We start from the raw sequence: 144,179 nt of genomic DNA on the forward strand, positions 1-144,179 counted from the left end.
ACCATCTCTCTACACCCCATACCCAATTTGTAGGCCTAATGCAGCGTAGTTTCCAACAACTACTAAACGAGAGCTGGAAGATCGAAGCTCAGGAAAGGCAACCTGGAGAACACCTTGGAGTGGAACACACCATCTCTCTACACCCCATACCCAATTTGTAGGCCTAATGCAGTGTAGTTTCCAACAACTACTAAACGATAGCCGGAAGATCGAAGCTCAGGAAAGGCAACCTGGAGAACACCTTGGAGTGGAACACACCATCTCTCTACACCCCATACCCAATTTGTAGGCCTAATGCAGTGTAGTTTCCAAGAACTACTAAACGAGAGCCGGAAGATCGAAGCTCAGGAAAGGCAACCTGGAGAACACCTTGGAGTGGAACACACCATCTCTCTACACCCCATACCCAATTTGTAGGCCTAATGCAGCGTAGTTTCCAAGAACTACTAAACGAGAGCCGGAAGATCGAAGCTCAGGAAAGGCAACCTGGAGAACACCTTGGAGTGGAACACACCATCTCTCTACACCCCATACCCAATTTGTAGGCCTAATGCAGTGTAGTTTCCAAGAACTACTAAACGAGAGCCGGAAGATCGAAGCTCAGGAAAGGCAACCTGGAGAACACCTTGGAGTGGAACACACCATCTCTCTACACCCCATACCCAATTTGTAGGCCTAATGCAGTGTAGTTTCCAAGAACTACTAAACGAGAGCCGGAAGATCGGAGCTCAGGAAAGGTAACCTGGAGAACACCTTGGAGTGGAACACACCATCTCTCTACACCCCATACCCAATTTGTAGGCCTAATGCAGTGTAGTTTCCAACAACTACTAAACGAGAGCATGAAGATCGAAGCATTGGCGAGGAAACCTGGGGAACACCTTGGAGTGGAACACACCATCTCTCTACACCCCATACCCAATTTGTAGGCCTAATGCAGTGTAGTTTCCAACAACTACTAAACGAGAGCCAGAAGATCGAAGCTCAGGAAAGGCAACCTGGAGAACACCTTGGAGTGGAACACACCATCTCTCTACACCCCATACCCAATTTGTAGGCCTAATGCAGTGTAGTTTCCAAGAACTACTAAACGAGAGCCGGAAGATCGAAGCTCAGGAAAGGCAACCTGGAGAACACCTTGGAGTGGAACACACCATCTCTCTACACCCCATACCCAATTTGTAGGCCTAATGCAGTGTAGTTTCCAAGAACTACTAAACGAGAGCCGGAAGATCGGAGCTCAGGAAAGGTAACCTGGAGAACACCTTGGAGTGGAACACACCATCTCTCTACACCCCATACCCAATTTGTAGGCCTAATGCAGTGTAGTTTCCAAGAACTACTAAACGAGAGCCGGAAGATCGAAGCTCAGGAAAGGCAACCTGGAGAACACCTGGAGAGCATGAAGATCGAAGCATTGGCGAGGAAACCTGGGGAACACCTTGGAGTGGAACACACTATCTCTCTACACCCCATACCCAATTTGTAGGCCTAATGCAGTGTAGTTTCCAAGAACTACTAAACGATAGCTGGAAGATCGAAGCTCAGGAAAGGCAACCTGGAGAACACCTTGAAGTGGAACACACCATCTCTCTACACCCCATACCCAATTTGTAGGCCTAATGCAGTGTAGTTTCCAAGAACTACTAAACGAGAGCCGGAAGATCGAAGCTCAGGAAAGGCAACCTGGAGAACACCTTGGAGTGGAACACACCATCTCTCTACACCCCATACCCAATTTGTAGGCCTAATGCAGCGTAGTTTCCAAGAACTACTAAACGAGAGCCGGAAGATCGAAGCTCAGGAAAGGCAACCTGGAGAACACCTTGGAGTGGAACACACCATCTCTCTACACCCCATACCCAATTTGTAGGCCTAATGCAGCGTAGTTTCCAAGAACTACTAAACGAGAGCCGGAAGATCGGAGCTCAGGAAAGGTAACCTGGAGAAAACCTTGGAGTGGAACACACCATCTCTCTACACCCCATACCCAATTTGTAGGCCTAATGCAGCGTAGTTTCCAACAACTACTAAACGAGAGCCGGAAGATCGAAGCTCAGGAAAGGCAACCTGGAGAACACCTTGGAGTGGAACACACCATCTCTCTACACCCCATACCCAATTTGTAGGCCTAATGCAGTGTAGTTTCCAAGAACTACTAAACGAGAGCCGGAAGATCGAAGCTCAGGAAAGGCAACCTGGAGAACACCTTGGAGTGGAACACACCATCTCTCTACACCCCATACCCAATTTGTAGGCCTAATGCAGTATAGTTTCCAAGAACTACTAAACGAGAGCCGGAAGATCGGAGCTCAGGAAAGGTAACCTGGAGAACACCTTGGAGTGGAACACACCATCTCTCTACACCCCATACCCAATTTGTAGGCCTAATGCAGCGTAGTTTCCAACAACTACTAAACGATAGCCGGAAGATCGAAGCTCAGGAAAGGCAACCTGGAGAACACCTTGGAGTGGAACACACCATCTCTCTACACCCCATACCCAATTTGTAGGCCTAATGCAGTGTAGTTTCCAAGAACTACTAAACGAGAGCCGGAAGATCGAAGCTCAGGAAAGGCAACCTGGAGAACACCTTGGAGTGGAACACACCATCTCTCTACACCCCATACCCAATTTGTAGGCCTAATGCAGTGTAGTTTCCAACAACTACTAAACGAGAGCATTAAGATCGAAGCAATGGCGAGGAAACCTGGGGCACACCTTGGGGAGGCAGACACCGTTAGTAGGCCCTACCAAAGTTGTACCCCCAATGCAGTTTTAAAATTCCTAGAGGCTGAAAACAAGACTATTGACGCTCAGCTTTTTTCAAAGGAACACAGCTGAATTGAGTGGCGCAGACAGACACAGGTAGTAGGACTTAACCCAAAAATGTGGCTCACTGCAGCTTAAAAAAGTTACAGGGGTACACAAGCAGCAGTGCTCTGGGCAGTGGAGGACAATTTCAATAGTGGACCGCAGACAGACTTTGTACGCCTACTATTAAAAAAAGGATGCTCTATGCAATTAAAAATAGGTTCCAGGGGTCCACGGGCAGCAGTGGTGTGGTCAGTGGACGAGTATTGGAAGGAGGGACCGCAGACAGGCATAGTAGGCCTAACATAACAAAATTAGGCTGTAGACACTGTAAAATTGGTTCCAGGGGTACACGGGCAGCAGTGGTGTGGTCAGCGGAGGAAAATTGGAATTAGGGACTGCAGACAGACTTTGTAGGCTGTCCCCTGTGGACCATGCATCCAACACATTAACTCAGTGCGCCGTAATGGACACGTAACTTTTTGTGGACATGCCTACTGGTCCATGCGTCTCTTGTCAGGTGCACCTTTCTACTGTTTGATTGCCTGAGTGCTATGACAATGCAGACTTTTTCATGCCGGTGGAGGGCTGGGATGGCTTTTCTCGCAAAAGAAATGTCGACTGGGTAGCTTGAACCGTTGCACAGCGTAGTTCATCTGGGCTTTCTAAATATAAAACATAGAAAAAAAGGAGGCTACATGCACTTTCAGCTGGGTTCCAGGGGTACACGGCCAGCATTGGTCTGGTCAGTGGAGAACTATTGGAAGGAGTGACCGCAAACAGGCATCGAAGGCCTAACATAATAACACATTGCTGTTGGTAATTTTAAATTGGTTCCAGGGGAACACGGGCAGCAGTGGCCTGGTCAGTGTAGTAGTAGTAGAAAGAACGGACCGCAGACAGGCATTGAAGGCCTAAAATAAAAAAATTGGGCTGGCTGTAGGCAATTTTAAATTGGTTCCAGAGGTATACGGGCAGCAGTGGTGTGGTCAGTGGAGGCCTAGTGGAAGGAGTGACCGCAGACAGGCATCGAAGGCCTAACAATAATAACACATTGCTGTTGGCAATTTTAAATTGGTTCCAGGGGAACACGGGCAGCAGTGGCCTGGTCAGTGTAGTAGTAGTAGAAAGAACGGACCGCAGACAGGCATCGAAGGCCTAAAATAAAAAAATTGGGCTGGCTGTAGGCAATTTTAAATTGGTTCCAGGGGTACACGGGCAGCAGTGGTGTGGTCAGTGGAGGCATAGTGGAAGGCGTGACCGCAGACAGGCATCGAAGGCCTAAAATAAAAAAATTGGGCTGGCTGTAGGCAATTTTAAATTGGTTCCAGGGGTACACGGGCAGCAGTGGTGTGGTCAGTGGAGGCATATTGTAAGGAGTGACCGCAGACAGGCATCGAAGGCCTAAAATAATAACACATGGCTGTAGGCAATTTTAAATTGGTTCCAGGGGTACACGGGCAGCAGTGGTGTGGTCAGTGGAGGCCTAGTGGAAGGAGTGACCGCAGACAGGCATCGAAGGCCTAAAATAAAAAAATTGGGCTGGCTGTAGGCAATTTTAAATTGGGTCCAGGGGTACACGGGCAGCAGTGGTGTGGTCAGTGGAGGCCTAGTGGAAGGAGTGACCGCAGACAGGCATCGAAGGCCTAAAATAAAAAAATTGGGCTGGCTGTAGGCAATTTTAAATTGGTTCCAGGGGTACACGGGCAGCAGTGGTGTGGTCAGTGGAGGCATATTGTAAGGAGTGACCGCAGACAGGCATCGAAGGCCTAAAATAATAACACATGGCTGTAGGCAATTTTAAATTGGTTCCAGGGGTACACGGGCAGCAGTGGTGTGGTCAGTGGAGGCCTAGTGGAAGGAGTGACCGCAGACAGGCATCGAAGGCCTAAAATAATAACACATGGCTGTAGGCAATTTTAAATTGGTTCCAGGGGTACACGGGCAGCAGTGGTGTGGTCAGTGGAGGCCTAGTGGAAGGAGTGACCGCAGACAGGCATCGAAGGCCTAAAATAAAAAAATTGGGCTGGCTGTAGGCAATTTTAAATTGGTTCCAGGGGTACACGGGCAGCAGTGGTGTGGTCAGTGGAGGCCTAGTGGAAGGAGTGACCGCAGACAGGCATCGAAGGCCTAAAATAATAACACATGGCTGTAGGCAATTTTAAATTGGTTCCAGGGGTACACGGGCAGCAGTGGCCTGGTCAGTGTAGTAGTAGTAGTAGAAAGAACAGACCGCAGACAGGCATCGAAGGCCTAAAATAAAAAAATTGGGCTGGCTGTAGGCAATTTTAAATTGGTTCCAGGGGTACACGGGCAGCAGTGGTGTGGTCAGTGGAGGCCTAGTGGAAGGAGTGACCGCAGACAGGCATCGAAGGCCTAAAATAAAAAAATTGGGCTGGCTGTAGGCAATTTTAAATTGGTTCCAGGGGTACACGGGCAGCAGTGGTGTGGTCAGTGGAGGCATATTGTAAGGAGTGACCGCAGACAGGCATCGAAGGCCTAAAATAATAACACATGGCTGTAGGCAATTTTAAATTGGTTCCAGGGGTACACGGGCAGCAGTGGTGTGGTCAGTGGAGGCCTAGTGGAAGGAGTGACCGCAGACAGGCATCGAAGGCCTAAAATAAAAAAATTGGGCTGGCTGTAGGCAATTTTAAATTGGTTCCAGGGGTACACGGGCAGCAGTGGTGTGGTCAGTGGAGGCCTAGTGGAAGGAGTGACCGCAGACAGGCATCGAAGGCCTAAAATAATAACACATGGCTGTAGGCAATTTTAAATTGGTTCCAGGGGTACACGGGCAGCAGTGGCCTGGTCAGTGTAGTAGTAGTAGAAAGAACGGACCGCAGACAGGCATCGAAGGCCTAAAATAAAAAAATTGGGCTGGCTGTAGGCAATTTTAAATTGGTTCCAGGGGTACACGGGCAGCAGTGGTGTGGTCAGTGGAGGCATAGTGGAAGGAGTGACCGCAGACAGGCTTCGAAGGCCTAACATAACAAAAATGTCAATACAATGGTATTGTCAGTGGCAGGCATTGAAGGATGTCAGCGCATAGACTAAACATTGGTGGAGCTGTGAGATAATTTTGCAAGTGGTAGAGCACTGTTTGAGCTGGGGGGGGGGGGGGAACTGTCTTGTGGCCGGCGATACAGGCCCAGGGCCCCTCATATTACAACGGTGTGTCTGACGTTGGGTGCGCACCACCACCGCCAGAGACACTTTATTGTACTAGGAGGGACCCAGTGGCAGTGCCATCGACCAAAAGCGGGCACACCCACCTCTTCAGACAAACAGCACTCTCACGGGTGCTGTCGCCAAGTGTCGATACCACGGCCCCGTGTGGGGAGTTTGGCCATTTAGTGAGGTGTAAACATGTCGTATGCTGGACAATCAGGTGCAGAAAATTACGAGATTGGAAAAGGCATTCAGAATAGTCCACAGGCAAGACCTTTTCATAGGAAAGCTAGGTGTCGGCCGGGCAAGGTGGGGCAAAAGATTTCGAAATCCAGTTGTGGTTCATTTTAATGAAGGTTAGATCATCTACATTTTGGGTAGCCAGACGAGTCCTTTTTTCTGTTAGTATTGAACCTGCAGCACTGAATACTCTTTCTGATAGGACACTAGCTGCCGGGCAAGCAAGCTCCTGCAATGCATATTCTGCCAATTCTGGCCAGGTGTCTAATTTTGATGCCCAGTAATCAAATGGGAATGACGGTTGAGGGAGAACATCGATAAGGGATGAAAAATAGTTTGTAACCATACTGGACAAATGTTGTCTCCTGTCACTTTGAATTGATGCTGCAGTACCTGTCCTGTCTGCGGTCATAGCAAAATCACTCTACAACCTGGTCAGAAAACCCCTCTGGCCAACGCCACTTCTGATTTCTGCCCCTCTAACTCCTCTGGTCTGCTGGCCCCTGCAGCTCGTGTGAGAACGATCACGGGCGCTGTGTGCAGGGAATGCCAGAAGCAAACGGTCAACAAGAGTTGATTGTTTGGTTGCTAATATTAGTTCCAAGTTCTCATGTGGCATTATATTTTGCAATTTGCCTTTATAGCGAGGATCAAGGAGGCAGGCCAACCAGTAATCGTCATCGTTCATCATTTTAGTTATGCGTGTGTCCCTTTTGAGGATACGTAAGGCATAATCCGCCATGTGGGCCAAAGTTCCAGTTCTCAAATCTGCGGTTGTGCTTGGTTGAGGGGCAGTTTCAGGCAAATCCACGTCACTTGTGTCCCTCCAAAAACCAGAACCCGGCCTTGCCGCGCCACCAATTTCCAGTGGCCCCGGAAAAGCTTCCTCATTAAAAATATAATCATCCCCATCATCCTCCTCGTCCTCCTCCTCCTCTTCGCCCGCTAACTCGTCCTGTACACTGCCCTGGCCAGACAATGGCTGACTGTCATCAAGGCTTTCCTCTTCCTCAGCTGCAGACGCCTGATCCTTTATGTGCGTCAAACTTTGCATCAGCAGACGCATTAGGGGGATGCTCATGCTTATTATGGCGTTGTCTGCACTAACCAGCCGTGTGCATTCCTCAAAACACTGAAGGACTTGACACATGTCTTGAATCTTCGACCACTGCACACCTGACAACTCCATGTCTGCCATCCTACTGCCTGCCCGTGTATGTGTATCCTCCCACAAAAACATAACAGCCCGCCTCTGTTCGCACAGTCTCTGAAGCATGTGCAGTGTTGAGTTCCACCTTGTTGCAACGTCTATGATTAGGCGATGCTGGGGAAGGTTCAAAGAACGCTGATAGGTCTGCATACGGCTGGAGTGTACGGGCGAACGGCGGATATGTGAGCAAAGTCCACGCACTTTGAGGAGCAGGTCGGATAACCCCGGATAACTTTTCAGGAAGCACTGCACCACCAGGTTTAAGGTGTGAGCCAGGCAAGGAATGTGTTTCAGTTGGGAAAGGGAGATGGCAGCATAAACAAAGCAATAAATCTGCCTAGAAGGGAAAGACCCTGCAGATGATCCCACTAACAAGTATCACAGAAAAAGCAAAAAGTGGAAAAAATAAAACTTAACTTTTAGTACACAAAAGTAGTAAAAAACAGGTCACCCAAGTAAACTCTAAATACGGGGTCAAGTCACCACCATATGAAATGGACATAGAAAGATGACAAGCCCTATATGGGATTAAAAGTTTCCAGCACTATATGCGGAATCAATCCGGGATGGGGTACAAAAAGAAGCTGTTCAAAACATATAACAAACAGCCACTGACCCCATATAACCAGACACATATATACAATAGACAGTAATAAGCATGTACTGTAAGAATATGCTTACTGTACTAATGAAAAAAACAGGAAAGGTCTCACCAATTCCATAAGGCAGGCAGTGGAGCACCGGATTTTCTTGAGTCAAACAAATATCCGGATAATGAAGAGATGACAATCCCTATGTCAATCCCTGCGGGGCTGCAATAAGCTATCCCCCAAGCTCCTGCCCTTACAAGGGCAGTCCACATCTACCCCTGTAAACATATGCCCTGCACTCTCCCTATATTGACCCGACGCGTTTCTTCCAAGCCTGAGTCATCAGGGGACTTGCTTGTATGAGTAGACTGAGTGCTAATAATAGAGGGACAAAGAGTCCTGCCCCACTCTATGCTGTCCTGCAAGGAGTGGAAAGGATAGGGCCAATGTTAAATAGGAAATGTAAGGCAGCAAATAACATTTCCCATTGGACAGTCAAGATACATGGCAGCTGAGAATAGTGAGGGTAATTGATGTAAATAACACCAGCACGCTGTATATGACATAATAAATGTACCCGGCGCTTAATGAACCACCATAAATGCATAGAGGTGGAACACTTACGGTTCAGATGATGTCACACGCCCAGCACCATGTGGAGCGTGTGTCTCTGCAACCAGGAGGATACTTCCGGTCCTGCGCGTACGAACCGGAAGTTACGGCTACCTAGCAACAGGACCATACATGCCCACAATGTCACGCACACAGCAAGATCCCCTGCAAAACCCAAAAGGAGCGATCCAAGACGGACATTAATTAATAATGTATCCCAAAAGAAAGGTAACATTAAAAGCAACCAGCCGTACCCGGACCGGAAGTGACGCCAGAAGGTAACTGTAACCATGGACGCGCATAAGATCCTGCGCGCCCAAGCCGAAAGGTACGGCCACCTAGAAACAGAACAATGTATGCCCATAATGACCCGCTCACAATAACACAACAAGATCCCTTGCAACACCAAAGAGAAGCGATCGGGCAAAAAGTAGTACTGTATCCCAAAAAAAAAGGAAAAAAAGTTACGCTAAAAACATCCAGCAATACCCGGACCGGAAGTGACGCCTGATGGAAACTGTAACCATGGACGCGCATAATGTCCAAAGTGCGGCCGGAAGTGGTTGTTTATCTAGCAACGCATAAACTAAACCCCCGTTACCAAGGAGAGAGAAGACAACCAATGGTAAGGAAGAGGGGGGGGGCGGTAATAACAAAAAGACAAGCCCTATAATAGTTGACCAGGTGCTAGGATAATATATCTACCATGGACCGAGATTAGAACATAACGACCACAATAAGATAGGGATGTTTTTAGCGTAACTTTTTTTCCTTTTTTTTTGGGATACAGTACTACTTTTTGCCCGATCGCTTCTCTTTGGTGTTGCAAGGGATCTTGTTGTGTTATTGTGAGCGGGTCATTATGGACATACATTGTTCTGTTTCTAGGTGGCCGTACCTTTCGGCTTGGGCGCGCAGGATCTTATGCGCGTCCATGGTTACAGTTACCTTCTGGCGTCACTTCCGGTCCGGGTACGGCTGGTTGCTTTTAATGTTACCTTTCTTTTGGGATACATTATTAATTAATGTCCGTCTTGGATCGCTCCTTTTGGGTTTTGCAGGGGATCTTGCTGTGTGCGTGACATTGTGGGCATGTATGGTCCTGTTGCTAGGTAGCCGTAACTTCCGGTTCGTACGCGCAGGACCGTAAGTATCCTCCTGGTTGCAGAGACACACGCTCCACATGGTGCTGGGCGTGTGACATCATCTGAACCGTAAGTGTTCCACCTCTATGCATTTATGGTGGTTCATTAAGCGCCGGGTACATTTATTATGTCATATACAGCGTGCTGGTGTTATTTACATCAATTACCCTCACTATTCTCAGCTGCCATGTATCTTGACTGTCCTATGGGAAATGTTATTTGCTGCCTTACATTTCCTATTTAACATTGGCCCTATCCTTTCCACTCCTTGCAGGACAGCATAGAGTGGGGCAGGACTCTTTGTCCCTCTATTATTAGCACTCAGTCTCCTCATACAAGCAAGTCCCCTGATGACTCAGGCTTGGAAGAAACGCGTCGGGACAATATAGGGAGAGTGCAGGGCATATGTTTACAGGGGTAGATGTGGACTGCCCTTGTAAGGGCAGGAGCTTGGGGGATAGCTTATTGCAGCCCCGCAGGGATTGACATAGGGATTGTCATCTCTTCATTATCCGGATATTTGTTTGACTCCAGAAAATCCGGTGCTCCACTGCCTGCCTTATGGAATTGGTGAGACCTTTCCTGTTTTTTTCATTAGTACAGTAAGCATATTCTTACAGTACATGCTTATTACTGTCTATTGTATATATGTGTCTGGTTATATGGGGTCAGTGGCTGTTTGTTATATGTTTTGAACAGCTTCTTTTTGTACCCCATCCCGGATTGATTCCGCATATAGTGCTGGAAACTTTTAATCCCATATAGGGCTTGTCATCTTTCTATGTCCATTTCATATGGTGGTGACTTGACCCCGTATTTAGAGTTTACTTGGGTGACCTGTTTTTTACTACTTTTGTGTATTAAAAGTTAAGTTTTATTTTTTCCACTTTTTGCTTTTTCTGTGATACTTGTTAGTGGGATCATCTGCAGGGTCTTTCCCTTCTAGGCAGATTTATTGCTTTGTTTATACTGATTTTTTCAGGATATGGCTGGCTTTTTAACTGTGGGCCTCAATACAGAAAGTTGGTTATCGGAGGCTAGAGAGGTTTTTTCGGACCAGGCATTTGTTCAAAAAAGATATCTCCCCACATACAACGTAGCCTTTAAAGAACTCCAACAAATTTATCGGGACCAGATTACCTCTTGGTGGGAGGTGCAAAGTTTGGAGAGTTACCTGAAGGCTAAAATTGTCCCACGGGGGTTGCGTATTAACTTGCCAGTGGGGAACCGTCATAAAAACCCTCTATTTATAAAGAAGTGGGAGAAAGAGGCAACAGAGAGTTCTCTTCGTTTCATGCAGTTATTGCTTGAGGAGGAGAGAACATCTCTTGCCTCATTAAATGACAAACTTAGAGAACAGATAGAGATTACAAGGAAATTTTCAACGGAGAGTGATTTCGCGTTGAAAGAGACAAAATTGCAGACACACATTGAGCGTTTTCAGTACCATTTAAAAGAAAGGAAACACCGCCAGTACATGCGAGACATACAGGATTTTAAAGAGAATAAAGCTTACCTTGTGTTAACTGTTAGACCTACTCCCCCTGACCGTGATACGGACTTATCCTCCACAGATACTGACTTCTCCGAGTCTGAGAATAGGAATAAATCTCGTAGAGGCAAAAATCGGGGGAGAGGGAGAGGCCGAGGGGCACAGGGGTCTTCGGATCGATCAGAAAATATTCCAGGCAGTGGTTTTTTAGATCAAGCCTACAGCCTGAGAGACAGATCCCGTCCGACGAGGAAACAATAGGAAGGGAGTCCCACATGATTAATGTGCTTGGGAACCCTTCTGGGTCCTCCCTAAAACGGGATATTCAAATTATTAATTTATCTACCAGACAACTGGACTCTGAAGAAATATCGGTCCTAAAAAAGGGTCTTTCCTTTGTTCCCAACAGCGATTTTGATCTTTTCAGGGCAACCAAGGACCTAAATCTCTTCCTACGTAAAATACGTTGGAAAAAGTATTTTCATAAGCAAGATTCTCGCACTTGTGCTGATCTCGGTATTCCCACTGATATGCTGGCTGATGATAGATTACTACATAGTATTGGGGAGGCGGACCCTAATCTGCAAGGGATGGGCCCGTTTACCCAATTTAAAACTAAAAGCCAGAGAATGCCACCTCCTACTGGGGACCTTTCTGCTATTGATGTGTTCTCCAATTTGGTGACTTCAGATCTTGTCTCTCTCTCCCAAACTCGTGTGCCATGTAATTTTAATTGCTCCAGAGGTGAGATGGAAGCAATTAATCGTCTGGAACATGATGATTCCATTGCTATAAAACCCTCAGACAAGGGTGGCAATGTTGTCATCCTTGATACTGCCCATTATCAAGAAATGTGTGAGTCCATATTATCTGACAGGAACTCCTATGAGATCCTCACATGCGATCCCAGTAGGGAATATTGTGAGGAGCTCCGTTTGATATTGCAGGAGGGTTTGGAGAGCGGAGTGATTAATAAAACAGAATATGATTTCATCCTCCCACAACATCCTGTTACTGCCACTTTTTACTGCCTCCCCAAGGTACATAAGGGCCTCAACCCTCTTAAGGGTCGGCCTATCGTATCTGGGGTAGGCAGTCTTTGTCAAAATGCGGGCATTTATCTGGATCGCATATTGAGTTCGTTTGTGTCCTCACTACAATCTTTTGTTAAAGATACCCCTGATCTGCTTCGACGCCTCGAGGGCCTCACGGTCGATCCGCAGTCGTACTTAGCAAGTATCGATGTTGAGGCCTTTTATTCGTCTATACCCCATGAGAAGGGCCTGGAGGCGGTCCAGTATTTCCTTCAAATGAGGGGATGTCAATATCAGGAGCACAATCATTTTGTTTTGAAATTGCTTCGGTTCTGTCTCACGCATAATTCCTTCGTATTTAACCGCAGGATCTACCACCAGCTGAGGGGGACGGCCATGGGCAGTCCCTGTGCCCCGGCCTACGCCAATATCTTCCTCGGCTGGTGGGAGGAGACTGTGGTTTGGAGGGAGGAGTCTGATAGTGGTGGTTTCTCTATGTATCGTGTCTCAGAGATCTGGACACGATACATAGATGATGTTTTTCTAATTTGGTCTGGTTCTATTGATGACTTTGACAATTTTGTCAGTAAGCTCAATCACAATGATATTGGCCTTTTTTTTACATCTGTAATTGAGCTTTCCTCACTGCCGTTTTTGGATATTCTTATTACGAAGGGCAGTGACGGCAATCTGGTCACCTCTACGTATAAAAAACCCACGGCCACTAATGCTCTCCTTCATTGGAGTAGCCACCACCCTGTGCATCTAAAAAGGGGGATCCCTAGGGGACAGTACCTTAGGATTCGTAGGAACTGTTCGGAGGATGCTACCTTTGAACTCCAGGCCAAGGAATTGAGGAGGAATTTCAAGGATAGAGGTTATCCCTTAAAAACTCTCACAAAGGCCTATCAAGAAGCAAAAAGTAGGGACAGAACAAGTTTGTTGAATCCTACTATCAGGACACAGGAACAAGATACTGTTCGTTTTATAACGACTTTTGACAATGGAGCAAATCACGTAAGACGGATCATCCAGAAACATTGGCACGTCTTACGTATGGACCGTGACATCTCGCAGTACCTTAGTGACTCCCCCGCAATTACTTACAGAAAGTCTCGTTCATTAAATGACAGACTGGTTCACAGTCACTTCACTAGCCCTGTTGGGGATACCTGGCTTAGAAGTGACGTTACAGGGTGCTTCAAGTGTGGGCACTGTACTGTCTGTCGGTTTATTGAAGTTGGTAAAAGTTTTACTAGCAATGTCACGGGTAAGAGTTACACTATTAAGCAATTTATTAATTGCAGTACTAGAGGAGTTGTCTATAGGGCCTCTTGCTCCTGTGGCGCAGAATATATCGGTAAAACTATCAGAGAATTCAAGCGACGTGTTGGAGAACACATTGGTGATGTGGAACATAAAAGGGACACTTCCATCGCTCGGCATATCAATCAGCTTCATGATGGCCAACTTAGCCATCTTAAATTCATGGCCATCGAGAAAGTCAACAAACCTATACGGGGAGGCGATTGGGATCGTGTGTTGTTACAGCAGGAGGCCAAGTGGACTTTTTATTTAAACACCGTGAGCCCACATGGCCTTAACGAACAGATTAATTATAGTTGCTTTGTCTGAGGGACCTTCTGGCCCCTTTTTGTAGCCTTCTTTCTGATATTTCACAGTTTTTTATTATCATTATGCCTAAAATCCTTATTTTGTCATTCAATTACGGTTATGGGATTCGCTATATTTACAATATTATATGCTATTCACCATATCTCATTTTTTATCGGTCTCTTTTTTCATGGTTGCTTATTTCATGGGTATGTGAGGGTTTTGTTATATGAGCCTGCCGCATTTATTGTTATTGATGTAGTATATTTTGTTTTAACAACTGTACACATGGTCTAACATCCCTATCTTATTGTGGTCGTTATGTTCTAATCTCGGTCCATGGTAGATATATTATCCTAGCACCTGGTCAACTATTATAGGGCTTGTCTTTTTGTTATTACCGCCCCCCCCCCCCTCTTCCTTACCATTGGTTGTCTTCTCTCTCCTTGGTAACGGGGGTTTAGTTTTGCTAGATAAACAACCACTTCCGGCCGCACTTTGGACATTATGCGCGTCCATGGTTACAGTTTCCATCAGGCGTCACTTCCGGTCTGGGTATCGCTGGATGTTTTTAGCGTAACTTTTTTTCCTTTTTTTTTTGGGATACAGTACTACTTTTTGCCCGATCGCTTCTCTTTGGTGTTGCAAGGGATCTTGTTGTGTTATTGTGAGCGGGTCATTATGGGCATACATTGTTCTGTTTCTAGGTGGCCGTACCTTTCGGCTTGGGCGCGCAGGATCTTATGCGCGTCCATGGTTACAGTTACCTTCTGGCGTCACTTCCGGTCCGGGTACGGCTGGTTGCTTTTAATGTTACCTTTCTTTTGGGATACATTATTAATTAATGTCCATCTTGGATCGCTCCTTTTGGGTTTTGCAGGGGATCTTGCTGTGTGCGTGACATTGTGGGCATGTATGGTCCTGTTGCTAGGTAGCCGTAACTTCCGGTTCGTACGCGCAGGACCGGAAGTATCCTCCTGGTTGCAGAGACACACGCTCCACATGGTGCTGGGCGTGTGACATCATCTGAACCGTAAGTGTTCCACCTCTATGCATTTATGGTGGTTCATTAAGCGCCGGGTACATTTATTATGTCATATACAGCGTGCTGGCGTTATTTACATCAATTACCCTCACTATTCTCAGCTGCCATGTATCTTGACTGTCCAATGGGAAATGTTATTTGCTGCCTTACATTTCCTATTTAACATTGGCCCTATCCTTTCCACTCCTTGCAGGACAGCATAGAGTGGGGCAGGACTCTTTGTCCCTCTATTATTAGCACTCAGTCTCCTCATACAAGCAAGTCCCCTGATGACTCAGGCTTGGAAGAAACGCGTCGGGACAATATAGGGAGAGTGCAGGGCATATGTTTACAGGGGTAGATATGGACTGCCCTTGTAAGGGCAGGAGCTTGGGGGATAGCTTATTGCAGCCCCGCAGGGATTGACATAGGGATTGTCATCTCTTCATTATCCGGATATTTGTTTGACTCAAGAAAATCCGGTGCTCCACTGCCTGCCTTATGGAATTGGTGAGACCTTTCCTGTTTTTTTCATTAGTACAGTAAGCATATTCTTACAGTACATGCTTATTACTGTCTATTGTATATATGTGTCTGGTTATATGGGGTCAGTGGCTGTTTGTTATATGTTTTGAACAGCTTCTTTTTGTACCCCATCCCGGATTGATTCCGCATATAGTGCTGGAAACTTTTAATCCCATATAGGGCTTGTCATCTTTCTATGTCCATTTCATATGGTGGTGACTTGACCCCGTATTTAGAGTTTACTTGGGTGACCTGTTTTTTACTACTTTTGTGTATTAAAAGTTAAGTTTTATTTTTTCCACTTTTTGCTTTTTCTGTGAAAGGGAGATGGCAGCCATGAAATTCCTTCCGTTATCACTCACTACCTTGCCTGCCTCAAGATCTACAGTGCCCAGCCACGACTGCGTTTCTTTCTGCAAGAACTCGGACAGAACTTCCGCGGTGTGTCTGTTGTCGCCCAAACACTTCATAGCCAATACAGCCTGCTGACGTTTGCCAGTAGCTGCCCCATAATGGGAGACCTGGTGTGCAACAGTGGCAGCTGCGGATGGAGTGGTTGTGCGACTGCGGTCTGTGGACGAGCTCTCGCTTCTGCAGGAGGACGAAGAGGAGGAGGAGGGGGTGCGAACGGCTACAGCCAACTGTTTCCTAGACCGTGGGCTAGGCAGAACTGTCCCAAACTTGCTGTCCCCTGTGGACCCTGCATCCACAACATTCACCCAGTGTGCCGTGATGGACACGTAACGTCCCTGGCCATGCCTACTGGTCCATGCATCTGTTGTCAGGTGCACCTTTGTGCTCACAGATTGCCTGAGTGCATGGACGATGCGCTCTTTAACATGCTGGTGGAGGGCTGGGATGGCTTTTCTGGAAAAAAAGTGTCGACTGGGTAGCTCGTAGCGTGGTACAGCGTAGTCCATCAGGGCTTTGAAAGCTTCGCTTTCAACTAACCGGTAGGGCATCATCTCTAACGAGATTAGTCTAGCTATGTGGGCGTTCAAACCCTGTGTACGCGGATGCGAGGCTAAGTACTTCCTTTTTCTAACCATAGTCTCATGTAGGGTGAGCTGGACTGGAGAGCTGGAGATCGTGGAACTAGCGGGGGTGCCGGTGGACATGGCAGACTGAGAGACGGTGGGAGATGGTATTGTTGCCGCCGGTGCCCTAGATGCAGTGTTTCCTACTACGAAACTGGTGATTCCCTGACCCTGACTGCTTTGGCCTGGCAAAGAAACCTGCACAGATACTGCAGGTGGTGCGGAAAATGGTGGCCCTACACTGCCGGAAGGGATGTTGCGTTGCTGACTAGCTTCATTGGCCGAGGGTGCTACAACCTTAAGGGACGTTTGGTAGTTAGTCCAGGCTTGCAAATGCATGGTGGTTAAATGTCTATGCATGCAACTTGTATTGAGACTTTTCAGATTCTGTCCTCTGCTTAAGGTAGTTGAACATTTTTGACAGATGACTTTGCGCTGATCAATTGGATGTTGTTTAAAAAAATGCCAGACTGCACTCTTTCTAGCATCGGATACCTTTTCAGGCATTGCAGACTGAGCTTTAACCGGATGGCCACGCTGTCCTCCAACAGGTTTTGGCTTTGCCACGCGTTTTGGGCAAGATACGGGCCCGGCAGATGGAACCTGTTGCGATGTTGATGCCTGCTGCGGCCCCTCCTCCTCCGCTTCAGAACTGCTGCCGCCTGCACCCTGTTCCCCCAATGGCTGCCAATCGGGGTCAAGAACTGGGTCATCTATTACCTCTTCTTGTAGCTCGTGTGCAACTTCGTCTGTGTCACCGTGTCGGTCGGTGGTATAGCGTTCGTGATGGGGCAACATAGTCTCATCAGGGTCTGATTCTTGATCAGCACCCTGCGAGGGCAATGTTGTGGTCTGAGTCAAAGGACCAGCATAGTAGTCTGGCTGTGGCTGTGCATCAGTGCACTCCATGTCAGATTCAACTTGTAATGGGCATGGACTGTTAACTGCTTCACTTTCTAAGCCAGGGACGGTATGTGTAAAGAGCTCCATGGAGTAACCCGTTGTTTCGCCTGCTGCATTCTTCTCTGTTGTTGTTTTTGCTGAAGAGGACAAGGAAGCGACTTGTCCCTGACCGTGAACATCCACTAACGACGCGCTGCTTTGACATTTACCAGTTTCACGAGAGGAGGCAAAAGAGCTAGAGGCTGAGTCAGCAAGATAAGCCAAAACTTGCTCTTGCTGCTCCGGCTTTAAAAGCGGTTTTCCTACTCCCAGAAAAGGGAGCGTTCGAGGCCTTGTGTAGCCAGACGACGAACCTGGCTCCACAGCTCCAGACTTAGGTGCAATATTTTTTTTCCCACGACCAGCTGATGCTCCACCACTACCACTACCCTCATTACCAGCTGACAATGAACGCCCCCGGCCACGACCTCTTCCACCAGACTTCCTCATTGTTTTAAAAACGTAAACAAACTAACGGTATTTGTTGCTGTCACACAACTTACACGGTGAGCTATAACTTCCGTATGATTTAGCTACCCCTTTACAGGTGAGTGAGACCACAACGAAAATCAGGCACAATGTTACACACTCTGTTGTTGGTGGCAACAAATGAGAGAGATGCCACACACGCAGGACTGTCACTGAAGCACAAATGTAAATATTAATCTCCCACTGATTTGATTTTTTTTTTTTTTTCAGGGAGACTTTAGGAAAAAAAAATAATAGAATAAAATGATTTTTTCAGGAAGAATTTAGAAACCAAATAAAATAAAATTATTTTTTCAGGGAGAATTTAGAAAACAAATAAAACAAAAAAAGGCTTTCTATGGCCCACTGAGTGAGAGATGACGCACACAGGAGTCAGGAGTGGCACACAAGCCCAGAGGCCAATATTTATCTCCCACTGATTGATGTAGTGATTTTTTCAGGTAGATTTTGGAACCCAAATCAAGCTAAAAAAAATAATAGGCTTTCTATGGCCCACAATTGGAGAGAGAGAGAGAGATGGCACTCCCAGGAGTCAAGACTGGCACACAAGCAGAAAGGGCAATATTAATCTCCCACTGATTTGTTTTTTTTTTTTTTTTTCAGGGAGACTTTAGGAAAAAAAAAATAATAGAATAAAATGATTTTTTCAGGAAGAATTTAGAAACCAAATAAAATAAAATGATTTTTTCAGGGAGAATTTAGAAAACAAATAAAACAAAAAAAGGCTTTCTATGGCCCACTGAGTGAGAGATGACGCACACAGGAGTCAGGAGTGGCACACAAGCCCAGAGGCCAATATTTATCGCCCACTGATTGATTTATTGATTTTTTCAGGTAGAATTTAGAACCCAAATCAACCAAAAACATAAATAGGCTTTCTATGGCCCACTATTTGTGAGAGAGATGGCACGCTCAGGACTGGCACACAAGCCCAGAGGCCAATATTAATCTCCCACTTTTTATTTTTTTTCAGGGAAAATTTATAAACCCAATAATAAAAAAAATAAATAGGCTTTCTATGGCCCACTATCTGAGAGAGAGAGATGGCACGCTTAGGACTGGCACACAAGCCCAAAGGCCAATATTAATCTCCCTTTTTTTTTTCAGGGAGAATTTATAAAACAAAAAAAAAATAAAATAAATAGGCTTTCTATGGCCCACTATTTGTGAGAGAGATGGCACGCTCAGGACTGGCACACAAGCCCAGAGGCCAATATTAATCTCCCACTTTTTTTTTTTTTTGTTCCAGGGAAAATTTATAAACCCAATAAAAAAAATAATAAATAGGCTTTCTATGGCCCACTATCTGAGAGAGAGAGATGGCACGCTTAGGACTGGCACATAAGCCCAAAGGCCAATATTAATCTCCCACTGATTGATTTATTGATTTTTTCAGGTAGAATTTAGAACCCAAATAAAGCAAAAAAAAAAAAAAAGGGCTTTCTATGGCCCACTGAGTGAGTGATGATGCACACAGGAGTCAGGAGTGGCACACAAGCCCTGAGGCCAATATTTTTCTCCCACTGATTGATGTAGTGATTTTTTCAGGTAGATTTTAGAACCCAAATCAAGCAAAAAAATAAATAGGCTTTCTATGGCCCACTATTTGTGAGAGAGATGGCACGCTCAGGACTGGCACACAAGCCCAGAGACCAATATTAATCTCCCACTTTTTTTTTTTTGTTCCAGGGAAAATTTATAAACCCAATAAAAAAAATAATAAATAGGCTTTCTATGGCCCACTATCTGAGAGAGAGAGATGGCACGCTTAGGACTGGCACACAAGCCCAAAGGCCAATATTAATCTCCCACTGATTGATTTATTGATTTTTTCAAGTTGAATTTAGAACCCAAATAAAGCAAAAAAAAAAAAAAAAAAAAAGGGCTTTCTATGGCCCACTGAGTGAGTGATGATGCACACAGGAGTCAGGAGTGGCACACAAGCCCTGAGGCCAATATTTTTCTCCCACTGATTGATGTAGTGATTTTTTCAGGTAGATTTTAGAACCCAAATCAAGCAAAAAAATAAATAGGCTTTCTATGGCCCACTGACTGAGAGATGGCACACACAGGAGTCAAGAGTGGCACACAAGCCCTGAGGCCAATATTTTTCTCCCACTGATTGATGTAGTGATTTTTTTCAGGTAGATTTTATAACCCAAATCAAGCAAAAAAATAAATAGGCTTTCTATGGCCCACTGAGTGAGAGATGGCACACACAGGGATGGCACTCTAGCAGAAATGTCAATCTTAATCTCCCACAAAAAAAAAAAAACAAACAAAAAAAAAAAACAGGGAGTGTCCAACAATTACTATCTCCCTGCAGTAATCTCAGCCAGGTATGGCAGGCAGCAATAAGGAGTGGACTGATGCACAAATTAAATAAAAAGTGTGGACAAACAAAAAAGATAGCTGTGCAGAAAGGAAGGAACAAGAGGATTTGTGCTTTGAAAAAAGCAGTTGGTTTGCACAGCGGCGTACACATAGCAATGCAGCTATCAGGGAGCCTTCTAGGGCAGCCCAATGAGCTACAGCGCTGAGGGGGGAAAAAAAAAAAAAAATGTAGCTTCCACTGTCCCTGCACACCGAAGGTGGTGTTGGGCAGTGGAAATCGCTACAGCACAAGCGGTTTGGTGGTTAATGGACCCTGCCTAACGCTATCCCTGCTTCTGACGAAGCGGCAGCAACCTCTCCCTAAGCTCAGATCAGCAGCAGTAACATGGCGGTCGGCGGGAACGCCCCTTTATAGCCCCTGTGACGCCGCAGACAGCAAGCCAATCACTGCAATGCCCTTCTCTAAGATGGTGGGGACCAGGACCTATGTCATCACGCTGCCCACACTCTGCGTTTACCTTCATTGGCTGAGAAATGGCGCTTTTCGCGTCATTGAAACGCGACTTTGGCGCGAAAGTCGCGTACCGCATGGCCGACCCCGCACAGGGGTCGGATCGGGTTTCATGAAACCCGACTTTGCCAAAAGTCGGCGACTTTTGAAAATGAACGACCCGTTTCGCTCAACCCTAGTTATGGCTCCATACAGACACTTGCCCCATATAGTGCTGCACAAACGTTATGGCTCCATAAGATGCTCCATACAGACACTTGCCCCATTTGCTGTTGCTGCGATAAAAAAAAAATCACATACTCACCTCTCCGTCGCTCAGGCCCCCGGCACTTTCAATATTCACCTGCTCCACCATCGGTCACCGTTACTGCTCATTACAGTAATGAATATGCGGCTCCACCCCTATGGGAGGTGGAGCCACATATTCAATACTGTAATGAGCAGTACCATGTGACCGCTCAGTACAGGAAGAATCTGGGGAGCCAGGGACCTGCAGGGACTGCGCCAGAAGCAGGTGAGTATGATTAGACAGCAAGTCGTCCTCATATTATAATGCCTATAGTCTATTCTTTGTAATGTTTCTTTAACATTATTTCAGGCAAATAATGGATCGGATCTGAATGAAAAAGGTGCCATGTGCACATACTCTTAGAGAAAGTACTGAGGCAGACACATTGTACAGAGGCAGACACAAGTACAGAACGGCATTTGGTTTGCTTTAATGAAGGCACTTTGGTTTTATGAACATTTTCTACAAACAACAAACAAGTCACTGACTCCACTAAATTATCAGATACCATTGTGGAGGATCCCAATTCCACAGGACCCCACTAGTAATGTACATTTTAGTTTTTTCCTCCCTTTCTTCCAAGAGTTGTAACTTTTGATTTTCCTATTGACATCACATTAATTTTCTCATATAATGTACTGAAAAAGGAGAAAAAATACTGAAAATAAGATGAAATAGTGAAAAAAAGACTAATACCTCCGGTGTGAATGGGGAACCAGTGCATCATATAAATGTGATTGACAGAGACATGTATGTGGTTAGGTGCAGCCATCAGAGCCCCGCTCTAGCCACTGCTTGTAGCTGGCATCCACTGCATGTTGGGGGAGCAAGCGCAGAATGCCCATATGTGTAAAGGGGCTAAGGAAGCCTGAACTTCTGGGCACCTCTGTCCTTGCATTGGACACAAAAGTGAAGCTTTAATGATTGGCTCCTGATGATGGTTGGGTAGTCTGTTTTGGCTGCGAGGTTGAGGAAGGCAGACTGTAGGATCCCTTTATGTCAGGTCAGCCATGGCTTAGGCACGTGAGGGTGCACGAAGAAAAAGGTCCCCTCTAGGGCGGTACAGCATGCAGGGTTCAGCATTAGATGAGTGCTATCATCAGGGCTCCCCTTTACCTGTTTCCTCACCTCTCCCTTTGCATAAGACATCAAACATCTTTCTGGCCTGGCGTAACACCCCTGCTTACATGTATGGGATGGATATAGGTTGCAGACAATATTCCAACAAGCCTGCTTCGTGTTACCATAAGCATAAAAAATAAAGTCCCATTGCATGGCCACTCGTACAGTCTGACATGTGAATGGTCTCCTGTGTGTGTATTTTAGATCGGATTACTATAACAAATCCTTGGCATCTTCTATATATACGTATATATACAAAGTATAGAAGAACTGGCACGAGCAGTGCAGACAGCTTAATAACTTGGAATCAATTAATATCACGATACACAGAATACAGCTTCATTCTGTAATTAGAAACCATTACTCTTAAGACCTTGTCATTAGGGCCGAGGGTTCACTGTAAATAAAGCATGTATGCCTCCGCACTGGGAAGGGCTCTGCCTGTACAGCAGACGCTCAGGGTGCCCACACAAGGCAATGACTAGTACTGAATGGTCCTATGGGTGACAAACTTTTGTCATAAACATTCATATCTATTGGTGTGAATGCCACTTCAATCATAGTCCCAAGTACTGAAACATACTGCGCCTTATTCAGTAAGTTTATGTCCTCCATGACATAGTCTATTAAATAAACAATAAAACATACATAAATGGTTGGTGCCTGCCTGGAGATTCCCTCACTTTGCTCAGTGCTTGTAATCATGCCCCTAAATGTACATTTGACACTATAAGGGATAACCCCGCTTTCCTCCAGTGAAAATCTGGCATCACAGAGATCTCAGTCTTCATGCAGCAACACGGTTTGGCAGGTCTTCAGATCTGGGAAATGTGACTTTTGGCCACTTGTGCACAAAATTGGAGTTCAGTCTCCTCAGAATAACGGTACCAGTACTAACCTTTCCTATTGCTGATACAACAGATACAGACTTACAGTCAAGTCCCAGGGAAATATTTTACCTGCAGAAGGGAACAGGTCCAAGATTGGTGACCACGGTGAGATTATGAAGTCTTCAATGTTTCTTCCACACAAAGCAATGAAGCAGCTCGGATTATTTTGTACCTTCCGTAGTACATAAGACCTTGGTGTCACCTCTGATTTTTAGTCCAAGGGTGGCTGGGTCTCAGTCTGTTATCACTGTATCTATTGGCTTGAATTGCCATGTTTCATGGGAGTATAAGGTTTACCCGAGAGTCTGAAGAAGACCTGCCTCATCTCATGGAAACATCGCTCCGTCAAGTCTGCAATGTCCTCTTCCTTCACTCCTGAAATGTCTATTTTCGGAAGGATTTCTACTTTGATTATTCCTGAAAATATAAAGCAACTAAAATTAAACAAGCATGTCATGGGGTAAACAACTATAGAAACTAAAGTCTCCAGGGGACTGGACTACTTAAAAGTGGCAATAAAACGGGCAGATGCTATAGAAGATAGAGATGGGTTTGTGCAAGGCCCAGTGTAAAGACCAGGCTGGTATCCCTGTGTCTGGCATGATTGGATGCAGGAATAGCAAAGTCTGCAGACCATGGAAAAGGAATTGCACCTCTATAGAGACTGCATATATAGGGACTTTTTTTGCCCTCAGGGACACCCCGGGTGGACAGGTTTAAACTGATGTGCCAAACTAAGCTTACTGCCCAGCGTGGGCAGCTGGACATTGTGCAATGAGGCAGCTTTTACTGACAACATAGAACACTGATTTAGTGTTTCTTGTTCACAGGTGCCACATTACTGCACGGAAGAAAGGCCTGAAAATCTACTTCTGTGTTATGCCAAGATTTGATGGAGAGTGCTACTAAAGGAATTTGATATAGTGCTGGATGATGCACCCTCAGGTTGGAAGGCACGCAACAAGCAACTAGGCCTCGCATTTTATACGTCATTCAGGCTCCTTGATTGGCATTCCCTCGTCCGTCCTTAGGAGTCTCGTGGTGGTTAAAACCAAATTCATATGGTTGGTTAAACCTCCACGTATTGCTAGGGTCACACTGTATCGCCCAAAGTCCTTAGGGGGTATAGGGCTATCTTACTTCAGATCATATTATATTGCCTATCACCTCTCTAGAGCTCTGGATTGGTGCAGGAATGGATCTGGGAAAGCATGGGTTCTGATTGAACAAAGTTTTACAAACGTCCCTCTAATAACTACCCCTCATCTGTTAATTGGGACCACTCTGACATGATGCAATAATCAATCGAGACGTTCATCAATTCTGCCCCTATATTCCTCTATGTACCATATCTTGGGTAATCCACTTTTTAAATCATGACATTTTTCGGTCCTGGTTAAATAAAGGTAATTTCAGAGTGACAGACTTTGGAAAAGGAAACTAGTGGCCTTCAAAAGAACATAGTCAGGGTCTCTTAACTACTTCTCCCTTGGGACACTGGAGAATTGGCCAACTTTCTCATTTTTTAATCCCTCCCACCTAGAGCCTTTTATAAAAAAAACGATAAACCAATTTTTGAAGTTGAATGTTCATATACCGACTCATTAAGACATACCGTACTTTGTCATTCTCGTACTTGCTACTGATTGAATCCCTGGACCAGTCTAAAACATGCTTCCAATCTCAAAGGTAGAGAGATCTGGGCTGCACCTTTACAGAGGGATCACTGGAGGCGTATATTCACCTTCACAAATAAATCATCCATCAGCTCGCAATTTCAAAGGCCAGCTATAAACTGCTTTCTCGGTGGTACAGGGTCCCATCTCACCTACACTCTATATTTCCAGATGCTAGTCCCATGAGTTGAAGATGTGGGGAGGAGGAGGGTGACCTACTACATATTTTCTGGACCTGTAAACTCCTTTCTGGAGAAAAGTACAACTAGTGATTTGTAAATTCACTGATCTGATCTCAGATCTTGACCCAGCTCTCGTCCTTCTCCATCACAGCAACATCCCTTTAAAAAAATATAAAAATTTGATACTGGGACACTTGATCACGTCTTTTAGAGCAAGTATTCCCTTGCTATGGAAAACTATCCCAACAATCTCACTTTGGATTTCCAAAATAGAATGAGATTATGTTAATGGAGGAGCTTAACTCCACGATCAATATTTCCCATAATACATTTTAGAAAACATGGTTCTACTGGCTGGAGTTTTTAATCTTTCGCTGATTTCCTTGACCTTATAGGGGATAACTAAGTTTATACTTCAGGAGCCTCTCTGATGTTACCCTTCCCCTCTTACCCTTCCCCACTTTCCTTTGTCTTTATGCGTATTTGTGTTTTTGGTTTTAACGTCTTCTCGTTTTTTTCTTCTATTACCCCTCTTTGTTAATTCACATGAATATGTAATGACTTAATGTTTAAGTCTGAGTCACCACACCGGCATATCCTAAAACACGGTGAACCAATGTACTACCAGCGACTCTACCTTGGATGGCGTTTACTTCTTTAATTTCATTTTCAAATGTTTTGGAAATACTGTTTATTGTTATGGTTATGTGGTCATGTTTGACCTACTACTTGTGGCACAACTAGTACAAGCAACTAGGGAAAAGCCAATGGTCAACCTAAGTATGAGCAATGCTCATGACGGGCCATGATCAAAGCCGCAAAGACGTCTTGGTGCTGATATCGCTTGGTCGAAAGGGAAGATCAAAAGCTGCAGATATATCATAGTTCGGAACTTGGAAAGTATGAACCATGAGCCAAGGCAAAGTCGACTTTGTCAAAGCTGAGATGGACAGAACATGCCTCTACTGCTAAGACGATGGTGCAGACAACAAGGATTTGGATTCCTGGACCACGGTGTGAATTACTGGTATGATGGACTCCTCGCCAGAGACGGACTACACCTCAACAAACCTGGGAAACACACATTCGCCAGAAGACTCGCTACACTCATCAGGAGGGCGTTAAACTAGAAGAAGAGGGGACGGGAAGAAAAACAGACTCGTACAAAGACGACCCAGGAAAACATACTCAGAAGGGAGGTAAGAACATTTCTAAAACAATCCACAGTGAGGAGATTGGAACAAAACAAAATCCTCTAAACTGCATGCTCGCAAACGCCAGAAGCCTGACAAACAAGATGGAAGAACTAGAAGCAGAAATATCTACAGGTAACTTTGACATAGTGGGAATAACCGAGACATGGTTAGATGAAAGCTATGACTGGGCAGTTAACTTACAGGGTTACAGTCTGTTTAGAAAGGATCGTAAAAATCGGAGAGGAGGAGGGGTTTGTCTCTATGTAAAGTCTTGTCTAAAGTCCACTTTAAGGGAGGATATTAGCGAAGGGTATGAAGATGTCGAGTCCATATGGGTTGAAATTCATGGAGGGAAAAATGGTAACAAAATTCTCATTGGGGTCTGTTACAAACCCCCAAATATAACAGAAAGCATGGAAAGTCTACTTCTAAAGCAGATAGATGAAGCTGCAACCCATAATGAGGTCCTGGTTATGGGGGACTTTAACTACCCGGATATTAACTGGGAAACAGAAACCTGTGAAACCCATAAAGGCAACAGGTTTCTGCTAATAACCAAGAAAAATTATCTTTCACAATTGGTGCAGAATCCAACCAGAGGAGCAGCACTTTTAGACCTAATACTATCTAATAGACCTGACAGAATAACAAATCTGCAGGTGGTTGGGCATTTAGGAAATAGCGACCACAATATTGTGCAGTTTCACCTGTCTTTCACTAGGGGGACTTGTCAGGGAGTCACAAAAACATTGAACTTTAGGAAGGCAAAGTTTGAACAGCTTAGAGATGCCCTTAATCTGGTAGACTGGGACAATATCCTCAGAAATGAGAATACAGATAATAAATGGGAAATGTTTAAGAACATCCTAAATAGGCAGTGTAAGCGGTTTATACCTTGTGGGAATAAAAGGACTAGAAATAGGAAAAACCCAATGTGGCTAAACAAAGAAGTAAGACAGGCAATTAACAGTAAAAAGAAAGCATTTGCACTACTAAAGCAGGATGGCACCATTGAAGCTCTAAAAAACTATAGGGAGAAAAATACTTTATCTAAAAAACTAATTAAAGCTGCCAAAAAGGAAACAGAGAAGCACATTGCTAAGGAGAGTAAAACTAATCCCAAACTGTTCTTCAACTATATCAATAGTAAAAGAATAAAAACTGAAAATGTAGGCCCCTTAAAAAATAGTGAGGAAAGAATGGTTGTAGATGACGAGGAAAAAGCTAACATATTAAACACCTTCTTCTCCACGGTATTCACGGTGGAAAATGAAATGCTAGGTGAAATCCCAAGAAACAATGAAAACCCTATATTAAGGGTCACCAATCTAACCCAAGAAGAGGTGAGAAATCGGCTAAATAAGATTAAAATAGATAAATCTCCGGGTCCGGATGGCATACACCCACGAGTACTAAGAGAACTAAGTAATGTAATAGATAAACCATTATTTCTTATTTTTAGTGACTCTATAGCGACAGGGTCTGTTCCGCAGGACTGGCGCATAGCAAATGTGGTGCCAATATTCAAAAAGGGCTCTAAAAGTGAACCTGGAAATTATAGGCCAGTAAGTCTAACCTCTATTGTTGGTAAAATATTTGAAGGGTTTCTGAGGGATGTTATTCTGGATTATCTCAATGAGAATAACTGTTTAACTCCATATCAGCATGGGTTTATGAGAAATCGCTCCTGTCAAACCAATCTAATCAGTTTTTATGAAGAGGTAAGCTATAGACTGGACCACGGTGAGTCATTGGACGTGGTATATCTCGATTTTTCCAAAGCGTTTGATACCGTGCCGCACAAGAGGTTGGTACACAAAATGAGAATGCTTGGTCTGGGGGAAAATGTGTGTAAATGGGTTAGTAACTGGCTTAGTGATAGAAAGCAGAGGGTGGTTATAAATGGTATAGTCTCTAACTGGGTCGCTGTGACCAGTGGGGTACCGCAGGGGTCAGTATTGGGACCTGTTCTCTTCAACATATTCATTAATGATCTGGTAGAAGGTTTACACAGTAAAATATCGATATTTGCAGATGATACAAAACTATGTAAAGCAGTTAATACAAGAGAAGATAGTATACTGCTACAGATGGATCTGGATAAGTTGGAAACTTGGGCTGAAAGGTGGCAGATGAGGTTTAACAATGATAAATGTAAGGTTATACACATGGGAAGAGGGAATCAATATCACCATTACACACTGAACGGGAAACCACTGGGTAAATCTGACAGGGAGAAGGACTTGGGGATCCTAGTTAATGATAAACTTACCTGGAGCAGCCAGTGCCAGGCAGCAGCTGCCAAGGCAAACAGGATCATGGGGTGCATTAAAAGAGGTCTGGATACACATGATGAGAGCATTATACTGCCTCTGTACAAATCCCTAGTTAGACCGCACATGGAGTACTGTGTCCAGTTTTGGGCACCGGTGCTCAGGAAGGATATAATGGAACTAGAGAGAGTACAAAGGAGGGCAACAAAATTAATAAAGGGGATGGGAGAACTACAATACCCAGATAGATTAGCGAAATTAGGATTATTTAGTCTAGAAAAAAGACGACTGAGGGGCGATCTAATAACCATGTATAAGTATATAAGGGGACAATACAAATATCTCGCTGAGGATCTGTTTATACCAAGGAAGGTGACGGGCACAAGGGGGCATTCTTTGCGTCTGGAGGAGAGAAGGTTTTTCCACCAACATAGAAGAGGATTCTTTACTGTTAGGGCGGTGAGAATCTGGAATTGCTTGCCTGAGGAGGTGGTGATGGCGAACTCAGTCGAGGGGTTCAAGAGAGGCCTGGATGTCTTCCTGGAGCAGAACAATATTGTATCATACAATTATTAGGTTCTGTAAAAGGACGTAGATCTGGGAATTTATTATGACGGAATATAGGCTGAACTGGATGGACAAATGTCTTTTTTCGGCCTTACTAACTATGTTACTATGTTACTATGTTACTTACTTGGGAGTTAGCGAACTAAAATTTACTCAATCCAAACATTTCGAGTCAAACGAATATTGGGTCTACTATTCTGGCTATGATAGCTGAAAAAGAAACTGTGTTGCTTTTATTCTCAACAGAAGATTGTCCGGCACTGTCCTGATGTACAATGAAGTCTGTGATAGAGTCATCTCGACTGCAAGACGCGCCAATCCATGTCACAGTTATACAAGTCCACTTGCCAACAGCAGATGTCGAGGAGGATGTTGAACTATTCTACAATAAAGTTAGAAAAGAAATCGACCTGACGCCAAAACAAGACTTACAGTGGGTATGGAAAGTATGCACAACCCTTTAAATTTTTCACTCTTTGCTTCATTGCAGCCATTTGGTAAGTTCAAAAAAGTAAAAAACCCTTTTAACCCCTTAATCCCATTTGTTGTACTATCCCGTCAAGGTGACCTGGGACTTAATCCCCAGGGACGGGATAGTACATCATAGCGATCAGCCGCGCTCACGGGGGGAGCGCGGCCGATCGCAGCCGGGTGTCGGCTGACTATCGCAGCTGACATCCGGCACTATGTGCCACGAGCGGTCACGGACCGCCCCGACACATCACCCCTGGCACACTGCGATCAAACATGATCGCAGCGTTCTGGGGGCATAGGGAAGCATCGCGCAGGGAGGGGGCTCCCTGCGTGCTTCCCTGAGACGATCGGTACAAGGCGGTGTGCTCACCTTGTACCGAGCGTCTCCTCCCTGCAGGCCCCGGATCCAAAATGGCCGCGTGGCTGCATCCGGGTTCTGCCGGGAGGTAGCTTACCAAGTGCCTGCTCAGAGCAGGCGCTGGTAAGCCTGCAGCAGTGCACATCAGATCGCTGATCTGACACAGTGCTCTGCAAAGTGTCAGATCAGCGATCTGACCATATAACATGATGCCCCCCCCCCCACCCCCCCCCCCCCCCCCCCCCCCGGGCAATGTTATAAAGTAAAAAAAAAAAATATTCAGATGTGTAAAAGAAAAAAAAAATCCTAAATAAAGAAAAAAAATATATATTGTTCCCATAAATACATTCCTTTATCTAAATTAAAAAAAATAAACAATAAAAGTACACATATTTAGTATCGCCGTGTCCATAACAACCCGACCTATAAAACTGTCCCACTAGTTAACCCCTTCAGTGAACACCGTAAAAAAAAAAAAAAGAGGCAAAAAACGCTTTATTATCATACCGCCGAACAAAAAGTGGAATAACACGCGATCAAAAAGACGGATATAAATAACCATGGTACCGCTGAAAACGTCATCTTCTCCCGCAAAAAATGAGCCGCCATACAGCATCATCAGCGAAAAATAAAAAAGATATAGTCCTCAGAATAAAGCAATGCAAAAATAATTATTTTTTCCATTAAATAGTTTTTATCGTATAAAAGCGCCAAAACATAAAAAAAGATATTAATGAGGCATCGCTGTAATCGTACTGACCCGAAGAATAAAACTGCTTTATCCATTTTAACAAACGCGAAACGGTATAAACGCCTCCCCCAAAAGAAATTCATGAATAGCTGGTTTTTAGTCATACTGCCTCACAAAAATCGGAATAAAAAGCGATCAAAAAATATCACATGCCCGAAAATGTTACCAATAAAAACATCAACTCGTCTTGCAAAAAAAAAGACCTCACACGACTCTGTGGACCAAAATATGGAAAAATTATTGCTCTCAAAATGTGGTAACGCAAAAAAATATTTTTTGCAATAAAAAGCGTCTTTTACTGTGTGACGGCTGCCAATCATAAAAATCCGCTAAAAAACCCGCTGTAAAAGTAAATCAAACCCCCTTCATCACCCCCTTAGTTAGGGAAAAATAAAAAAATTAAAAAAATGTATTTATTTCCATTTTCCCATTAGGGTTAGGGCTAGGGTTAGGGCTAGGATTACATTTAGGGTAAGTTCACACAGGACTTTTTTGCTGCATATTTTTGCTGCGTTTTTTTTATGCTAATTTTCAGCTGCTTGCTCATCCTCCTATACCAAGACATGGCTAACACCTCACAACCAGAAACTCCCTCACAATAGATCACAATCAGGACACCTCACAATAGCTCACTGTCACCATGGACACCTCACTAACCACACCCCTAAGCTCTTGGCTGTGAGATCACTTCCGGCTGGCCATGATTTTCTGCACCAAAAACACAGCAAATAATGCTACATGCGTTTTTGCTGCGTTTTTGCTGCGTTTTTTCCATCACCCATTCAAGTCAATGGGTGAAAAAACGCTGCAAAAACGCAGCAAAAACGCTGAAAGAAGTGACATGCCCTATGTCCAAAAAACGCAGCAAAGCAGAAAATACTGATCAGACAAAAACCCAATGTGTGTGCATGAGATTTCTGAAATCTCATAGGCTTTGCTGGTACTGTAAAAAGCAGCTGAAAATTAGCATAAAAACGCAGCAAAAATACGCAGCAAAAAAGTCCTGTGTGAACTTACCCTTACAGTTGGGATTAGGGTTAGGGGTGTGTCAGGGTTAGGGGTGTGGTTAGGGTTATGGTTGGGATTAGGGTTAGGGGTGTGTTGGAGTTAGGGGTGTGGTTGGGATTAGGGGTGTGTTTGGGTTAGGGTTTCAGTTAGAATTGGGAGTTTCCACTGTTTAGGCACATCAGGGCTCTCCAAACGCGATATGGCATCCGATCTCAATTCCAGCCAATTCTGCGTTGAAAAAGTAAAACAGTGCTCCTTCCCTTCCGAGCTCTCCTGTGCGCCCAAACAGGGGTTTACCCCAACATGTGGGGAATCAGCGTACTCAGGACAAATTGGACAACAACTTCTGGGGTCCAATTTCTCTTGTTACCCTTGGGAAAATAAAAATTTGGGCTAAAAAAACATTTTTGTGGGAAAAAAATGATTTTTTATTTTCACAGTTCTGCGTTATAAACTGTAGTGAAACACTTGGGGGTTCAAAGTTCTCACAACACATCTAGATAAGTTCCTTGGGGGGGGGTCTAGTTTCCAATATGGGGTCACTTGTGGGGGGTTTCTACTGTTTAGGTACATCAGGGGCTCTGCAAAAGCAACATGACGCCTGCAGACCATCCATCTAAGTCTGCATTCCAAATGGCGCTCCTTCCCTTCCGAGCTCTGCCATGCGCCCAAACGGTGGTTACGCCCCACATATGGGGTACCAGCGTACTCAGGACAAATTGGACAACAACATTTGGGGTTAATTTCTCCTGTTACCCTTGGGAAAATACAAAACTGGGGGCTAAAAAATAATTTTTGTGGAAAAAAAAATAATTTTTATTTTCACGGCTCTGCGTTATAAACTGTAGTGAAGCACTTGGGGGTTTAAAGCTCTCACAACACATCTAGATAAGATTCTTAGGGGATCTACTTTCCAAAATGGTGTCACTTGTGAGGGGTTTCAGTGTTTAGGCACATTAGTGGCTCTTCAAACACAACATGGTGTCCCATCTCAATTCCAGTCAATTTTGCATTGAAAAGTCAAATGGCGCTCATTCCCTTCCGAGCTCTGCCATGCGCCCAAACAGTGGTTTACCCCCACATATAGGGTATCGGGGTACTCAGGACAAATTGTACAACTTTTGGGGTCCATTTTCTCCTGTTACCCTTGGTAAAATAAAACAAATTGGAGCTGAAGTAATTTTTTTGTGAAAAAAATTAAATGTTCATTTTTTTTTAACCCCTTAATCCCATATGACGTACTATCCCGTCCAGGTGACCTGGGACTTAATTCCCATGGACGGGATAGTACGTCATATGCGATCGGCCGCGCTCACGGGGGGAGCGCGGCCGATCGCGGCCGGGTGTCAGCTGCCTATCGCAGCTGACATCCGGCACTATGTGCCAGGAGCGGTCACGGACCGCTCCCGGCACATTAACCCCCGGCACACCGCGATCAAAGATGATCGCGATGTGCCGGCGGTGCAGGGAAGCATCGCGCAGGGAGGGGGCTCCCTGCGGGCTTCCCTGAGACGATCGGTACACGGTGATGTGCTCACCGTGTACCGAGCGTCTTCTCCCTGCAGTCCCCGGATCCAAAATGGCCGCCGGGCTGCATCCGGGTCCTGCAGGGAGCACTTCCGGGTCAGGATCAGGCTGCAGCTGCAGCTCTAATCCTGCCCGGCTGTATGTCAGATCACCGATCTGATAGAGTGCTGTGCACACTGTCAGATCGGTGATCTGTGATGTCCCCCCCTGGGACAAAGTGAAAAAGTAAAAAAAAAAATTTCCACACTTGTAAAAAAAAAAATAAAAAAAAAATTCCTAAATAAAGCAGAAAAAAAAAAATATTATTCCCATAAATACATTTCTTTACATAAAAAAAAAACAAAAAAACAATAAAAGTACACATATTTAGTATCGCCGCGTCCGTAACGACCCGACCTATAAAACTGGCCCACTAGTTAACCCCTTCAGTGAACACCGTAAGAAAAAAAAAAAAAAACGAGCCAAAAAACAACGCTTTATTATCATAACGCTGAACAAAGAGTGGAATAACACGCGATCAAAAAGACGGATATAAATAACCATGTTACCTCTGAAAACGTCATCTTGTCCCGCAAAAAACGAGCCGCCATATAGCATCATAACCAAAAAAATAAAAAAGTTATAGTCCTCTGAATAAAGCGATGCCAAAATAATTATTTTTTCTATAAAATAGCTTTTATCGTATAAAAGCGCCAAAACATAAAAAAAATGATATAAATGAGGTGTCGCTGTAATCGTACTGACCCGAAGAATAAAACTGCTTCATCAATTTTACCAAACGCGGAACGGTATAAACGCCTCCCCCAAAAGAAATTCATGAATAGCTGGTTTTTGGTCATTCTGCCTCACAAAAAAATCGGAATAAAAAGCGATCAAAAACTGTCACGTGTCCGAAAATGTAACCGATAAAAACGTCAACTCGTCCCGCAAAAAACAAGACCTCACATGACTCTGTGGACCAAAATATGGAAAAATTATAGGTCTCAAAATGTGGAGACGCAAAAACTTTTTTGCTATAAAAAGCGTCTTTTAGTGTGTGACGGCTGCCAATCATAAAAATCCGCTAAAAAACTCGCTATAAAAGTAAATCAAACCCCCCTTCATCACCCCCTTAGTTAGGCTAGGTTCACATTGCGTTAATGGGTTAACGCTAACGGACAGCGTTGCACGGCGAAAATGTCACAATTAACGCCGTGCAACGGGTCCGTTAGCACAACCATTGACAGCAATGTGATTTTCAGGTGTAGCGCATCGCTAGAGCGTGCCATTTTCGGCTCGCGCTAGCAAGGTGCCATTCTTTTGTGGCGCGCCTCAGACGCTGCTTGCAGCGTCCGCGGCGCGCCCGAGGTCCGATCCCCGATCTTCCAGAGCGGGGACGTTAACGCGACCACTAAACACGACACCTAAAAAGACATTGTGTTAGCGCAATCCGCTAGTGCTAAACGGATTTCCCTAACGCAATGTGAACCTAGCCTTAGGGAAAAATAATAAAATTAAAAAAAATGTATTTATTTCCATTTTCCGGTTAGGGTTAGGGTTAGGGCTAGGGTTGGGGCTAGGGTTAGGGTTTGGATTACATTTACGGTTGGGATTAGGGTTGGGATTAGAATTAGGGGTGTGTCTGGGTTAGGTGTGTGGTTAGGGTTACAGTTGGGATTAGGGTTAGTGGTGCGTTTGGATTAGGGTTTCATTTATAATTGGGGGGTTTCCACTGTTTAGACACATCAGGGGCTCTCCAAACGCGACATGGCGTCCGATCTCAATTCCAGCCAATTCTGCATTGAAAAAGTAAAACAGTGCTCCTTCACTTCCGAGCTCTCCCGTGCGCCCAAACAGGGGTTTACCCCAACATATGGGGTATCAGCGTACTCGAGACAAATTGGACAACAACTTTTTGGGTCCAAGTTCTCTTGTTATCCTTGGGAAAATAAAAATTTGGGGGGCTAAAAATCATTTTTGTGGGAAAAAAAAGGATTTTTATTTTCACGGCTCTGCGTTGTAAACTGTAGTGAAACACTTGGGGGTTCAAAGTTTTCACAACACATCTAGATAAGTTCCATGGGAGGTCTAGTTTCCAATATGGGGTCACTTGTGGGTGGTTTCTACTGTTTGGGTACATCAGGGGCTCTGCAAATGCAACGTGACGCCTGCAGACCAATCCATCTAAGTCTGCATTCCAAATGGCGCTCCTTCCCTTCCGAGCTCTGCCATGAGCCCAAACAGTGGTTCCCCCCCACATATGGGGTATCAGCGTACTCAGGACAAATTGAACAACAACTTTTGGGGTCCAATTTATTCTGTTACCCTTGTAAAAATACAAAGCTGGGGGCTAAAAAATCATTTTTGTGAAAAAAAAAAGAATTTTTATTTTCACGGGTCTGCGTTATAAACTGTAGTGAAACACTTAGGGGTTCAAAGTTCTCACAACACATCTAGATAAGTTCCATGGGAGGTCTAGTTTCTAATATGGGGTCACTTGTGGGGGGTTTGTACTGTTTGGGTACATCAGGGGCTCTGCAAATGCAACGTGACTCCTGCAGACCAATCCATCTAAGTCTGCATTCCAAATGGCGCTCCTTCCCTTCCGAGCTCTGCCATGCGCCCAAACAGTGGTTCCCCCCCACATATGGGGTATCAGCGTACTCAGGACAAATTGGACAACAACTTTTGGGGTCCAATTTATTATGTTACCCTTGTGAAAATACAAAACTGGGGGCTAAAAAATTTTTGCGAAAAAAAAATAAATTTATTTTAACGGCTCTGCGTTATAAACTGTAGTGAAACACTTGGGGGTTCAAAGCTCTCAAAACACATCTAGATAAGTTCCTTAGAGGGTCTAGTTTCCAAAATGGTGTCACTTGTGGGGGTTTTTAATGTTTAGGCACATCAGGGGCTCTCCAAACCAACATGGCGTCCCATCTTAATTCCAGTCAATTTTGCATTGAAAAGTCAAATGGCGCTCCTTCCCTTCCGAGCTCTGCTATGCACCCAAAAAGTGGTTTACCCCCACATATGGGGTATCGTCGCACTCAGGACAAATTGCACAACAACTTTTGTGGTCTAATTTCTTCTCTTACCCTTGGGAAAATAAAAAATTGGGGGCGAAAAGATCATTTTTGTGAAAAAATAAGATTTTTTGTTTTTACGGCTCTGCATTATAAACTTCTGTGAAGCACTTGTTGGGTCAAAGTGCTCACCACACATCTAGATAAGTTCCTTAAGGGGTCTACTTTTCAAAATGGTGTCACTTGTGAGGGGTTCCAATGTTTAGGCACATCAGGGGCTCTCCAAACGCAACATGGCGTCCCATCTCAATTCCAGTCAATTTTGCATTGAAAAGTCAAATGGCGCTCCTTTCCTTCCGAGCTCTGCCATGCGCCCAAACAGTGGTTTACCCCCACATATGGGGTATCGTCGCACTCAGGACAAATTGCACAACTTTTGTGGTCTAATTTCTTCTCTTACCCTTGGGAAAATAAAAAATTGGTGGCGAAAAGATTATTTTTGTGAAAAAATATGATTTTTTATTTTTACGGCTCTGCATTATAAACTTCTGTGAAGCACTTGTTGGGTCAAAGTGCTCACCACACCTCTAGATAAGTTCCTTAAGGGGTCTACTTTCCAAAATGGTGTCACTTGTGGGGATTTCAATGTTTAGGCACATCAGGGGCTCTCCAAACGCAACATGGCATCCCATCTCAATTCCAGTCAATTTTGCATTGAAAAGTAAAATGGCGCTCCTTCCCTTCCGAGCTCTGCCATACGCCCAAACAATGGTTTACACCCATATACGGGGTATCAGCGTACTCAGGACAAATTGGCCAACAATTTTTGAGGTTCAATTTCTTCTCTTACTCTTGGGAAAATAAAAAATTGGGGGCGAAAAGATCATTTTTGTGAAAAAATATGATTTTTTATTTTTACGGCTCTGCATTATAAACTTCTGTGAAGCAATTGGTGGGTCAAAGTGGTCACCACACATCTAGATAAGTTCCTTAGGGTGTCTACTTTCCAAAATGGTGTCACTTGTGGGGGGTTTCAATGTTTAGGCACATCAGTGGCTCTCCAAACGCAACATGGTGTCCCATCTCAATTCCTGTCAATTTTGCATTTAAAAGTCAAATGGCTCTCCTTCCCTTCCGAGCTCTGCCATGCGCCCAAACAGTGGTTTACCCCCACATATGGGGTATCAGCGTACTCAGTACAGATTGTACAACAATGTTTGGCATCCATTTTATCCTGTTACCCTTGGTAAAATAAAACAAATTGGAGCTGAAATAAATTTTGTGTGAAAAAAAGTTAAATATTCATTTTTATTTAAACATTCCAAAAATTCCTGTGAAACCCCTGAAGGGTTAATAAACTTCTTGAATGTGGTTTTGAGCACCTTGAGGGGTGCAGTTTTTAGAATGGTGTCACACTTGGGTATTTTCTATCATATAGACCCCTCAAAATGACTTCAAATGAGATGTGGTCCCTAAAAAAAAATGGTGTTGTAAAAATGAGAAATTGCTGGTCAACTTTGAACCCTTATAACTCCCTAACAAAAAAAAATTTTGGTTCCAAAATTGTGCTGATGTAAAGGAGACATGTGGCAAATGTTACTTATTAAGTATTTTGCGTGACATATCTCTGTGATTTAAGGGCATAAAAATTTAAAGTTGGAAAATTGCGAAATTTTCAAAATTTTCGCCAAATTTCCGTTTTTTTCACAAATAAACGCAAGTTATATCGAATAAATGTTACTACTAAAATGAAGTACAATATGTCACGAGAAAACAATGTCAGAATCGCCAAGATCCGTTGAAGCGTTCCAGAGTTATAACCTCATAAAGGGACAGTGGTCAGAATTGTAAAAATTGGCCCGGTCATTAACGTGCAAACCACCCTCGGGGCTTAAGGGGTTAAACATTCCAAAAATTCCTGTGAAGCACCAGAAGGGTTAATAAACTTCTTGAATGTGGTTTTGAGCACCTTGAGGGGTGCAGTTTTTAGAATGGTGTCACACTTGGTTATTTTCTATTATATAGACCCATGTGAAATCCAAAAACTAATACTGGTTATAGGTCCGAGAAAATTAGTAAGACACAATTACCTATACTCTTAAAATATATATAACAATACCTATTTTATTAATTACATGAATCCATGAAACAACCACGAACATAATACTACAGACAACCGTGCTCTCTACGTAGCCCTAATAATGGGCCCTAAATGACCACTGCCTATCTGCGGAGGTTGGCACCCTAGACACAATCGAGATTGGCGCCCCCACTCAGACGTCGGCTAGCCCTAGTGCTCCTGTTGATGCCCTAAACATATGTGTCACATTTGGGCCTCCAATTACTCAACAGGAAATGATTGGGTAAAGATGAAAAGACAGCCGATATAGCCCATAATGATGCTGGGCTCAAAAAATTGACAGGGTGAGAGACACAGACATACAAAGTGCAAAACAGTGCAAAAAATAAAGTGCTATTTGTGAACAAAAAATCCTTGCTATACTGCTCCCTATAGTCTCAATACCTGCCTAGCCGCGGGGGTTGGCACCCTACTGTTCAGCGGAAATGGCGCCCCCACTCCACGTCGGCTATCCCTTGGAATCCCTATGGGTAACTATAAAAAATTGGCAGGGACAGATATATACCGTATATATATCTTATTGCAAAGTTGATATATGTTGATATGAAAACAGAAAGCAGCACATATACTGATATCACACTCACTAGCATAGAGACTAGGTCTATATCAGAGGATGAAAAAATGCAAATTATATAGGGAATAACCTTAATGTGCCTCAATACATATTTATGCTTTGATATTGCATACAATTAGAGGTCACATAACAAAATGATGCCTAAAATGTCCCTTCCTCAGACATTCATTTGCATATTATACCACAGTCATCTAGTAGTGTGCATATGTAATCAAGCCGCTGAGCAGTAAGGAAAAGGAAAAGGTACTCATCGTTTGAAAGATGTCATAGTGCGCCTCAACGCGTTTCACCTAACGGATCATCAGGAGGCATTGATGCATGGACACATGACACATCCATGCATCAATGCCTCAAAATGACTTCAAATGTGATGTGGTCCCTAAAAAAAATGGTGTTGTAAAAATGAGAAATTGCTAGTCAACTTTTAACCCTTATAACTCCCTAACAAGAAAAAAATTTGGTTCCAAAATTGTGCTGATGTAAGGTAGACATGTGGGAAATGTTACTTATTAAGTATTTTGTGTGACTTATCTCTGTGATTTAAGGGCATAAAAATTCAAAGTTGGAAAATTGCAAAATTATCCAAATTTTCACCAAATTTCCGTTTTTTCACAAATAAACGCAGGTAATATCAAAGAAATTGTACCACTATCATGAAGTACAATATGTCTCGAGAAAACAATGTCAGAATCACCGGGATCCGTTGAAGCGTACCAGAGTTATAACCTTATAAAGGGACCTGTGGTCAGAATTGTAAAAATTGGCTAGGTCATTAACTTGCAAACCACCCTCGGGGCTTAAGGGGTTAATGTACACTCTGCACCCCATCTTGACTTAAGAAAAAAAAGTAGTAACTTTTGCAAATTTATAAAAAATAAAATAAAATCACATGGTCATAAGTATTCAGACCCTTTGCTCACTATTGAGTAGAAGCACCTTTTGAGCTAGTAGAGCCATGAGTCATCTTGGGAATGATGAAACAAGTTTTTCACACCTGGATTTGGGGATCCTCTGTCATTCTTCCTTGCAGATCCTCTCCAGTTCTGTCAGGTTGGATGGTGAACGTTGGTGGACAGCCATATTCAGGTCTCTCCAGAGATGCTTAATTGGGTTTAGGTCATGGCTCTAGCTGGGCCAGTCAAGAATGGTTACAAAGTTGTTCTGAAGCCACTCCTTTGTTATTTTAGCTGTGTGCTTAGGGTCATTGTCTTGTTGGCAGGTGAACCCTCGGCCAAGTCGTCTGAGGTCCAGAGCACTCTGGAAGAGGTTTTCATCCAGGATATCTGTATTTGGCCACATTCATGTTTCCTTCAATAACAACCAGTCGTCCTGTCCCTGCAGCTGAAAAACACACCCATAGTATTATGCCGCCACCACCATGTTTTACTGTTGGGATTGTATTGGGCAGGTGATGAGCAGAGCCTGGTTTTCTCCACACATACCACTTAGAATTATCACCAAAAAGGTCTACCTTCGTCTCATCAGACCAGAGAATCTTATTTCTCATAGTCTGGGAGTCCTTCTATGCGGACTTTCATATATCTTGCACTGAGGAGATGCTTCCGCCGGGCCACTCTGCCATAAAGGCCCGACTGGTGGAGGGCTGCAGTGATAGTTGACTTTGTGGAACTTTCTCCCATCTCCCTACTGCATCTCTGGAACTCAGCCACAGTGATCTTGGGGTTCTCCTTTACCTCTCTCACCGAGGCTCTTCTCCCACGATTGCTCAGTTTGGCTGGACGACCAGGTCTAGGAAGACTTCTGGTGGTCCCAAACTTCTTACATTTAAGGATTATGGAGGCCACTGTGCTCTTAGGAACCTTGAGTACTGCAGAAATTCTGTTGTAACCTTGGCCAGATCTGTGCCTTGCCACAATTCTGACTCTGAGCTCCTTGGCCAGTTCCTTTGACCTCATGATTCTCATTTGGTCTGACATGCACTGTGAGCTGTGAGGTCTTATGTAGACAGGTGTGCGCCTTTCCAAATCAAGTCCTATCAGTTTAATTACACAAAGCTGGACCCCAATGAAGGCGTAGAACCATCTCAAGGAAGATCACAAGGAAATGGACGGAATGTGACTTAAATACGAGTGTCTGAGCAAAGGGTCTGAATACTTTTGACCATGTGATATTTCAGTTTTTCTTTTTTATTAAATTTGCAAAAATTTCTATATTTCTGTTTTTTTTCAGTCAAGATGGGGTGCAGAGTGTACATTAATGAGAAAAAATGAATTTTTTTTGAATTTACCAAATGGCTGCAATGAAATAAAGAGTGAAACATTTAAAAGGGTCTGAATACTTTCTGTACCCACTGTACTCATTATCATGGGGGACTTGAATGCCAAAGTGGGCCACAGCAAACATGGAATCATTGTTGGATACTTTGGACTTGGTGAATGAAACCAGACTGGAGGAAGATTCATTAACTTTTGTGCTACAAATCAACTGTCCATCATGAACAAAATTACAGAGACTCTACACATGGACATCACTGAATGGGGCCTATAAGAATCAGATTGACTACATATGTAGGGAGTTTGCCAAACATTACCCTGAAAAAAAGTCCAGGATCTGACTCTGGAATTGATCATGAACTTTTGACAGCAAAGATTAGAGTCAAGCTGTGGAAATGGACTAGAAGAAACAGAGACTGGAAATGATAGAGAGCCAAAGTCATTGCTGCAATAAAGCTTCTGTAAAACAACAAAGCGCCTGTATGTGACAGTATTCCAATAGAGCTAATAAATTCTTAGATTTATTACATTTATTAAACTAAATTCTCCAATAGACCCAATAATTATGAAACAGCAGTGGGAGTCAACACACACCTGCGTTAGCAGATATAGACAACTGGTAAATGGCCCAAGAACTGGACAAGATCGGTGTTTATTCCTATTCCGAAGAAGGCAGATGCTTCAAAATGTGGAAATGATCGGACTATTATTTATATAGCACCATTAATTCCATGGTGCTGTACATGAAAAAAGGGGTTAATAGCAGCAAAGTACTACTGAAAAGCCTACAAACATGGATACAGCCTTAGGGTGCCTGCACATTGCACTGTTTTACACCTTCGTGGGCCCCCCCCTCCCGCAAAATGCGATTTGTAAGCATGCGCCAAAGGAGCATAGACTGGAATGGTGCCGGCAGAGTTAACGTGCAGTCTGTTGTGCATCATTTTCACTAGAGGTGGACACCCAGATACATTGAAAAGGCAAAGCAACAAGAGACACAATTGCTAACAGATCGATTATGGAAAAGGCCAAAAAATTCAAGGAGATCTATTTTTGTTTCATCCACTACAGCAAAGCCTTCCACTGCATTGATCACCAGAAACATTGGAATACCTTGAAGGATATGGATGTACCGAACCACCTGATCAGCCTCATTAGGAACCTTCACATCGACTAAGAAGCAACAGTTCCAACGGAACATGGCGACACGACATGGTTCAAAGTAAAGTGAGACATCAGACAAGGCTGCATCCTGTCACCATTTATCTTCAATTTCTATGCAAAAGCTATTTTCAGGAAGGTTAGATTTGCAGAGAAAGAAGGAGGAACGAATCATCAACAATCTTAAATACACAGAAGACACAACATTAATACCAACAAGCGTAGATGGAATGAAGGACATATTAATGGAGCTTTAAGTTGGCAAGTACGAACATGGAACAGCTACTCAACACAAAGGAGATAAAGAATTTGACTACTGCCAGGAATGACCGGGACACATTTGAGAAGGACGGTGATGAACTGGAGGTTGTAAAGGACTTCAGCCTACTTGGATCAATGATCACTCAAAATGCAGCGACAACACCGGAAGTCAATAGGAGAATAGCTATGGGAAAATCAACAATGAAGTCACTAGACAAGATCTTCAAATCGAGAAACATTTCACGGATGATGAAGACCCGGATCGTACATAGTCTGGTCTTTTCTGTAATAACATATGGATGCAAAACCTGGATGATAAAGACACAATACAGAAGAATAATCAATGCCTTTGAAATGAGGTGCTGGGGAAGGATGCTATCAATACCATGGATGGCAAGAAGGACAAACAAATCAATCTTGAAATGAATCAAGCCAGACGTCACTCAAAGCAAGGATCACCAAGCTACCTTGGACACATCGTAAGAAGAGAGCAATAACTGGAGATGGACATCATGGTCGGAAGAATAGAAGGAACAAGGCGAAGAGGAAGAACAGCAACCTGATGGCTTGATAATATTGGAGAAGACCCTTGTGGACCTGTCTAGGTTTGCATAAGATCGATCTTCCTACAGATCGTGCACTCTTCCAGTTGCCATAGCTCAGGTTCAAGCCGAAGGCCAATTAATAATAATAGGGACTGCACAGCTTAGTCACCACATGGACAGGGAAGCTGGACACACATTGATATCTTTCTAGTTACAAATGGACCTGGGTTTGTGCCGCCGACATATCTAATGACATCGACTCGTACATCAAGGGACTATCAGACCGTAATGACCCTTGGATCCAACAGGTCTATGGACAATTGGGGTTTTCATCTGATGATCTGTCTGTGCAGGATGAAGACATACAGTGGGGCAAAAAAGTATTTAGTCAGTCAGCAATAGTGCAAGTTCCACCACTTAAAAAGATGAGAGGCGTCTGTAATTTACATCATAGGTAGACCTCAACTATGGGAGACAAACTGAGAAAAAAAAATCCAGAAAATCACATTGTCTGTTTTTTTATCATTTATTTTGCATATTATGGTGGAAAATAAGTATTTGGTCAGAAACAAAAATCAAGATTTCTGGCTCTCACAGACCTGTAACTTCTTCTTTAAGAGTCTCCTCTTTCCTCCACTCATTACCTGTAGTAATGGCACCTGTTTAAACTTGTTATCAGTATAAAAAGACACCTGTGCACACCCTCAAACAGTCTGACTCCAAACTCCACTATGGTGAAGACCAAAGAGCTGTCAAAGGACACCAGAAACAAAATTGTAGCCCTGCACCAGGCTGGGAAGACTGAATCTGCAATAGCCAACCAGCTTGGAGTGAAGAAATCAACAGTGGGAGCAATAATTAGAAAATGGAAGACATACAAGACCACTGATAATCTCCCTCGATCTGGGGCTCCACGCAAAATCCCACCCCGTGGGGTCAGAATGATCACAAGAACGGTGAGCAAAAATCCCAGAACCACGCGGGGGGACCTAGTGAATGAACTGCAGAAAGCTGGGACCAATGTAACAAGGCCTACCATAAGTAACACACTACGCCACCATGGACTCAGATCCTGCAGTGCCAGACGTGTCCCACTGCTTAAGCCAGTACATGTCCGGGCCCGTCTGAAGTTTGCTAGAGAGCATTTGGATGATCCAGAGGAGTTTTGGGAGAATGTCCTATGGTCTGATGAAACCAAACTGGAATTGTTTGGTAGAAACACAACTTGTCGTGTTTGGAGGAAAAAGAATACTGAGTTGCATCCATCAAACACCATACCTACTGTAAAGCATGGTGGTGGAAACATCATGCTTTGGGGCTGTTTCTCTGCAAAGGGGCCAGGACGACTGATCCGGGTACATGAAAGAATGAATGGGGCCATGTATCGTGAGATTTTGAGTGCAAACCTCCTTCCATCAGCAAGGGCATTGAAGATGAAACGTGGCTGGGTCTTTCAACATGACAATGATCCAAAGCACACCGCCAGGGCAACGAAGGAGTGGCTTCGTAAGAAGCATTTCAAGGTCCTGGAGTGGCCTAGCCAGTCTCCAGATCTCAACCCTATAGAAAACCTTTGGAGGGAGTTGAAAGTCCGTGTTGCCAAGCGAAAAGCCAAAAACATCACTGCTCTAGAGGAGATCTGCATGGAGGAATGGGCCAACATACCAACAACAGTGTGTGGCAACCTTGTGAAGACTTACAGAAAATGTTTGACCTCTGTCATTGCCAACAAAGGATATATTACAAAGTATTGAGATGAAATTTTGTTTCTGACCAAATACTTATTTTCCACCATAATATGCAAATAAAATGTTAAAAAAACAGACAATGTGATTTTCTGGATTTTTTTTTCTCAGTTTGTCTCCCATAGTTGAGGTCTACCTATGATGTAAATTACAGACGCCTCTCATCTTTTTAAGTGGTGGAACTTGCACTATTGCTGACTGACTAAATACTTTTTTGCCCCACTGTATACTGTATAATGCTATAAGCAAAACAAATGGTGAGCTACACAGCTGCACAGTCATGTGTTCCCCATCTACAGCCATTATTAGGGTAGCACTTCTGTTAACTGCCCAAACATCCTTATGGGACCAGCATTCCGGGGAGATCTTAGGCGAGTAAGAAAACAAGGATGTGTGATATGTCCGAGAATCCAGCAGGGGGCAGCCATCATCCTCCGGTCATCCCCCAGGGCTCCACAGCCCGGGATTATTCTGTATCAGAGTGTGAGATAAATCTCTGCAGGTCCCTCCAGTGATCACGTCCCCACAAGCTGCAGAACGCAGATAAATCCCCCAGACCTCCTCAGGGAAGATGGAGAACTGGAGAACAGATGCCACCCACAAAACAGGCTGAGGAGCTAAATCTCAGCATCTCATCAAATGCAAACACTCACAATCTTGGCATCTCAACACATACAATCTGGTCACACAATCTCAGCACCTCGTCACATACAGTCTGGTCATACACAATCTCAGTGTCTCATCGAGTACAATCTGGTCACACACAATCTCAGCGTCTCGTCACATACAATCTGATCAAACCAATCTCAGCGTCTTGTCAGATACAATCTGGTCACACAATCTCAGCACCTCGTCACATACAATCTGGTAACACACAATCTGGTCACACAATCTCGGCGTCTCGTCACATACAATCTGGTCACACAATCTCAGCACCTCGTCACATGCAGTCTGGTCACACACAATCTCAGCGTCTCGTCACATACAATCTGGTCACACAATCTCAGCACCTCGTCACATACAATCTGGTAACACACAATCTGGTCACACAATCTCGGCGTCTCATCACATACAATTTGGTCACACAATCTCGGCGTCTCGTCACATACAATCTGGTAACACACAATCTTAGGGTACCGTCACACAGTGGCACTTTTGTCGCTACGACGGTACGATCCGTGACGTTCCAGCGATATCGTTACGTTGTGTCTGACACGCAGCAGCGATCAGGGATCCTGCTGAGAATCGTACGTCGTAGCACATCGTTTGGAACTTTCTTTCGTCGCTTGATCTCCCGCTGTCATCGCTGGATCGGTGTGTGTGACACCGTTAGAGCGATGCGTTTGCTTGTAACCAGGGTAAACATCGGGTTACTAAGCGCAGGGCCGCGCTTAGTAACCCGATGTTTACCCTGGTTACCAGCGTTAAAAAAAACAAACACTACATACTTACATTCCGGTGTCCGTCAGGTCCCTTGCCGTCTGCTTCCCGCACTCACTGACTGCCGGCCGTACTCACCGCTGTGCTGGTGCTTTCACTTTACAGCCGGCAGTCAGTGAGTGCGGGAAGCAGACGGCAAGGGACCTGACGGACACCGGAATGTAAGTATGTACTGTTTGTTATTTTTACGCTGGTAACCAGGGTAAACATCGGGTTACTAAGCGCGGCCCTGCGCTTAGTAACCCGATGTTTACCCTGGTTACCCGGGGACTTCGGCATCGTTGGTCGCTGGAGAGCTGTCTGTGTGACAGCTCTCCAGCGACCACACTACGACTTACCAACGATCACGGCCAGGTCGTATCGCTGGTCGTGATCGTTGGTAAATCGTATAGTGTGACGGTACCCTTAGTGTCTCATCACATACAATCTGGTCACACAATCTCAGCACCTCGTCACATACAGTCTGGTCATACACAATCTCAGTGTATCGTCACACACAATCTCAGCGTCTCGTCACATACAATCTGGTCACACACAATCTGGTCACACAATCTCGGCGTCTCGTCACATACAATCTGGTCATACAATGTCGGCGTCTCGTCACATACAATCTGGTAACACAATCACAGCGTCTCGTCACATACAGTCTGGTAACACACAATCTCGGCGTCTCGTCACATACAATCTGGTCACACAATCTCGGCGTCTCGTCACATACAATCTGGTCACACAATATCGGCGTCTCGTCACATACAATCTGGTAACACACAATCTCAGCGTCTCGTCACATACGGTCTGGTAACACACAATCTCGGCGTCTCGTCACATACAATCTGGTCACACAATCTCGGCGTCTCGTCACATACAATCTGGTAACACACAATCTCAGCGTCTCGTCACATACAGTCTGGTAACACACAATCTCAGCGTCTCGTCACATACAGTCTGGTAACACAATCTCAGCGTCTCGTCACATACAATCTGGTCACACAATCTCGGCGTCTCGTCACATACAATCTGGTCACACAATCTCGGCGTCTCGTCACATACAATCTGGTCACACAATCTCGGCGTCTCGTCACATACAATCTGGTCACACACAATCTCAGCACCTCGTCACATACAGTCTGGTCATACACAATCTCAGTGTCTCGTCACACACAATCTCAGCGTCTCGTCACATACAATCTGGTCATACAATCTCGGCATCTCGTCACATACAATCTGGTCACACAATCTCGGCGTCTTGTCACATACAATCTGGTCACACACAATCTCAGCGTCTCGTCACATACAGTACAGATCAAAGGTTTGGACACACCTTCTCATTTAAAGATTTTTCTGTATTTTCATCACTATGAAATTTGTAAATTCACACTGAAGGCATCAAAACTATGAATTAACACATGTGGAATTATATACTTAACAAAAAAGTGTGAAACAACTAAAAGTATGTCTTATATTCTAGGTTCTTCAAAGTAGCCACCTTTTGCTTTAAAGACTGCTTTGCACACTCTTGGCATTCTCTTCATGAGCTTCAAGAGGTAGTCACCGGGAATGGTCTTCCAACAATGTTGAAGGAGTTCCCAGAGATGCTTAGCACTTGTTGGCCCTCTTGCCTTCACTCTGCGGTCCAGCTCACCCCAAACCATCTCGATTGGGTTCAGGTCTAGTGACTGTGGAGGCCAGCTCATCTGGCGTAGCACCCCATCACTCTCTGTTACCGCTGCTGCGCGTCGCCGCTTCTCTGCTGCTGGGTCCGGGCGCGTCCGCTCCTCCCCTACTGTGGTGTCTGCTACCGCTGCTGCGCGCTCCTGCTGCTCTGTTTCCGGGTCTGGGCACGCCGGTCTCTCCTCCTCTGCTGCGGCGCGCTCCCGGCGCTCTACTTCCAGGTCCGGGCGCGCCAGTACCTCCCTTTCACTTCCGGTGCCTTGCTCTCCTGGGGGAATTCGGTGTCTGCACAGGTGCCCTGGATTCTCCAGAGGGCGCAGGCACATCTTTTCTATTTCTTCTTCCTGGGGTCACCAAGGTCAGTAATTCCAGCAGCCAATCCCACTTCTGCCTTTCTGCCTCTGCTATAAGAGGCAGTCCTTCCTGCATCTAGGTGCCTGATTGTCATAACCTTGCTAGTGCGTCTGGCCCTTCCTTCCTGTGCTTGTGCCTTGTACTCTGTTCCGTCTGGTTCTGTGCTTGGCTTCGCTTCGTCTGTTTTTTTCCTTTTTGTCTCTTTAGGATCCCTCTCCAGTTTTTAATTATTCCCTTTTCTAGTTGCTAACGTCACTTTTTGTTTTCCACAGCCTCACTCCGTTCCGGCTTTCCTGCTCTCCGGTCAGTCCTCAGTCTTCCCGGGTCCCCCGTCTAGAACCTACTCTCAGATCCTGCTGTCTCTCCTTCCTTCTTGGAGCCGTCCCTCTTGGTACTTCCACCGTGGGTAAGTGACCTCTGGGCCTGCCCCTGATGGTCCCTGTATAGGGGTCGGTACATCACTAGGTCTGCTCGCCCAGGGGTAGGTCTTTCCACGGTCCAGAGGGTCCACTCTCGTTCCCCTGCTCTGAACATTATACTCTTATTCTTGGTCAAATAGCCCTTACACAGCCTGGAGGTGTGTTTGGGGTCATTGTCCTGTTGAAAAATAAATAATGGTCCAACTAAACGCAAACCGGATGGAATAGCATGCCGCTACAAGATGCTGTGGTAGCCATGCTGGTTCAGTATGCCTTCAATTTTTGAATAAATCCCCAACAGTGTCACCAGCAAAGCACCCCCACACCATCACACCTCCTCCTCCATGCTTCACAGTGGGAACCAGGCATGTAGAGTCCATCCGTTCACCCTTTCTGCGTCACACAAAGACACGGTGGTTGGAACCAAAGATCTCAAATTTGGACTCATCAGACCAAAGCACAGATTTCCACTGGTCTTATGTCCATTCCTTGTGTTCTTTAGCCCAAAAAAGTCTCTTCTGCTTTTTGCCTGTCCTTAGCAGTGGTTTCCTAGCAGCTATTTTACCATGAAGGCCTGCTGCACAAAGTCTCCTCTTAACAGTTGTTGTAGAGATGTGTCTGCTGCTAGAACTCTGTTCGGCATTGACCTGGTCTCTAATCTGAGCTGCTGTTAACCTGTGATTTCTGGTGACTCGGATAAACTTATCATCAGAAGCAGAGGTGACTCTTGGTCTTCCTTTCCTGAGGCGGTCCTCATGTGAGCCAGTTTCTCTGTAGCGCTTGATGGTTTTTGCCACTGCACTTGGGGACACTTTCAAAGTTTTCCCAATTTTTCGGACTGACTGACCTTCATTTCTTAAAGTAATGATGGCCACTTGTTTTTCTTTACTTAGCTGCTTTTTTCTTGCCATCTAACAGTCTATTCAGTAGGACTATCAGCTGTGTAGCCACCAGACTTCTACTCAACACAACTGATGGTCCCAACCCCATTTATAAGGCAAGAAATCCCACTTATTAAACCTGACAGGGCACACCTGTGAAGTGAAAACCATTCCCGGTGACTACCTCTTGAAGCTCATCAAGAGAATGCCAAGAGTGTGCAAAGCAGTCATCAAAGCAAAAGGTGGCTACTTTGAAGAACCTAGAATATAAGACATAATTTCAGTTGTTTCACACTTTTTTGTTAAGTATATAATTCCACATGTGTTAATTCATAGTTTTGATGCCTTCAGTGTGAATGTACAATTTTCAAAGTCATGAAAATACAGAAAAATCTTTAAATGAAAAGGTGTGTCCAAAGTTTTGGACTGTACAATCTGGTCACACATAATCTCAGCGTCTCGTCACATACAATCTGGTCACACAATCTCAGTGTCTCGTCACATACAATCTGGTCACACATAGTCTCAGCGTCTCGCCACATACAATCTGGTAACACACAATCTCAGCGTCTCGTCACATACAATCTGGTCACACAATCTCAGTGTCTCGTCACATACAATCTGGTCACACATAGTCTCAGCATCTCGCCACATACAATCTGGTAACACACAATCTCAGTGTCTCGTCACATACAATCTGGTCACACATAATCTCAGCGTCTCGTCACATACAATCTGGTCACACAATCTCAGTGTCTCGTCACATACAATCTGGTCACACAATCTCAGCATCTCGTCACATACAATCCGGTCACACACAATCTCAGTGTCTCGTCACATACAATCTGGTTACACAATCTCAGTGTCTCATCACACAAAACCTGGTCATACAATCTCGGCGTCTTGTCACATACAATCTAGTAACACACAATCTCAGTGTCTGGTCACACACAATCTCAGTGTCTGGTCACACACAATCTCGGCGTCTTGTCACATACCGCCCGTGAATAAACTCTTCTTCCTGTCGTAGAAGCTGGTGTAGGAAGAATAAACCACTGGGATGATGGGAGCCTAGAAAAGCACACGGAACCAGGAAGAATTAAAGTGACTAGAAATCTAAAACAATAAAGTTTGTGATACAATATTAATTAACTTCTGTATCTAATCCTATTGTGTGATACTGTCTGCTGAGCCTTTTATCTAATCCAACCATGGCAGCAGAGCTGGACTGTCAATTCTGGCAAATGCCAGATGGGCCTGTCTGGTTGTGGGCCGCCTTGTCTGCTGCGTTAACAGAATCGGTGTTCTCAAGACACCCATATTATTAAGAGCTGTGACAGAGCACAAAGTTGCAGACTCTGTCACTTACCCCACCAGGCCACGGGTATCATTAGAAATATTGTGCTTGTAGTAAATCTTGCTTTCCTGCATCCAGGATAATAGCAGTAATATATCTAGTGGTTGGGGACGGGGACAACATGGGCCTGTGTGATTTCAAATGCCAGGACTGAATTTCAGCCCCAGTCCGTACCTGCATGGAAGATACAGTTGTGGAGAATCACACAGTACTACATTCCCCATCATGAAATGTTAATGGATTTTATATGACAAAACAAATAAACCTATATGTTCAAAAGAAAGCAGATTTACAACCAATATGGCTGCCACTATCACTCACTGAACAGTAAATAATACTGTCATCTATCTGTCGATTTGGCTCTAGAACATGATTATGGTCATAGACCGGCCTGTCTTCTCTGTCCCTGTGTTACTTGCATAATACATGACATTCTCCGCACCCCATTCATAGGTTTGTTCACAAACTGTCTCCATCCTGAATCCTATAAAGTGTCCATGGAGATTATCACCGGGTTTTACCTTCGCCTGAACAGCGAGATGAAAAGCTCCTTTCTTGAATGGCAGCAGATCTCCACTGTTATTCCGGGTCCCCTCAGGATACACCCAGACCTTCAGCTGCAGGAAATACAGAAGTGTAAGTGCTGAGATGATGCTGAGAGGCAGACGTCAGAGCGCGGAGAGGCAGACGTCAGAGCGCGGAGAGGCAGACGTCAGAGCGCGGAGAGGCAGACGTCAGAGCGCGGAGAGGCAGACGTCAGAGCGCGGAGAGGCAGACGTCAGAGCGCGGAGAGGCAGACGTCAGAGCGCGGAGAGGCAGACGTCAGAGCGCGGAGAGGCAGACGTCAGAGCGCAGAGAGGCAGACGTCAGAGCGCGGAGAGGCAGACGTCAGAGCGCGGAGAGGCAGACGTCAGAGCGCAGAGAGGCAGACGTCAGAGCGCGGAGAGGCAGACGTCAGAGCGCGGAGAGGCAGACGTCAGAGCGCGGAGAGGCAGACGTCAGAGCGCGGAGAGGCAGACGTCAGAGCGCGGAGAGGCAGACGTCAGAGCGCGGAGAGGCAGACGTCAGAGCGCGGAGAGGCAGACGTCAGAGCGCGGAGAGGCAGACGTCAGAGCGCGGAGAGGCAGACGTCAGAGCGCGGAGAGGCAGACGTCAGAGCTCGGAGAGGCAGACGTCAGAGCTCGGAGAGGCAGACGTCAGTGCGCGGAGAGGCAGACGTCAGAGCGCGGAGAGGCAGACGTCAGAGCGCGGAGAGGCAGACGTCAGAGCTCGGAGAGGCAGACGTCAGAGCTCGGAGAGGCAGACGTCAGAGCGTAGAGAGGCAGACGTCAGAGCGTGGAGAGGCAGACGTCAGTGCGCGGAGAGGCAGACGTCAGAGCGCGGAGAGGCAGACGTCAGACCGTAGAGAGGCAGACGTCAGAGCGCAGAGAGGCAGACGTCAGAGCGCAGAGAGGCAGACGTCAGAGCGTAGAGAGGCAGACATCAGAGTGCGGAGAGGCAGACGTCAGACCGTAGAGAGGCAGACGTCAGAGCGTAGAGAGGCAGACGTCAGAGCGGAGAGGCAGACGTCAGTGCGCGGAGAGACAGACGTCAGAGTGCGGAGAGACAGATGTCAGTGTGTGGCGATTACATGGACATATTATGCCAGGTTAAGATTTGTGTCGCCACAGTTCATGTTCCCCACATCGTGGAGAGAGAGTGTTTTGAATATACAGCTGTACAGAGCAAATCAACCCTTCGCTTACATTGTCATCTGTCATGGCTTTCGCTACGCCGGCCATGATTGTCTTGGCATCACGCGTTTGCTTCCTGTTGATGTAAATGACCCCTCCGAGGTAGGTGAGCAGCCCCACAGAGCCAGCAAATAACAGCTCCCTCTTGGCGATCTGTACACAGCGATCAGGCAGGATTTCCATCAGACCTACATGAAACATAAAGATACAATGTCGGTTCCTCCAGGAGACACATTTACATCCTCATCACCTATCAGGTCGCGATTACAGCCTATCATGATGGAAAAATCATTGAGCTGATCCGACACTGCCATCATTTCATTTTCTTATTTATTTTTTTTATATTTTACCCGTTATCGGTTTACCAGGCCTTCTGGATTAGAGTACTGCTCCATAACATATCCAGCTGTGAAACCGATCAGTCCTCAATGTATCATCCTCCGCAGAACCTAATAAAATGGTGCCTTCTGCCTCTGGTCTTCCCTGTATGTTGCCTAGTGCAGCCCCGTTAGATTTTCTTTTCCTTCTTGCTAAAAACAAAATACCCTTCAAAACTCAGAAAATAAGGCCAATAATTTCCTAGCGGGGATGTAGCGATTACAGCAGCTGCGCCCTCTGGAGACGCATTCATTTTTATCACCTGGACAGATAATATCTTAAAATGTTGGTTGTGGCCCGTATAAATCAGCACAATCTAATAAAATGGGGCGAGAGTAGGGGCAGAAATGATGTGGAGGGGGCACATAATGTATCTACTAAATACCAGAGAAGGCGACACAATCATAATACTGGGGAATAGGAGACCAATATTCTTTTGGTTGTAAAGCACTGAACTGAAAACAAAAGCAATGGAGACTGCAAATGTATGGAGAAAAGAAAAACGCTTCAGGTCCGGAGATGGATGCGAGTTGGCTCTGCTCGTCCTGCAGGATAACGGGAAATGGGCAGTGATATGGAATGGAAAGGGTTTATTTATGACTTGTTACATGGACACATAGGAGCCTTAATTCCAGAAATGTGTGCTTAGTCATAAGGCAGAGATGGGGACCCTGCTGTATAGCTGTTTATAGGAAGCGATGACTATTGATAGTGGTGATAAGCGGTACTGCAACTTATAATTATACTAGATTGTGGCCCGATTCTAACACATCGGGTATTCTAGAATATGCATGTCCACGTAGTATATTGTACAGCCACGTAGTATATTGCCCAGCCACGTAGTATATTGCCCAGTCACATAGTATATTGCCGAGTGACGTAGTATATAGCACAGCCCATGTAGTATATTGCCCAGCCACGTAGTATATAGCACAGCCCACGTAGTATATTGCCCAGTGACGTAGTATATTGCCCAGCCACGTAGAATATTGCCCAGTTACACAGTATATTGCCCAGTGACGTAGTATATTGCCCAGCCATGTAGTATATTACCCAGTTACATTGTATATTGCCCAGCCATGTGGTATATTGCCCAGCCACGTAGTATATTGCCCAGTTACATAGTATATTGCCCAGTGACATAGTATATTGCCCAGCCACGTAGTATATTGCCCAGTTACATTGTATATTATCCAGCCACGTAGTATATTGCCCAGCCATGTAGTATATTGCCCAGTCACATAGTATATTGCCCAGCTACGTAGTATATTGCCCAGCCACGTATGTCACAGGTTAAAAAATAAAAAATAAACATATACTCACCTTCCGAGGGCCCCTTGTAGTTCGGTCACATGACCGTGACGTCATGGCAGGTCCTTGTTGCATACCATCTTTGCCACCGGAACCTGCCGCTTGCATGGAGCGGTCACCGGAGCGTAGCCAGGAGCGGGAAAGGCGGCGGAAGGTGAGTATATAATGATTTTTTATTTTTTTTTTATTATTTTTAACATTAGATGGTTTTACTATTGACGCTGCATAGGCAGCATCAATAGTAAAAACTTGGTCACACAGGGTTAATAGCGGCGGTAACGGAGTGAGTTACCTGCGGCATAACACGGTCCGTTACCGCTGGCATTAACCCTGTGTGAGCGGTGACTGCGGGGAGTATGGAGCGGGCGCCGGGCGCTGACTGCAGGGGAGTAGGGACAAATCGGACTGTGGCCGTCGCTGATTGGTCGTGGCAGCCATGACAGGCAGCTGGCGAGACCAATCAGCGTCTTGGATTCCATGACAGACAGAGGCCGCGACCAATGAATATCCGTGACATACAGAAGGACAGACAGAAAGATGGAAGTACTGGAGCGTTATAAGAGGCTGATATCAGTCACATATGGTGTAATGTCAGGAAGTTATATCAGTTTCTCCTGTCTTACCCATCATGTCCAAGATGCTCTGATGATTAGAGATGATAACGCAGGGTCCATCAATCTGAAAGTTCTCCAAACCTTTCACCTCAAAGCGCAAGCCAAACGCATACTTCATGGTACGAACAATTGCCCGGATTATCCTATGGGAGGAAGCAAGTCCGAGTATTCAATATCTCAATATCGGAGTATTGTAGGTCTCATTTACCAGATGCTTCTTGCCCAAATTAAATAATCCAACCAAGAGAAATCTGCACGTGTGTCATGTAATAAAATAAGCCCTGATTAATAATTCATCATCAGACGTTATACCATTATTATAATAGGCACTATTCCTCCCATAGACGGTATTCCCAAAAGGAATATTGGAATTCTCAAATGGTAAATCCTGGCTCATTGGTGATGAATATATGCACTGTACAATAATGACCATAAGACATCAATGAGAAAGAAGTAATCTCTGCTGCCCACCGGTGGTCCAGTGTGGTACACATGTATCACATTGTAATAATAATTAATAATTCTCATCATTAGAATACTTTAGGTAAAGCAGACATCACATCTTCTCTGCACTATTAAAGGATAAAAAGTAACCATTGATATAACTGTTTTTCCTTGGTACTTTGGTTACCTCACATAGGAGTAATGAGGAAAACCTTCAATAACCAGAGATAATTGTATCTGTCATTTATATGAACCCAGGTAGGACTGAACGGTGTCTATATGGACAGTAAGGCTGATATACTGAGGGCTTTCTTCACAATACAGGTAGGGATGCACATTGTGCAACCTGATAAAACAAGGGCACTTTTAAGAATCTACTATATAATTGTCTAAGGGTCACCTCCGTCTTTCTGTCTGTCTTTCTGTCTGTCATGGATATTCATTGGTCGCGGCCTCTGTCCGTCAAGGAAATCCAAGTCGCTGATTGGTCGCGGCAAAACAGCCACGACCAATCAGCGACGGGCAAAGTCCGGAAGAAAATGGCCGCTCCTTACTCCCCGCAGTCACTGCCCACCGCCCGCATACTCCCCTCCGGCCACCGCTAACACAGGGTTAACACAGGGTTCATGCCGGCGGTAACGGACCGCGTTAGCCGGCAGGTAACGCACTCCGTTACCGCCGGTATTAACCCTGTGTGTCCCCAACCTTTTACTATTGATGCTGCCTATGCGGCATCAATAGTAAAAAAATGTCATGTTAAAAATAATAAAAAAACAAAAAACCTGCTATACCCACCTTCCGTTATCCGCTGAGCCGCGCGCGGCCTCTGCCATCTTCCGCTCCCAGCGATGCATTGCAAATTACCCAGAATACTTAGCGGTCTCCCGAGACCGCTAAGTCATCTGGGTAATTTCGCAATGCATCCTGACAACGGAAGATGGCGGCAGCCGTGCGCGTATCACCGGAGCTTCGGTGGATCCCGCCGGAGGGTGAGTATATAACTATTTTTTATTTTAATTATTTTTTTAACAGGGATATGGTGCCCACACTGCTTTATACTACGTGGGCTGTTACATACCGCGTGGTTCTGTGCTGTATACTACATAGGCAGTGTTATATACTATGTGGGCTGTGTGATATGCTCCATTGGCTGTGCTATATACTGCGTGGGCTGTGCTATATATTACGTGGCCACTGTTATATACTGCGTGGGCAGTGTTATATACTACGTGGCTGGGCAATATACTACGTGGCTCTGTGCTGCATACTACGTGGCTCTGTGCTGTATACTATGTCGCTGGGCAATATACTACGTGACTGGGCAATATACTACGTGACTGGGCAATATACTACGTGTTTGTGCTATATACTACGTCGCTGTGCAATACACTACGTGACTGGGCAATATACTACGTGACTGGGCAATATACTACGTAGCTCGGCAATATACTACGTGACTGGGCAATATACTATGTAGCTCGGCAATATACTACATGGCTGAGCAATATACTACGTGACTGGGCAATATACTACGTGATTGGGCAATATACTACGTGGCTGGGCAATATACTACGTGGCTGGGCAATATACTACGTAGCTGGGCAATATACTACGTGACTGGGCAATATACTACATAGCTGGGCAATATACCATGTGGTTGGGCAATATACTACATGGCTGGGCAATATACTACATGACTGGGCAATATACTACGTGGCTGGGCAATATACTACGTGGGCTGAGCAAAATACTACGTGGACATGCATATTCTAGAATACCCGATGCGTTAGAATCGGGCCACCATCTAGTAAGTGATAATTGGCTACTAGGACATGATGGTATAAGGCACTTGGCTCCTAGGTTAGGATGGTATCAGACACTTGGCTAATAGGATACGATGGTATAAGACACTTGGCTACTAGGTTAGGATGGTATCAGACACTTGGATTCTAGGTTAGGATGGTATCAGACACTTGGCTCCTAGGTTAGGATGGTATCAGACACTTGGCTACTAGGTTAGGATGGTATCAGACACTTGGCTCCCAGGTTAGGATGGTATCAGACTCTTGGCTATGGGGGTAGGATGGTATCACAAGAACTTGACTCCTAGAGTAGAATGGTATCACAAGCACTTGGCTCTGAGGCTAGGATGGTATCAGACACTTGACTCTGGGAGAAGGATAGTATCAGACACTTTGCTCCTAGGTTAGGATGGTGTCAGACACTTGGCTTTGGGGGTAGTATCATATCACCATCACTTGGCTTCTAGAGCATGATGGTATCACAAGCACTTGTCTCAGGGGGTAGAATAGTATCAGACACTTGGCTCTCGGGTACAATGGCATCAGACACTTGGCTCTGGGGGTAGGATGTATCACATACTTGGTTCTGGGAGTAGGACGGTATCACAAGCACTTGGCTCCTAGAGAAGGATGGTATCACAAGCACTTGGCTCTGAGGCTAGGATGGTATCAGACACTTGACTCTGGGAGAAGGAAGGTATCAGACACTTGGCTTCTAGGTTAGGATGGTATCAGACACTTGGCTTTGCGGGTAGTATCATATCACCATCACTTGGTTCCTAGAGTAGGATGGTATCACAAGCACTTGTCTCTGGGGGTAGAATGGTATCAGACATTTGGCTCTCGGATACAATGGTATCAGACATTTGGCTCTCGGGTAGGATGGTATCAGACACTTGGCTCTAGGGTAGGATGGTATCAGACAAGGCTCTGGAGTTAGGATGGTATCACAAACATCTGGTTCCTAGAGTAGAATGGTGTCACAAGACTTGACTCTGGGGGTAGAATGGTATCAGACACTTGGCTCTCAGATACAATGGTATCAGACACTTGGCTCTCAGATACAATGGTATCAGACACTTGGCTCTCGGGTAGGATGGTATCAGACACTTGTCTCTGGGGGTAGAATGGTATCAGACACTTGGCTCTCGGGTACAATGGTATCAGACACTTGGCTCTGCAGCTAGGATGGTATCAGACACTTGCTCTCGGGTAGGATGGGATCAGACACTTGGCTCTGCGGCTAGGATGGTATCAGACACTTGGATCTCGGGTACATTGGTATCAGACACTTGGCTTTCGGGTACGATGGTATCAGACACTTGGCTCCAGGGTACGATGGTATCAGACACTTGCTCTCGGGTAGGATGGTATCAGACACTTGGCTCTGCAGTTAGGATGGTATCAGACACTTTGCTCTCGGGTAGGATGGGATCAGACACTTTGCTCTCGGGTAGGATGGGATCAGACACTTTGCTCTCAGGTAGGATGGGATCAGACACTTTGCTCTCGGGTACAATGGTATGAGACACTTGGCTCTCGGGAACAATGGTATCAGACACTTGGCTCTGCGGTTAGGATGGTATCAGACACTTGGCTCTCGGGTACAATGGTATCAGACACTTGGCTCTGCAGCTAGGATGGTATCAGATACTTGCTCTCGGGTAGGATAGGATCAGACACTTGGCTCTGCGGCTAGGATGGTATCATACACTTGGCTCTCAGGTACAATGGTATCAGACACTTGGCTTTCGGGTACAATGGTATCAGACCCTTGGCTCTGCAGCTACGATGGTATCAGACACTTGGCTCTCGGGTAGGATGGGATCAGACACTTGGCTCTCGGGTACAATGGTATCAGACACTTGGCTCTCGGGAACAATGGTATCACACACTTGGCTCTCGGGGAGGATGGGATCAGACACTTGGCTCTCGGGTACAATGGTATCAGACACTTGGCTCTGCGGTTAGGATGGTATCAGACACTTGGCTCTCGGGTACAATGGTATCAGACACTTGGCTTTCGGGTACAATGGTATCAGACCCTTGGCTCTGCGGCTAGGATGGTATCAGACACTTGGCTCTCGGGTAGGATGGGATCAGACACTTGGCTCTCGGGTACAATGGTATCAGACACTTGGCTCTGTGGTTAGGATGGTATCAGACACTTGGCTCTCGGGTACAATGGTATCAGACACTTGGCTCTGCAGCTAGGATGGTATCAGACACTTGCTCTCGGGTAGGATGGGATCAGACACTTGGCTCTGCGGTTAGGATGGTATCAGACACTTGGCTCTCGGGTACAATGGTATCCGACACTTGGCTCTGCAGCTAGGATGGTATCAGACACTTGCTCTCGGGTACAATGGTATCAGACACTTGGCTCTGCGGTTAGGATGGTATCAGACACTTGGCTCTCGGGTACAATGGTATCAGACACTTGGCTCTGCAGCTAGGATGGTATCAGACACTTGCTCTCGGGTAGGATGGGATCAGACACTTGGCTCTGCGGCTAGGATGGTATTAGACACTTGGCTTTCGGGTACAATGGTATCAGACCCTTGGCTCTGCGGCTAGGATGGTATCAGACACTTGGCTCTCGGGGAGGATGGTATCAGACACTTGGCTCTCGGGTACAATGGTATCAGACACTTGGCTCTCGGGTACGATGGTATCAGACACTTGGCTCTCGGGTACGATGGTATCAGACACTTGGCTCTCGGGTACGATGGTATCAGACACTTGCTCTCGGGTAGGATGGTATCAGACACGGCTCTCGGCTAGGATGGTATCGGACACTTGGTTCTCGGGTAGGATGGTATCAGACACTTGGCTCTCCGGTAGGATGGTATCAGACACTTGGCTCTCTGGTAGGATGGTATCAGACACGGTTCTCGGCTAGGATGGTATCGGACACTTGGCTCTCGGGTAGGATGGTATCAGACACTTGGCTCTCGGGTAGGATGGTATCAGACACTTGGCTCTCGGGTACAATGGTATCAGACACTTGGCTCTGTGGTTAGGATGGTATCAGACACTTGGCTCTCGGGTACAATGGTATCAGACACTTGGCTCTGCAGCTAGGATGGTATCAGACACTTGCTCTCGGGTAGGATGGGATCAGACACTTGGCTCTGCGGTTAGGATGGTATCAGACACTTGGCTCTCGGGTACAATGGTATCCGACACTTGGCTCTGCAGCTAGGATGGTATCAGACACTTGCTCTCGGGTACAATGGTATCAGACACTTGGCTCTGCGGTTAGGATGGTATCAGACACTTGGCTCTCGGGTACAATGGTATCAGACACTTGGCTCTGCAGCTAGGATGGTATCAGACACTTGCTCTCGGGTAGGATGGGATCAGACACTTGGCTCTGCGGCTAGGATGGTATTAGACACTTGGCTTTCGGGTACAATGGTATCAGACCCTTGGCTCTGCGGCTAGGATGGTATCAGACACTTGGCTCTCGGGGAGGATGGTATCAGACACTTGGCTCTCGGGTACAATGGTATCAGACACTTGGCTCTCGGGTACGATGGTATCAGACACTTGGCTCTCGGGTACGATGGTATCAGACACTTGGCTCTCGGGTACGATGGTATCAGACACTTGCTCTCGGGTAGGATGGTATCAGACACGGCTCTCGGCTAGGATGGTATCGGACACTTGGTTCTCGGGTAGGATGGTATCAGACACTTGGCTCTCCGGTAGGATGGTATCAGACACTTGGCTCTCTGGTAGGATGGTATCAGACACGGTTCTCGGCTAGGATGGTATCGGACACTTGGCTCTCGGGTAGGATGGTATCAGACACTTGGCTCTCGGGTAGGATGGTATCAGACACTTGGCTCTCGGGTAGGATGGTATCAGACACTTGGCTCTCGGGTACGATGGTATCAGACACTTGCTCTCGGGTAGGATGGTATCAGACACGGCTCTCGGCTAGGATGGTATCGGACACTTGGTTCTCGGGTAGGATGGTATCAGACACTTGGCTCTCGGGTAGGATGGTATCAGACACTTGGCTCTCTGGTAGGATGGTATCAGACACGGTTCTCGGCTAGGATGGTATCGGACACTTGGCTCTCGGGTAGGATGGTATCAGACACGGCTCTCGGCTAGGATGGTATCGGACACTTGGTTCTCGGGTAGGATGGTATCAGACACTTGGCTCTCCGGTAGGATGGTATCAGACACTTGGCTCTCTGGTAGGATGGTATCAGACACGGTTCTCGGCTAGGATGGTATCGGACACTTGGCTCTCGGGTAGGATGGTATCAGACACTTGGCTCTCGGGTAGGATGGTATCAGACACTTGGCTCTCGGGTAGGATGGTATCAGACACTTGGCTCTCGGGTACGATGGTATCAGACACTTGCTCTCGGGTAGGATGGTATCAGACACGGCTCTCGGCTAGGATGGTATCGGACACTTGGTTCTCGGGTAGGATGGTATCAGACACTTGGCTCTCGGGTAGGATGGTATCAGACACTTGGCTCTCTGGTAGGATGGTATCAGACACGGTTCTCGGCTAGGATGGTATCGGACACTTGGCTCTCGGGTAGGATGGTATCAGACACTTGGCTCTCGGGTAGGATGGTATCAGACACTTGGCTCTCGGGTAGGATGGTATCAGACACTTGGCTCTCGGGTACAATGGTATCAGATACTTGGCTCTGCGGCTAGGATGGTATCAGACACTTGGCTCTAGGAGGAGGTTAGTATCAGACATTTGGCTCCTAGGGTAAGATGATAACATAGGTACTTGGCTTTTGGAGTAGGATAGTATCAGAGGCACATGACAATTATGTTTATGACTTTTATATCTTTTCAGTATAATTTCATTAAACTTCATTTGCAGAAAACAGAAATCTCAATTAATTTTTGGCTTTAACTGAAAAGTTTAGTGGCACCCAACTATCAGGATACTTTGTTGGGCCACCTACCTGCCCCTGACCACCAGTTCTGTGACGGCTCACTGCCACCGGTGACTAACTTGTTTTATGTCATACTCAGATCCCTGAAGAACTGGGCACTGAGCTCTGAACTGCATAAAGCCTGGAACGTTAATTGCCTTCCAAATAATTTTCTTCACGCTGTGTAAATTTGCAGACACTCGGCAGAAGAATGTTTGCCCAATTACTTTCAGTAAATGATCATTAAATATTTCATCTTTTTCTCTTCTCGCAATGTGAATTGATTTCTGGAGACAAGGATGTGAGAAAGTTGTATTTTTCCAGCAATTTGTCATTTGACGGGATATTTTCCGTTACCTCTTTAGATTATTCCAGGAAAATGTCTCACTCACAAAGGAGCACACTGGCAGGTGGGGAGCTTGGCAAACAATAAGTGAACAGCGATCGGACTTGACCCGATTCTATAGGGATCCTTGGATAATCACCTACCAAGTTGATGACTTTATAGTAGATTTTTCCTGGGCTTTACCCTGAATGAGAAAAGGCAGCTTAGGGAATTTCTCACTTGCTGCATAAGAAATGCCTAAAAAGCCAACGCGTACCATTCCACATCTGCCCAGACAGTGAGCAAGAGGTGTCCTATATTTATGGGATTCGGCAGCCCTTTATAGAGGATGAGGTATTAGTGGCCGCCTCAGAGATTTGTTGGGGTGCTGGGTAAACAGGATGTAGACAGGGCAGGTTGAGAAACAAACTCCCATTCATTGACATGGGTTGAAATTCATGGAGGGAAAAATGGTAACAAAATTCTCATTGGGGTCTGTTACAAACCCCCAAATATAACAGAAAGCATGGAAAGTCTACTTCTAAAGCAGATAGATGAAGCTGCAACCCATAATGAGGTCCTGGTTATGGGGGACTTTAACTACCCGGATATTAACTGGGAAACAGAAACCTGTGAAACCCATAAAGGCAACAGGTTTCTGCTAATAACCAAGAAAAATTATCTTTCACAATTGGTGCAGAATCCAACCAGAGGAGCAGCACTTTTAGACCTAATACTATCTAATAGACCTGACAGAATAACAAATCTGCAGGTGGTCGGGCATTTAGGAAATAGCGACCACAATATTGTGCAGTTTCACCTGTCTTTCACTAGGGGGACTTGTCAGGGAGTCACAAAAACATTGAACTTTAGGAAGGCAAAGTTTGAACAGCTTAGAGATGCCCTTAATCTGGTAGACTGGGACAATATCCTCAGAAATAAGAATACAGATAATAAATGGGAAATGTTTAAGAACATCCTAAATAGGCAGTGTAAGCGGTTTATACCTTGTGGGAATAAAAGGACTAGAAATAGGAAAAACCCAATGTGGCTAAACAAAGAAGTAAGACAGGCAATTAACAGTAAAAAGAAAGCATTTGCACTACTAAAGCAGGATGGCACCATTGAAGCTCTAAAAAACTATAGGGAGAAAAATACTTTATCTAAAAAACTAATTAAAGCTGCCAAAAAGGAAACAGAGAAGCACATTGCTAAGGAGAGTAAAACTAATCCCAAACTGTTCTTCAACTATATCAATAGTAAAAGAATAAAAACTGAAAATGTAGGCCCCTTAAAAAATAGTGAGGAAAGAATGGTTGTAGATGACGAGGAAAAAGCTAACATATTAAACACCTTCTTCTCCACGGTATTCACGGTGGAAAATGAAATGCTAGGTGAAATCCCAAGAAACAATGAAAACCATATATTAAGGGTCACCAATCTAACCCAAGAAGAGGTGCGAAACCGGCTAAATAAGATTAAAATAGATAAATCTCCGGGTCCGGATGGCATACACCCACGAGTACTAAGAGAACTAAGTAATGTAATAGATAAACCATTATTTCTTATTTTTAGTGACTCTATAGCGACAGGGTCTGTTCCGCAGGACTGGCGCATAGCAAATGTGGTGCCAATATTCAAAAAGGGCTCTAAAAGTGAACCTGGAAATTATAGGCCAGTAAGTCTAACCTCTATTGTTGGTAAAATATTTGAAGGGTTTCTAAGGGATGTTATTCTGGATTATCTCAATGAGAATAACTGTTTAACTCCATATCAGCATGGGTTTATGAGAAATCGCTCCTGTCAAACCAATCTAATCAGTTTTTATGAAGAGGTAAGCTATAGGCTGGACCACGGTGAGTCATTGGACGTGGTATATCTCGATTTTTCCAAAGCGTTTGATACCGTGCCGCACAAGAGGTTGGTACACAATGGGTTAGTAACTGGCTTAGTGATAGAAAGCAGAGGGTGGTTATAAATGGTATAGTCTCTAACTGGGTCGCTGTGACCAGTGGGGTACCGCAGGGGTCAGTATTGGGACCTGTTCTCTTCAACATATTCATTAATGATCTGGTAAAAGGTTTACACAGTAAAATATCGATATTTGCAGATGATACAAAACTATGTAAAGCAGTTAATACAAGAGAAGATAGTATTCTGCTACAGATGGATCTGGATAAGTTGGAAACTTGGGCTGAAAGGTGGCAGATGAGGTTTAACAATGAAAAATGTAAGGTTATACACATGGGAAGAGGGAATCAATATCACCATTACACACTGAACGGGAAACCACTGGGTAAATCTGACAGGGAGAAGGACTTGGGGATCCTAGTTAATGATAAACTTACCTGGAGCAGCCAGTGCCAGGCAGCAGCTGCCAAGGCAAACAGGATCATGGGGTGCATTAAAAGAGGTCTGGATACACATGATGAGAGCATTATACTGCCTCTGTACAAATCCCTAGTTAGACCGCACATGGAGTACTGTGTCCAGTTTTGGGCACCGGTGCTCAGGAAGGATATAATGGAACTTGAGAGAGTACAAAGGAGGGCAACAAAATTAATAAAGGGGATGGGAGAACTACAATACCCAGATAGATTAGCGAAATTAGGATTATTTAGTCTAGAAAAAAGACGACTGAGGGGCGATCTAATAACCATGTATAAGTATATAAGGGGACAATACAAATATCTCGCTGAGGATCTGTTTATACCAAGGAAGGTGACGGGCACAAGGGGGCATTCTTTGCGTCTGGAGGAGAGAAGGTTTTTCCACCAACATAGAAGAGGATTCTTTACTGTTAGGGCAGTGAGAATCTGGAATTGCTTGCCTGAGGAGGTGGTGATGGCGAACTCAGTCGAGGGGTTCAAGAGAGGCCTGGATGTCTTCCTGGAGCAGAACAATATTGTATCATACAATTATTAGGTTCTGTAGAAGGACGTAGATCTGGGTATTTATTATGATGGAATATAGGCTGAACTGGATGGACAAATGTCTTTTTTCGGCCTTACTAACTATGTTAGGGTACGTTCACACTAGCGTTGCGCCGCCCTGCGTCGGCGACGCAACGCGCGACGCATCGAACAACGCGCGCAAACGCGCGCAAAAACGCGTGCGTTTTGCGACGCGTGCGTCGTTTTTGACCAAAATCGGACGCACAGAAAATGCAACTTGTAGCGTTTTCGTGCGTCCGACGCCAGCGTCGGAAACGACGCACGTGGCGAAAAACGCAACCAAAAAGACGCACGCGTCCCCTATGTTAAACATAGGGGCGCGTCGCCGCTGCGTCGCCGCTGCGTCGCCGACGCAACAGCGGCGCAACGCTAATGTGAACTTAGACTTACTATGTTACTATGTATGACATGAAGCAGAGATCTTAGAAACAGTCAGGACAATATGCTGAACCTTTTATTGTCCAGTGATGGCACTTGGCCACAATCTTATCATTAAACAATCACCACAGACTACTAAAGCCCCCGTCATACACAGCGAGATCGCTAGCGAGATCGCTGCTGAGTCACAAGTTTTGTGACGCAACAGCGATCTCAGTAGCGATCTCGCTATGTGTGACACGTAGCAGCGACCAGGCCCCTGCTGTGAGATCGCTGGTCGCGTCGGAATGGCCTGGGCCATTTTTTGATCCTTGAGGTCCCGCTGGGTAGCACAAATCGCTGTGTTTGACACCTTACCAACGACCTCGCTGACAGGACGTCCCATTGAATCGTCATGAAATAGCATCGTTGTACAGGTCGCTACAGGTCGCCGCATCGCTGCTGCGTCGTTGGTGAGATCTCACTGTTTGACATCTCACCAGCGACCACATAGCGACGCTTGAGCGATCCCTGACAGGTCGTATCGTTGTCGGAATCGCTCAAGCGTCGCTATGTGTGACGGGGCCTTAATTCACTAAAAGATTAAATAAAAGATTCACTGGATGTGAATTTGCTTTCCTGCAGAGTGCACAGCAAATGGCTGACAAAGGCAGATAAGTGGATTGTGTGTTCACTGCTCAGAAACTCAATATAAAGCCACTGGGCCTGATAAGAAGCCAATAGAGGAAGTGGCTTTGGCATGAGATGTACTTAAAGGGGCTGCCACCAAAATGCCAATCACACAGCAAATCACGATGGAGACCCCCACTGATCCTGAGACTGAGGTGGTGAGGCATGTGTGCTCATATAATAGCTATAACAAGGAAACTGCTGGATGGCATTTCAATCAGTTTCTGGGAAAGCTGGGTGACTTAACAAGAACAGGAACCAATTTCAGATTGAATGCTCAAATTTCACTGAGGATAACTCGCATCATCCTGGTGTCTTATCTCGTCCAGCTCCAGAGCTCTAGCAAAACCTAGAAAATGCAGAAATTCGATAAAAAGCCTGCAAAGTGTGCGAAGAAGTTGTGAAGTCAGCAAACAGTGCGCGCTCATGTGATCAGCTCCACTAATTGTAAAGTGACGCGGCATAGTTGAGCGGAGATCATTAATACTCTGCTGCTTATCTCCAGCCCTGACTATTCTTAGAGCACCAGCCTTGGCTTTAGACCTTTGTAACTACTGCTTGTTTCCTCTCACCTTCAGGTGGAGTTTAATCTATGGACGCCCACAGCTATGCAGTAAATATTCAAGAGGCCCAGGAGGCTATTAGGATGCAGCACCATGGCAGGAGCGAAGGAAATGGGGAGAGACATGTGACTGACAAGAGCCGCTATAAGACATGGAGCTGCTATAAGGCATGGAGCCGCTATAAGGCATGGAGCCGCTATAAGGCATGGAGCCGCTATAAGGCATGAAGCCGCTATAAGGCATGAAGCCGCTATAAGGCATGTAGCCGCTATAAGGCATGAAGCCGCTATAAGGCATGAAGCCGCTATAAGGCATGTAGCCGCTATAAGGCATGAAGCCGCTATAAGGCATGAAGCCGCTATAAGGCATGTAGCCGCTATAAGGCATGTAGCCGCTATAAGGCATGAAGCCGCTAAAAGGCATGTAGCCGCTATAAGGCATGAAACTACTATAAGGCATGGAGTCGCTATAAGGCATGGAGCCGCTATAAGGCATGGAGTCGCTATAAGGCATGAAGCCGCTTTAAGGCATGGAGCCGCTATAAGGCATGTAGCTGCTATAAGGCATGGAGTCGCTATAAGGCATGAAGCCGCTATAAGGCATGAAGCCGCTATAAGGCATGAAACTGCTATAAGGCATGGAGTCGCTATAAGGCATGGAGCCGCTATAAGGCATGGAGCCGCTATAAGGCATGGAGCCGCTATAAGGCATGGAGTCGCTATAAGGCATGGAGCCGCTATAAGGCATGGAGCCGCTATAAGGCATGAAGCCGCTATAAGGCATGGAGCCGCTATAAGGCATGAAACTGCTATAAGGCATGGAGTCGCTATAAGGCATGGAGCCGCTATAAGGCATGGAGTCGCTATAAGGCATGGAGTCGCTATAAGGCATGGAGCCGCTATAAGGCATGGAGTCGCTATAAGGCATGGAGTCGCTATAAGGCATGGAGCCGCTATAAGGCATGGAGCCGCTATAAGGCATGGAGTCGCTATAAGGCATGGAGTCGCTATAAGGCATGGAGCCGCTATAAGGCATGGAGCCGCTATAAGGCATGGAGTCGCTATAAGGCATGGAGTTGCTATAAGGCATGGAGCCGCTATAAGGCATGGAGCCACTATAAGGCATGGAGTCGCTATAAGGCATGGAGTTGCTATAAGGCATGGAGTCGCTATAAGGCATGGAGTTGCTATAAGGCACTCCCACATATCATGCTTCAAAACATAAAGATACGAAATGTAAATTTTTGGTGAAGAATCAACAACAAGTGGAACACAATTGTGAAGTTGAACGAAATTTATTGGTTATTTAAAATTTTTGTGGAAATTCAAAAACTGAAAAGTGGGGCATGCAATATTATTCGTCCCTTTTAACTTAATACTTTGTTGCACCACCTTTTGCTGCGATTACAGCTGCCAATCGCTTGGGGTCTGTCTCTATCAGTTTTGTACATTGAGAGACTGAAATTCTTGCCCATTCTTCCTTGGCAAACAGCTCGAGCTCAGTGAGGTTTGATGGAGATCGTTTGTGAACAGCAGTTTTCAGCTCTTTCCACAGAATCTCGATTGGATTGAGGTCTGGACTTTGACTTGGCCATTCTAACACCTGGATACATTTGTGAACCATTCCATTATAGATTTTGCTTTTTGTTTGGGTTCATTGTCTTGTTGACAGTGAAATGAGAGAAAAACTAATGACTACTTAACAAATCATTTTTCCATAGACTTCAATTTGAAAAAAAAATCCCCTTGAAAATTCACTTGAAAACAGGTTTTTTTATTACGCCGGACAAAAAAGTTGTGTCTACACAACTTTTTTGCTAACTGATTGCTGCTGGATCAATTCTAACTGATCACTACTGGACATGGAACATAGCTGCTTTGCTAAAATAAAGTCTGTGGAAAATGGATCTGTTAAGTTGCCATCCATTTTCCTTTCATTTGTAAAGGATCTATTTTTTGCTAGATACATTACAAATGGAAGAAAATATGTGCCTAATTAATGGATCTATTTTCCATAGACTTCAAAAAACTTTATTTTGCCAACTGCATTGCTGCAGGATCTTACTGATCTCTAATGATCCTGTGAATATAGCCTACTGGGCTTCTTCTGGATTATCTGTCATCTCTATATCTGTTGTACAGAGTGTTGTTGGCCTAGTTTTCCCACTGATGCTACTTGTATCACCTCTCCCTTCTATGTTGTGAATTCTGCTCTTGGGTTCCCTCCAGTGGTTGTAGGTGGGAATGCAGTTGTCTCTGACTCGCAGTCCTGGCCAGGTGTATCGGATGATTACAATTCTGACTGGGATATTTAGGTGTGCAGGATCCTTTAGCCCTTGCCAGTTGTCAATGTTCCTTGTGAAGTGTTGGATCACTTTCTGGCTTCTCCTGCTTGCTGCCAAATTCAGCAAAGATAAGTGTTTGGTTTTTGTTTCTGTGGCACACTGCTGTGTGCTTGTTTCAGTTTTATTCCTGCTCTGATTGTAGGATTCACTGGAGTTGCAGATTTACGCTCCTACATCTTTAGTTAGATGTAGGAAGTTTTTTGTATATTCTGCAGTGGATATTTTGAAGGGTTTTAATACTGACCGCACAGAACTCTGTCCTATCCTGTCTTATCTAGCTAGAGTGGCCTCCTGTGCTAAATCCTGTTTTTCTGCCTGTGTATGTTTTTTCCTCTCCGACTCACCGCCAATATTTGTGGGGGGCTGTGTATCCTTTGGGGATTTTCTCTGAGGCAAGATAGTATTCCAATTTCCATCTTTAGGGGTATTTAGTCCTCCGGCTGTGACGAGGTGTCTAGGTGTTATAAAACCAAACAAGAAGAAGTGTATGCATACAAATTGGGATCACCACAACAATTCAAAATAAGCAAAATACAACTTTATTAAGAGAACATCATACAAAACACAAAAAAACCATTTAAAAACCCCATAATGTGACCTGGAGTAACGGGTCCATATAAATCACAGATAAATGCTATAACACAGCAAACAACATTGTACAGCTAATATGCAACAGTACATAGATCACAAAGTCAATATTCCCAACATATGGGCGTGATATAATATAATGTACTACCACACACCAAGTCAATGAATCCCTAGGCCCTGACCTTGAGGAAGACGCTAGAGGCGTCGATATGCGTGGGTCTTAAACAACTGCACAGCCTGCTATAGTGCCACTCAACCTATCCTGCCAGGAGTCCCACTACTGCCTAACTTGTTTAGGGAGGGTAAGATATATAGGACCTCAATATCAGGGCCTAGGGATTCAGTGGTTATTTACTACCTCTTAAGGGGAATTGATTATTATTTTTCTCTCCTCTGGATCCTGTCTTAGGGGGCATAATCACGTGTGCCTGGATTTATTCTAGGTTTTTGGACTTGGTGTGTGGTAGTACATTATATTATATCACGCCCATATGTTGGGAATATTGACTTTGTGATCTATGTACTTTTGCATATTAGCTGTACAATGTTGTTTGCTGTGTTATAGCATTTATCTGTTATTTATATGGACCCGTTACCCCAGGTCACATTATGGGGTTTTTAAATGTTTTTATGTGTTTTGTATGATGTTCTCTTCATAAACTTGTATTTTGCTTATTTTAAATTGTTGTGGTGATCCCAATTTGTATGCATACACTTCTTCTTGTTTGGTTTTATGTTATATGAAGTATGCAGGTGGTGATCCCCCAAAGTGTACGATATATGCAGATGGTGCCCGCTCATTAAGTGTGTTTGTGTCTAGGTGTGTTAGGTACACTCCATGGCTACTTCTAGTTGCGGTGATAAGTTCAGGATTGCAGTCAGTATAGTGGCTCCCTTCTCCAGTGAAAGTTCTCATGCAGCTCCAAGGTCACCGGATCATAACACTTCTAACACTGAATGCCCCCATACACGTTAAATGAACAACGATCAAACCCACCAATTTCGGGGTGACTGAACGACTTTGTGTACAGAAGCCTTTTGTTTTCAGGGGAGATATGCCTCTGCCAGATGAGTTATGCAATGGCTTCTCCCTCTCTTCCCTTGAAAAATACATAGATGCTCGGCCAAGCACTCATGTACATGGGGAGTCGAGAGAGCTGGCTGTCGGCCAGAGGACAGGAATCTCACATGTATGGCTGACTTTAGTGGTAGTGATGACTTCCAATCTATGACAGTACAGGTTTCTGGCTCAGTCAGTTATGAACCCGCATTTTCTAGCTCAGCTGTATAATGTCTATCACTTATGGTCAGCGCAGGGAACCCCTCAGAACAGTATCACTTCTGTATGCTGATCACTATGAGATCCGGTCACTTCAGAGCATTAGAACGTAACCTGCAGACTGGCAAGGAAAGCCAAGCAGCTTTTCATGAGTCTGGAAAAGCAAACTAACAAATCCTGTGCTAGTTGTGATAGTGGCGGGCAGACCTTCCTAGAGTTGGGTACATGAAGGAGTGTAGCTATAGGGAACGAGTCAGCTGTCAGCCACCCATGACACATACTTGCCTTGCACACTGGGCATGTGCAGAAACTCATGCAGCCACTGGATAACCACCACTATGCAGGGTCTCAGCCACAGTGCAGTCATCAGCGAGCCACAGGTAGGCAACGTTTCAGCCATAGCAACAGTAGTACGATGGCCAGCTTTATCAGTGGGATAACCAGGTGGGCATAGTTGGCCTGCGTACCCAATGTTAAAGCTAGGGTACGCAGGACGCATGCAGACATAGGCGGAGCTGAAGGAAGAGGCGTGACAGTGGGCGGGGCTTCACGGAGGAAGAAGGCTTTCGTCCGCAGCCCTGCCGAACGCTAGTGTGAAACTAGCCTAAGAGAAATGGTGTGAAAGCCATCCGGAAGCTATCCGGAAGTAGCAGCATCCAAAGAACTGGCGTCTATTGAACACAGGTGCATCTGCATGTGTTCACTGAACCGTGTGGATTCACCAGATCCAATACATTCTATGGGTGAAATTTACATGCTGCGATTTGGAGAGTCGCGCCCAGGGTCGGCTCCAGGTTTTTGAGGGCCCCGGGCGAAAGAGTCTCAGTGGGCCCCCCCCCTTTAACACATACCACAATTCATGATCGCATATAACACAGCCATGTAGTATGTAACACAGCCCACGTAGTATATAACCCAGCCATGTGGTATATAACAGCCACGTAGTATATAGCACAGCCCACATAGTATATAACACGGCCCACGTAGTATATAGAACAGCCATGTAGTATATAGCACAGCCCACGTAGCATATAACGGCCCACGTAGTATATAACATGGCCCACATAGTATATAGAACAGCCATGTAGTATATAGCACAGCCCACATAGCATATAACAGCCCATATAGTATATAGCACAGCCACATAGTATATAACACGGCCCACGTAGTATATAGAACAGCCATGTAGTATATAGCACAGCCCACGTAGTATATAACACAGCCACGTAGTATATCGCACAGCCCACATAGCATATAACAGCCCATATAGTATAGAGCACAGCCACATATTATATAACACAGCCCACATAGTATATAACACGGCCCACGTAGTATATAGAACAGCCATGTAGTATAGAGCACAGCCCACGTAGTATATAGCACAGCCCACGTAGTATATAACACGGCCCACGTAGTACAGGTCCTTCTCAAAAAATTAGCATATAGTGTTAAATTTCATTATTTACCATAATGTAATGATTACAATTAAACTTTCATATATTATAGATTCATTATCCACCAACTGAAATTTGTCAGGTCTTTTATTGTTTTAATACTGATGATTTTGGCATACAACTCCTGATAACCCAAAAAACCTGTCTCCATAAATTAGCATATCAAGAAAAGGTTCTCTAAACGACCTATTACCCTAATCTTCTGAATCATCTAATTAACTCTAAACACATGCAAAAGATACCTGAGGCTTTTATAAACTCCCTGCCTGGTTCATTACTCAAAACCCCCATCATGGGTAAGACTAGCGACCTGACAGATGTCAAGAAGGCCATCATTGACACCCTCAAGCAAGAGGGTAAGACCCAGAAAGAAATTTCTCAACAAATAGGCTGTTCCCAGAGTGCTGTATCAAGGCACCTCAATGGTAAGTCTGTTGGAAGGAAACAATGTGGCAGAAAACGCTGTACAACGAGAAGAGGAGACCGGACCCTGAGGAAGATTGTGGAGAAGGACCGATTCCAGACCTTGGGGAACCTGAGGAAGCAGTGGACTGAGTCTGGTGTGGAAACATCCAGAGCCACCGTGCACAGGCGTGTGCAGGAAATGGGCTACAGGTGCCGCATTCCCCAGGTAAAGCCACTTTTGAGCTACAGAGAAGCAGCACTGGACTGTTGCTAAGTGGTCCCAAGTACTTTTTTCTGATGAAAGCAAATTTTGCATGTCATTCGGAAATCAAGGTGCCAGAGTCTGGAGGAAGACTGGGGAGAAGGAAATGCCAAAATGCCTGAAGTCCAGTGTCAAGTACCCACAGTCAGTGATGGTGTGGGGTGCCATGTCAGCTGCTGGTGTTGGTCCACTGTGTTTCATCAAGGGCAGGGTCAATGCAGCTAGCTATCAGGAGATTTTGGAGCACTTCATGCTTCCATCGGCTGAAATGCTTTATGGAGATGAAGATTTCATTTTTCAGCACGACCTGGCACCTGCTCACAGTGCCAAAACCACTGGTAAATGGTTTACTGACCATGGTATTACTGTGCTCAATTGGCCTGCCAACTCTCCTGACCTGAACCCCATAGAGAATCTGTGGGATATTGTGAAGAGAAAGTTGAGAGACGCAAGACCCAACACTCTGGATGAGCTTAAGGCCGCTATTGAAGCATCCTGGGCCTCCATAACATCTCAGCAGTGCCACAGGCTGATTGCCTCCATGCCACGCCGCATTGAAGCAGTCATTTCTGCCAAAGGATTCCCGACCAAGTATTGAGTGCATAACTGAACATTATTATTTGTTGGTTTTTTTGTTTGTTATTAAAAAACACTTGTATTTGATTGGATGGGTGAAATATGCTAATTTATTGAGACAGGTTTTTTGGGTTATCAGGAGTTGTATGCCAAAATCATCAGTATTAAAACAATAAAAGACCTGACAAATTTCAGTTGGTGGATAATGAATCTATAATATATGAAAGTTTAATTGTAATCATTACATTATGGTAAATAATGAAATTTAACACTATATGCTAATTTTTTGAGAAGGACCTGTATATAGCACAGCCCACGTAGCATATAACAGCCCATATAGTATATAGCACAGCCCATGTAGTATATAACACGGCCCACATAGTATATAGCACAGACATGTACTATACAGCACAGTGTCCCTCCCCCCAAGAATGGCCCCATAGTCCAGTACTCACTGTTATAGTTACAAAAAAAAAAAACCCTCACCTCTCAACATGCCCGCGCTGCTCCCTGCTCCGGTCTTGGCGGCTGCCGCTGCACTGCCTGACACACATATAACAGCCCATATAGTATACAGCACAGCCCATGTAGTATATAACACGGCCCACATAGTATATAGCACAGACATGTACTATACAGCACAGTGCCCCTCCCCCCAAGAATGGCCCCATAGTCCAGTACTCACTGTTATAGTTACAAAAAAAAAAAAAAACACCCCTCACCTCTCAACATGCCCGCGCTGCTCCCTGCTCCGGTCTTGGTGGCTGCCGCTGCACTGCCTGACACACAGCTAATGCGCGATGACGTCATCGCACACCCGCATCAGTAGTGTCAGAGGCAGAGTGGGGAATAATGGGAGAGGGAGCGTCAGGTGACGCTCTCTCCTCCATCATTTGCTTTGAACTTTACCGGTAGACGCCGGTATAGTTCAATGCGGTGGCGGGGGAGTTGGCGCTGGCAACAGGCGGACCCCCCTGCCTCACAGAGGCCCCATAGCGGCTGCATGATGTGCCGCTAGCTGAGGGCCCCTGGAGGAGCGGGGGCCCTAGGCAGCTGCCTGCCCCTAACGCCGGCCCTGAATGGGCCCCCCTGTCTCGCCAGGGCCCCGGCATTTGCCCGGGTACGCCGGGTGCTGACGCCGGCCCTGGTCGCGCCACATGTCCGTCTCCACGGGTGATCCGCAGGTGTCTCTGGACGCGTAGTGGACATGGGATTTCTGGAAATCCCATCAACTATGCTGGAACATCAGACCGCTGCGGATTTGGCATTACACAAGTACATTGCGTCAAACCCACAGCAATTACTGATTGTGTGCAAATAAAAAAATTTGTTAAAAAGGATTGTTGACTGCTTTTGAGAACTTAAGATAAGACAACAATCATTAAGGTTAAGATTAAGATACAGCTGATTATTTCATAAAACTAGAATCCTCCATGGATAGTCTCTGCCGGGACAGGAAGTGAGCACATCCTGAAACCAGTCACCCGACTGCTACGGAGCAATTGGCTGCAGGGTGAGGTAGCAGTGGTCATGTCAGAGATCGCCGGAGCTGCAACACTGGAGGGGGGTTATTCTAGTAATAAGTGTTTATTTTTTTTATTTTTTTTAATTCCTGACAAGTTTATAAGGTGGCAGACTTCCCCTTTAAGAGACATCCTAGTGTAATAAAATGTATATCAGCTGTGACCCTCTTTCCCAGAAACAGATGTCATTATTAAAAGGGGTGTCCTCCCCTTTTTAAGCAGGTAAAATTGCAACGTGCTTGTAAAAACAAACAACTTTATAATTTTTCGCCTATTTAAAATTCTTAAAATTCTCTACTTTCACAGAAAATTTTTCATTTTTAAAAGGGGTTTTTCAGTCTCGGAAAACCTTGGTCCGCAGCTGTAGTTTATTTTAAGAAAACCGTGTTTTCCCTCACCCTCCATGGGTCCAACGCTGAGCCTCCGGTGTCTGTCATGGTCTGCAGCTCTGATATCACGCAGAGAGTTCTGCAGGCAGTAACGTAGCTCAGCAGCTCTGAGGGGCTGGTGACGTGGACTCATGTGGAGCTGCTGAGCTCTATTACTGGCTGCAGGGCTGTCGATGTGACATCAGCACCGCAGACAATGTCAGACACTGGGAGCAGAGGTGGAGAGCTCAGGACTGGAAGCGGGAAGGCTGAGGAATTCAAAAAGACCCCCTTCTATATATATAATTGTCTAAGGGGTACTTCCGTCTTTCTGTCCTCAACTTCCGTAACGGAAATCCCGTGTCGCTGATTGGTCTCGGCAGCTGCTCCATACTCCCCACAGTCAGTGTCCCCGGCGCTCCGCTCCATACTCCCCGCAGTCAGTGTCCCCGGCGCTCCGCTCCATACTCCCCGCAGTCAGTGTCCCCGGCGCTCTGCTCCATACTCCCCGCAGTCAGTATCCCTGGCGCTCCGCTCCATACTCTCCGCTCCCCGCAGTCGGTGTCCCCGGCGCTCCGCTCCATACTCCCCGCAGTCAGTATCCCTGGCGCTCCGCTCCATACTCTCCGCTCCCCGCAGTCGGTGTCCCCGGCGCTCCGCTCCATACTCCCCGCAGTCTGTGTCCCCGGCACTCCGCTCCATACTCCCCGATCCCCGCCGTCGGTGTCCCCGGCGCTCCGCTCCATACTCCCCGCAGTCAGTGTCCCCGGCGCTCTGCTCCATACTCCCCGCAGTCAGTGTCCCCGGCGCCCGCTCCATATTCCCCGCAGTCAGTGTCCCCGGCGCTCCGCTCCATACTCCCCACAGTCAGTGCCCGCTCCATAATCCCCTCCAGTAACCGCTCACACAGAGTTAATGCCAGCGGTGACGGACCGCGTTATGCCGCGGGTAACGCACTCCGTATCCGCTGCTATTAACCCTGTGTGACCAAGTTTTTACTATTGATGCTGCCTATGCGGCATCAATAGTAAAAAGATGTAATGTTAAAAATAATAAAAAAAACAAAAAAACCTGCTATACTCACCCTCCGTATTCCGCCGAGCCGCTCATGCCGGCCGCCATCTTCCATTTCCAGAGATGCATTGCGAACTTACCCAAAAGACTTAGCGGTCTCGCGAGACCGCTAAGTCATCTGCGTAATTTCGCAATGCATCTTGGGAACGGAAGATGGCGGCCGCATCACACAGCTTCGCTGGATCCCAGGAGTGAGTATATAACTATTTTTTATTTTAATTACTTTTTTTTAACAGGGATATGGTGCACACACTGCTAAATACTACGTGGGCAGTGTTATATACCTACGTGACTGGGCAATATACTACGTGACTGGGCAATATACTTCGTGGCTGGGCAATATACTACGTGGCTGGGCAATATACTACGTGGCTCTGTGCTGAATACTACATCGCTGGGCAATATACTACGTGACTGGGCAATATACTACGTGACTGGGCAATATACTACGTGGCTCTGTGCTGAATACTACGTCGCTGGGCAATATACTACGTCGCTGGGCAATATACTACGTGACTGGGCAATATACTACGTGACTGGGCAATATACTATGTGACTGGGCAATATACTACGTGGCTGGGCAATATACTACGCGACTGGGCAATATACTACGTGGCTCTGTGCTAAATACTACGTCGCTGGGCAATATACTACGTGACTGGGCAATATACTACGTAACTGGGCAATATACTACGTGACTGGGCAATATACTTCGTGGCTGGGCAATATACTACGTGGCTGGGCAATATACTACGTGGCTCTGTGCTGAATACTACATCGCTGGGCAATATACTACGTGACTGGGCAATATACTACGTGACTGGGCAATATACTACGTGACTGGGCAATATACTACGTGGCTCTGTGCTGAATACTACGTCGCTGGGCAATATACTACGTCGCTGGGCAATATACTACGTGACTGGGCAATATACTACGTGACTGGGCAATATACTATGTGACTGGGCAATATACTACGTGGCTGGGCAATATACTACGCGACTGGGCAATATACTACGTGGCTCTGTGCTAAATACTACGTCGCTGGGCAATATACTACGTGACTGGGCAATATACTACGTAAATGGGCAATATACTATGTGACTGGGCAATATACTATGTGGCTGGGCAATATACTACGTGGGCTGTGCAATATACTACGTCGCTGGGCAATATACTACGTGACTGGGCAATATACTACGTGACTGGGCAATATACTATGTGGCTGGGCAATATACTACGTGGGCTGTGCAATATACTACGTGGGCTGTGCAATATACTACGTGGCTGGGCAATATACTATGTGACTGGGCAATATACTATGTGACTGGGAAATATACTATGTGACTGGGAAATATACTATGTGACTGGGCAATATACTACGTGGCTGGCCAATATACTATGTGGCTGTGCTGTATACTACGTGGCTGGCCAATATACTACGTGGCTGGGCAATATACTACGTGGCTGGGCAATATACGTGACTGGGCAATATACTTCGTGACTGGGCAATATACTACGTCACTGGGCAATATGCTACGTGGGCTGTGCAATAAACTACGTGGGCATGCATATTCTAGAATACCCCATGCGTTAGAATCGGGCCACCATCTAGTTACTTCTATAATTTGCTGCTTATTGCCTAGATACGTTGCCATGTTATTGGCATGAGCAGTCAATCATCATGAGCGCACCGCCCTTCAGCGAACAGGAAGCTGTGAGGCAGAGGAGAGGTGTGCTCCAGAAGACAGAAGATTCAACAATCCCTTTAAGTAGGGGTGCACCACATTGACAGAGCTTATGGCTACATTTCATTTATGGGTCACACTATAACTAACGTCACTTAAGGCCCCGTCACACATAGCGACGCTGCAGCGATACTGACAACGATCCGGATCGCTGCAGCGTCGCTGTTTGGTCGCTGGAGAGCTGTCACACAGACAGCTCTCCAGCGACCAACGATCCCGAGGTCCCCGGTAACCAGGGTAAACATCGGGTTACTAAGCGCAGGGCCGCGCTTAGTAACCCGATGTTTACCCTGGTTACCATCGTTAAAGTAAAAAAAACAACCGCTACATACTTACCTACCGCTGTCTGTCCTCGGTGCTCTGCTTCTCTGCTCTGGCTGTGAGCGCCGGGCAGCCGGAAAGCAGAGCGGTGACATCACCGCTCTGCTTTCCGGCCGCTGTGCCCACAGCCAGACCAGAGAAGCACCGCGCCGAGGACAGACAGCGGTAGGTAAGTATGTAGTGGTTGTTTTTTTTACTTTAACGCTGGTAACCAGGGTAAACATCGGGTTACTAAGCGGGGCCCTGCGCTTAGTAACCCGATGTTTACCCTGGTTACCAGCGAAGACATCGCTGAATCGGTGTCACACACGCCGATTCAGCGATGTCTGCGGGGAGTCCAGCGACGAAACAAAGTTCTGGACTTTCTTCCCCGACCAGCGACAGCACAGCAGGGGCCTGATCGCTGCTGCCTGTCACACTGGACGATATCGCTAGCCAGGACGCTGCAACGTCACGGATCGCTAGCGATATCGTATAGTGTGACGGTACCTTTAGTGTAAAGGTACCGTCACACTTAGCGACGCTGCAGCGATACCGACAACGATCCGGATCGCTGCAGCGTCGCTGTTTGGTCGCTGGAGAGCTGTCACACAGACAGCTCTCCAGCGACCAACGATGCCGGTAACCAGGGTAAACATCGGGTAACTAAGCGCAGGGCCGCGCTTAGTAACCCGATGTTTACCCTGGTTACCATCCTAAAAGTAAAAAAAACAAACACTACATACTTACCTACCGCTGTCTGTCCTCCAGCGCTGTGCTCTGCACTCCTCCTGTACTGTCTGTGTGAGCACAGCGGCCGGAAAGCAGAGCGGTGACGTCACCGCTCTGCTTTCCGGCTGACCGACGCTCACAGCCAGTACAGGAGGAGTGCAGAGCACAGCGCTGGAGGACAGACGGCTGTAGGTAAGTATGTAGTGTTTGTTTTTTTTACTTTTAGGATGGTAACCAGGGTAAACATCGGGTTACTAAGCGCGGCCCTGCGCTTAGTTACCCGATGTTTACCCTGGTTACCAGTGAAGACATCGCTGAATCGGTGTCACACACGCCGATTCAGCGATGTCTGCGGGAGATCCAGCGACAAAATAAAGTTCTAGACTTTCTTCCCCGACCAGCGACAGCACAGCAGGGGCCTGATCGCTGCTGCCTGTCACACTGGACGATATCGCTAGCGAGGACGCTGCAACGTCACGGATCGCTAGCGATATCGTCTAGTGTGACGGTACCTTAAGACTCATGCAGAATCCAGGGAGAAATAACATACAGAGTGACTGCCCACAGGGCTTTCCCGTGCATAAGGCCTTGGAGCTATGAGGTGACATCAGGGAGGCTGCCATTGTGAGTCATCTTCCACCAGCCTCGCTGGGATGGGACGTATCACACGGGATGGGCAGATGCACTTATTCGCCCCCTTGGTCCACCCACATATCTGTACAAATACCTGCTCGTCATGTGAACACCATCAGAATGAAAGAGTCTCTATTTGCCAATGATATGAGTCAACCCTAAAAAAAAAATCACATCATATACTCCAGACACATCCAGAGCTGCATTCAAGACTGTCAATTTTCTGTCATCGTTTACATCAGCCACTGGTTGTAGAATCACAGCATTTCAGAGGAAAAACACTGCTAATGGCTGCCGCACTGTGCACTAGTGGCTTCTCCCCGCCTGCTGACACTGACTGACAGGTCTCTTCTCTGGCTGTACAGGTGTATAGGCAGAGAACTGTCAGTCACCGTCAGCGGGCGGGGAGAAGCTGCCAGGAACCCGCCTTTACAACACAGTGTAGCTATTAAAAGCTATTATGCTTTTCTCTGTAACACCGCAGCCTACGGTTTGGGCAGCATGTATCACCTGTCAGGTTCCCTTTAAATATCTGTCAACTATCCTCACCGATCCTAACAGGGCCACCACTCTAATTCCGGGACCCTGCAGTCCAACACCCAGCAATCCCAAGATCCCCTGGGTAGATGATAAATTGCACAGTGAGGAATATCCCTGTAATAAAACCTTTACTCTGCACTTAGGCTCAGACAGGATTCTGCGCACCGACACAATGAAACATGCCCTCAGCTGTGTGAGCAGGACCTGGTCAGGACAGCCTTATGGTTTGAACTAGATTTTTTGTAGTCACTGAGAATAGTCAGGAAATGGAAGCAGACGTATATAAGAGAGATGACGAGAGAGGTGTAGAAGTAATAATAATCATGATTTACATATGGAAGCCTCCACACCACCTGCCATAAGTAAGATCACTGCCAGGGCAGAGGAATCGGAGAGAATCTGTCATTGACTAATTATTTATACATCCTGCGTAACCCCTTATGGGGTTTGGAGCTGCCATGTGTGACTTTATGTAATGCATGTACTTATCCCAGTGATCCTGTGTATCCAGGTAACATGGGACTTGTGGAAACGGAGTAGCACAGCCCACTCAGCCAGAGTCCTGCCCTTCTGTAGGCAAGAGACACTCACATCCCAGCCATGAATGACCGTGATGGGAACATCCCTTTAGTTATTTACACAGCATTGTTAAAGTGAAATAATAATAATTAAAAAAAAAAACAATTTTTCAACTTCTATGCCTTTCAGTGTCCAATATGTTGTGTCCGGAATGTGCCACTGGTAAATCACACACCATAAATAATGCCGTATCTTTCATAAGAGACTGGCGGTGACAGTCCTCCGTATTAGTTATCCACCACTTTCCCAGAAAGAGTTATGTCATGATTTTAGAGGGATAAGAAGGGATTCACCATTCTGGACAGAATCTACGGCTGTAATGTGGGGGGCTTATTCTGGAGGGGCACCATTCACTTTTGTAGAGCAGATTTGGCTTTGGGTTCGTAGCTTTGTCCAGTGTTTGACATAGGACTGGCGTGAATGAAATGTGGATAAGTGACAGTAATCTTACCAAGTTGTGCACAAAGAGTCACAACTGCCCCGTAAGGTTGTAATCCTCCACTTCCCGCTGCCGTTGGGATCCGAAGGTGTTTCAAGAGTGAATAGAGCAACTTGTAGATGGCCCAATGGCAGGTTATGCCTTGATGGGGATGGCATGGACTCGTGGCATAAAAGAAAAAGGATTTATTCATAGAATAAAACACACAAAAAACGCATCAGTGTTGGTTTTGCTCCTTCATCAGGTTCTTTCACAATTACAAAAAAGTAATCTGGCAAAAAATCCAAGAAACACCCACAAGAACGCGGGTCCGCAGACCAATAACATACGTCAAATACTGAAAAGTACAGATAAGGAGGATTTGTGGATAATCTGGTATCCCATATAATAAATCCAAATCCAGAGAGAAAGTACATGCGGTTATTCTGTAGTTTCGAAGTACTACAGACTTCTTCATAAGGACAAGAAAAGCAAATACTGAAAAAGAACATCTGGAATACGATTTTTAAAATGCTAATTCTGACACCTGACTGCGCAGAGTTAAAGATGGATTCAATGCACTTTGGGAAAAATTTTGTATGGACTGGCCCCCTCCCGTTCCCCAGACCTGAATCAGATTGAACACATCTGGGACATCATGTTTCGCTCCATCCACAAACGCCACATTGCACCACAGACTGTCCAGGAGTTGGCGGATGCTTTAGTCCAGGTCTGGGAGGAGATCCCTCAAGAGACCACCCGCCACCTCATCAGGAGCATGCCCAGGCGTTGTAGGGAGGTCATACAGGCACGTGGAGGCCACATACACTACTAAGCATCATTTCCTTGTTTTGAGGCATTTCCACTGAAGTTGGATCAGCCTGTAACTTCATTTTCCACTTTGATTTTGAGCATCATTCCAACTCCAGACCTCCGTGGGATATTAGTTGTGATTTACATTGATCATTTTTAGGTTTTATTGTTCTCAACACAATCCACTATGTAATGAATAAAGATTGACAACTGGAATATTTCATTCAGTGATATCTAAGATGTGGGATTTTAGTGTTCCCTTTATTTTTTTGAGCAGTGTACATTAAACTTGTAATTTCTAATTGAATAGGTCATTTTAAAAGAAATGCGAATTAGGCCTAATTTCTAGATATTTATTATTTTAATAATATTTATGGTCGGATAACCCTACTTTTCTAAATGGTGTTTTTTGGAGGATGTTGTGCATCAAAAATTTGCTCTATGGCTTTGCCTACTTGTGAGAGTTTCCTGGTTGTTTCCTCAGGATACTATTTTTTATAAATAACTGTTTTTTTCCTTTTTATCACTTGATGAAGGTGAAAAACCTTCGGTAATTTCTTTCTATAGATAATCCTTTTTATTTTATACTGTGACTCCACACCACCCTTTTCCAGGCAGTGCTTGCCATCAGGCTGTTCATAAGTGGCTCTATCTTCTCAGATTTGTAAAAAAAAAAAAAAATTCTTTCTATTTTTCAGTCTTATGAGGAAACTTAAACATCTGATCTCCTGGTCGTGAAATACTGCGTTCAATACTTCTGCAATACTTACATGCTGCAGACTAAGGGTATGTGTCCACGGGCCGTATTACATCCGGAAGAGCTGCGGATTGAACGCTGCGTAGAGCCGCAGCGTTCAATCCGCAGCGTCCAGATGTTACAGCATAGTGGAGGGGATTTTATGAGTGCCTAGCACTTTGAAAATGATAGAGGCCCACAAAGCAGGAGAAGGCTACAAGAAGATAGCAAAGCATTTTTAGGTAGCCCTCTCCTCCGTTCGAAATGTAATTATGAAAAGTCGGTTAATAGGAATAGAAGTCAAGATAAGGTCTCGACGACCAAGCAAAATTTCAGTGAGAGCTGTACTGCAGTACACAGGTAAAAGTATAACCCATCAGCAACCCTCAATCGTGTCATGAGGGAGTCAGTGGGCTCCTGGAATGGCATGTCCCCTAGACTGCATGCCTTAAATGCTACTGTCAGGGGCTGATAGCAGCACTGAAGGGGTTGATGGCAGCAATCAGAGCATGCATACAGATGTTGGTTGTATAACAGTTCCTGAGCCTGTGCCATATATCTGTACCTGGGAAAGGGGTAAAAGGGCTATTTGCAGCGTTTAAACTTATCACCTGCACACTGAATAGGTAATAGCTTGTGGGGTCCAACCAATGGTACCCCTGACACCAAAAGTGGGGCTCTGGAATGCCTTATGATAAGGTACTTCACCATTGATTTATTGACAGTGGGACTGCCAGGTATGACAGAATACAGAGCTCCACCTTGGGAGGGGGGGCGGCATTTCAGAGCCCCGTTCATGGGAACAGTGGCGGTCCCAGCATTTGGATCACCTACTGTTTCACAAGTTATCACCAAAATTTGCTGACCTGTTTAACCATAGCAATAAACTAACTAGTATCCACATCATCATGAAATATCAATGTGCGTGGAGATGACAACCCAAAGGCATCACTCACCTATCCACTGGTATTGATCCTAGTCTTACGCTTACCTCCAGAACACTGTATGTAAAACCCTACACCTTCTTCTACACATGAGCGAACTAAATCATTTTCCTTGTGAAAAAAAACCCCAAGGCATTATTTCTACTGGCTCACCTCATATTGTCCACTGTTCGGCCTCCATTTTTCAGCAGGCACACGGGCACTGCCAGCGCAGACAGGGTTAGACAGAAGATGCAATAGGAGACAATCTTAAAGTGGAATTTAAAGGTGCTGCTGATTTGCATTAGTAGGAAGGGGACGAGGATGACCATGGTGTACAAAAATACCCACCACAGATCCATCCTGGGACCTGAACCCACAGGAGAAGGGGTAGTAAGGTGCAAGTGTATGGACTGGAGGGGTTAGGAGCTGGCAGAGTGAAGGAAGCAGGCAGTAAAGGCTTGTCATATGACAGCCTGACAGTTACAAGTTGTGATTAGGGGCAGTTGGGAGGAGAGATGGAAATCTGCGGGCAGGTGGGGCAGGAATGCAGGGGAAAGGTGTGTGCACTCTGTACAAGCACAAGACAATGGTGCTGGGGGCTGGCAGAGGATTTAGGGAAAAAGATAGCATAAAGTATAAAGTCCGCAGGAAAGTAAGGGTGGAGAACAAGGTGGAGACTGGTCAGGTAGCTGGTGCAGGCCCCCTCTCCACTCAGCAGAATAACTGTCACCTGTCAGATGAAGGTTAGGGTGGGCTTCTGGCATAAAGGGGGCACTGCTCTCATCTCCAGTGACTCTGGGACTGGAAAACATAAAACACAAGAAAAGAAAAGTTGTGCTGCTGCTGAGATCAGGAAGAGGCATGAGGAGGAGGAGGAGGAGGAGCAGTCTAATGAGAGGGAGGCTGCACACTGTCACATGGGGAGTGTCAGCAACAGAGGAGAGTCAAGAGCAGGACAGTGACACAGCCTGACAGCCTGACAGAGCTCATATAGCAGCAGTCATATGAGTCATTAGTCTAATGAGAGAGTACAGTCTCAGGAGAGAAGCTGGGGCAGTCTCATAGCTAAAGTTAGAGAGAGTGCAGTGTAATTAGAGAGAAGCTGGGAGCAGTCTAATGAGAGAAGTCCAGTGTCTTTATAGAGAGACTAATCTCTTAAGAGAGGACAGGAACAGTCTAGTAAAAGAAAGTGACATACAATAAGCAGAGAGAACATAAAATGTAATTAGACCATGCCATCCCATAAGAGACAGGTTGGGAGCAGTCTAAGGGTATGTGTCCACGTTCAGGAAACGCTGCGTGTTTGACGCTGCATAGAGACGCAGCGTCAAACACGCAGCGTCCAGATGTTACAGCGTAGTGGAGGGGATTTCATTAAATCCCGTCTCCACTATGCGTGATAACACGCACCCGGCGGCCCTGCGACTCCGGACATGCGGCGCATCTTTTAAGATCGCAGCATGTCCGTATACCTTGTGGCGACGCTGCGTCGCCGCAAGGTATAACACAGGGCCCTATGGTGGGGGTGCAAAGATCCTGAATGTGTGCTATGAACACATCCGGCATCATCGCGTCACGGAAGGGGGCGGAGCTTAGCGCGGAGCAGGTTTGCCGCTCCGACCAATCCGCCGGCCATCCTGAAGGTGGACACGTACCCTAATGAGAGAGGGTGCAGTTTAGTTGTGTAGAGAGCATGGTGTGCTGAGGTAGTGTCTGGGAGAAGTCTAATAAGACAGAGTGATGTGTGCTTCCAAAGAGCAGCAACTTTGTAAGAGACTGGAACAGTCTAATAAGAGAGGGTACAATATAATTACAGGGAGTAGAGATAAGCGAACATTTCAATGTTCAATTCGGATTTCGATTGCTGAATATGCAATATCGCAAAGTTATTCGGTGAATATTCACCAATTTATTTGGCGAATATACGCCGAAAGCCATTCAAGGCAATGGGAGGCAAAAACAAACGCATGCACAACAGCTAACGGCCATAAAAGCTGCCAAAACATATCAAATTGTGGGGAGACACTAGGAAAGTGGCCTCAATTCACCCACAGTACCAATTGTAGCATGGCGCTGCAGAAATCAGCCATGCATGAGGTATCGGTGTCTGTGCCAGCATTTACACCTTTCAATTGAACGTCACAGTAAGACGAGGTGGTGGAGGGATCGCTGTAGATCTGTTGTGCTGGGAGCCCTGATACCACATGCAACAGCTCAACCTGCTTTCATGCACAGCCACACTCAGGTGGCACAAATATCATATAAATTTTGTAGACTACCATTGTTAGAAAAATCTAAGGATAGTAACATGGGTAGTTGACTCCAAGGAAGTGGAGGTTTAACGGTCTCGGAGGCCTACTGCTACAGGCAACATGCATGAAGGAGACCCAACCAGGAATCTACACATTTCCAAAAATTCCTGACAGACACGACCAACGTGGCATCAATTTCACCACAAGTATAAATAGTATAATAGGGACCGACAGGTCTTCCACTACACCCAATCCAGTAGATGGACACCCAACTAGGAGTCTTCACATTTAAACAAATGAGGGCCTAATACCACCGATGTGCATACATTTCACGAGAGTAGAAATGGTATAATTGGGACCGACACGTCTTCTGTTGATATTTCCATAAATTTGTTAACATCAGCAGCAGAAGTCACACTAAAGGTATCACAGAATGCAGTTACACAACATTAATGGAGCATACTAAAAAATTCAATATCGCCTAGTCTGTACAGTCTGCGATTGGGGTGCAAAAGTCCTTGGGGATCCATGACTTGTTCACCTTGATGAAATTAGGCGGTCTACACTTTCAGGGGCAGCTGGCTGCACTTATCAGTCAGGATACCACTAGCAGAGCTGAAGACACGTTCTGAGAGAACGCTGGCTGCCGGGCATGATAAAATCTCCAAGGTGTGTGAGGCGAGCTCAGGCCACTCATCCATTTTGGAAGACCAAAATGTGAAAGGGTCCAACCCTCCCTGATGGTATTGATATTCAGTTCTAGATATTCCTGCACCATCTTCTCCATTCGTTCACCACGTGTAAGACAGACTCCGTTGTGCTGGTGCACGAGCTGGTCTTAAAAAAAAAAAGTGTCAAAGAACCCACAGAAATTGCTTCTTCCACTTACACTAATGCTGTTGCTTCTGCTGCTCCTAATGTTTTGGCATTGACGAATTGACATGCCATGTAAAGACAAACTAAGGAGAGCACCATCCTAAAATAAATTATTGGATACAGCGGGTCTACCTAAGGCATGTCAAAAAATGCTGCAAGAAAGGAAAAAATAAACATACCAATGAGCAGGGACCACCTACAAAGTTGGCAACTACGTGAGTTGGCTCATCCTTTGCAGTGTCAAAAAAGGCCCAGGCTAGGCAACCCTTGCCACCACTGCGAACTGCAGATCCGCAGACGCTGCTGGTCACCGCCACAGTTGTGGCTGAGGATGCATTGCTCATCGTAGCTGCATCACTATGTGTCTGCAACGTACGGCGCAACGTGACCTCCTCGTCTTACTCCTCAGACGACCTACTCAGCTGTGTGCCTCTATGTTCACACCAACTGGGATCTAACACCTCATCATAATCATCCTATGTGTTATCACATTCCTCACCCTTGGAGTCACCTTCCTTCTCTTCCTGCCATGACAGCACAGTACAGTCCGCGTGAGTCTCAGATATTTGAGTCTCATCAGGATCGGAAATAAAGGAGGAAGTGAAAGCACTCCAACCCAGGAATAAAAGAAAAAAAGCTTTATTTCAGCACGTCAAACCAAGTTAAAAACATAAGAAACACCTGACGCATTTCTGGCTCATGAAAAGCGCCCTTAATCATAGTTTGCCATGCTGAAATAAAGTTTTTTCTTTTATTCCTGGGTTGGAGTGCTTTCATTTCCTCCTTCCTTTCCAATTTTTGCAGTGCTCACCAGCAGATAGAGCACCCACCCAGTTTTTGAATTGGACTCTATGTACTCAATCATTGTCTGGATATCGTCTGCAGCTCTGTACCTCTCTCTCATCAGGATCATCTCTCCCACCCACCCCCCGGGGGTTAACGTCTGATGATGAAGGTCAGGATGTGGTTGGACCCTACTTCATCATGCCCAGGATCCAAGCTAAAAAACAATTTGTGCATCGGTGCAGATTTCCTCCTCTTGACTCGGTAAAGCTTTTCAGTACACTTCTGATGAACATGGCATAGAATGTGTGAAGATCTCTTCAGACTCCGTACAAAAAGAAAAAAAAAAGAGAGCATGAACCACACCTCCAAAAATCATAGATTGATCTAAAGCTGCTAGGCAAACTTTTTTTATATAACTGAACATGAGGTTTTCAGTTTAACATTCTGATCAGACTGTATGAAGCCCACTGCCACGTCACGGCAAACCTCGAAGTGGGTCCTACCACCCTAACGAAGTGGAGCCGTGCGGCTACTACCGCCACAGCGGCAATGCACCAGCAGGGCGGACGGCCTGTTGCCCCACAGCACCCATGCTGCAAGACTGAGCCCCCATGACTCCAGACAGTGCCGCCCCATCAGCACAAAACCGCAGCAACAATGGCCAAGGGCAGTAGGACCCACTACGAGGTTTGCCGTGACGTGGCAGTGGGCTTCATACAGTCTGATCAGAATGTTAAACTGAAAACCTCATGTTCAGTATATAAATTTTTGCCTAGCGGCTTTAGATCAACGTATGATTTTTGGAGGTGCGGTTCATGCTCTTTTTTTCTTTTTGTACAAAGCATGTTTTAGTCTCGTTCTTGGATCAGCACTCCTCCCATTGGGCACAGGTGATTTTAATTAGCAGGAGACTGCAAAGTAAGGGGTCTAGCCCATTTTGGCTCTCACTGAAGAGCTGGAGGAAGGTGAGTTTCAGTGCTCCATTCATTTTTGTGCTGGTGCTGTGTGGCGGCCATTGTTGCCGTGGCTTTGTGCTGGTGGGGCGGCGCGGTCTGCAGTCGTGGGGGCTCAGTCTTGCAGCATGTGTGCTGTGGGGCAACAGACCGTCTGCCCTGCTGGTGCATTGCCGCTGTGGCGGTGGTTGCCGCACGGCTGCGCTCCATTAGGGCAGTAGGACCCACTACGAGGTTTGCCGTGACATGGCAGTAGGCTTCATACAGTCTGATCAGAATGTTAAACTGAAAACCTCATGTTCAGTATATAAATTTTTGCCTAGCGGCTTTAGATCAACGTATGATTTTTGGAGGTGCGGTTCATGCTTTTTTTTTCTTTTTGTACAAAGCATCTCTTCAGACTCACCCATCTGTGGTTCCATACAGTCAGTTGTACGGTTGGAGAGTTGGGATGCAGGGGGAAGCAAGGGTAAATTGGGTGCTATCTCTTTGGACTGTACTGGGTGTGATGTTGAGGAGGAGTAGAGGCCAATTGAAGCTGCGCTTGCCATCCATTTGAGCACATGCTCTTTCTGGGCCTCATCAACAAGGCGTACCACTGTGCGTCTGCCAAAGAAAGGTAGTGGAGTAGCCTGTCCAGTAACAGAGGTTGTCAGTTGTCTTCACATGGTGACATTGTTGGTTCACTAGTGCTTTCACAACCATTACCACCTACCCCCGTACACCTTGAACAACAAGCCTAATTCCCTTTTCGCCACGGCCTCGCTTTTTCCCAGTCAAGTTGCTCAGATAGTGTAGTAAGAGCACAGTATTATCAACCAAAAAAATTGATTTTTTTTTTACTCTGCAACAGCTTTACAAATAGCTGAATTTCAGCTGCCGTAAATTACAAGGTGAAATATGGTGTGCTGAATTGCGTTAGTCACAGAAGAAAGAATTGTTTGAGTGTGGATAAGGCCTGTATGACAAAGAAGATATGCTACAAACAATTTGAAAGTGAGATGTCCCCTACTGTATGACGTTAGTAACAGAACAATTTTTTGGTGGCCTTTGGATCAGGCTTCTATACCACACTATTAAATAATTCACAGGGTAATTGATTATAAGACAAGTAGCGATTAATGTAATGAACATAATCAATAATGCAGTCTTAATTAAAAAAAATGAGGATAAACATTATAGAAGAAACTCCTAAAAGATATAATTAAAGATAATTGGAGTGCTGACTTATAAAATTAAACATTATTTTATAGATACAATGATAATTTACATACATAATCTTATACACAAAAATTATTGAGGAAGGAAAAGCTAGGATGCACAATAGAAGCCCTGGGAATAAGGGATTGGGGTAAGAGGCAGTTCAACAAATTACATAAGTGTACAGTATTGAAAGATCATGTAAACATATACTCTCCTAGTGCAAATGTAGTAATATAGCTACAATCATAAAGTGCTTGTGCTGAGAGGATCTACCATTAATTAAAAACTGATAATGTGGAAAGCAGGAGCATAAAGTAAATGTACTGCCCGTACCCAAGTAATAAGGGTTGCATACACTTACGCATGTTGTAAAATACCGGTGCACAGACCACAGAATTCCAGGGGCCGACCCCAGACGCATGTTTCGAGTAAGCTTTTTCAATGGTGAATCCATAACACGCTAGATGGTCCAAACAATTTGATAGTCAGGTTCCCTACTGTATGACGTTTAGCAACAGAAAAAAAGTTTTTGGTTATGTGCATGAGATCTGCAGACAGCTTAATTTCAACCCAACAAAATGACAAAGTGAGATACGGAGGGCTATATAACGTTTTGCAACAAAAATATATATTTTTTAATGTGCCTTTGGCCTGCAGACAGTTTCATATCACCACAGCACTAAATGACAAGGTGGGATACAGCAGGCTGTTTCACATTTAGCTAGTGAAAAAAAAAGATTTAGAACTACCGTATATACTCGAGTATAAGCCGAGATTTTCAGCCCAAATTTTTGGGCTGAAAGTGCCCCTCTCGGCTTATACTCGAGTCAATGTGGGTGGCAGGGTCGGCGGGTGAGGGGGTGAGGGCGCTGAGGTATACTTACCTAGTCCCAGCGATCCTCGCGCTGTCCCTGCCGTCCCACGGGCTTCTGTGCTGCAGCTTCTTCCCCTCTTCAGCGGTCACGTGGGACCGCTCATTAGAGATATGAATAAGCGGCTCCACCTCCCATAGGGGCGGAGCCGCCTATTCATTCCTCTAATCAGCGGTGCCGGTGACCGCTGACAGGAAGAGCTGCGGCACCGAAGACCAGGCAGAGGGACAGCGCGAGGATCGCCAGGACTAGGTAAGTATAGCATATTCACCTGTCCTCGTTCCAGCCGCCGGGCGCCGCTCCATCTTCCCGGCCGGCGCCTCCATCTTCCCGGCGTCTGCGCTCTGACTGTTCAGGCAGAGGGCGCGATGACGCATACAGTGTGCGCGGCGCCCTCTGCCTGATCAGTCAGAGCAGAGACGCCGGGAAGATGGAGGCGCCGGAACGAGACGCCGGGAGCTGCAATCAAGGGAGGTGAGTATGTGTTTTTTTTTTTTATTGCAGCAGCGGCGACAGAGATTTCTATGGGGCACAATGAACGGTGCAGAGCACCGTATATGGCACAGCAATGGGGCACAATGAACGGTGCAAAGCACCGTATATGGCACAGCAATGGGGCACAATGAACGGTGCAGAGCACCGTATATGGCACAGCAATGGGGCACAATGAACGGTGCAGAGCACCGTATATGGGCACAGATATGGGGCACAATGAACGGTGCAGAGCACCGTATATGGCACAGCAATGGGGCACAATGAACGGAGCAGAGCACCGTATATGGGCACAGATATGGGGCACAATGAACGGTGCAGAGCACTGTATATGGCACAGCAATGGGGCACAATGAACGGTGCAGAGCACCGTATATGGCACAGCAATGGGGCACAATGAACGGTGCAGAGCACCGTATATGGCACAGCAATGGGGCACAATGAACGGTGCAGAGCACTGTATATGGCACAGCAATGGGGCACAATGAACGGTGCAGAGCACCGTATATGGCACAGCAATGGGGCACAATGAACGGTGCAGAGCACCGTATATGGCACAGCAATGGGGCACAATGAACGGTGCAGAGCACTGTATATGGCACAGCAATGGGGCACAATGAACGGTGCAGAGCACCGTATATGGCACAGCTATGGGGCACAATGAACGGTGCAGAGCACTATATGGGGCACAGCTATGGGGAAATAATGAACGGTGTAGAGCACTATATGGCACAGCTATGGGGAAATAATGATCTATTTTTATTTTTGAAATTCACCGGTAAATGCTGCATTTCCACCCTAGGCTTATGCTCGAGTCAATAAGTTTTCCCAGTTTTTTGTGGCAAAATTAGGGGGGTCGGCTTATACTCGGGTCGGCTTATACTCGAGTATATACGGTATATTCTCATGTACAGGTCCTTCTCAAAAAATTAGCATATAGTGTTAAATTTCATTATTTACCATAATGTAATGATTACAATTAAACTTTCATATATTATAGATTCATTATCCACCAACTGAATAGGTGAAATATTACAAATCCCTCTGATTGGCAGTTTCACTTTCAACAGCCAATCAGAGCGATCGTAGCCACAGGGGGGGTGAAGCCACCCCCCCTGGGCTGTACTACCACTCCCCCTGTCCCTGCAGATCGGGTGAAATATTACAATCCAACCATGGCCGATGCTGCAATATCATCGGCCATGGCTGGAAACACTGATGTGCCCCCCCACCCCACCGATCGCCCCCCCAAGCCACCGATCAGTCCTGCACACTGCCCCGCTCCCCTCCGTCCTGTGCTCCGCACCCCCCGTGCTCTTGTCCGCACCCCCTGTGCTCCAATCCCACCCCCCCTGCTCCGATCCAACCCCCCTGCACTCCGATCCACCCCCCCATGCTCCGATCCACCCCCCCCGTGCTCCGATCCACCCCCCCGTGCTTCGATCCTCCCGGGGTCCGTCCGTCTTCTCCATGGGCGCCGCGATCTTCCAAAATGGCGGGCGCATGCGCAGTGCACCCGCCGAATCTGCCGGCCGGCAGATTCGTTCCAAAGTGCATTTTGATCACTGAGATATAATCTATCACAGTGATCAAAATAAGAAAAAATAGTAAATGACCCCCCCCCCCCTTTGTCACCCCCATAGATAGGGACAATAATAAAATAAAGAATTTTTTTTTCCACTAAGGTTGGGGTTAGAACTAGGGTTAGAACTAGGGTTAGGGTTGCTGTATTTTTGTTAAATATATTAGTTGCTGTTGCGCACTGCAAATATATGTTGCTGTTACATATTACTACTTCATATCTTGTTTTCATTGACTGCTGTTAAAATACGTGTGTGACATTAGCTGCTGTGTGCGGCCCTCGCAACGACCTCTTGTTACTCATGTGGCCCTCGGGGTACCCTGAGTTTGACATGCCTGAGCTAAACTATCTGACTGATAAACAACCTCCTACCTAACTAGCTGAAATCTTGCTGACAGTGCGAGCATCAGGAACAGCCTCACTGCGCTGTTACAGTGTCAAAATGGCGCTAAAACAAGATGTCCACTCTTTATATAGAGAGGGACATGTGATTTCAGCAGCCAATGACACAAGCCATTGTGTCAGGACATTCTGGATGTTTCCTGCGCACTGATTGGCTACACAAACTTAGGGGGGAAAAAATTACTGTTCACAAGAACGCCACCCCTCTGAGCTCTGCAAACCTCTTCCCCTCATCAAACACCAAACGCTCCTGATACATCACCATTATCGTTGCTAAAGTGCTGAAAATACTTTTGCGGCAATGCAAATATTTTTCTGCACTTTTTACCGACTGTTACAGATTTTTTCCGATTTAAAAAAATTTTGCTTGTGCTTCCGATCATGAATCCGAATGTGCCATATTCGTACTGAATTTATGTTTGGCAATCAATTTCCGAACAAATTGATTCATCACTATTAGGTAGCATGCAGTCTAATGGTAGAGAAGCAAGGAGCATTCTGTTGAAAGAACACGTAGTGTCAGGGGAGAGCAGGTGACAGGTAGTGTTTGTTCGGGGTCGGGGAACCTGATGTCGGCTGTTATGAGAGGTGATTTTGGAAGGAGATGGACATATTGCTCATGTTCCCCCTTGAAGACACGCGTATTGTTGTAATATGTATTGTGATCTGCATTATTGGTGACTTAGTGTATGGGGCCAATTGTGGCAGATACTTGACCAATGAGAATGCCACTGGATTTCCCTACTGAATACGTTAGCACCCGCGCGTCACAACGAGAAGATTAGTTTTGCCTCCTTTGTATGGAATAAGTCCTGTATTGCGCGACTCTGTCTCTATAAAGACCAATATTTTGGTTCATTAATTTGAATTATCTCTTGCAATTTTAATTTTTTTATTTTTATTCTTTGTGTGTTTTGTCTCCTTTTTAGTATTATCATTATACTCCTTAATGATCAATCTGTTTTTGAGACATTATTCAGGATATCATGCAAATCATCTATAACTGAAGGCTATGAAAACTGAGACAGTCATTCATTTCCAGGGCCTACTAGGACCTGTTGTGTGTGTGTCTGTGTGTGTGTGTGTTGGTGGCTTTCGGAGTTAGGCTGGAGTCACAAAGTATAAAAAAAGGTCCGTTTTTTTTACAGACCAAATACGCAGAAATGTTCCCTGAACACTGTGAACAGTGATCCGTAGGCAGGGTGTGGCTGTGTATTTTGCGCATGTAAACCTCCATATGGCATCCGTATGGCATCCGTACGGCGAGATTTTATCGCCAGCTTGCAAAATGGACATAGAATGGATCCATGGGCTCAAATATCCGTGAAAACATGTAACATATATATATATATATACATATATATACATATATATATGTATATATAATATATATATACACACAGTACAGACCAAAACTGAAGGCATCAAAACTATGAATTAACACATGTGGAATTATATACTTAACAAAGAAGTGTGAAACAACTGAAAATATGTCTTATATTTTAGGTTCTTCAAAGTAGCCACCTTTTGCTTTGATGACTGCTTTGCACACTCTTGGCATTCTCTTGATGAGCTTCAAGAGGTAGTCACCGGAAATGGTTTTCACCTCACAGGTGTGCCCTGTCAGGTTTATTAAGTGGGATTTCTTGCCTTATAAATGGGGTTGGGACCATCAGTTGTGTTGTGCAGATGTCTGGTGGATACACAGCTAATAGTCCTACTGAATAGACTGTTAGAATTTGTATTATGGCAAGAAAAAAGCAGCTAAGTAAAGAAAAACGAGTGGCCATCATTACTTTAAGAAATGAAGGTCAGTCAGTCCAAAAAATTGGGAAAACTTTGAAATTGTGTCCCCAAGTGCAGTTGCAAAAACCATCAAGCGCTACAAAGAAACTGGCTCGCATGAGGACCGCCCCAGGAAAGGAAGACCAAGAGTCACCTCTGCTTCTGGGGATAAGTTTATCCGAGTCACCAGCCTCATCAATCGCCGGTTAACAGCAGCTCAGATTAGAGACCAGGCCAATGCCACACAGAGTTCTAGCAGCAGACACATCTCTACAACAACTGTTAAGAGGAGACTTTGTGCAGCAGGCCTTCATGGTAAAATAGCTGCTAGGAAACCACTGCTAAGGACAGGCAACATGCAGAAGAGACTTGTTTGGGCTAAAGAACACAAGGAATGGACATTAGATCAGTAGAAATCTGTGCTTTGGTCTGATGAGTCCAAATTTGAGATCTTTAGTTCCAACCACCATGTCTTTGTGCGATGCAGAAAAGGTGAACGGATGGACTCTACATGCCTGGTTCCCACCGTGAAGCATGGAAGAGGAGGTGTGATGATGTGGGGGTGGTTTGCTGGTGACACTGTTGGGGATTTATTCAAAATTGAAGGCATACTGAACCAGCATGGCTACCACAGCATCTTGCAGCGGCATGCTATTTATTATTATTATTATTATTTATTGTTATAGCGCCATTTATTCCATGGCGCTTTACATGTGAGGAGGGGTATACATAATAAAAACAAGTACAATGATCTTAAACAATACAAGTCATAACTGGTACAGGAGGAGTGAGGACCCTGCCCGCGAAGACTCACAATCTACAAAGGATGGGTGAGAATACAGTAGGTGAGGTTTGCGTTTAGTTGGACCATCATTTATTTTTCAACAGGACAATGACCCCAAACATACCTCCAGGCTGTGTAAGGGCCATTTGACCAAGAAGGAGAGTGATGGGGTGCTACGCCAGATGACCTGGCCTCCAGTCACCAGACCTGAACCAAATCGAGATGGTTTGGGGTGAGCTGGACCGCTGAGAGAAGGCAAAAGGGCCAACAAGTGCCAAGCATCTCTGGGAACTCCTTCAAGATTGTTGGAAGACCATTTCCAGTGACTACCTCTTGAAGCTCATCAAGAGAATGCCAAGAGTGTGCAAAGCCGTCATCAAAGCAAAAGGTGGCTACTTTTTCTTGCCATTATACAAATTCTAACAGTCTATTCAGTAGGACTATCAGCTGTGTATCCACCAGACTTCTGCTCAACACACTGATGGTCCCAACCCCATTTATAAGGCAAGAAATCCCACTTATTAAACCTGACAGGGCACACCTGTGAAGTGAAAACCATTTCCGGTGACTACTTCTTGAAGCTCATCAAGAGAATGCCAAGAGTGTGCAAAGAAGTCATCAAAGCAAAAGGTGGCTACTTTGAAGAACCTAGAATATAAGACATATTTTCAGTTGTTTCACACTTTTTTGTTGAGTATATAATTCCACATGTGTTAATTCATAGTTTTGGTGCCTTCAGTGTGAATTTACAATTTTCATAGTCATGAAAATACAGAAAAATCTTTAAATGAGAAGGTGTGTCCAAACTTTTGCCTGTACTGTATATATAATATTCAATATGTTAACTAGGGGCAGGTCCGTGAGGGATCAGTGAGCTGTCAGCAGTCTTCATTATGAATACCTAATCAGAGCACCACAAGTAGATCCCCCACAGGCCTCTCTGGAGCACGAGCATATCATTGAAAATCACTGAAAAAAAAGATTAAACAACAACCAAAGACGGATTTCATTAACCAAGCTATTGTTTTAATTAGTATAACGGCTTCGACCTTTCACTGTCTGTAGGTTACTGTGCAGGGCTGGTCTGGGACAAAAAAGCAGCCCTACCACACAAACCCCACCAGCCCACAAACTATAACACTCCCCACCCCAGATCAGTGAATTTTGCTATACTTTGTTGTGGCCCTCAACAATCCTCTTAAAGTCATTATAATCAATAAATAGGCCTAGATTACCGGCACTTCCAAAATTAGTTAGACCCTACAAACAACGGAAGCATATGCCAATTTTGAAAAAAAACCTTAATCATATTTTATTAAACATCAACAATACAATACAATACACATTAAAATGTGGAGATACAAAAAAGCTGCAAACACAGAGTATTGCTATCTAATCAAAAATAAATGTAGGAATTAGAAGTAGATCCAAAGGTTAATAGATAAGGTGCATATTACACATAGCTCAAATATGATCAGGATATTCTAAGGAAAATAAATTGGCTAGTGGTTATTTAATAAAAAAAATGGTCAAATCCTTAGAAAAACCGGGATCTATCATAAGCGAACCTAATCATGTTGTTCATATATTAGCACTAAGCTACTACATACGTTGAATGGTACATGGTGCAAAGAAAGTGCCAAAGTGCATAGAAGAGCTCGATACTAAGGGAGTCATTACCTCATCGCCTATTAGGGTGTGTTTTCATGGTCAGGAAATGCTGCGTAGCATCCAGATGTTACATCATAGTGGAGGGGATTTAATGAAATCCCGTCTCCACTATGCGTTAAAACATGCAGGCAGCAGACTCGCGTAAACGGACATGTGGCACATCTTTTCAGAACGCAGCATGTCTGTTTACAATGCGGCGACGCTCCGTCGCCGCGCCGTAAATTTATCATAGACAATCATTAGATGCGGTAAAACCGCATCTAATGATTAGTCACATGCGTAGTAACTGCGTAAACGCAGCTTACTATGCATGTCTCCTAATTTACATGCCGCCTCACCTGTCCCGCCGCCGGAAGTCCCTCGTCCACTGCAGTTCTCGCGATAACTTAGCTTATCGCGAGAACTGCCGTACACGTGACCGGGGGTTATCTCCGGTCACTAGGCTGGTTCTCACTGTCAGCTGATCAGCTGATTGTGAGAACGCTGCAGTGCAGGTGATCGCTGGAGAGTTACTGTATATCCGGCGATCATCTACAGGCTCTGCTACATCTGGATGTCAGGCATCCAGATGTAGCAGAGCTGCACTCGTCTAGACTGTGTGCACATACAACACACAACATACAACATTGAACATACAACATACAACATACACCATACAACATACACCATGCAACATACAACATACACCATGCAACATACACCATACACCATACAACATACACCATGCAACATACACCATGCAACATACACCATGCAACATACAACATACACCATGCAACATACACCATGCAACATACAACATACACCATACAACATACACCATGCAACATACACCATGCAACATACAACATACACCATACAACATACACCATGCAACATACAACATACACCATACAACATACACCATGCAACATACACCATGCAACATACAACATACACCATGCAACATACACCATGCAACATACACCATGCAACACACAACATACACCATGCAACATACAACATACACCATGCAACATACATCATACACCATGCAACATACAACATACATCATGCAACATACAACATGAAACATACAACATACACCATGCAACATACACCATGCAACATACAACATACACCATGCAACATACAACATACACCATGCAACATACACCATGCAACATACAACATGCAACATACAACATACACCATGCAACATACAACATCCGAAGCCATTGTCACCTGTAAAAAATCTTAAAATAATAAACAAACAACATACTCCCTGATCCACAGAAATCCAATTAAAATGAGTGTCCCGTGACGATCTCCCGTGGAAAGCAGCCACATCAGCTGATGCGACCACTCTCCAGGAGCTCCAGGAATACAATGACGGAAGGTATCCTTCAGCAATGTATTTCTCCGCCTCTGCGAGAAATAGCCCCTACTCTCACTTGTGGCACTGCTGTGTGGGAAAATTCCCACGCAGCTTTGCCATAAAGTGAGACCCTGAACTCAGGTAACCTCTTCAATGATACACAGCAGGAGCCATTGTCTCCTGTCAGTGTCTCACTGAAGGTCTATAGAGCAGTGACATCACCCGATGTCACTGTTCTATAGGGTAGATCATTGTGGGACACTCGTTATTAATTTGAGTACGACGGAAAGGTAGTATACGGTTGGTTTATTATTTTTAATTTTTTGCAGGCGATTGAGTATGGTAAGTATGGTGAAATTAAGAATATTAAAATACTTTTTTCTGGCTGTGTCTTTTTTTAAACCCTTTCACTACTATAGGATTTTTAGGATTAGTAATGGATAGGTGTCTTATTGACGCCTCTCCATTACTAACCGAGCTTAATGTCACCTTACAATAGCAAGGTGAAATTAACCCATTATTACCCCATATCCCACCGCTACAGGGGAGTGGGAAGAGAGGGGCTAAGTGCCGGGATTGGCATCTTACAGATGCGCCATTTCTGGGGCCGCTGGGGGCTGGTATTTGTAGCTGGGGGAGGCCAATAACCATGGCCCCTCTCCACGCTATGAATATCAGCCCGCAGCTGTCTGCATAGCCTTTCTGGCTAAAAATTATAGGGGGACCCCACGTCATTTTTTTGGGGGGGTCCCCCTATTTTTATAGCCAGTAAAGGCTATGCAGACAGCTGCGGGCTGATATTCATAGCCTGGGAAGCTCCATGGGTATTAACCCCTTCCCAGGCTACAAACATCGGTCCCCCAGTTGCTGGCTTTCCCGATCTGGCGCAGAAAATTGCGCGGGAGCCCACGCCATTTTTTTTCCATTTTTTTTTTTAAATTAAACATTAAACATATTGCGTTTAAGGCCGGGGTCAATACCCGGCACTGCCGCGGGCACTCGGGACAGGAGCGTTCAGCGTTCATCTATCGTATCTATTTATCTATTATCTATCTATTATCTATCTATCTATCTATCTATTGATATATCTATAGATAGATAGATATATTTATAGATAGATATATCGGTAGATAATAGATATATCGATAGATAGATACCATAGATAAATACGATAGATAGATACGATAGATATGATAGATAGATGGATACAATAGATATAATAGATAGATACGATAGATCAATATGACAGATAGATAGATAGATAGATAGATGGATACAATAGATAGATACGATAGATAGATATCATATCTATCTATTGTATCCATCTATCGTATCTATCTATCATATCTATCGATCTATCTATCGTATCTATCTATCTATCTATCGGATAGATAGATACGATAGATCGATAGATATGATATCTATCTATCTATCTATCTATCTATCTATCTATCGTATCTATTGTATCCATATATCATATCTATCTATCTAGCTGTGTGTAAACATTATTATTCTTCAATGGAGTATGTAAATGGAGAGGTTGGGCAAGAAATGACATCACAATTCTTTTTTTTTGTATATCTTTATTTAGCTTACAAAAACACACACATGTGCATGCAAAAAAACGCATGAAAAACGCATGTAAAAACGCATAAAAAACGGAGGTGACCTGCCAGTGACCTCAGGTGCAGATTTGGTGCAGATTTTACTTGCGTCAAATCCTGAGCAAATCCTGATGCAATCCTGAACGTGGAAACATACCTTTAAAGTACCTAGTGCTTAATAAAGGTTCAATGCCAGAAATAAAATAATATTTGAAAATACAGAGTGCTAAGGATGATAATGCTCATTTATAGGCACGAAGGCTGAATTTGCCAGTTGGTTATTCCAAGTTAAAAAGTGCAGTAATGATATGTTAGGGTAAGCAACCCAGCTTAGAAATAAACAATGAATGCTGCAAAGCGCAGATGACCAGTATTAACAAGCTAGGTATATATTACTTAAGTACCATGTGCCAAATATAGAGTTATAATGAAAGCAAGTAGTATTGTACATTGCAAATAAACAGAAGATGCAAACAGGTAACACATGACCTGTGGATGCAGTACGGAGCCCCATGTGTAATGTGCATTGTACATTAATGTGTATTGTATTGTTGATGTTTAATAAAATATGATTGTTTTTTTGAAAATTGCTTCCGTTGTTTGTAGAGTCTCCTAAAGGCGTTATTTAAAGAGCAACATGTGAATGGTGCTGCAGTGCGCATGATCAACCACAGGTCAATTTACATGGTGCTTTTTAGAGCTCCAGTTCTCGGGATCATGGGGGTCCCAGCGGTTGGTCCCAGAAGATTTAAAGGGCCGGCGGCCCACTTTGTGGCGGGACCTGCCGTCCCACCGGGCATCTGCCCACCTCGGCACATGCTCAATCCAGGCCTGTTACTGTGCACAATCCTGCTGACAGGTTCCCTTTGAATCAGAGAGATGTGTCACAAAAAAATAGTTACCGTAATAAATAACATTTCCCACATGTCTACATCAATGCAATTTTTTTTTTGTTAGGACGTTACAAGGGTTAAAAGTTGACCAGCAATTTCTCCTTTTTCTAACAAAATCTACAACAACCATTTGTTTTAGGGACCACTTCACATTTGAAGTGACTTTGAAAGGTCTATATGATAGCAAATACCCAAATGTGGCACCATTCTAAAAACTGCACCCCTCAAATATATTAGCCATTCAGGTGCATCACGGGAAAATTTGGAATGTGGGGGAAAAAATGAACATTCACCTTTTTTTCACATTTTTTTTATTTTCAAAAGGAAAACAGGAAATAATGGATCCCAAAATGTGTTGTGCAATTTCTCCTGAGTACGCCGATATCCCATATGTGGGGGAAAACCATTGTTTGGGCACATGGCAGGGCTCGGAAGGTAAGGAGCGCCATTTGACTTTCTGAATGCACAATTTGCTGGAACAATTTGCGGACGCCATATCACGTTTGTAGAGCCCGTGATGTGCCTAAACAGTGAAAATCCTGCACAAGTGATACTATTTTGGAAACTAGACCCTTCATGGAACTGATCTAGATGTGTGGTGAGCACAATGATCCCTCATGTGCTTCACAGACGTTTATAACATTGCGCCATGAAAATAAAAATAAAAAAAATCACATTTTCCCCACAAAAATGTTATTTTAGCCCCAAATTTTTCATTTATCATAAGGAAATCAGGAGAAATTGCTCCATACAATTTGTTGTGCAATTTCTCCTGAGTACACATATTCCTCATATGTGGGAGAAAACTATTGTTTGGGTGCATGGCAGGGCTTGGAAGGTAGGGAACGTCACTTGTCTTTTTGAATGTAAAATTTGCTGGAATCCTTAGCTGATGCCATGTCCCGTTTAGAGATCCCCTGATGTGCCTAAACAGTGGAAACCACCACAAGTGACCCCATTTTGGTAACTAGACCCCTCAAGAAACATATTTAGATGTGTGGTGAGCACCTTGAATCCCCAGGTGCTTCACAGAAGTTTATAAGGTTGAGCCATGAAAATAAAAAAAAAAAACAAATCACATTTTTAACACAAAAATGTTATTTTATACCCAAATTTTGCATTTTTATAAGGGTAACAGGAAAAAAAGCACCATACAATTTGTTGTGCAATTTCTCCTGAGTACGCCGATACCCCATATGTGGGGGAACACAACTTTTGGGGCACAGTGCAAAACTCTGAAGGGAAGAGGCTCCACACTGGAGTTCACATTTTGCTGGAATGGTTTGAGGGTGCCATGCCACATTGGCAGAGCCCCTGAGGTGCCAGAACAACAGAAACCCCTATATGTGAACTCATTTTACACTCCCCAATGAATGTATCTAGTGGTGCAGTGATCATATTGACACCACATGTGCCTCACAGAATTTCATACCACTGAGCGGTGAAGAAAGAATAAATTACATTTTTACCACTAAAATGTTGTTTTAGCCCCAAGTTTTTAATTTTTCTAAGGGCTAATAGGAAATGTTGTACAACAAACTGAGGTCCATTTTCTCCTGAGGGTCCCAATACCCTACATGTAATTGGGAAATATTTTTCAGGCACAGAGCAAAGCTCAGAAGGGAAGGAGAGTCATACTATAGTGTGTATTTTACTGTAAGGCTAAGTGCACACGTTTCAGAATTGCTGCAGAAATCCCATGGCGTGACATCATCCCAGGTCCTTTGCACACAGTATCCCTGGGAACGGAAGGCGCCTCGTGCACCGCTGAGAGGCGGGAGGACTCCGGGGGCCATCAGAAGGGGAGTATATCACTATTTTTTATTTTAATTCTTTTTTTTTAACAGTGATATGGTGCCCAGTCCGTGGAGGAGAGTCTCCACACATGATCCGCTTACTTGGTAGGCATAGCCCCATGCGGGAAGTAAGCGGATCAATGCATTCCTTTGTGTGCGGAATCCCCGTGATTCCGCAAATTATTGAACATGCTGCGTTTTTTTCCAGAATGCATTTCCGCTCAGGAAAAAAACGCAGCATGTGCATACATAATGCGGATTGCATTCTTTTAATAGGTTGCTTAATGTGAGCGTTTTTTTTCGCAGTTTTATCGCGTTTTTATAGCGAAAAATCCGGAACGTGTGCACACAGCCTAATGGTTTGCAGGTGCCATGACCCACTGGGAGAGCCTCTGAGTTGCCATAACAGCAGAACCCTCATAAGTGACCTGATTTTACAAACTACACCTCTACACGAATTCATCTAGGGGTGTAGTGATCATACTGAGACCACGGATGTGTCACAGAATTTTATACCTTTGGACTTGAAGAAAAAATAACTGATTTTTAAGACCAAAATCTTGTTTTAACCCCAGATTTAACATTTTCACACAAGAAGTGGTTAAAATGGCACCATAAATTGTCCCACAATTTCTACTGACAACACCCCATATGTGGCTGTACAGTATTGCTTAGCCATAGCCATACGGTGAGACTCAAGAGGGACAGAGTGCAGATTTTCCTAGTATAGTTTATAGACTCCATATACAGAGCCCCTAATTGCTAGAAGAGCAGAATCCCCCCTGAAGTGACCCCATTTTGGAAATGATACCCCTTTGGGAAGTAGTGGATGTTGTCAAGTGAAAATTGCAAGCTGCTGTTGTAGTGATCGGTAAACTGTAGTGACCATTATGTTGCAGTCACCAGTGATATGTATGGATGGACGTATGGATACACCTAAGGTGGGAAAGGGGTTAATGGACTCGGTCCCTGCTCTAAGGACTGGTGGGTGAATGTGGACTGTGCCCTTGCCATGTGGGCTCACTGCAAAGAAAGAGACTTTGCCGTTTAGCTGTTCCAGGGCCTTTTATAGGAAGGACCAAATCAAACTGATGGACTGGTACTGAGCTAAAAGGGATTTGGATGATTGCAGTTCTGGGGTCCTAACCAAGTAGGACCAGGTTGAAGTGCTCTATGAGTAGAAGAGGACCCCCATGTTGTTTAGTAACCATTGTGTGACATAATGAATTGACGTCTTTCAGGTTCCGGATGACCGAGGATGGCCATTGTTAAAGAACAGATAAATGTAAGGAGATGCAAATACTGTGCACCTTCCCACTTGAAGATACACATATTGTTGTAATGTATATTGTGACGTGCGTTATTGGTGACAGTATCGTGTTCTGCCCGAAAGGAGGGAGAGTTAGGATTAATGTTTTGGACTAGTCAAGAGTGGGATTGGATAAAGTGAAGGAAGAGAAACAGGTCCCCATCAGGATGTGAGATAGCGCCCATCAGCAGTAGAAGCAAACCTAAGAACCTAAGGTCTGACTAGTCAGCAGACATGGGTGTTCGTGACCTGAGTGGTGTGGGCTTGATGATACCTAGAATGAAGCATGGCAGAGGATCAGTGATGCCAATAGTGAAGCATGTTGGGGCTCTGTAATGCCTGCAGTGAAGCATGATGGGGGCTCTGTAATGCCTACATTGAAGCATGGCAGGGACTTGCTGATACCTTCAGTGAAGCATGGCGGAGGCTCGGTGATGTCTTCAATGAAGCACGGCGGAGGTTTGGTGATGCTTACAGTGAAGCCGGGCTGGGGCTTGGTGATGCCTACAGTATAGCAGAATGGGTGCTCGATGATGTCTACAGTGAAGGATGGCAGAGGCTTGGTGATGGTCACAGTGAAGTATAGGAAGGATTCGATGATGCCTTCAGTGAAGCATGGCGGAGCTCAGTATTGTATACAGTTAAGCATGGCAAAGGCTTTGTGAAGACTATAATAGAGATGAGCGAACATGGTCGGATAAGGTGTTATCCGAGCATGCTCATGTGCTAACCAAGTGTCTACGGCGTGCTCAAAAAATATGTTCGAGTCCCCGCGACTGCATCTCTCATGGCTGTTAGACAGCTGCAACACATGCAGGGATTGCCTAACAGCTATGAGACATGCAACCACAGAGACTCCAACATATTTTTCAACCACACCGAAAACACTCGAGCTGGTCACAGAAAATAAGTGACCTGGAGGCCATTGCCCATGAGGACTAGGCTAAGATTCCTCAGGAACACTGCCAGATGCTGGTGTCTGGCAATACATCTTGTTTGCAGCAGTTTATAACAGCCAGATGGGATCTAGTAAGTACTTAAGATATTGGTCAAAGCGGTGAATAATTCTGCCATCGCAGTAGTCAAAAATTACATTTTGTGCAGAATTTGGGGACTCATTATACAAGTTGTGTTTAGCTATTTACATTGTTCTTGTTTAATTGGTTTATTGCAAACAGAAAGTTTGTAGATTTCACTAATAAATCAAATGGAAATGAATGGGATAATTGTGATTCCAACTGTATAATGTTTTTAGGAGATTGGAAGGGGCACACTTGTATGGCTTTTGAAGTAGAATTCAATATAAATAATCAGATGTTAAAATATCTAATGTACAACACTGAGCGCTGCCTAAAAGCATCAATAAAGCCACATAATCTCACATAATAAATCCTTGAAAAAGCTTCTAGAAATCCCAGATAATCCCAAAATACACAGCAGTGCCCAAACTGGGGAAACAAACCACGCAACATGGTTCTCAGTAATTCACTGCTCAATCTGCTTTTATAGATATTAGTCATTTACATGCACTGGAAGAAGGCCTTGTATCTCGGGCATCGGTGAAACCGACAGTTGAAGGGAGATTAATGGCGACTAAATCGTAATTTCTGTAAAGCTGTTGTGTCATGACTGTGTTCCATAAAGAAATGTATCGCTGATGGAAACAGATGACCAGAGCTGCAGCCTAAAGCATGTTGGAAAGAAAGTTTGCTGAATCTCTTACCAGAACAGGTGGAATTTAGACTAAATCAGAGTCCAATAGACAACGTACTGTATATAAGGTGGAGTCACTGATCACAGAGCTGACGTATTCCCATTATGTGCCAAAGTTGAGATCTTTTGGATATCTCAGGAGGTATGAGCTTGGAACAATAATTCACCAATCCTCACCTCTGCCCGTGTGTAACTGTTCTTTTTGACCCATTGAGATAGAGTGACATGATCTTTGATCCACAGGCGATAAGAGTCATATAAGGTCATTCTAATAATCTGAGATGAGTATAAACTCCATTCACAGCAGTGATAACGAGCTTTAGATATCCTGAGAATGACAACAGGTTATGGTCAGAGACACGTAAATGTCCCATCTAGTGAGGATTCATATCTGCCTATTTAAGGAGCCAGATAGCTCAGATGACATTAAGCTGGAATCACACATGCGATTTTTGGCTGTTTTATTTTAGGAATTTAAAAGTAATGGAAAACATAAAAGAAGGACTGATTCTTACAAAATTCTGCTCAATCCACTGTCAGTTTGGTTTAAAATGCACCAGAAAATACATGTGTTTTCTAACCTTAAATTGGGTTGTCCAACAGGGGTGAAGAAAAAAGAAAAACTTTCAACCTCACCGCCTCCCAAGTGGTTCTATTCAAAAAGCTTACAGGGTTCCCTGTTGGTCTCTGGTTCCTGATCCAAACTTGACACACATGAAGTGCGTGCACTGTCAAACCCTGCCTATGGAAAGTCACTGCTGTGACCAGTGATTGGATGAATGGGCATTTCCTGTGTGTTGAGGCGAAACCAGGAAGTAGAGACCAGCAGTGGCCATGTAAGATTCAGAAAGGGAGTAACGAAGGTTTGGGCAGGGGGTGTCTGCTAGCAAGAGCACTGCTAAGGCTTCTTTCACACTAGCGTCGGAATCTCCCCGTCGCAATGCGTCGGGGAGAGATTCCGACGCTAGCATTTGCTGCATTGCACAATGGGTGCAGCGGATGCATTTTTCCGGCGCATCCGCTGCCCCATTATAAGGTGCGGGGAGGTGGGGGGGTCGCAAGACGGATGCAAAGTGTGGCAATCCGTCGCAAATGCGTCGTCAATAGAAGTCTATGGGGAAAAAACGCATCCTGCAAGCACTTTTGCAGGATGCGTTTTTTCTGCAAAACGACGCATTGTGACGGATTAAAAAAAACGCTAGTGTGAAAGTAGCCTTAGGGTGCTTTCACATTGCATTTTGGCACCCGTTCAGTGACCCTGTTGGGGTTTACATCCGAACCCCCATGTAAAACAGGATTCGCACGCATGAGCCGATGGGGCCATAACCTATAATAGTGCCAACAGAGCGAATCTGCGCTCTGACGTGTATCATTTTCAGATGTGTACGCTTTCTGGAGGCCACCATTCAGACATAGTAGGCTGCATCTGAGTTTCTGCCCCCAGTAGACGTATATGCTTGAAAATGATGCACGTAAGAGCGCAGATTCGCCCTGTGGTACCGTTATATTCTTAGGCCCTGTTAGCACATATGTCTAACTTGTCTTTGCAGGGGGTTTGGATGGAAGCCCTGACAGAGCCACTGAATGGGGCCTGAGCGCACTGTGAAATTACCCTTATTATTATTTATTATTTTAAACTCTCTTAGCCTGTAGCACAAAAAAATACACAATGAACAAGCTCTTCAGGCAGTATTTAGTGCATAAATGAGACAATCACAAGTTGGCAGCAAGGAATTTAGTATTACCCTAGCTGGTGTCTGTCAGCCATGTAGCTCCTGGTGGGGACGCAGTGTTCATGCCAATACCAGAAGAGGTCAGGACTAGGGTTGAGCGACCTTTACTTTTATAGGATCGGGTCGGGTTTCACGAAACCCGACTTTTTCAAAAGTCTGGTCGAGTGAAATCGGCCGATCCTATAAAAAAGTCGGGGTCGGGGTCGGCCGAAACTCGAAACCCAATGCAGTGCATTGGGTTTCCAATGGTTCCCAGGGTCTGAAGGAGAGGAAACTCTCCTTCAGGCCCTGCGATCCATATTTAAGTGTAAAATAAAGAATAAAAATAAAAAATATCGCTATACTTACCCTCTGACGCGCCCTGGTACTAACCGGGAACCTTCCTACCTTCGAATCAGCGCTTTCAGGACCTTGCGGTGACGTCGCGGTGACGTCGCGGCTTGTGATTGGTCTCGCGACCGCCCATGTGACCGCCGCGCGACCAATCAGAAGCCGTGACGTCACCGCGACATCACCGAAGGTCCTGGAAGCGCTGATTCTTAGGAAGGAAGGCTGCCGGAAAGAAGCAGGGCGCGTCCGAGGGTGAGTATATACCTAATAGGAATATACTCACCCTCGGACGCGCCCTGCATTATTACATAATGGTGACATCAGGAAAAAATGTGGATAATTCAAATTAATATTTGTAGAGTTCCCCTTTAAAACATGTAATCTGTAAGTGACATGACACATGCATATGGAATGAATAACAAAGCTCCCCCAAGTGTTGGCTACACACAGCAATACATTATAAAATGTTGCCTATGTCTAAGCAGAGCTCTATACAAGGAAGACATGCCTCTGGCAATAATGCAGATTCAAGAAATTAATCACAACAGAGTTTTGGACTGATTTAGAATATTTTTTTTTTTTAGTTTAATAGTGGATATTTATTTCCAGAAGATTTACATATTGGGATAATAAAGACTACAAAGATAAAAGAGCTCTTTATCTCTAAACCCAGACAATGTATATGGATGCATCAATTATTTTCTGTTCTTCTGCTCCATCCATATCACAGCTTTTGTAGTGGGCTTGGCGCTAACACACTTTGCACGGGGGATCTGAATATAGAGTCAGATTAAAGCTCCGCACGAAGCTCTTTGAAGATGAGTTACAGAAGCAAAATGATTTTCAGCAAACTGTCCCTGAATTTCACACTCTGCTTTGTGACAGGATGTGAAATGTATTCCCCTGGTGAAGCAAGATCTTTGCCCTGCCAATGTCTCAAGTGTTTAGTCATTTGTGGCTTTAAGGATCCTTACGATGGCCGCCTCAGCAAAGAATCCACAACCAATTAAGGTGGAATAGACACAGAACAAGAGGCTGAATTTCAGTAAATGCAAAAGAAGAATAGTAGACATATGGAGGAAGGTGATTAATGTGAAGCTGGGCTGATACTGTGTATCTTATATAGATAATGGAAAGAGGCATAGGTGATGCAATGTATCAACTTGCGGAATATCTGGGTCAGATCACTGTGCATTATATACAGCTACCAAAATGTTATCTATTCTGCAAGAAACAACTACATATCACCAGTTCTAGAATATGGTCTATGATGAATAATGATTGGCTATAGAAACACATTTTTACAGGGGTAGCTGTATGGCTACGTTCACACTAGCGTTGTGCGCCGCTGCGTCGGCGACGCAACGCACAACGCACGCAAAAACGCGGCAAAACGCACGCAAAAACGCTGCGTTTTGCGACGCATGCGTCGTTTTTTGCCGAAAATCGGACGCAAGAAAAATGCAACTTGTTGCGTTTTCTTGGTCCGATGCTTGCGGCAAAAAAAACGCATGCGTCGCACAACGCAACAAACAAAAACGCATGCGTCCCCCATGTTAAACATAGGGGCGCATGACGCGTGCGTCGCCGCTGCGTCGCCCGACGCTAACCCGACGCACACTAGCATAACGCTAGTGTGAACGTTACCTATCTCAGACACATATGGCATATCCTGAAAGGTCTGCTGTTTCAGGCCGGCGTCACACACAGCGTAAAACAATACGGTCCGTATATTACGGCCGTAATACGCTGAAAAGTCCCGAAAAAAGTGGTCCGTAGCTCCTCCGTAGGCAGGGTGTGTCAGCGTTTTTTGCGCATGGCATCCTCCGTATGTAATCCGTATGGCATCCGTACTGCGTGGTTTTCTCGCAGGCTAGCAAAACCAACATACCGCTATAGAAGTGATCCATGTGTCCCAAAAAGAAAAGAAAATATATATATACTGTCTATATATATATATATATATATATATATATATAGATAAAGAAAAATGAGTGCAGCACAACGCTCACCAATGGGTGCCAAGCCTCCTAGAAAAGACCGTCCTCATGTCCATCCAAGTAATATGCTAGGCAAAAAACGGAAGGCAGCACTCCAATAGGTAATGAAGGTGAAAAAAGCTGTGAAGTTTATTTCAGACCCACATCTCGCGACGTTTCGGCTCGCTCTGAGCCTTTCTCAAGCAGTGGGTGGTAACAAGTTGTGTCCTTATATACATATACCATACACTCATTTACATAGTAAATAGCCATACATATGCTTACAGATATTATAATAAGTTTACATTATACTTAATAAACGCTCCATGTGTTATTTTAGTGATTAAAAGTGCAATGTGCTAAAGTGCCATAAGACTTTTCCTGCATCCACATTCCCAATGGTATTTCTACTTTTACGGCTGTTTATATTTTATTCTCTCATACATATATAATGATTCATAATCGCTGATATTAGCATAACATAGTGCTTACCCCGCTGTATAGGTTGTGTCACATGGAGGACTATATCGCCGCTGAATTCGGCGTTCTCTAGAGTTTACTGCGCATGTCAGGGCTTCCCATATCCACGTGGTGTGGAGCCAGCCAGTGAGATTGCACATACTCCTTCCTACTACTAGCGCCTGCGCATAAGGACATTATCTGCCACATACTTCCATCTTAGTTGTGGCAGCGCCGACTTCTGTGTGGTATACAGCGGAGCTCTATAACTGATGTTCCTCCGCACTTTCAAGTTATTTTTATACATTTAGATACCTAATGGGTCATTGCTATCAACCACTCTCAGCTAGCAGGACGGCACCTTATTCAGGATGTCTCCCGCTGCTGATGGGCTTCTACATTGTCCTGTGACCTTCTCAGATCACACAGACTCCGCAGTAAAGCCCATATAAGTGTACTTTTATTATGCCCAGTATCTCTAATAGAAAGAAACTTCCTTCCAACATGTACAGAGTTTCATGCTGATTTTATATTTATTAAATCAAGTATACATTCTCAACTGGCCAGCAAAACCACATCAAACGAATATCGGAAAAGATATATATCTAAAAAACAATACATGCAGAAATTAGATTATATTCGCGACTATGTCCTCCTCTGTGAGCTTCTAATCCATATACAGCAGGGCAAGGACCCTTTTCACTGGGAGTGGAGTTACATCTAAAAAAATACAAACATAACACTTATTAAAATAGGAGCAGTAGAACAGTCTTCATTCTGCATGATCCATAATAGCAACCGGAGTGTACCTACAGCTAATTCAACCAAGCATTTCCCTTTAGGGAAGGACCATTTGTGGATGAATTTTAAACTCTACATTTAAGCCTTTCGGCTTTAGTGTGTCTAACTCATAGATCCAACGGAGTTCCAATTTTTTCAAAACACTTATCCTGTCCCCCCCTCTTCTTTGGGATGGAACTCTATCTATTATTCTAAATTTTAGATCTTTTTCCGTATGATTAAAGTCCAAAAAATGTTTTGAGATCGGAAGATCCTGTCTTTGCTTCCTAATTGAATGGCGGTGGTTGTTTAGGCGGGTTTTAAATTCACATGTCGTTTCCCCCACGTACCATAATTTGCAGGGACACTCCAATAGATATATAACATAATCTGAGTTACACGTAAGGTATTCACGAATTATATATTGTTTATCCGTAACTGGATGTTTAAAGCTAGATCCCTTAAGCATATATTTACAATTTACGCATGATAGACATGGGAAGCAGCCATATTGTTTATTCCCTGTGATTGTGAGTTGGGCAGTATTTTTGAAGGAACCAATATCCGACTTTACTATATGGTCTCCAAGATTTTTGTTTCTGCGGTATGAGAAGAGTGGGGGTTCCCTAAATTCCTTAATGTTTGGTAGGCATTTGCCTAGCATACCCCAGTGTTTCCTAATCACCTTCGCGATTACTCCACTTTCTTCCGTGTATGTCATTACACACGGGATTCTACTTAACATTTTTTTCTCTGTATTTTTCTCCATTAATGCCCTTCTATTTGTATTCAGAGTCCTATGTTTCACTTTGTTAAGTAATTCCCTCGGATATCCTCTCTGTAGAAATTTGTTTGCCAACCTGTCTACTACCCCCCCAATTTTATCTTCTTCTTTTACTATTCTACGTATCCTCAGCATTTGGCTGAGGGGTATAGATCTCACCATAGCGCGGGGATGTTGGCTATTGAACATTAAAAGATTGTTTTTGTCCGTCTCTTTTACAAATAAAGTTGTGTTAAGTTCCCCATTTTCCTGTTTTATCAAAACATCTAGGAACTGTATACTTGACCTTGAAGAGACCAATGTAAATTTAATAGTTCTATCTATTGTATTTAGGTACTCATGGAAATACTCAAGTTCTTTATCTGTTCCTGTCCAAAGGAGGAAGATGTCGTCTATGTATCGCCACCACACCAGCACATGCCGGAAGTGGTGGGACACATAGACGAGATCCTCCTCCAGGACACTCATTACAAGGTTTGCATAAGCGGGGGCCATACTGGCCCCCATTGCTGTACCACGTTGTTGTGAATAGAAGGTATCCCCAAATAGAAAATAGCTCCGCCCCAAAATAATTTCCAATAATTTTAATACAAATTTCTTTCCTTCCATAGACACTTCTATTTGATCCAATTTCTTCTCTACAGCTTTTAGTCCAGTCTGATGTTCAATTGACGTATAAAGTGAAACGACATCATAAGATGCCAAAATCACCTCCCCCTCTAGTTTTACGTCTTCCAATTTCTTTAAAAACTCTGTTGTGTCTTGGATATAAGATTTACTTTTCTTGGCAATCGGGTTAAGGATCTTATCAAGGAATGTTCCCATCCTACTAAACACTGAGTCTACCCCTGACACTATGGGTCGTCCTGGGGGGTTTATCAGTGTTTTGTGGATTTTTGGGGTCGTATATATTACAGGCGTTCTCGGAAATTCTATATATAAATAATCCATAAGCTCTTGATCTATTACGTTATTTTGTACCGCTTCTTCCAAGCACTTCTTAATTTCAGCCATGATATTAAACTTAGGATCATAATCCAATTTATGGTATACTTTACTATCTCCTAACTGACTCTCAATTTCTGCAATGTATTTATGCCTGTCCATGATGACGACAGCACCCCCCTTATCTGCGGGTTTAATGATGATGTCGCCATCATGGACAAGCTCCTTCAATGCTCTAGATTCCTCCACTGTAATATTTGGATGTTTATATTTACATATAGCCCCATTCCTTAGTTCCTCTATCTCCCCTCTTACCGCCTTTTCAAAGGCATTGATAACCGCAGAATTTACCATCGGTGTAAACTCACTTTGTTTCCTAAGTCCCATCAATTTTGAGTTAAACTCACTATTTCCTACTATATTAATGATGTTTTTATCTTGGAACCACTCTTTTAATTTAATAGATCTAAAAAATCTCTCTAGGTCCATTTGTAAATTAAACCAATTAATGTGTGAGCATGGAGAAAATGTTAGTCCTTTACTGAGAATAGATATCTGTCCCGGAGTCAATACCTTTTCAGAAATGTTAACTACGAGGTCTGATCCCGTTTCTTGTTGGCCGCCAGTCTCTGTGGCTGAAGTCTGTTTTTTTCCGGTTTTCTTTTGTTCCCGGTGGTGCCGCTTGCCTCCTCTCCTCTTGTGTTTGTTGGTCCTTCTGTTGTTTTTTCCTGGTCTATAAGAAAAATCATCATTAAAGACATGTCGGCGGCACCACATCATTAAAGACATGTCGGCGGCACAGATATCTATTCTCAGTAAAGGACTAACATTTTCTCCATGCTCACACATTAATTGGTTTAATTTACAAATGGACCTAGAGAGATTTTTTAGATCTATTAAATTAAAAGAGTGGTTCCAAGATAAAAACATCATTAATATAGTAGGAAATAGTGAGTTTAACTCAAAATTGATGGGACTTAGGAAACAAAGTGAGTTTACACCGATGGTAAATTCTGCGGTTATCAATGCCTTTGAAAAGGCGGTAAGAGGGGAGATAGAGGAACTAAGGAATGGGGCTATATGTAAATATAAACATCCAAATATTACAGTGGAGGAATCTAGAGCATTGAAGGAGCTTGTCCATGATGGCGACATCATCATTAAACCCGCAGATAAGGGGGGTGCTGTCGTCATCATGGACAGGCATAAATACATTGCAGAAATTGAGAGTCAGTTAGGAGATAGTAAAGTATACCATAAATTGGATTATGATCCTAAGTTTAATATCATGGCTGAAATTAAGAAGTGCTTGGAAGAAGCGGTACAAAATAACGTAATAGATCAAGAGCTTATGGATTATTTATATATAGAATTTCCGAGAACGCCTGTAATATATACGACCCCAAAAATCCACAAAACACTGATAAACCCCCCAGGACGACCCATAGTGTCAGGGGTAGACTCAGTGTTTAGTAGGATGGGAACATTCCTTGATAAGATCCTTAACCCGATTGCCAAGAAAAGTAAATCTTATATCCAAGACACAACAGAGTTTTTAAAGAAATTGGAAGACGTAAAACTAGAGGGGGAGGTGATTTTGGCATCTTATGATGTCGTTTCACTTTATACGTCAATTGAACATCAGACTGGACTAAAAGCTGTAGAGAAGAAATTGGATCAAATAGAAGTGTCTATGGAAGGAAAGAAATTTGTATTAAAATTATTGGAAATTATTTTGGGGCGGAGCTATTTTCTATTTGGGGATACCTTCTATTCACAACAACGTGGTACAGCAATGGGGGCCAGTATGGCCCCCGCTTATGCAAACCTTGTAATGAGTGTCCTGGAGGAGGATCTCGTCTATGTGTCCCACCACTTCCGGCATGTGCTGGTGTGGTGGCGATACATAGACGACATCTTCCTCCTTTGGACAGGAACAGATAAAGAACTTGAGTATTTCCATGAGTACCTAAATACAATAGATAGAACTATTAAATTTACATTGGTCTCTTCAAGGTCAAGTATACAGTTCCTAGATGTTTTGATAAAACAGGAAAATGGGGAACTTAACACAACTTTATTTGTAAAAGAGACGGACAAAAACAATCTTTTAATGTTCAATAGCCAACATCCCCGCGCTATGGTGAGATCTATACCCCTCAGCCAAATGCTGAGGATACGTAGAATAGTAAAAGAAGAAGATAAAATTGGGGGGGGTAGTAGACAGGTTGGCAAACAAATTTCTACAGAGAGGATATCCGAGGGAATTTCTTAAGAAAGTGAAACATAGGACTCTGAATACAAATAGAAGGGCATTAATGGAGAAAAATACAGAGAAAAAAATGTTAAGTAGAATCCCGTGTGTAATGACATACACGGAAGAAAGTGGAGTAATCGCGAAGGTGATTAGGAAACACTGGGGTATGCTAGGCAAATGCCTACCAAACATTAAGGAATTTAGGGAACCCCCACTCTTCTCATACCGCAGAAACAAAAATCTTGGAGACCATATAGTAAAGTCGGATATTGGTTCCTTCAAAAATACTGCCCAACTCACAATCACAGGGAATAAACAATATGGCTGCTTCCCATGTCTATCATGCGTAAATTGTAAATATATGCTTAAGGGATCTAGCTTTAAACATCCAGTTACGGATAAACAATATATAATTCGTGAATACCTTACGTGTAACTCAGATTATGTTATATATCTATTGGAGTGTCCCTGCAAATTATGGTACGTGGGGGAAACGACATGTGAATTTAAAACCCGCCTAAACAACCACCGCCATTCAATTAGGAAGCAAAGACAGGATCTTCCGATCTCAAAACATTTTTTGGACTTTAATCATACGGAAAAAGATCTAAAATTTAGAATAATAGATAGAGTTCCATCCCAAAGAAGAGGGGGGGACAGGATAAGTGTTTTGAAAAAATTGGAACTCCGTTGGATCTATGAGTTAGACACACTAAAGCCGAAAGGCTTAAATGTAGAGTTTAAAATTCATCCACAAATGGTCCTTCCCTAAAGGGAAATGCTTGGTTGAATTAGCTGTAGGTACACTCCGGTTGCTATTATGGATCATGCAGAATGAAGACTGTTCTACTGCTCCTATTTTAATAAGTGTTATGTTTGTATTTTTTTAGATGTAACTCCACTCCCAGTGAAAAGGGTCCTTGCCCTGCTGTATATGGATTAGAAGCTCACAGAGGAGGACATAGTCGCGAATATAATCTAATTTCTGCATATATTGTTTTTTAGATATATATCTTTTCCGATATTCGTTTGATGTGGTTTTGCTGGCCAGTTGAGAATGTATACTTGATTTAATAAATATAAAATCAGCATGAAACTCTGTACATGTTGGAAGGAAGTTTCTTTCTATTAGAGATACTGGGCATAATAAAAGTACACTTATATGGGCTTTACTGCGGAGTCTGTGTGATCTGAGAAGGTCACAGGACAATGTAGAAGCCCATCAGCAGCGGGAGACATCCTGAATAAGGTGCCGTCCTGCTAGCTGAGAGTGGTTGATAGCAATGACCCATTAGGTATCTAAATGTATAAAAATAACTTGAAAGTGCGGAGGAACATCAGTTATAGAGCTCCGCTGTATACCACACAGAAGTCGGCGCTGCCACAACTAAGATGGAAGTATGGGGCAGATAATGTCCTTATGCGCAGGCGCTAGTAGTAGGAAGGAGTATGTGCAATCTCACTGGCTGGCTCCACACCACGTGGATATGGGAAGCCCTGACATGCGCAGTAAACTCTAGAGAACGCCGAATTCAGCGGCGATATAGTCCTCCATGTGACACAACCTATACAGCGGGGTAAGCACTATGTTATGCTAATATCAGCGATTATGAATCATTATATATGTATGAGAGAATAAAATATAAACAGCCGTAAAAGTAGAAATACCATTGGGAATGTGGATGCAGGAAAAGTCTTATGGCACTTTAGCACATTGCACTTTTAATCACTAAAATAACACATGGAGCGTTTATTAAGTATAATGTAAACTTATTATAATATCTGTAAGCATATGTATGGCTATTTACTATGTAAATGAGTGTATGGTATATGTATATAAGGACACAACTTGTTACCACCCACTGCTTGAGAAAGGCTCAGAGCGAGCCGAAACGTCGCGAGATGTGGGTCTGAAATAAACTTCACAGCTTTTTTCACCTTCATTACCTATTGGAGTGCTGCCTTCCGTTTTTTGCCTAGCATATATATATATATATATATATATATGTCAGTAGACACATATATTAGAGAGAAAAGCCGGTAATTCAGTGCGGTGTACAGTAAAATCACACTGACAGCTTACAGTAGAATAGGTAGAATAAATGTGTACACATAGAATAGGTATATATATATATATATATGTCAGTGAGACACATATATGTATATATATTAATATTTATTCCAGCGCTATACAGCTTGAAAGCCGGTAATTCAATTACCGGCTTTTTCTTTCTCCTTCCTAAAACCCGACATGATTTGAGACATGGTTTACATACAGTAAACCATGTCTTCTCTCCATTTTTTTTGCAGATTCCACACTACTAATGTCAGTAGTGTGTATCTGCAAAATTTGGCCGTTCTAGCTCTTAAAATAAAGGGTTAAATGGCGGAAAAAATTGGCGTGGGCTCCCGCGCAATTTTCTCCGCCAGAGTAGTAAAGCCAGTGACTGAGGGCAGATATTAATAGCCTGGAGAGGGTCCACGGTTATTGGCCCCCCCCTGGCTAAAAATATCTGCCCCAGCCACCCCAGAAAAGGCACATCTGGAAGATGCGCCTATTCTGGCACTTGGCCACTCTCTTCCCATTCCCGTGTAGCGGTGGGATATGGGGTAATGAAGGGTTAATGCCACCTTGCTATTGTAAGGTGACATTAAGCCTAATTAATAATGGAGAGGCGTCAATTATGACACCTATCCATTATTAATCCAATTGAATGAAAGGGTTAAATAAAACACAAACACATTATTTTAAATTATTTTAATGAAATAAAAACAATGGTTGTTGCAGTATTTTATTCAACGCCCAATCCAGTCACTGAAGACCCTCGTTCTGTGAGTAAAAAAACATAATAAACAAACAATATACTTACCCTCCGCAGATCTGTAACGTCCAACGATGTAAATCCTTCTGAAGGGGTTAAAACATTTTGCAGCAAGGAGCTGTGCTAATGCAGGCTGCTCCTCGCTGCAAAACCCCAGGGAATGAGGCTAAAAATAGATCAATGATCTATATTTAGCTTCATTTGCGGTGAGGCGCCCTCTGCTGGCTGTTCATAGATCGTGGGAAATTACCTAGAAAGCCAGGGAGCCCACGCCAATTTTTTCCGCCATTTAACCCTTTATTTTAAGAGCTAGAACGGCCAAATTTTGCAGATACACACTACTGACATTAGTAGTGTGGAATCTGCAAAAAAAATGGAGAGAAGACATGGTTTACTGTATGTAAACCATGTCTCAAATCATGTCGGGTTTTAGGAAGGAGAAAGAAAAAGCCGGTAATTGAATTACCGGCTTTCAAGCTGTATAGCGCTGGAATAAATATTAATATATATACATATATGTGTCTCACTGACATATATATATATATATACCTATTCTATGTGTACACATTTATTCTACCTATTGGACTGTAAGCTGTCAGTGTGATTTTACTGTACACCGCACTGAATTGCCGGCTTTTCTCTCTAACAGCGCTGCGTATTTCTCGCAAGTCACACTGCTTGTCCGTGTGTAATCCGTATTTTTCACGCTTCCATAGACTTTCATTGGCGTATTTCTTGCGCAGTACGGTGACAAACGCAGCATGCTGCGATTTTGTACGGCCGTAGAAAGCCATATAATACTGATCAGTAAAATACGGCAAATAGGAGCAGGGGCATAGAGAATAATTGTGCCGTATTTTTTGCGAGTTTTACGGACGTAGATTCTGTGCTCTTACGTCCGTAAAACTCGCATGTGTGACGGCGGCCTCAGGGAGGTGGCCACGAGTATCTCTCTCCATCACCTTCTAAAGAAGTTCCAAAAATATATGAGCTACAGTTCTTGGATTTTTAATAGCTTTATGGAAATAGAAGAGCATGTGCATCTACTTCTTCATGTCCTACACCCCTCACCTATCAGAAGTCCAAGATGAGACTACTGAGGTATGAAAAAGCAAGTACGGTAATTGGTATGGTGGTTTCATCTCCAACAGAAGATGTTCTCAGACGATAGTGATGTAAACCCGGAAAGTGATTATGTAGATATACAGCAATACAGCCAAAGAGAAGAGTGGGGTTCAGTATGGGTCCAATCAATTCAATTTGTGTCATATGTAGACAGGGAGTGCATGAAATATCTCCAGGGACTTCAGGCATGGTGACAGTCATTCTAGGCTGTTAGTAGGCAGCACAGTTTATGAGAACAGCCTTAGGGTATTTGGATGTAAAGGGCACTTGACTTGGGATACATGGCAGTTTTAGTATTGGAGCTTGTTTGAAGATGGAAGGCATTAAAGCGTTAACAGACGGATCACTGGGTCATTTATAGTTTGGAGGGGGTCTCTCTGTTCTGGCGTACAGACCCTAATATGCTGCTTCCGTTACAAGTATACTGCTAATAATTCAAAAAGGCTGACCGCAATCTCAAGTTCTTCCAAACCAAAAGGCATGATTGGCAGAAATAATAAAACCAATATAATTCCTCATCAAATACAGGGATCCCCTCAAAATCCTAGCATCAAACTACTATAGTACATAGAAGGAGCAATGATCCAATATTTACTCAAACAATAATTATCAAATTTTATTCCAAAATAAAACAGTTAATGGACAATTATACAAATATGGATTGCATTATTATGGGGCATAATACAAAGAACTATGACAGCATACACACACAACTGTCTCAATTAGAGGACATAAATAGTGATTTCATGTCATGGAAGCCAATGGAATATATTTTAGATTAGTAAATATTTAAATAAAGTGCCCAATCCACAGTACCTCCTACATAGACTCAAGTAGCAAAAATGTCCTATATCAATAGTCATTGAAGGTACAGCAGGCAGACACAGAAGGCCCATCAATATTGATAACCATCTGCACTGATTACACTGTTCCTAGACCTATAATTAATTGTTAGCTAAATGCTAGCATATGTACCCAAACCATCTAAAGGTACCTTCACACATAACGATTTCGTTAACAATATCGTTGCAACGTCACGCTTTTTGTGACGTAGCAACGATCCCGCTAACGATCTCGTTATGCGTGACAGCGATCAACGATCAGGCCCCTGCTGGGAGATCGTTGGGGAATGATCAGGACCTTTTTTTGGTCGCTGATCACCCGCTGTCATCGCTGGATCGGCGTGTGTGATGCCGATCCAGGGATGTGTTCACTTGTAACCAGGGTAAATATTGGGTTACTAAGCGCAGGGCTGCGCTTTCCAATTCACCAAACTATTTTGTCCCTATCTACATAATGGGGAAAAAGTGAAAGGAAAAGCGTTGGAGGCGTCGCAGCTACAGCCACAAAATTTTGCACAGTCACACGTCTGGACCCTGAGAGCGTCATAGGCTATGTTGTGAGGTGAAATTTTAACCCCGTGCTTTCCAATTCACCAAACAATTTTGCCCCTATCTACATAATGGGGAAAAAAGTGAAAGGAAAAGTGTTGGAGGCGTCGAAGCTACAGCCACAAACTTTTGCACAGTCACACGTCTGGACCCCGAGAGCGTCATAGGGTATGTTGTGAGGTGAAATTTTAACCCCGCGCGTTCCAATTCACCAAACAATTTTGCCCCTATCTACATAATGGGGAAAAAAGTGAAAGGAAAAGTGTTGGAGGCGTCGAAACTACAGCCACCAAATCTTGCACAGCCACACGTCTGGACCCTGAGAGCGTCATAGGCTATGTTGTGAGGTGAAATTTTAACCCCATGCTTTCCAATTCACCAAACAATTTTGCCCCTATCTACATAATGGGAAAAAATGAAAGGAAAAGTGTTGGAGGCAAATTGACAGCTGCCAGATGTGAACAAGGGGGACTTAAAGAGTGAGAGCGATGGCGCCAAAGAGTATATACCATACAGTTGCTAAGGTGGGGCCCCGACATGGCATACTCCCCACACACGGGGATATGAACACACACACAAAATGCGCCACACACTACCACGTGCTTGAACACATATCACCCTCAGCACACATTTCACCACACATTCTCCAACCTCGCCACATAAAAGTCGAAACACAAAAGTCGCCGCTCAAAACTCGCCACGCGCAGAACTCGCCACATGCAAAAACTAGGCTCTTGCAAAACTCGCCACAAGTGCAAAACTCACCTCTTGGAAAACTCGCCACACGCAAAACTTGCACACGCGGAAAAATTGCCACAAGCACAAAAGTTGCAACACATGCAAAATTTGCCTCACACAAAACTTGCACATACTCAAAAGGCACCACACAAAACTCGCCACGCGCAAAACTCGCCATGCGCAAAACTTGTTGCACACAAGTTGCTACACTAACCTGTCACATGCAACTCGACACACAAAAAGTTGCTACACGCATGTTGCCACACAAAACTCATCTCACAAAAGTCGCTACATGCATGTCGCCACACGCAACTCAACACACACAACTTGACAAACGAAACTCGCCCTAAAACACACACAAGTCTGGTCTTATCCTTCAAAAATAAAAATCTGATTAATAAGCAGACAAACTACAACAAATGTACCATATAGGAAATACGGCAGCTGTCAGTCACATGACCTGTCTATTATGTGTATGTGTGAGCTAATATATACTGCCAGGGGGAGGGCTTCCTGTTGGCTGGGGATTTATCAGGCTGCCAATTTAGCTTACAAATACTGAGGTAAAAATACTGAGCAAATAACGTGTGAACGAGGTCTAATACAGGAGGAGATGACACACAGGTATATACTAAATACAGGGGAGATGACACACAGATATATACTATATACAGGAGAGATGACACACAGGTATATACTATATAGAGGAGGAGATGACATACAGGTACATATATATACAGGAGGAGATGACATACAGGTATATACTATATACAGGAGGAGATGACACACAGGTATATACTATATACAGGAGCAGATGACCTACAGGTATATACTATACTAGATTGTGGCCCGATTCTAACGCATCGGGTATTCTAGAATATGCACGTCCCCGTAGTATATGGACAATAATGATTCCAGAATTCGCGGCAGACTGTGCCCGTCGCTGATTGGTCGAGGCAACCTTTATGACATCATCGTCGCCATGGCAACCATTATGACATCTACGTCGATACTGTGCCCGTCGCTGAATCAGAAACGTGAGATGTCTACGCCCTTTATGACATCATCGTCGCTGTGCCCGTTGCTGATTGGTCGAGGCCTGGTGGCCTCGACCAATCAGAGACGTGGGATTTCTACGTCGATGCTGTGCCGGTCTCTGATTGGTCGAGGCCTGGCGGCCTCGACCAATCAGAGAGCCGGGATTTCCAGGACAGACAGACAGACAGACAGAAAGACAGACAGACAGAAAAACCCTTAGACAATTATATATATAGATACAGGAGGAGATGACATACAGGTATATGCTATATATAGAAGATGACATGCAGGTATATACTATATACAGGAGGAGATGACACACAGATATATACTATATACAGGGGAGATGACACACAGGTATATACTATATACAGGAGATGACATACAGGTATATACTATATATAGAAGGAGATGACATTCAGGTATATACTATATATAGGGGAGATGACACACAGCAGGTATATAATATATACAGGGGAGATGACATACAGGTATATACTATATACAGGAGATGACATACAGATGTATAGTATATATAAGGGAGATGACAAACATGTATATACTGAGGTGATGAGGTGAAAATGAGAGGTGTGAGGTGAAAATGAAAAGGTGTGAGTGCAAAATGAGAGGAGTGAGGAAAAATAATGGAGTGATCAGAAAATGACAGATGTGAGGATGAAAGGACAAGTGTTAGGGGGGAATGAGAGGAGTGAGGGAGAAAATGAGAGATGTGAGGGAGAAAATGAGAGATGTGAGGGGGAAAATGAAATATGTGATTGGGAAAATGAGAGGCGTGATGGGAAAATAAGAGAAGTGAGGTGCTATAACTAACCACAGATATTTACTATGCCCAGGCAACGCCGGGCTCTTCAGCTAGTCTAAAATATATTCCATTGGCTTCCATGACATGAAATCACTATTTATGTCCTCTAATTGAGAAAGTTGTGTGTGTATGCTGCCATAGTTCTTTGTATTATGCCCCATAATAATGCAATCCATCTACTATATACTTGTCTAAGGGTCACTTCCGTCTTTCTGTCTGTCCTTCTGTCTGTCATGGATATTCATTGGTCGCTGCCTCTGTCTGTCATGGAATCCAAGTCGCTGATTGGTCATGGCAAAACGCCCACGACCAATCAGCGACGGCCACAGTCCGGCGGCAATATGGCCGCTCTTTCCTCCCCGCAGTCAGTGCCCACTCCATACTCCCCTCCAGTCATCCAGTCAGCCCTCACACAGGGTTAATGCCAGCGTTACCGGAGAGCAGTGTAACGCACTCCGGTTACGCAGCTATTAACCCTGTGTGATGAACTTTTTACTATTGATGCTGCGTATGCAGCATCAATGGTAAAAAGATCTAATGTTACAAATAATAATAATTTTTAAAAAAACAACGTTATTCTCACCCTCCGACGTTGCTCCTGTCCTCGGCAGTGCAAGCGGCAGGTTCCGGTGCTAAGGATGCTATGCGAGAAGCAGGGCTGCCACTAGAAATTTCGGGGCCCCATACTGGCAAAATTTTCGGGGCCCCCTTGAGACTCCGCCCAGGCTCCACCCCAGCCCCGCCTCCAGGCTCCACCCCTCGAACTGTCCACAGTCCCACCGCTATCTCTTGGAAAATCTCCACTTCTCACCTATCACACATTGACAGTTCCCATCACCAGATCACACATATAGCCGGCAGCTTTTGTTTTGGCCAAAAGATTTTTTAAGCCGCCACCAGAACACGGTTGACACTTTTGGCCGGGCCCTACTGTACTGTAACCTACTAAATATTTGTTAAAATATGCAATACAATTTAGGTATATTTTTATTTATTTTTCAATTTTTAAAATGACCTATAATACTACATACAAGGAACAAATACCACAGCACTATGACCAGATGACATATTACCACCACAGTGACCGAATAATATCAAATACAAGGAACAAATACCACAACACCATGACCAGACCGCATATTACCACCACATAGTGACTGAATACTACAATACTGATCAGTAATAAAAAAACAAACAAACACAATACTATCACCATCAGTGCCATTATACACAGGAGATCTGTAATTAGTAAGCAGTGTCTGTGTACAGGTAGTACAGCGATCACCGGTGACATTATACACAGGAGATCTGTATATAGTATACAGTGTATAGTGTCAGTGTATAGTTAACACTGACTCACCAGTGACGTCTCTAGGTGAAGTCCTTCATCTTTCATCCAGCACAGACCGCCATCATTTCTTCCAGCCAGGACTCGTTTCTGCAGGAAATAACACAGTTATCTCGAGTTCCACTTGCAGAACACATTACTTAATTTTCACAGCCTCTACATTACACCACATAAAGAAGGTGACATAGTATCACTCTGCACAGTAACAGGACCTCCCCCCATTTAAAACAGTATACTCAAAAAATAAAATAAATACATCACTGCAATAAAAATATCCCTTAATTAGCCCCTATGGTAATATTCGCCATCCTAGCCCCCGTGTGTCTCATTGCAGGCTCCAGCCATATGTTCTCCCATCCTGCCCTCATGAGTATCCATTCTGCCCCATATGATCTCCCCATCCTGCCCCATCTGTCTCCATCGTATCCATCCTGCCCCATCTGTCTCCAATCCTGCCCCATCTGTCTCCATTCTGCCCCATCTGTTTCCAATCCTGCCCCATCTGTGTCCAGCACTCTGCCCCATCTGTGTCCAGCACTCTGCCCCCTCTGTTTCCAATCCTGCCCCATCTGTGTCCAGCACTCTGCCCCATCTGTGTCCAGCACTCTGCCCCATCTGTGTCCAATCCTGCCCCATCTGTGTCCAGCACTCTGCCCCATCTGTGTCCAATCCTGCCCCATCTGTGTCCAGCACTCTGCCCCATCTGTGTCCAATCCTGCCCCATCTGTGTCCAGCACTCTGCCCCATCTGTGTCCAATCCTGCCCCATCTGTGTCCAGCACTCTGCCCCATCTGTGTCCAATCCTGCCCCATCTGTGTCCAGCACTCTGACCCATCTGTGTCCAGCACTCTGCCCCATCTGTGTCCAGCACTCTGCCCCATCTCTGTCCAGCACTCTGCCCCATCTCTGTCCAGCACTCTGCCCCATCTCTGTCCAGCACTCTGCTCCATCTCTGTCCAGCACTCTGCCCCATCTCTTCCCAGCACTCTGCCCCATCTCTGTCCAGCACTCTGCCCAGCACTCTGCCCCATCTCTGTCCAGCACTCTGCCCAGCACTCTGCCCCATCTCTGTCCAGCACTCTCCCCCATCTCTTTCCAGCACTCTGCCCCATCTCTGTCCAGCACTCTGCCCCATCTCTGTCCAGCACTCTGCCCCATCTCTTCCCAGCACTCTGCCCCATCTCTTCCCAGCACTCTGCCCCATCTCTGTCCAGCACTCTGCCCCATCTCTGTCCAGCACTCTGCCCATCTCTGTCCAGCACTCTGCCCATCTCTGTCCAGCACTCTGCCCAGCACTCTGCCCCATCTCTGTCCAGCACTCTGCCCCATCTCTGTCCAGCATATCTGCCCCATCTGTGTCCAGCACTCTGCCCCATCTCTGTCCAGCACTCTGCCCCATCTGTGTCCAGCACTCTGCCCCATCTGTTTCCAATCCTGCCCCATCTGTGTCCAGCACTCTGCCCCATCTGTGTCCAATCCTGCCCCATCTGTGTCCAGCACTCTGCCCCATCTGTTTCCAGCACTCTGCCCCATCTGTCTCCAATCCTGCCCCATCTGTGTCCAGCACTCTGCCCCATCTGTGTCCAACACTCTGCCCCATCTGTGTCCAATCCTGCCCCATCTGTGTCCAGCACACTGCCCCATCTGTGTCCAGCACTCTGCCCCATCTGTGTCCAGCATATCTGCCCCATCTGTGTCCAGCATATCTGCCCCATCTGTGTCCAGCATATCTGCCCCATCTGTGTCCAGCATATCTGCCCCATCTCTGTCTAGCACTCTGCCCCATCTCTGTCCAGCACTCTGCCCCATCTCTGTCCAGCACTCTGCCCCATCTCTGTCCAGCACTCTGCCCCATCTCTGTCCAGCACTCTGCCCCATCTCTGTCCAGCACTCTGCTCCATCTCTGTCCAGCCCTCTGCCCCATCTCTTCCCAGCACTCTGCCCCATCTCTGTCCAGCACTCTGCCCAGCACTCTGCCCCATCTCTGTCCAGCACTCTGCCCAGCACTCTGCCCCATCTCTGTCCAGCACTCTGCCCAGCACTCTGCCCCATCTCTGTCCAGCACTCTGCCCCATCTCTGTCCAGCACTCTGCCCCATCTCTGTCCAGCACTCTGCCCAGCACTCTGCCCCATCTCTGTCCAGCACTCTGCCCCATCTCTGTCCAGCACTCTGCCCCATCTCTGTCCAGCACTCTGCCCAGCACTCTGCCCCATCTCTTCCCAGCACTCTGCCCCATCTCTGTCCAGCACTCTGCCCCATCTCTGTCCAGCACTCTGCCCCATCTCTGTCCAGCACTCTGCCCCATCTCTGTCCAGCACTCTGCCCCATCTCTTTCCAGCACTCTGCCCCATCTCTGTCCAGCACTCTGCCCCATCTCTGTCCAGCACTCTGCCCCATCTCTTCCCAGCACTCTGCCCCATCTCTTCCTAGCACTCTGCCCCATCTCTGTCCAGCATTCTGCCCCATCTCTGTCCAGCACTCTGCCCATCTCTGTCCAGCACTCTGCCCATCTCTGTCCAGCACTCTGCCCAGCACTCTGCCCCATCTCTGTCCAGCACTCTGCCCCATCTCTGTCCAGCACTCTGCCCCATCTCTGTCCAGCACTCTGCCCCATCTCTTCCCAGCACTCTGCCCCATCTCTTCCCAGCACTCTGCCCCATCTCTGTCCAGCACTCTGCCCCATCTCTGTCCAGCACTCTGCCCATCTCTGTCCAGCACTCTGCCCATCTCTGTCCAGCACTCTGCCCAGCACTCTGCCCCATCTCTGTCCAGCACTCTGCCCCATCTCTGTCCAGCACTCTGCCCCATCTCTGTCCAGCACTCTGCCCCATCTCTTCCCAGCACTCTGCCCCATCTCTTCCCAGCACTCTGCCCCATCTCTGTCCAGCACTCTGCCCCATCTCTTCCTAGCACTCTGCCCCATCTCTTCCCAGCACTCTGCCCCATCTCTGTCCAGCACTCTGCCCCATCTCTGTCCAGCACTCTGCCCCATCTCTGTCCAGCACTCTGCCACATCTCTGTCCAGCACTCTGCCCCATCTCTGTCCAGCACTCTGCCCCATCTCTGTCCAGCACTCTGCCCCATCTTTTCCCAGCACTCTGCCCCATCTCTTCCCAGCACTCTGCCCTATCTCTGTCCAGCACTCTGCCCCATCTCTGTCCAACACTCTGCCCCATCTCTGTCCAGCACTCTGCCCCATCTCTGTCCAGCACTCTGCCCCATCTCTGTCCAGCACTCTGCCCCATCTCTGTCCAGCACTCTGCCCCATCTCTATCCAGCACTCTGCCCCATTTGTCCAGCACTCTGCCCCATCTCTGTCCAGCACTCTGCCCCATCTCTTCCCAGCACTCTGCCCCATCTCTTTCCAGCACTCTGCCCCATCTCTGTCCAGCGTTTTGCCCCTGTGTCCAGCGTTCTTCCCTGGGCCCCCGGATCGCCACTCTCAAGAAAAAAAAAAAAGAAGTTCTTCTTACCTGGCCGCGCTCCTGCGGCGAGCGAAGTCTCCACGCAGCTGCAGCGTGCATGCACTCGCCGGCGACTGACAATGATGTCAGACGCCGGCGACATGCACGCACGCTGCGGCTGACGTCAGCGCCTGCCAGCCTCAGATTGGCCTCAGATTGGCTGGCGGCGCCGCGGCTGTTAACTATTGACGTGCGGGCCCGCGCCCGCACGTCAATAGCTTTAAACAGCTGCAGCGTCGGCGCTAAGGGCCCGGTTCAGCCTGCGGCTGCCGGTAGGGGCCCGGTGAGCAGATAAGACGATGCGGGCCCCCTCTGCTCACCGGGCCCCATACGCCAGTCACGGCCGTCATGCCCTGATGGCGGCCCTGGCGAGAAGGACCTGCCATGACGTCACGGTCATGTGACTGCGACGTCATCACAGGTCCTGCGCTCATACCAACCCTGGGACCGGAAGCTGCCGCGTGCACCGCGCACAGGGCCAGGACTACAAGGGGTCCCTCGGAAAGTGAGTATATGTTTCTTTTTTATTTTTTAACCTGTTATATACGTATACTACGTGTCTGTGATGCATTAGAATCGGGCCACCATCTAGTATTTGTATAATTGTCCATTAACTGTTTTATTATGGAATAAAATTTGATAGTTATTGTTTGTATAAATATTGGATCATTGCTCTTTCTTTGTACTATGGTAGTGTGATGATTGGCAGAAATGTCTGGCTATATACTTTTCCAGGGGCTGTCTTGCTTTGCTGATGGCTCTGCAATATAACTCAGATTGCTGTAGATTGTGTCTTTATCCTGCTGATGACACCGAGGAAAGCAGAGACCGGTGATGGCCCTGCCGAGTTATTGTATGACTGATGTCCTCTATACTAATGTAGCAGTTATAGCAAACATCCGATTATACTATCCACGTTCTCCATACACAATACAATGCCAGTTTACGTTATGAGTCCTAGAACCAACAGGTAATCCTCACCAACTGTGGAGCCATCGCCATCTGCCATGCCATCGCCTGTGTGTTCTCTAATCTGAGGATTTATAAAATGACTCAGAAGAAATAGGGATTCTTCATGGAGAATTTGTCTTCACCTGACACTGTGCCAGCTGCAGACTTGTTTGCATCTTGATGTAATATAGTTATGGAGGACAATGTAAGTTGTCAGAAGGCGCACACACCCATCCTGCCTCAGGCGACAAATTGATTTTTTCTCATACTTATAAACCGTCTTCACCACAGACACTGAGCAGAGGAATGAAATTACATTATCCGTCTGAGCTTTTCCCAAATCAGGGGCAGGTCAGTCCAACAGCAGAGGATGCCTCGGAGCCAGCAAAGACTTTCCCTTGGCATCATTCTGAATCTTGGCAAAAGCAGCAGAGGTCACATAAAACTATTCATATTCAAAAAGTATGGGAACAAACCCACTGTGATTCCTCTTTAAAGATGAGCGGAAAGCAAATGTATAACAAATCTGCTGCTATAATTAAATACAGACAATGCCCAGGTTATACCAGCTGTATTTACAGGTGCTTCTGGCAAAATCAGAGTATCAAACAGTTAATTTATTTCAGTTCTTCAATACAAAAAGTGAAACTCATGTGCAGCTCTGGCAAAAATTAAGAGACCACCACACCAAATCCCTGTCATGGGCAGCCCAATCTCCAGACCTGAACCCCATTGAAGACCTCTGAAATGTAATCAAGAGGAAGATGGATAGTCACAAGCCATCAAACAAAGAACTCACATTTGTGTGCCAGGAGCAGTGTGAAAGACTGGTGGAAAGCATGCCAAGAGGCATGAAAGCTGTGATTAAAAATCATGGTTATTCCACAAAATATTGATTTCTGAACTCTTCCTGAGTTAAAACATTAGTATTGTTGTTTCTAAATGATTATGAACTTGTTTTCTTTGCATTATTTGAGGTATGTAAGCACTGTTTGCTTTTTTAATTTTGTCCACTTCTTTTCAGAAGAAAATACTAAATTTATTGCTTGGAAATTCAGAGACATGTTGTCAGTAGTTTATAGAAAAAATGAAAAATTTACATTTTACTAAAAAATATACCTATAAAGAGAAAAATCAGACAAACGGAACATTTTGCAGTGGTCTCTTAATATTTGCAAGAGCTGTATTATATAGAGTCATTACAGAGTGATCTATTTCTGTTAATGTTGATGATTATGGCTTACAGCCAATGAAAACCCAAAAGTTATTACCTCAGTAAATTAGAATAATTAACAAAAAACACCTGAAAAGGCTTCCTACGCATTTAAAAAGGTCCCTTAGTCTGTTTCAGTAGTCTCTAGAATCATGGGGAAGACTGCGGACTTGACAGATGTCCAGAAAGCAGTCGTTGACATTCTCCACAAAGAGGGTAAGCCACAAAAGGTCATTGATATAGAAGCTGGCTATTCACAGAGGGCTGTATCCAAGCATATTAATGGAAAGTTGAGAGGAAGGAAAAAGTGTGGTGAAAAAAGGTGCACAAGCAACCGGGATAACCGCAGCCTTGAAAGGATTGTTAAGAAAAGGTCATTCAAATATTTGGGGGAGATTCACAAGGAGTGGACTGCTGCTGGAGTCATTGCTTCAACAGCCATCACACACAGACGTATCCAGAACATGGGCTACAAGTGTCGCATTTCTTGTGCCAAGCCACTCATGACCAATAGACAACGCCAGAAGCGTCTTACCAGGACCAAGGAGAAAAAGAACTGGACTGTTGCTCAGTGGTCCAAGGGGTTGTTTTCAGATGAAAGTAAATTTTGCATTTCATTTGGAAATGAAGGTCCCAGAGTCTGGAGAAAGAGTGGAGAGGCCACAATCCAAGCTGCTGGAGGTCTAGTGTGAAGTTTGCACAATCAGTGATGGTTTGGGGAGCCATGTCATCTGCTGGTGTAGGTCCACTGTGTTTTATCAAAACCAAAGTCAGCGCAGCCGTCTACCAGGAAATTTTAGAGCACTTCATGCTTCCCTCTGCAGACAAGCTTTTTGGAGATGGAAATGTAATTTTCTAGCAGGACTTGGCACCTGTCTACACCTCCAAAAATACCAATATCTGGTTTAAACACCCTGCAAGAGGGTTTGGGTGTGTCAGTTTTGAGTTTGCTGACAGACAGAGCAGTGGGTCTCCAGAGCCTTCCATGTGTGAGGCAACACGGGGCCAAACAGAGCCAAAAGCTCTGGCACCTCTGCATGCAAAGTAGTGCGGTCAATCACGGCAACCGAACCTGAACTGTCTTTTGTTTTCCCAGCTGCTATTCGGAGGATACAGCATGCTGTGCATTGTGTGAGTTTTCTTTTTGGACATTATATACGTTTTTGTTTTGAACTTGGTTGAGTCACTGCCTCTCACTGCACCACAAGTGCCACATGCTGATCACCTCCATGCCACGCCACATTGATGCAGTAATTAATGCAAAAGGAGACCTGACCAAGTATTGAGTGCATTTACTGAACATAAATTTCAGTAGGTCAACATTTCAGATTTTAACCCCTTCATGACCGGGAGATTTTTCGTTTTTCCGTGTTCGTTTTTCGCTCCCCTCCTTCCCAGAGCCATAACTTTTTTATTTTTCCGTCAATTTGGCCATGTGAGGGCTTATTTTTTGCGGGACGAGTTGTACTTTTGAACGACATCATTGGTTTTAGCATGTCGTGTACTAGAAAATGGGAAAAAAATTCCAAGTGCGGTGAAATTGCAAAAAAAGTGCAATCCCACATTGGTTTTTTGTTTGGCTTTTTTGCTAGGTTCACTAAATGCTAAAAATGACCTGCCATTATGATTCTCCAGGTCATTACGAGTTCATAGACACCAAACATGACTAGGTTATTTTTTTATCTAAGTGGTGAAAAAAAATTCCAAACTTTGCTAAAAAAAAAAAAAAAAAAATTGCGCCATTTTCCGATACTCGTAGCGTCTCCATTTTTCATCATCTGGGGTCGGTTGAGGGCTTATTTTTTGCGTACCGAGATGACGTTTTTAATGATAGCATTTCGGTGCAGATACGTTCTTTTGATCGCCCGTTATTGCATTTTAATGCAATGTCGCGGCGACCAAAAAAACGTAATACTGGCGTTTAGCTGTTTAGCGATCAGGTTAATACTTTTTTTTAATTGATAGATCGGGCGATTCTGAGCGCGGCGATACCAAATATGCGTAGATTTGATTTTTTTTTTATTGATTTATTTTGATTTTGGCGAAAGGGGGGTGATTTAAACTTTTATGTTTTTTTTATTTTTTTCACATTTTTTTAAACTTTTTTTTTTAACTTTTGCCATGCTTCAATAGCCTCCATGAGAGGCTAGAAGCTGGCATAGCACGATCGGCTCTGCTACATAGCAGCGATCTGCTGATCGCTGCTATGTAGCAGAATTGCACGTGTGCTGTGAGCGCCGACCACAGGGTGGCGCTCACAGCGACGGGCAATCAGTAACCATAGAGGTCTCAAGGACCTCTATGGTTACCATTCACAAGCATCGCCGACCCCCGATCATGTGACGGGGGTCGGCGATGACGTCATTTCCGGCCGCCCGGCCGGAAGCGGTAGTTAAATGCCGCTGTCTGCGTTTGACAGCGGCATTTAACTAGTTAATAGGTGCGGGCAGATCGCGATTCTGCCCGCGCCTATTACGGGCACATGTCAGCTGTTCAAAACAGCTGACATGTCCCGGCTTTGGTGCGGGCTCACCGCGGAGCCCTGCATCAAAGCAGGGGAGCCGGCATCGGACGGTATAGTACGTCCGATGCCGGTAAGGGGTTAAAATAATTTTTCAAGCTGGTGTTATAAAGTATTCTAATTTACAGAGGTAAAGACTTTTGGGTTTTCATTGGCTGTAAGCCATAATTATTAACATTAACAGAAATAAACACTTGAAATAGATCACTCTGTTTGTAATGACTCTATATGAGTTTATTTTTTTGTATTGAAGAACTGAAATAAATTAACTTTTTGATAATATTCTAATTTTGTGAGAAGTACCTGTATATATACTATATACAGAAGATGGCAGGTTAAATCAGTTTTACATACATATTATATACAGAAGTTGTTCAGGTCATACCAGCTGAAATATATATATATATATAGATATATATCTATATATATAATTGTCTAAGGCTTTTTCCGTCTGTCTGTCTTTCTGTCTGTCTGTCTTTCTGTCTGTCTGTCTGTCCTGGAAATCCCACGTCTCTGATTGGTCGAGGCCACCAGCGACGACCAATCAGCGACGGGCACAGTCTGCCGCGAATTCTGGAATCATCATTGTCCATATACTACGGGGACATGCATATTCTAGAATACCCGATGCGTTCGAATCGGGCCACAATCTAGTATATATATAACGCATCGGGTATTCTAGAATATGCATGTCCCCGTAGTATATGGACAATGATGATTCCAGAATTCGCGGCAGACTGTGCCCGTCGCTGATTGGTCGAGGCAACCTTTATGACATCATCGTCGCCATTGCAACCATTATGACATCTACGTCGATACTGTGCCCGTCGCTGAATCAGAAACGTGGGATTTCTACGTCCTTTATGACATCATCGTCGCTGTGCCCGTCGCTGGCGGCCTCAACCAATCAGAGACGTGGGATTTCCAGGACAGACATACAGAAAGACAGACAGACAGACAGAAAGACAGACAGACGGAAAAACCCTTAGACAATTATATATATAGATATATATATTCATGGCCGAAAGTGTTGACATCCTTGATATTGTTCCAGAAAATGTAACATATATACTTGTGTATAAGCCGACCCGAGTAAAAGCTGAGGTACCTAAGGCTACTTTCACACATCCGTTTTTTGCTGTCAGGCAGGATCTGGCGAATTTTTAAAAAAACGGATCCGGTGAATGACACCGTTGGATCCGGGTTTTTTGCCATTGACTTGTATTAGCGCCGGATGGCCTTCCATTTTGTCCGTTTTTCGCCGGATCCGGCGGCCGGACAAAACGGACAGATGAACAAAAAAATGTGCTAAAAAACTTGGCTTATATACGAGTATATATGGTATTTCTCCCAGGAACTTAATGCAGTTACACATGTCTTGTTATACACGTTTTTTCCTTTGTGTGTATTGGAATAACACACAAAAAAAAAGAGAAAAAAAGGCAAACTGGTCATAATTTCATATAAAACCACCAAAATGGTCCAGACAAAAATTGTTAGCACCGTTCCAAAATTTTGGGTAAACAACTTTGTTTCAAGCATGTTATGCCCATTCAAACTCACCTGTGGCAAGTAACAGTTGTCAGCAATTTGAAAATCACACCAGAAACCAGGGGAGAAGTTAAAAGATGAGCTAAACCTATATTTCCAAACTAATAATACTACAGATGTGACTCCAGGAACGGTATGCATGGCGCATAAAAAATTCATAATAGGGTCTCTGATCAAAATTGCCTCTAACAAGAAAAAGCAAAGGTCTGACCTACAACTGCAACTAGAAAATAAGCTCTCAAAACTAGAACAGGCAAACCAAAACCTTTCTTCACTTTATTTAATTAATAAAATCCGTGAAACTAAATTACCGTATATACTCGAGTATAAGCCGACCCGAGTATAAGCCGACCCCCCTAATTTTGCCACAAAAAAACTGGGAAAACTTATTGACTCGAGTATAAGCCTAGGGTGTTGTGAATTCTGTGGCAGAGCTCCCTCCTGTGGTCACAAGTGGTACTTCGGCTGATTCTCTCTGTAAGCTTCCGTTGGTGGAGGGAAGTGGTACTGTGGCTTCTGAGTTTCCTCCCTCAGGTGATGTGGTGAGGTCGTTAGGTGCTGCTCTACTTAACTCCACCTAGTGCCTTGATCCTGGCTTCCTGTCAATGTTCCAGTATTGGACTTGTTTTCCTCCTGGATCGTTCCTGTGGCCTGCTGCTCCGCATAGCTAAGTTTTCCTTTGCTATTTTGTTTGCTTTTTTTCTGTCCAGCTTATCTATTTGTTTGCTGGAAGCTCTGGGACGCAGAGGGTGTACCTCCGTGCCGTTAGTTCGGTACGGAGGGTATTTTTGCCCCCTTTGCGTGGTTTTTAGGGTTTTGTGTTGACCGCAAAGTTACCTTTCCTATCCTCGCTCTGTTCAGAAAGTCGGGCCTCACTTTGCTAAATCTTTTTCATCTCTACGTTTGTCTTTTCATCTTACTCACAGTCATTATATGTGTGGGGCTGCCTTTTCCTTTGGGGTATTTCTCTGAGGCAAGGTAGGCTTATTTTCTATCTTCAGGCTAGTTAGTTTCTCAGGCTGTGCCGAGTTGCATAGGTAGCGTTAGGCGCAATCCACGGCTGCCTCTAGTGTTGTTGGATAGGATTAGGGATTGCAGTCAACAGAGTTCCCACGTCTCAGAGCTCGTTCTATGTTTTTGGATTATTGTCAGATCACTGTATGTGCTCTGACCTCTATGTTCACTGTGGTACTGAATTGCCTAATCATAACAGTACAGGAAGCCTAAGTACTAATGATTCTCAATAGAGGGGAAAAAAAGAAGTTCTGAGACCATTTTTTTTCTTCTCTGCACTGTGTTTTGCCTTTTTTTTCCCTAGACATTTGGGTGGTTCAGGACACAGGTGTAGCAATGGACATTAGAAGTCTGTCTTCATGTGTGGATCAGCTCTCGGCAAGAGTACAAAAGATTCAAGACACTATTGATCAGAAATCTATGTTAGAACCAAGAATTCCTATTCCTGATTTGTTTTTTGGTGATAGAACTAAGTTTCTGAGTTTCAAAAATAATTGCTAACTATTTCTGGCCTTGAAACCTCGCTCCTCTGGTGATCCAGTTCAACAGGTTTTGATCATTATTTCTTTTTTTGCGTGGCGACCCTCAGGACTGGGCATTTTCTCTTGCGCCAGGAGATCCTGCATTAAGTAATATCGATGCGTTTTTCCTGGTGCTCGGATTGCTGTACGATGAGCCTAATTCTGTGGATCAGGCAGAAAAAAATTTGCTGGCTCTTTGTCAGGGTCAGGATGAGATAGAGTTATATTGTCAGAAATTTAGAAAGTGGTCCGTGCTCACTCAATGGAATTAATCTGTGCTGGCAGCTATGTTCAGAAAGGGTCTCTCTGAAGCCCTTAAGGATGTCATGGTGGGATTTCCTATGCCTGCTGGTTTGAATGAGTCTATGTCTTTGGCCATTCAGATTGGTCGACGCTTGCGTGAGCGTAAATCTGTGCACCATTTGGCGGTATTACCTGAGCTTAAACCTGAGCCTATGTAGTGCGATAGGACTTTGACCAGAGTTGAACGGCAAGAACACAGACGTCTGAATGGGCTGTGTTTCTACTGTGGTGATTCCACTCATGCTATCTCTGATTGTCCTAAGCGCACTAAGCGATTCGCTAGGTCTGCCACCATTGGTACAGTACAGTCAAAATTTCTTCTGTCCGTTACCTTGATCTGCTCTTTGTCATCGTATTCTGTCATGGCATTTGTGGATTCAGGCGCTGCCCTGAATTTGATGGACTTGGAGTATGCTAAGCATTGTGGGTTTTTCTTGGAGCCCTTGCAGTGTCCTATTCCATTGAGAGGAATTGATGCTACGCCTTTGGCCAAGAATAAGCCTCAGTACTGGACCCAGCTGACCATGTGCATGGCTCCTGCACATCAGGAGGTTATTCGCTTTCTGGTGTTGCATAATCTGCATGATGTGGTCGTGTTGGGGTTGCCATGGCTACAAGTCCATAATCCAGTATTAGATTGGAAATCCATGTCGGTGTCCAGCTGGGGTTGTCAGGGGGTACATGGTGATGTTCCATTTCTGTCAATTTCGTCATCCACCCCTTCTGAGGTTCCAGAGTTCTTGTCTGATTACCGGGATGTATTTGATGAGCCCAAGTCCGATGCCCTACCTCCGCATAGGGATTGTGATTGTGCTATCAATTTGATTCCTGGTAGTAAGTTCCCAAAAGGCCGATTGTTTAATTTATCTGTGCCTGAGCACGCCGCTATGCGCAGTTATGTGAAGGAGTCCCTGGAGAAGGGACATATTCGTCCGTCATCGTCGCCATTAGGAGCAGGGTTCTTTTTTGTAGCCAAGAAGGATGGTTCGCTGAGACCTTGTATAGATTACCGCCTTCTAAATAAGATCACGGTTAAATTTCAGTACCCCTTGCCGTTGTTATCTGATTTGTTTGCTCGGATTAAGGGGGCTAGTTGGTTCACCAAGATAGATCTTCGTGGTGCGTATAATCTTGTGCGAATTAAGCGAGGCGATGAATGGAAAACTGCATTTAATACGCCCGAGGGTCATTTTGAGTATCTAGTAATGCCATTCGGACTTGCCAATGCTCCATCAGTGTTTCAGTCCTTTATGCATGACATCTTCCGAGAGTACCTGGATAAATTCCTGATTGTGTACTTGGATGACATTTTGATCTTCTCGGATGATTGGGAGTCTCATGTGAAGCAGGTCAGAACGGTTTTTCAGGTCCTGCGTGCTAATTCTTTTTTTGTGAAGGGATCAAAGTGTCTCTTTGGTGTGCAGAAGGTTTCATTTTTGGGGTTCATCTTTTCCCCTTCTACTATCGAGATGGATCCTGTTAAGGTCCAAGCCATCCATGATTGGACTCAGCCGACATCTCTGAAAAGTCTGCAAAAGTTCCTGGGCTTTGCTAATTTTTATCGTCGCTTCATCTGCAATTTTTCTAGTATTGCTAAACCACTGACCGATTTGACCAAGAAGGGTGCTGATGTGGTCAATTGGTCTTCTGCTGCTGTGGAAGCTTTTCAAGAGTTGAAGCGTCGTTTTTCTTCTGCCCCTGTGTTGTGTCAACCAGATGTTTCGCTTCCGTTCCAGGTCGAGGTTGATGCTTCTGAGATTGGAGCAGGGGCTGTTTTGTCGCAGAGAGGTTCTGATTGCTCAGTGATGAAACCGTGCGCCTTCTTTTCCAGGAAGTTTTCGCCTGCTGAGCGAAATTATGATGTGGTCAACCGAGAGTTGCTGGCCATGAAGTGGGCATTCGAGGAGTGGCGTCATTGGCTTGAAGGAGCTAAGCATCGCATGGTGGTCTTGACTGATCATAAGAACTTGACTTATCTCGAGTCCGCCAAGCGGTTGAATCCTAGACAAGCTCGTTGGTCGTTGTTTTTTGCCCGTTTTGACTTTGTGATTTCATACCTTCCGGGCTCTAAAAATGTGAAGGCGGATGCTCTGTCTAGGAGTTTTGTGCCCGACTCTCCGGGTGTATCTGAGCCGGCGGGTATCCTCAAAGAGGGAGTAATTGTGTCTGCCATCTCCCCTGATTTGCGGCGGGTGCTGCAAAAATTTCAGGCTAATAAACCTGATCGTTGTCCAGCGGAGAAACTGTTTGTCCCTGATAGGTGGACGAATAAAGTTATCTCTGAGGTTCATTGTTCGGTCTTGGCTGGTCATCCTGGAATCTTTGGTACCAGAGAGTTAATGGCTAGATCCTTTTGGTGGCCATCTCTGTTGCGGGATGTGCGTACTTTTGTGCAGTCCTGTGGGATTTGTGCTCGGGCTAAGCCCTGCTGTTCTCGTGCCAATGGGTTGCTTTTGCCCTTGCCAGTCCCGAAGAGGCCTTGGACACATATCTCTATGGATTTTATTTCAGATCTTCCCGTTTCTCAAAAGATGTCAGTCATTTGGGTGGTCTGTGATCGCTTTTCTAAGATGGTCCATTTGGTACCCTTGTCTAAATTGCCTTCCTCCTCTGATTTGGTGCCATTGTTCTTCCAGCATGTGGTTCGTTTACATGGCATTCCAGAGAATATCGTTTCTGACAGAGGTTCCCAGTTTGTTTCGAGGTTTTGGCGAGCCTTTTGTGGTAGGATGGGCATTGACTTGTCTTTTTCCTCGGCTTTCCATCCTCAGACTAATGGCCAGACCGAACGAACCAATCAGACCTTGGAAACATATCTGAGATGTTTTGTTTCTGCTGATCAGGATGACTGGGTGTCCTTTTTGCCTTTGGCTGAGTTCGCCCTTAATAATCGGGCTAGCTCGGCTACCTTGGTTTCGCCATTTTTCTGCAACTCTGGGTTCCATCCTCGTTTCTCGTCAGGACAGGTTGAGTCTTCGGACTGTCCTGGTGTGGATACTGTGGTGGACAGGTTGCAACAGATTTGGACTCAGGTATTGGACAATTTGACCTTGTCCCAGGAGAAGGCTCAACGTTTTGCTAATCGCAGACGCTGTATGGGTCCCCGACTTCGTGTTGGGGATCTGGTTTGGTTATCTTCTCGTCATATTCCTATGAAGGTTTCCTCTCCTAAGTTTAAACCTCGTTTCATTGGTCCGTATAGGATTTCTGAGGTTCTTAATCCTGTGTCTTTTCGTCTGACCCTTCCAGATTCTTTTTCCATACATAACGTATTCCATAGGTCATTGTTGTGGAGATACGTGGCACCTATGGTTCCTTCTGTTGACCCTCCTGCCCCGGTTTTGGTGGAGGTGGAGTTGGAGTATATTGTGGAGAAGATTTTGGATTCTCGTGTTTCAAGACGGAAACTCCAGTATCTGTAACATATAGTAACATAGTAACATAGTTAGTAAGGCCGAAAAAAGACATTTGTCCATCCAGTTCAGCCTATATTCCATCATAATAAATCCCCAGATCTACGTCCTTCTACAGAACCTAATAATTGTATGATACAATATTGTTCTGCTCCAGGAAGACATCCAGGCCTCTCTTGAACCCCTCGACTGAGTTCGCCATCACCACCTCCTCAGGCAAGCAATTCCAGATTCTCACTGCCCTAACAGTAAAGAATCCTCTTCTATGTTGGTGGAAAAACCTTCTCTCCTCCAGACGCAAAGAATGCCCCCTTGTGCCCGTCACCTTCCTTGGTATAAACAGATCCTCAGCGAGATATTTGTATTGTCCCCTTATATACTTATACATGGTTATTAGATCGCCCCTCAGTCGTCTTTTTTCTAGACTAAATAATCCTAATTTCGCTAATCTATCTGGGTATTGTAGTTCTCCCATCCCCTTTATTAATTTTGTTGCCCTCCTTTGTACTCTCTCTAGTTCCATTATATCCTTCCTGAGCACCGGTGCCCAAAACTGGACACAGTACTCCATGTGCGGTCTAACTAGGGATTTGTACAGAGGCAGTATAATGCTCTCATCATGTGTATCCAGACCTCTTTTAATGCACCCCATGATCCTGTTTGCCTTGGCAGCTGCTGCCTGGCACTGGCTGCTCCAGGTAAGTTTATCATTAACTAGGATCCCCAAGTCCTTCTCCCTGTCAGATTTACCCAGTGGTTTCCCGTTCAGTGTGTAATGGTGATATTGATTCCCTCTTCCCATGTGTATAACCTTACATTTATCATTGTTAAACCTCATCTGCCACCTTTCAGCCCAAGTTTCCAACTTATCCAGATCCATCTGTAGCAGAATACTATCTTCTCTTGTATTAACTGCTTTACATAGTTTTGTATCATCTGCAAATATCGATATTTTACTGTGTAAACCTTCTACCAGATCATTAATGAATATGTTGAAGAGAACAGGTCCCAATACTGACCCCTGCGGTACCCCACTGGTCACAGCGACCCAGTTAGAGACTATACCATTTATAACCACCCTCTGCTTTCTATCACTAAGCCAGTTACTAACCCATTTACACACATTTTCCCCCAGACCAAGCATTCTCATTTTGTGTACTAACCTCTTGTGCGGCACGGTATCAAACGCTTTGGAAAAATCGAGATATACCACGTCCAATGACTCACCGTGGTCCAGTCTATAGCTTACCTCTTCATAAAAACTGATTAGATTGGTTTGACAGGAGCGATTTCTCATAAACCCATGCTGATATGGAGTTAAACAGTTATTCTCATTGAGATAATCCAGAATAACATCCCTCAGAAACCCTTCAAATATTTTACCAACAATAGAGGTTAGACTTACTGGCCTATAATTTCCAGGTTCACTTTTAGAGCCCTTTTTGAATTATGGCACCACATTTGCTATGCGCCAGTCCTGTGGAACAGACCCTGTCGCTATAGAGTCACTAAAAATAAGAAATAATGGTTTATCTATTACATTACTTAGTTCTCTTAGTACTCGTGGGTGTATGCCATCCGGACCTGGAGATTTATCTATTTTAATCTTATTTAGCCGGTTTCGCACCTCTTCTTGGGTTAGATTGGTGACTCTTAATATAGGGTTTTCATTGTTTCTTGGGATTTCACCTAGCATTTCATTTTCCACCGTGAATACCGTGGAGAAGAAGGTGTTTAATATGTTAGCTTTTTCCTCGTCATCTACAACCATTCTTTCCTCACTATTTTTTAAGGGGCCTACATTTTCAGTTTTTATTCTTTTACTATTGATATAGTTGAAGAACAGTTTGGGATTAGTTTTACTCTCCTTAGCAATGTGCTTCTCTGTTTCCTTTTTTTTTCCTGGTTAAGTGGAAGGGTTATGCTCAGGAAGATAATTCCTGGGTCTTTGCCTCTGATGTCCATGCTCCCGATCTTGTTCGTGCCTTTCATGTGGCTCATCCTGGTCGGCCTGGGGGCTCTGGTGAGGGTTCGGTGACCCCTCCTCAAGGGGGGGGGGTACTGTTGTGAATTCTGTGGCAGAGCTCCCTCCTGTGGTCACAAGTGGTACTTCGGCTGATTCTCTCTGTAAGCTTCCGTTGGTGGTGGGAAGTGGTACTGTGGCTTCTGAGTTTCCTCCCTCAGGTGATGTGGTGAGGTCGTTAGGTGCTGCTCTACTTAACTCCACCTAGTGCCTTGATCCTGGCTTCCTGTCAATGTTCCAGTATTGGACTTGTTTTCCTCCTGGATCGTTCCTGTGGCCTGCTGCTCCGCATAGCTAAGTTTTCCTCTGCTATTTTGTTTGCTTTTCTTCTGTCCAGCTTATCTATTTGTTTGCTGGAAGCTCTGGGACGCAAAGGGTGTACCTCCGTGCCGTTAGTTCGGTACGGAGGGTATTTTTGCCCCCTTTGCGTGGTTTTTAGGGTTTTGTGTTGACCGCAAAGTTACCTTTCCTATCCTCGCTCTGTTCAGAAAGTCGGGCCTCACTTTGCTAAATCTTTTTCATCTCTACGTTTGTCTTTTCATCTTACTCACAGTCATTATATGTGGGGGGCTGCCTTTTCCTTTGGGGTATTTCTCTGAGGCAAGGTAGGCTATCTTCTATCTTCAGGCTAGTTAGTTTCTCAGGCTGGGCCGAGTTGCATAGGTAGCGTTAGGCGCAATCCACGGCTGCCTGTAGTGTTGTTGGATAGGATTAGGGATTGCGGTCAACAGAGTTCCCACGTCTCAGAGCTCGTTCTATGTTTTTGGATTATTGTCAGATCACTGTATGTGCTCTGACCTCTATGTTCACTGTGGTACTGAATTGCCTAATCATAACACTAGGGTGGAAATGCAGCATTTACCGGTGAATTTCAAAAATAAAAATAGATAATTATTTCCCCATAGCTGTGCCATATAGTGCTCTGCACCGATCATTATTTCCCCATAGCTGTGCCATATAGTGCTCTGCACCGTTCATTATTTCCACATAGCTGTGCCATATAGTGCTCTGCACCGTTCATTATTGCCCCATAGCTGTGCCATGTAGTGCTCTGCACCGTTCATATTTCCCCATATCTGTGCCATATAGTGCTCTGCACCGTTCATATCTCCCCATAGCTGTGGCATATAGTGCTCTGCACCGTTCATATCTCCCCATAGCTGTGCCATATAGTGCTCTGCACCGTTCATATCTCCCCATAGCTGTGCCATATAGTGCTCTGCACCGTTCATATCTCCCCATAGGTGCCGTATAGTGCTCTGCACCGTTCATATCTCCCCATAGCTCTGCCATATAGTGCTCTGCACCGTTCATTATTGCCCCATAGCTGTGCCATATAGTGCTCTGCACCGTTCATATTTCCCCATATCTGTGCCATATAGTGCTTTGCACCGTTCATATCTCCCCATAGCTGTGCCATATAGTGCTCTGCACCGTTCATATCACCCCATAGCTGTGCCATATAGTGCTCTGCACCGTCCATATCTCCCCATAGCTGTGCCATATAGTGCTCTGCACCGTTCATATCTCCCCATAGCTGCCGTATAGTGCTCTGCACCGTTCATATCTCCCCATAGCTCTGCCATATAGTGCTCTGCACCGTTCATATCTCCCCATAGCTGTGCCATATAGTGATCTGCACCGTTCATATCTCCCCATAGCTGTGCCATATAGTGCTCTGCACCGTTCATATTTCCCCATAGCTGTGCCCCATATAGTGCTCTGCACCGTTCATATTTCCCCATAGATGCTCCATTGAAAGCTCTGCCATTGCTGCTGCAATTAAAAAAAAAAAAAAAACATACTCACCTTTCTTGCTTGCAGCTCCCGGCGTCCGGTCCCAGCATCTCTCTGCACTGACTGATCAGGCAGAGGGCGCCGCGCACACTATATGCGTCATCGCGCCCTCTGACCTGCACAGTCAGAGCGCAGAGACGCTGGGAAGATGGAGCGGCGCCGGGAAGATGGAGTGGCACCCGGCGGCTGGAACTGGAACAGGTGAATATGACATACTTACCTGGTCCCGGCGTCCCGCTCCTTCTCCCGGACA

At 44.9% G+C, this 144,179-nt stretch overlaps 1 protein-coding gene across 1 annotated transcript; it reads right to left on the reverse strand.

Moving 5' to 3' along the window:
* Nucleotides 1-21,487: 21,487 nt before the first annotated feature.
* Nucleotides 21,488-85,135, reverse strand: AGPAT2 (1-acylglycerol-3-phosphate O-acyltransferase 2). The gene is made up of 6 exons (XM_069747477.1): nt 84,444-85,135; nt 54,930-55,063; nt 52,630-52,805; nt 51,406-51,501; nt 50,526-50,598; nt 21,488-23,502 (listed from the first exon to the last, which is right to left on the reverse strand). Exons 1-6 carry the CDS (start codon nt 84,629-84,631, stop codon nt 23,339-23,341), a joined length of 831 nt encoding a protein of 276 aa, XP_069603578.1. The 5' UTR covers nt 84,632-85,135; the 3' UTR covers nt 21,488-23,338.
* Between the last annotated feature and the right edge of the window lie 59,044 nt (nt 85,136-144,179).

This window comes from Ranitomeya imitator, chromosome 2 (assembly GCF_032444005.1).
Source record: "Ranitomeya imitator isolate aRanImi1 chromosome 2, aRanImi1.pri, whole genome shotgun sequence".
NCBI classification, from domain to species: domain Eukaryota; kingdom Metazoa; phylum Chordata; class Amphibia; order Anura; family Dendrobatidae; genus Ranitomeya; species Ranitomeya imitator.

Excerpts from the sequence above, each read along its gene's own strand:
- AGPAT2 (XM_069747477.1), bottom strand. The coding sequence starts at position 84,631 with ATGGATCTGTGGTGGGTATTTTTGTACACCATGGTCATCCTCGTCCCC. Across the intron at positions 52,806-54,929 it reads GAGCATCTTGGACATGATGG|GTCTGATGGAAATCCTGCCT; the intron begins GTAAGACAGGAG and ends TGTTTCATGTAG. Across the intron at positions 23,503-50,525 it reads GAAGAGTTTATTCACGGGCG|GAATAATCAAAGTAGAAATC; the intron begins GTATGTGACAAG and ends TTATATTTTCAG.